The following is a 135,714-nucleotide window of genomic DNA, read 5'->3' as shown; positions in this document are numbered from 1 at the left end:
TTTATAAGGAATTAGGAAGGTTTGAAAATGGTGGAGAAAGGGCTTGAACATTTTTTGATGATTCATATTTATAAAAATAAAACCAGAGCAATTCAGATGCCACTTCCCTCATCGGGGCTCATTTCAAAGATCACGATTAGAGCAAATCCGATATACATCGGCCAAGCCCAGGCAGGAAAAAAGTGCTTCTAATGGAAGCTTGAAATCAGGTCTGCGCTTTATGCACATCCTTAGGACGTGCCACCACACATATGTCCACAGAGAGCAGACAGTTCAGAATAAAACAGGGTTCCCATTTGCTGCTAATGAATACTGACTCCAGCCTGCAAAACTCTTATCTGATCTCATCCACCCATCTCCACGAGGTCAGTGCCTTGCCTTTACTGAGCACAGTCGAGTGGTCCACATTTAAAAGGACAAGCTTAGCCTCCCTCATCTTTATGATGTGGGTTTGGGATGCAGCGGTAATCAAATGAACCTGAAATTATGACTCAGGCTTCTAATGAATCCTGAAATCACACAATCTTGAATGCAATGTCGCCGTCAGGCTCGCTACTAGGTGTCAGAAGAGACATAGGATCATAGAACTGTCCAGGTGGGAAGGGAGCTTTAAGATCATCTAGTCCAACCATCAACCTAACTATGATAAAAACCATCACTAAACCATGTCTCTAAGCACTATGTCAACCCGTCTTTTAAACACCTCCAGGGATGGTGCCTCAACCACCTCCCTGGGCAGCCCATTCCAACGTGCAATAACCCTTTCAGTGTAAAAATTTTTCCTAATATCCATCTTAAACCTCCCCTGATGCAGCTTGAGGCCATTTCCTCTTGTCCCATCACCTGTGACTTGGGAGAAGAGACTGACCCCCCACCTCTCTACACCCTCAGCAGCACCTTGCAAGTACCTGGCCCCTGTTTATTACTGTTGTTTATTTTCCTATTTGTAAAGCATCTACCGGCCCCAGGCTACTCCCACATCTCACGCTTTTAAGCGCTGAACAGTGATATGGTTAAAATGCCTTCTCTACGAGGCTGACACTTTAAATAAACGAGATGAATTACACCGCGGGGTAGGTGGGGGCCAGCGCAGGGATGGTGTGCGGGATACCCCGGCCACCCTTGCTCCCCCCACCCCGAGCACACGGGGGTGCCCCTTGGGCTGCTGGAGGGGGCTCCCCAGGCAGGCGGCCGCTCGCCTTTTCGCCCCCTCCCTCGTTACCGTCCCTCCCCGCCGAGGATAAAAGCGGTGTGCCCCGACTCCCCGCGGGGCCATGGCCGGGGCCAGCCCCGGGGCAAGCGATATAATTGCTCCTGAAACGCGCGTGCCGAGCGAGCAGGGCGACCCGCCGGACAAACGGGATTTTTTTGCTAAATTAGGACAATTGCCGAGCGCGCTCCATCCCCTCGCCGGGGCTCTATACATAGATGAAAGGCACACCCAGTTGTGAAATCTGTTGAAACGGCACACCTGGCGCTGTCTGCAAGCCCATTCACAACCGTTGGCAGGTGCGATTTGGCCTTTGTGGCCATAAAAGTCTGGCCGCCCGGCTCCCGCTGCGCTCCCTGCGCCGCCGCTGCCCCGCGCGCTTTGGCAAGGGAGGCTGTCACAGATTAATCTGGTTGTTTGAAGCTGTTTGGAGCCACCGCCTGAAGCATGTAGCGGCTTCAGGGGGATCAGAATAAGGGCCTGTGCACACAGGATGGATTTGTAGCTTTGGTCTGGGAGCCCGCACCGGGGTGGGAGGCGATGGGCAGAGCGGGGCTGCTGCCCGAGCCGGGACGCCGGTCTCTGCAGTCCCGGGGATGCTGCCGGGTGGCCCGGCCAGCAGGTACCAGTGATCTGCAATCTAGCCCCTGTTTGAGCTCAGCCTCCCCAAAAAAGGATTTTGCTCTCTCTGCTTTGCTGCATCTCAAGCAGTGGAGCACCAAGGTGGAGCTCCGAAAGCCCTAATCCGGATTCAAATTTACTTTAAGGAAGTATGCTGTGGGCTCTGGAGCAGGTTTCCAGCAGGAGCTTTCGTTCCTACTGGTTCCCACACAGGATTTTGCTTGATTAGAGCAAAAAAAAGGGATGCTCATACAAATCCTGCGCTGCTGCAAAAGTTACTAGTCGATTTCTCTAATCCTTCGGAGCCAGTCTCACTCATTAACTGGGAACGCATTTTTATAAAGGCTTTAATTGCTCTCCAGATGAATCACGAGGGAGGAGAAGAAGCCGTAACGCAGCTAAATGGCCCAGATTTGTGGCGCTCAGAGCTCCCTGGCCTGCCTCAGGACTGGCTTCCATGCATTTCTCATAATTGCAAATACAATCAAATCGGTACTGAGCCCTGCCAGCCAGGCACTGCACTGCTTTGCTGCTGGAGCGCTCCGTATCCTGCGCTGGCTTCAGTCTCTAATTAAACATTCAGAAGCAGTGGAGCTCTGAGAAACCCCTTTTGGACGCTTGGTTACGATGAAAACGGGCTGGGAAGGGGCAATGTGGGAACGGCTGGCAATCTCAGCAATTAAGGGCTACCCCCATGCTCCAACCTCGTTAACGGAAATATCCCTGCCCTCTTCTCGTGCCCACCTGTGGTTCAGCGTTTGGGGTATGGGTGCAACGGGTAGAGCATTCAACAGTGAGATAAACGTGATTTTTATCATTTTACAGGAGCAAAACGTTGCTGTGATCACTACAGACGTGCTTGTGGCAACCAGGAGCCAGCCCTGGCTCAGCCACATCCGACCAGCCGGGGACAGCCCAGGTGCCACGTGAGCCCCAAGCAGCCTCTCTGTGTGTTTGGGTGCCTCCTGGGGTGGAGGCCACCCCTGCGAGAGCACCCACCAATCCCTCTGAACGATGCAGTCCGAGTGCATGCCCATCGCAACGTACACACAGCCTGGCTTTAATCCCGTTCCTTCGGAGCTGTGGAGGGGGACTTGGCGAAAAAGAGCAGTTAATTAATGCCCCTGAAAATAAGCCTAGGAGGACAACATCTCACCTGGCCCCAGGTGGCCCCATGGCTTTCCCACCAACAGAAACATGGGCAACGAGCCTTGCCCCACTGCTTCAAGGTGTCTGGCACGGCACCGGTCCTGTCCTCAGCCCTTTCCAAAGTCTGGAAAGTCCTCAACGGGTGCTGGCAGGGAGAGCCAGGTGCTCACTGTGCCTTGTGGGTGGCACAGCCTGGCCACCACCTCCAAAGCCTCACAGGAGCTGCTGGCAAGGACCAGGGCCATGGGAAACGGTGTGCTCCATCCCGCTGGTCCCCTCCAGGGCTGCAGAGGGATGAGGACGGGTTTTGGGACCAGAGTCACTAATCTGATGAGCCTGGCCAGCGGAGGGGGTGGCGAGTAAGACATGCCTCCAGCTGCTGCCCACCATGCAGGTCCCTCGGGCAGCCCCGCTGTGTGTTCGTGGGCATGGGGTGTTCAGGTAACAGTTTTGCTGGTGCAGCGATTGCTAAAATAATTGGACAAGGCACAATCACGCACTTGAGAGCGCTGGAAACAATTTCAGAAATGTTCTTGGGACCAACGGTGGGATGCTGTGCAAACAGCTCCCCAGGGTTTGTGAAAGGGGCCCTGGCTTCCCAGCCTGCCCGGCCCTGCAGGAATGCACTCGTACCAATAACCTGCTCCGCTCCTTTCGTAACCACCTTCAGGCTCCCCCCGCTCCTGCCCTGGGGTTTCGGGGTGCTCCTTTTGCAATAAAATCAGGAAAACAAACCCAGAGGTATTGCGAGCCCATGCCATGCTACCTCCAGCTCCTCTTTCCTATTCAACATGAAGGTGAGGGACTTTTTAAGGACTTCAAAGCTCCCCACAGGTGTCCCCAGAGACGTAACTTGGATTTTGCCCCTCCGCGGCTTCCCAGCTTCAGCAGACTGTAAGTTGGAGCAGGCTGGCCTGGCCTGGCTCATACTGCAGCCCGAGCGCTGCTGGACCCGGAGCCGGTGATGCAGCAGGGATGCGAGGGTTTGAGTTACAGCAATCCGTCAGCTGCTAATCCACTCTGCCAGCCCCACCGCTCCGTGCTGCTATCAATCACGTGCGGAGCCCCGAGGCGGGTTTGCAGCCCGTTTGCTCCTGCTCCTGCTCCTGCAGGTTAGGAGGGTTGAGGCAGCGCAAGGGAACCCCAAGCGTATGGAGGCTACATGCAGCTCCCAGAGCTGGGACCTTCCGCAGGCAATGGGAGAGGGAAGGGGGACATCCACAACTGTGTCTTCCCTGGTCTTTGGGACCGGTGTCAGGGTCTGTCCCGTCTCTTCCCATCGTGGTAGGGGAAGTCGGGAGACCAGCATCAGTGCACCTCAGGAATGGGCCAAGCAGCCGAGGTCATATTCAAGGTTTGTGCTTAGTCATGGAAGTGCTTCAGCAAACCTCATTTGCCACGGTGAGCAACCTCTGCCTGCGACAATTTTGTCTGATACGTATGAAACGTCTTTAAAGAGACATTTCAAAATGTCTTGCAAAAAGGGAGCAGAGTTTGGCCAATGCCGGGTGTTTATCAAAAATTGCACGGCCGCATGTTGGCCCTCCAAAGCAGCCACAACCCTTTGCATCCCTGGCCAGCCGATGTTGTGAGGGTGGAGGCTGTCCCACCTGCAGCAGCCCTGGTTTGCAGCGGCAGCGTCACGCTGAGCAGCTTCTGGGCTGCACGCAGCCGGAGCGACGCGCAGGAGATGGCCAGCCCAGGTACCACCTTCCTACCCAACCTTCTCATCTGCTGCATCTTCCCGGTCACACTGCCAGCTTCATCTTTTCAAACGGCTTTCCTTTACATCTAATGCCTTTGTTCGCTTGTTGGGGTTTTTTTGTTGGGTTTTTTTTTTCTTGTTCTTCTATTTTTTTCTTTCTTTTGTTGCTTTTCCACCCGATCTGATGCCGGTGTCTCAGATGAGCCCAGTCAAAATAGCGCCAATACATCCAAATAGTAAGATCTCATTCCAGGGGTTCTCTACCGAGCCAAGGCACTGAGCGAGGGCCAACGGGTCTATTGATCACAGCAGAATGCCAGCTCTCTGTAGCACAGGATGTAGCTCCTAGATGGACACTAATGTGTAGATTTGTGGTTTTTTTTTTTTCACTGGCAAAAGCGATGTGTAAATATCATAGAATCATCGAATCATAGAATCGTCTAGGTTGGAAAAGACCCTTGGGATCATCGAGTCCAACCATCTACCCTACTCTACAAAGTTCTCCCCTACACCATATCCCCCAACACCACATCTCAACGGCTCTTAAACACATCCAGGGATGGTGACTCAACCACCTCCCTGGGCAGCCTGTTCCAATGCCCGACCACTCTTTCTGTGAAAAATTCTTTCCTAATGTTCAGTCTAAACCTACCCTGTTGGAGCTTGAAGCCATTATCCTGCAGTTAATGATACGGGTCTGCTCCTAGTTCAATTAGTGGGGGAAGTGTCAGCAAACATGAAAAGAAGAAATAAAGACGAGGTGAAGGTCTTGCCTTCAAAAGCTGCATGACTGATCCTAATGCCCTGTCCTTTTTCTATCAATCAAGGCTGATTGGCAAAGCTTTTTAATTCAAGTCTCTAAGCAGGATGATCAGCATTTACTCAGCTGGTGTTGATTTCCCCCTGACCAGGCTGCTCTGGAGTAAGGTATCGCCTTATAGCGCAAACCCTCTTACAAGGGATAAAGAAACTGAGACTGCCTTGATCCTCCTCGTTACCTCCTCACACCTAATGATTGTCCCCAGCAGCTCTTGGTGTGGGCTGGGGGGACGGGGGTCCCAGGGGAGCTGGGCTGGCATCCAGTGGGGGCTGCGGCTGGGAGTGAAGGGGTGCAGAGCGCGGGGCATCCAGCCCCAGCCCAGCATCCAGCCCACGGCTGCCAGCCCCACGTGTCCCCCCCCTCCATCCCTGGCCTTCACACCCCCCACCCCGGGCACCATGCGTGGCCTGGGCCCGCGTCCCAGCACTGCCCCAATATAAATCAAACCTGGCACTGGCAGCGCGCAGCCTGTGGCACATCTCCCCTGGCTATTTTTAGCTGCTTTTCCAGAGAAACTGGGTTTATGCAGCCTGCCTCCGAGTGCGGGGGCTCCAGCTACCGGCCGCCCCCTGGCACCTCCACCTTTCGGGTGGGTTAGTTGCTCCTGGAATGGGTTTAACACTGCTATTGGAGAGGGCAAACCCATGGGGCTGAGACACAAGCATCCCGTGGCCCCAGTCCCTCAGCTTTGCTGCTTGCAGGGCGACACGTTTCTCCCAGAGTTTCTTCTTTACGATGCTATAACTGGTTGCTTGGATGAGGGGAGGGCAGCAGATGTCATCTACCTTGACTTCAGCAAGGCTTTTGACACAGTCTCCCATAACATCCGCATTGGGAAACTAAGGAAGTGTGGGCTGGATGAGGGGACAGTGAGGTGGATTGAGAACTGGCTGTGTGACAGGACCCAAAGGGTAATGATTAATGGAGCAGGTTCAAGCTGGAGGCCTGTAACCAGTGGTGTCCCCCAGGGGTCAATACTTGGTCCAGTCCTGTTCAACATATTCACCAGCGACCTGGACGAGGGGACCGAGTGTATCCTCAGCAAGTTTGCTGATGATACCAAGTTGGGTGGGGTGGCTGACACCCCGGAGGGCCGTGCTGCCGTCCAGCGAGACCTGGACAGGCCGGAGAGCTGGGCGAGGAAGAAACTCATGAGGTTCAACAGGGAAAAGTGTAGGGTCCTGCACCTGGGGAAGAAGAATGTTAGGCACCAATACAGGTTAGGTGTGGACCTGCTGGAGTCAAGTTCTGAAGAGAAAGATCTGGGGGTCCTGGTAGACAGCAAGGACATGAGCAAGACATTGAGCAAGGACATTGCTCAAGACAATGAGCAAGCAGTGTGCTCTTATGGCCAGGAAGGCCAATGGAATCCTGGGCTGCATAGGGAAGAGTGTGGCCAGTAGGTCGAGGGAGGTCATTCTCACCCTCTACTCTGCACTGGTGAGGCCACAACTGGAATACTGCGTCCAGTTCTGGGCTCCCCAATTCAAGAGGGACAGGGAACTACTGGAAAGAGTCCAGCGAAGGGCAACGAGGATGATTCAAGGATTGGAGCATCTCCCTTATGAAGAAAGGCTGAGAGAGCTGGGGCTCTTTAGCCTGGAGAAGAGAAGGCTGAGGGGAGACCTTATCAATGCTTATAAGTATCTAAAGGGTGGGTTGAAGGAGGAGGGAGCCAGACTCTTTTCAGTGGTTCCCAGTGAGAGGACGAGGGGCAACGGGCACAAGTTGGAACATGGGAAGTTCCACTCAAATATGAGAAAAAACTTCTTCACAGTGAGGGTGACAGAGCCCTGGAACAGGCTGCCCAGGGAGGTTGTAGAGTCCCCTTCTTTGGAGATCTCCAAGACCCGCCTGGATGCAGTCCTGAGTGATGTGCTCTGGGCAACCCTGCTTTGGCAGGGGAGTTGGACTAGATGATATTTATTGTCCCTTCCAACTCTAAAAGTTCAGTGAAATTCAGTGAAATTCAGTGAAATTCTGCCGTCTGCACCTGGGGAACCCACCCAGGGCTGCCCCGTGGGGGCAGAGGGGCAAAAGGAGATGGAAACATGCAATGCAATGAGTTTAACGTTCGACCAAGCAACTCCTTTTTTTTTTTAACACGGCAAAGTTGTTTCCTTGCAAAGCGTGTTGTTCTCTGAGGTCCTGTTTTTGGGAAAGATCAAGAGGGTCTCGGGGGTGGGAGCTGAGCGTGGGGGTTCAGCTCTGCAGGGCTGGCATCTGGCGGGGCTGGTTTGCCTCACTGGCTTCATAAAGCATACCCAGAACATGCATATTGTGGTGCAGAATTAACACTGAGCACTTACTCTTGACATTAAAATGAGGAACTTTTTTTTTTTTTTTTTTTTTCCCCCTCAGGTAATATATTTAGATCTTTTATGTGGAATAAGAATTTGGGGGGGGGGTTGGAGGTTTTGTTTTGTTTTGTTTTTTTTTCAAGAAAATTAGAGAACCGGTGCTGAGCCCCTGGAAGGATGTAGGTCTGGGAGGGGAGTCTGGAGCCAGGTAGGACCACTCTACACACTTCGGGGGCCTCAGGACCCCCCTGTGGCTGAGATGCCCACGATGCAGGGAAGCCCTCGGTGCTCGGGAAAGGCCCACGAGGCAATAGAGGCAGTCGTATGGTGTCTCATGCAACACACCCCTACCGCTCCAGCCGTCCTCCAGCTGCAAATATCCATCTTATGCATTGATCCAAAAACAAAAAAACAAGCGACTTGCTCGCCTGCAGTAAAACAGTCAAAAGCAGCTTGGGTTGTTTCGCAGATCCTCTCGTTTTACCAGCAAAGCAGCATGGGTTGTGCCACATAACACCAGGCTAAGCTGTACGGATGAGACAGGGGAGTCAACAGGAGCCATCTGTGCAGGTTAGGAACTACTTCCCTCTCTTTTACCTGTTTCAGGCCAGCTGGGTCATCCTGGGGCACAGGTGTGTGTCCCTGCCCCTTGGTGCCACCTGGAGACATCAGACCTCATGCAGCAGCATCCGATACAGAGCGGATCAATGGTATTCCAGGTCATTAGACTGATGCAACGCTCAGCTCACCCCCCCCAGCCATTTGCGTGCAGACCACAGATGCTCCAGATTAAATTAGCTCTTCTCAAATTTCTGTAATTTTCAACATTTATGTACATAAACCCAACAAGTAAAAAAAAAAAGGTCAGCAGAGAACCAGGACTTCGGGAACTGTGTTGCAGTACAAAGGCAGGGATCCCATTTTTCCCTCTACCCATTTCTTTCGTCCAGCCATCTGCTCTCTGCTATGGGATCTGTCTTTGAGCGCTGACTTTTTGAACGTGCCCACCTCCTCTTTACCAAATTAAAGCATTTAGCTGTTGTTTAGTGTTGCAGTGTATTCACATAAACAAAGATCGTGCATCTCAGCTCATAATACTGTCCTAGCTTACAATAGTTTGGTGTTCGCATTTAAAGAAATGTAAATGCCAAACAATAAAAGCATCAGATGACTCCTCTAAGCCTGTGTGTACACTAATATTCCTATTAGACTACAAAACACGCTATTAAGCACGGAAGGACTATTGCACTAATGCTCCTTATAAAACCAGCCTGAGTTTTAGTACTCAGAAAGCTGCTTATCTGTTCCTTTGGACTAAGAAGACTCAAATGCCTTTCAATTATTAAAAAGGCTGAATTACGTCTCGGTCTAAACTTGGAAGTCGGAGGAGCCACAGACCTCTCAAGGAAGTAAAGTCCTTTAAACCCAAGCTCAACTTTTCAGAAAGAGCACGCGACTTCAGGAGGGCTCCCTTATTTATTCGTTTGCTTGTGTTCAACTGAACTTATTTCCAAGTGGTTTGCATTAATACACTTGATGGCCTTTGGCTTTCCAGTCCTTCACGGAAAGTCCCAACCTGAAGGAGTGTGCCATCCCAGGTGATAACAGATGGATGTGCAGGGAGGGACTCGGCGCCCAGTCCTCTGTGTGCAGGTCAGTCCGACTCCCTCCCAGCATCGTGCCACCAACTGACCTTTTATAAGGGATGTTGTTTTCACCTGAAAATTTGGAGACCGGGAAGCTCAAGCTGCTTATTTAGTAGAAGCTAACACAGCACTGTAATCTTGAGAGGTTTCAGCACCAAAGGCAATCATTTCACTTGCAAGCTGCTAAATGAAAGCTGAAAATGGAGTTTTTCTTTGTTGAACACCAGCTCTGGGTGACAGCTAAGGTCCTGAAGGTTGCAGGATGACAGGGGAATACGGCAGGCCTGCGAGGATACTGGATATGTGTTTTCTGTTTGCAGATTTATGTGCCTGTCCTGGCATGTGTTTTTTGTCATGCCTACAGCATAAGCACTGTATTTGACGCTCTAAATCAAGGAACAAAGGACTCAAACAGTAGAGGGGACTAGATTGAATTTAATTGATCTGTTTATCCTGCAAATCAACATCTGCTCAGACCTATTTCTTTCCACTCTGAAGTTGTCATACCGGAATATTTTGCCTTCTGCTCAGTCTAATTATAGATATACGAGCCAAAAACTCTTAATTTTGTTCACAGACATCAGCAGGAGCTTTGCTGCCGCACAGAGAGCGGGCAGGGTTAAATCAAACTGTGTTTAAAAGGCTCTTTTTCATGAAGAGTAAGTTTTTTCTTTCTTTGTCTAGAAAGTTTCAGGTTGGTACCTTTCTAAGGGGATGTTTTCACACTGAATTCCTTGTATAGCTGCTTTTCAGCACTGATGAAAATCATCACAAAAGAAGACAGCAGATCCCAAAGGATCAGGTCTGCTCAGGCTGTGCTGGAAGGAAAGTGTTTGGTCATCGTCCCCCTGCAGTGCCCCAGAGCAGATGGACTTGTGCCACAGCACAAATGAAGCACCCCACCACCACCACCACAGAGGGCCCCAGAAAGGCTCGTAGCTCCATAAATATCCATCAAGGAAGCCTTTCCTTTATCCTCATGTGGAAGTGTGGCTCCTGCAGGATGGAGGTGCCCAGGCTGGGGCAACCGTGGGGCCAGTGGCTCCACCAAGCCCAGCATAGAGATGCTGCGGGGTCAGCGGCATCAGCCTGGGGAGCCTGAGCCTGGTCACACACCTTCGACTGCGGCACAGGTATGACCTTATGTGGGTGACCATGATTATTAGGTTGCATTTCTCAAATTATATCCTGTTCCTGCCACCCCCGAGAGAAGTCCAGGTGCCCCCACACTGTAATGATAAAGGGCAGTGGCTTAATTCTTTCACGTTTCATACATTTTCTTGGAAATATGAGGCATCCCCACTCCAAGTGCTCTCCAAAAGCAGAGGGAAATTTTCAGCTGCTTGCTGTCCTGATGGAAATGATACGGCTTTAGTTGCAGCCTCAGGGCCAAAGTTGGATGCAAATAAATACAGCTCCATTCTTGTCAGAGAAGGGCCTATGTTTACTTGCGCTACACAGGAAGATAGCATCACTTTTCTTTGCCTTGATTGTTTTGGCACAGCTCCTGAAGTGATATGTCCAGCTTATAAGGCACTGTCAACGCCGAACTCCAGATCTGCTGTTGAAGAAAAGGAGCACTCGCAGGGTTTCCAGAACTTCTGACCACAGAGGCAACCAGAAAGAGGACACAGGGAGGGAAACGTGCAGGGAGAATTGCTTTTCCCTCCCTGCAGAGCCATACCTGTCTCTGAGCTCCCGTCAGGACCTTTTCCTGGTCAATAAAGTGTCTCCAGCATCTGTCAGGGGCTGCCCCTGGTGAGGCCCTGCCCTGTGGCTCCTTGAGATGTTGTCTGCCTGCCTTACCACCCTACTGCTGCTGCTGCTTATCAGCAGCCCTGGCTTGAGGCTACTCCAGTAATTGTTGGTCTCAATGCATGGCCATTATTTCCTCTGTGGAGTTGCAGAGTTGGGTAAAATAGCAAGCTTTTCCCAGCATTTGATATTCACAGCTGAGGGTTGCAAACTAATTAACTCCCCTATCTAAAGTAATCTTCAGCACACCAGATAGGTCTGTCAGGACCAGGCACAGCCCGCCCCAGCGACAGTGGCAAGGAGGTCAGCCCAGTCCCACCTCCGCTGCACGGAAAACTGACCCTCCACTCCGCACATCCCTGGCAGACGGTGCCCTGTGCAAACAGCACGCAAGCAGGGTTTGCGGCAAAGTTCCAACTTGAGAGTCCCACAAGGTCTTCTTCGAGTAAGGCTCATTTTAAAAAAGAGCATCTCGTTAGCAGTATTGGGCCTCAAACATTTAGGGCTCTCTTGGAGAGGCTTGGGTGATGAAGAGGTTTTGCCCTTAAGTCACAATCTTCAGATTTAAGTGCTTTTCTCTCCATTAGAAATATGTCCTGAAAAACATGGCTGCTGAAAACAATCCCTGTGCATAGGTCTGTATTGCTGTACACACAGGAGGGGTCAGGATGGTTGTTTAACTTCTCTCCATGCATAGGTTTGGTTGCCTACAGCACCTTCCTTACCCACTGTTTCTGGAACCTCTGTCAGAGTGGTTGCCTCAAATGTCCCATGGATCTCATGGTTATGACATATTAGACCAGAACTTCAGGGTTAATAATGCCACTGAGTTTAATATTGCCATTTAAATATAAAGACAGTATTAAAAGAAAAGCTCCTATGAATATCAGCCAACCCATTCACATGAGGCAGCTCAGTTGCAAGTTCATCTTGGAGAGGCAAAAGTCCTTCAGCGAGAGCAAATGTAGAAATGGTCCAGATGTTCCCTGTAAAATGTGGAATAGACAGCTGGAGGGAAGTTAGTGCTGTGGTTAGTTATTGTGATGCTGCCTAGCAAATGGGCACAAGAGACCTGGGACGAAGGGACATGGCAATCATCCTTGTTCCTCCAAACACTGGAAAGAGCATGCATTTCTCTGAGCGATACCTGTCTGGTCTGTTCAGTTGGATTTTAGGTTTTAATGAACAATGAAATAGGGTGTGAAGTAGAGCAGGAACGTGCTTGGTGAAACCCTGACCTGTACGAGTCAATCCACTAGTTTTGGTAGGGTCAGGATTTGACTCTCTGCCAGCTACCCTGTTACTGTAATCCTGTGCAAGGAGTGTGGCAGTGACCAGATTTAACTGCTACACCCCAAACATCTGCACAGCCTTCTCTGCCAGTGGAACAGGCTTTCTCCAAGTTGTTTCTCTAAGGCTTGGAAAATGAAGCTAGTACTTAAGCAATATCCTCTCCCAGAGCCTGAGCAGGAATTTGGAGCACTTGAATAGTCCATCCCCAAAGAATCTCTTCCAGGTCTGACCCTGATCCTGGTGCATGCTGAAACAAGACTATGTAAATTCGTAATCAGTGCTGTAGACATGATTTAAGACCCTATAATATGTATCTCACTATCACATCACGGCGCTTTGAACCAAGGAGCTCAAAGTATTGTATTTTCATGCATATAGCCTGCATCTCAGATAACTCGCACCACCATAAAAGAACTGTCCTTTGCAAACAAGTACCTAACTAATCTGCATCCTCAGATAACCCAGGGGTCATGTCAGAGTATCAGTTATGTATGTGAAATCATGGGCATAGGGTGGCAGTCCCCATCTCAACAGGGATGGTCAACAGGGCCAACGGCATCTCATGCTGCTCACATCTACCCTCTGGTTCAGTTTTGTTTCTACATGTGACTCCCGGTGCTGGCACCGAGCACGGACCCCTCCATGGGCTCCAGGGGATGATGAGTGTGGTGGCAACCTGCAGCAACCAGGAGCTGTCCTGAGGAGGGTGGAAAGATGGAGGGAAGTCACAGCTTTGGCCCCAAAACTGTGCTGAAAAGCAAAATAACTAATTCTGTCTGTATTGCACGTGCTGCCCTCTCAGAGGCAGCTCCATCCAGATGACCTTTCTGCACCTTGTTTTCTTATTCTCAAATCAAGTGCAGACTCCAAAGACTCCCTAATGCAAATTTCCACTCCAGCCTACAGAAGCTTGGCAGAGGAGCTGAGCATTTACAGGGATGCTTGCTGCAGCCAAGAGCCTAAAATTAGACTTTTAATGCCACAGCCAGCACCCAAGAGGTGACCTGATTCTCAGACATGGGGAGAAATTTCAAAGCCTGGTCCACATGTGGCTTGATACTCCATGGAAGTAGCTCAGTCTGCAGCAGCTCTGAATTAGCTGCTTAAACCATGCTTTGCACTGCTTGGGCAGCTCTGCAACATGGCAAGACACCACACACGTAAAACCCAACTGCCCTCTCATTGGGGGACTTACCTGCAGAGGTGTTTCGTCTGTGGCAAATTCATTTGCCCACCTTGCTGTCCTGGTTTGAGGTAAAATAGAACCAACTTTCTGTTCAGTAATTTACTTCTTAGCTAGGCCTCTTCTAACCCTCTGAAATTAACAGCATATTGTGCAGAAAACTGTTCATTCTCAGAGTGATAAGACCAATGTTTATACTTCATGCCAAGGAATGGTATGCAGAGAGGCTCTTGCTTATACTTATTGCTATAACAACCAAGGTCAGCCAATTTCATTATTTGCCCCATTGGAGGGTCAGAAATAAAGAAGCGTAGAGGGGTCCCACCTGCAGGGAGGAGGGGACAGGACAGGTGACCCAAAATGGACCAACAACGGTATTCCATCCCACCTGCCCCCAGTATAAAAGCTGAGGGATCAAAGGGTCAGCTGTCTTTCTTCAATGGCCAACGTCTGAAGAGGACCCTGTCTGTTCATCTGCCTTCGATCCTGATGCATGTGTTTCTGACTCCAGAGCTGGAATCCAGTTCCCATCCGTTGCTGAGTCCAGTCTGGGACTTCCCCAGTGCCTGCTGGTGATGTTATCCTGGGAGCTTAATATGGTGTTTATTATATATATACACACAAGTTATTTTCATTATTTTCTTTTTATTTTATTATTAATATTTCTTTAAAGTAGTTTAGTTCCTGCTAAACTTGTAAATCTCTTTCTCTCTCCTCTTCTCCGTGGAGTGAGGAGCGGGTGAAGAGCATCTGTCACCTGTAATTGGCCAATTCAGCCTAAACCACGATACTTGCCTCCTCCAAACTTTTCTCACTTGCAAAAATGTCCGATCATCCCTTTCAAGTTCTGCAGGTGAGCAGAACTTTGCACATGCATTTATTCAGCTGATAACGGCATAATGTATTTGCAAACATCGGCTCACGGGCACAGAAATTTGCCAGGCTACGGAGTTTATTTAAAAGCATAAATATATTTCGTGGTTTTAAAATGAGCCAAAGAAATAGCTCACTTCCCATCCAGCATCCTGCAGTGGTGCTGGGTGTACACAAGGCCGGCCCGCTTCAGCAAGACAGTGACACATAAAACCTTTTTTGCAACAAAACCTTTGAGACTATCAACCCCTTTGCACAGGCTGCACCTTAGGACCTATGTTTGTTTTTGACCAAAGTCACCAAATGAGTTATATCCTCATTGCAGGGTTTGTTAGAAAAGTCTTTTGAAAGCAGGTGGGATTGTGAAACACTCTTACTACACCTAATGCATTGCAAATAACAGTGAAAAAGCTGACAGCAGGCTGGAATGCTAAGGAAATTGCTTTGATAAACTAAAGTGTTTAAAAAAAACTTTAATGTTATTGATTTTAACCCATGTCGGGAAGCTGAAGCAAGAAGCAGTCTTTCTAGAGTAAACGAGTTCAGCTTCAAGTCTCTGTAGAATTGAAAAAACAAGAGGACAGGGAGAAAGAATTAATCTGTGAAAAATTAGAGATGCGTGAGCCATCTCAGAAGAAAATAAACATAGCCTGGGCATCCCTCAAAACTTGCTCTGGATTTATTATATTCTTTCACAGAGGAATATGAGCATCCCAGCTAGCACCACGTGCCCTAGCTTGAGAAGGTGGATGGAGGATGCAGACAGTCGAAGACCACCGTCCTTGGCAGCGGTGTCCTTTGGGCAAAGGATAGCTCATGTAAAGCCTGTGCCAGGCATCACCAAGGAGTCATCACCTGTGCTGGAGCTGAGCTGGGATCCTCACGGGCAATGAAGAAGACATCTCATTAGACTTCCATTACAAAGCCACCTCCATGCCTTTCCTAGCTCCTGTATTACCACACAGAGACCATGACCCATGGTTCAGACTCTGAAACAGAGCTGACACGTGCATGTTCACCACCAGGAAAAGGCAGTGGAGAAGGGCTGATGCTGTGATCACATCAAATTGTCTGATAAAGCTGTGGAACAAGAAATCAGAACTTGCTGAGCCAGGGGAGCATTTGCTGAAGAGCTGAGGTGGTGGGCTCTGGTTTCTTGGACTCTGTAGCTAAGGCTCCCCCTCCTGCCCATGCTCCTGCTTTGGGGCAATGGGAAGGAGTGTAGAAAGCAAGGTGGTCCTCTCTGACTCTCATGACTCAATGGGAAAAGGTGTCCCTGACACTTCTGCCTGACCCTGTCCTCCATGCAGTAAATACCCAAGTGCACCTTGCCATCAGATCCTGTTAAAACACACTCTCAAAGGCTCTGGCTGAGCCAAGGTGGGGCCGATGGTCATGCCCGGTTGCCGGGTGCCCGTGATGCGCTCCGGCACCCGGGACACCCCAGGGGACGTGTCACAATGGGGGCGGATATAAAGGGCGCCAGCAGGCAGCTGCCCCAGTACGGCCTGGGCCAGCGGCGAGTGGGCTTGCAGGCCATGGCTTCGATAACGGTCCGTGCCTTGCTCATGCTGAGCATCTTCCAGTTCCTGCCCAAGGTCGGCGATGAGCTGGATGAGGCCACGCGCGAGCGCATGCGGCTCCGTGCTGAGGAGACGACTCAGCTCCGGCTTCTGCAGCTGAGAAGGCAGGAGCAGAGCAGCTCTGCCTGGGGAGCCCTGCTCTTCGCTGCCTTGCAGCACTGGCAGTTCTGGGCGGTCGCTGTAGTCCTAGTTCTGACCTTTGGGCTCTGCTGGCGGCTCAGGAAAAGGAGCCATCAGCCAGAGAGCAGCTGTGAAGAGGAGAGCTCCGGCAGCAGCACAGAGGATGAGGAGGAAGAAGGCGAAGGAGAGGACTCTGATGACGAGGGGCGCCTGGTCAAGATTTTTGCAAAGCGCATCCGTGGGGCATTGCTGAGCACGGCCTCCAAGCGCCGGGTGGCGGAAGATCTGGTGAGCGACCTCCTTGGTGTCTTCCAAGCGCGCTTGGCCAACAGTTTCTTCCCGGTGCTGGGGCCAGCCATCGGGGTGGGCAGCGCCTTTGAAGGTTGGAATCCCCGTGGGCGTGATGCGGTCTACCGCCTGCTTGTGCCCCTGAAGCCCCCCGGTGGACACAGCTTCCAGCTGGAGCTGGGCACTGCGGAGGAGATGCCGGCAAAGAACTGCGTCCGTGTTCAGGTGGAGTGCACCTGCATGAAGGACCAACGTGTGGAGAACATGCTCTGCTTCGTCCACCAGCCCGAGGAGGCGCTGAGGAGAAATCAGGATTCCAACCTCCTAAGCAGCCTCTGCACCGACTTCTACCTTGACGCGCAGAAAATTGCCTGCTGGTTCCAGACCTTGGTGAGCTCAGCCTGGGGGGAGATGACTCAGTGGCATCACTACAGTATGAAGGTGCTGACTTCCTGCCGCTCCTGCAAGATGCAGCTGAGGAACGCCTCTGGGAGATTTCTCTTTGTTGAGGTGATGTTTGGGGTGCAGCAAGGCGACTCGGACATCTTCCTGAGCAGCCAGGCTACAGAGGCCATCTTCACCCCAGGCACAACATGGGCAGAGAGCTATGCTGTGGCGGAGGCAAAGTTCTTCAGGCATATGGCCAAGCAGGCCCCGCAGGACACCTTCCACCTCAAATGTCTGCAGCTCTGTGCCGGTATCCTGGTGGGCACAAGCTTTTCCACCTATACCTTGAAGACTGTTGTGATGCACCTCCTGAACACCATACCCCTGGCAAGCTGGAGAAGGAAGGAATTCCTGTTGCGGCTGCAGGATATCATGTGGTACCTGCGCAGCTCCTTGGAGGAGAAACGCCTCAACCACTTCTTCTTTGGCAATGAGAACATGCCAGAGGACATCATCTTGCCCCCATCCTTCCAGGCGGCTGAGCCACTCAACCTCTTCCAGTGCCTGGTGCAGGATCCAGCTGCCCACGCCACGGCACTGCGTGAGCTTGAGGAACTGCAAGATCGGCTCACAAGACTGCTCTTCTATGGAGTCTGAAAGAGGTCTTCATGGACAGAGCCGTGCCTGTGTCCCCTCGGCTGCCCCGCGTCTTCAAGAGAGTCCATTCCTTCTGGGAGCTTCACTCTGTGCAAAGTTGTCAATAAAGTGTGTGTGTTTGAACAAAAGCTGCATCTCTGAGTGTGTGTGCATCAGTTGTTTGGGGAACGCGGGCACAGGGTGCTGACTGCTCAGCTGCCCCAGAGTCGGGGGGCGTTTGCTGAAGAGCTGAGGTGGTGGGCTCTGCTTTCGCGGATTCTGTAGCTAAGGCCTGAGGGCAGCTGTGTGGCAGGAGAGGTGCACTCTTCCCTGTGTGTGGGACACCTCCAGGGGAACCCCAAGGACGGCACATGGGCAAAGATTTGCAAGCTCTTTGGTGATGGTCACACCAAATGGACTGCCTCTGTCTGGGTGCTAAAGAAGCCCAAGGGGTGCCCGGTGCCCATCAGCCCAAGGGATGTGGCTTTTCCGGGCTCTCGGAGGACCGAGCTGTTACCAAACCGACTCTTGCCTTTTTTTGCAGCAGGCCCAGTCGGGGCCAGCTCGTGCTGCTTGTCCCTCCTGGCACCACGCTCTGTCACCTCCCAGCACTGGCACGGTGCCGCCGCCGGCAGGGCTGGGCACAGGCCTTGCTGCCTCCACGCTGCCTCGGCCCCTCTCCTCCCTGCCCCCAGCTCCATGTGGCTCCCGGCCCTGCTCCCCCTGTCCCCAGCTCTCTCCCTCCCTCCTTCCCAGCCCCACTGAACCGCTTCCAACCATGGGAAGTGTTCGGAAACCTTCCCAACTGGCCTGGGCCAAGCCAGGAGCGAGGCTAGGGTGAAAAGTGTAGAATTTAAAGGGCAATTTTTTATTCATGCACGAGGTGTTCCATTCAAATCGGTGCACCCCAAACGTGGTTTTACACGAGGTTCTTCTATCTTTCTCTAGCTTCCAGGTACAAGGTGAATTGGCCAATCCCTAGTTAACACACACAGACTACAGTTCACAAAGCAGCTATAATTCTGTGGCGTCACCATCCACCTGCTGCTTTCTTGATGTGAACGACCCTGGGGTTGGTCTTGCTGCGGCTCCTTCTCTCGGATTGCAGACAATGGGAGGGTTTCACAGAGGTGTTAGAGGAGCTGGGGTGCAGACACAATAGTCCAGGATTGAAGAATATACACCAGCACCCAACCATCGATGTCATGAAGGCACCAAGAGCACACACACGACCACAAGCTCAAAGGCCACCACCAAGGCAGCCAGTTCCATCTCACGAGATCAGATCTCAAGGAGCAAGCAAAGCATCCATGGGTCACATCACCCCATCACTTTTTTGGGAACAGGGGTACAGGGTCCTGACTGCTCAGCATCCCCAAAGTTGGGAAGCATTTTGCTGAAGAGCTGACGTGGTAGGCTCTGGTTTCATGATTCACTGGGCTTTGGCTTCCTCAGTGTTGAGTTTAAACCCAGTAGGTAGTTTGGCATCACACAGCTGCTTCATCACTTGCCCCCAGTGTGATGGTGGAGAGAATCTGAAGGGTAAATTTTAGGAAAGTTGTGGGTTCATCTAAGACAGTTCAGTAGGAAAAACAAGAGCTACACGCCTAAGCAAAGTGAAATAAAGAATTCTTCCTTTACTCCCCTGGTCTGCTGACCAGACCTGCCTTTTCAGGAAGCATTCTACCTCCTTGGATCTCAGGTTTCCATGGAACTTCCTAGGCTTGTACAATTGTCAGATTATTATCATACAATCATAGCATACCTCAGGTTGGAAGGGACCCAGAAGTATCATCGAGTCCAACTCCCTGCTCTTCACAGGACTACCTAACACTAAATGATATGACTAAGAGTGTCATCCAGACACTCATTGAACTCTTACAGGCTTGGTGCTGTAACTACTTCCCGGCAGAGCCTCTTCCAGTGATCGACCACTGTCTTAGTGAAGAACCTTTTCCTAATGTCCAAACTGAACTTCCTCTCCTGGAGCTTTATTCCATTTGCTTGTGTCCTATTGCTTGCATTTCTTCTGTCCAGACAGGGGAGACAGGGGAGTGTTTTCAGCCCAAGGGACCAGGCAGTGCCCTCCTACGCCTCCTCCAGCAGAAATGTCTGCTCCAGGGAAGTGGCAGCACATAGGCAGCTGCTCCATGGATACGCGGCCAATGGATGTGCTGCACTAGCATGGACACGCCTGGAGGATCAGGCCCATCACACACCAGTCCTGCCAAGCAGGCTGAAGGGGCAGCCAGCCTCATCCCTGGGCACTGGGATATCCCCTGTGCCAGCTGCCCATGTCCTCTGGATCATCCTTCCTGCCCCAGATGTTGGCATTTATGGAAGCTGCCAGGGCTTCTCCGACCATTGCTTTTTCTTATCAAAGCGGCTGACTACCTGCTTTCAGAGATGAGAGCAGAACATATTACTCTTTCCCAAGATATTTTCTGCTTGTCTTCCTTCCCATGATCCCATCCCTCCTTTCTGGCTCTGCAGGTCCCATTTCTGCTCAGGGATTATGACCGTTTCCTCCATCTCCGTTCAATGGTAGTCCAAGCAGAAGACTAAATAGCCAAAGAAACTCTATCAACAGTCCAGGAGAGCTAGGAAATGTTACCTCCTCCCCAGGCCATACCACAGATCTGGGCTGGGACTGGGGTCTTTGAACTGACCCCGGATTTGAGGCTTTAATGCCCCGTCCTGCCCCATGTCCAAATCTCCTTGCACGAGCCTTGAACTGAGAAGAGGGTCAGATTTGTTAAGGCAGATTTGTAAAGGCTGCTTGCTTACTTCTTTTTCCTGGAAATCTCCCAGCCAGCTGCTGCCTTGTCTTGTTTGGCTAACGAGGTCTGATAGGATCACAGCCCGACATAGTACAACTGCAGGCCAAAACAACTGGTGTCATCTGCTCCTCACTCATAGGAACGAGTCCCCGAGGACCTGATGGTGACAGGTCTGTAGGGCCCCTCTTTGGGACGCTCCTGTCCACAGCACCCTCTCTGCAGAGAGGATGTTGCTGATACATATTCTAGGTCTCTGCTTTTAAAAAAGCACAGAATAACCCTGCACTTGTCTCCAGGCTTTGGTAGACATTATTATGTAAAGCAGCTGCTTAACCCCTGAGGCCTCTGTGCTCTCCTTTTGGCTCAGAGTCTCAGGATGTGCAAGCAAGATATAACCAAAACCTCCTGATGAAACAGCTCTGCTGGACTCAGGGAGAGGGGACCCATGACAGGCATGCAAGGTCCCCAGCTCTAGACTCACCTCGCCATGGTGGTGTCATCCCCTTTTGTGACTTGATCTCCCTCTGCCATAACCCACTTTTTTCTACAGCAGCTGAGGCTTTGGTGCTTTGCTATTCATACATACCAACACAACCCCTCTGGGTCTTAAATCCTACCTAAGGTCTAAGTCTTTAAAAATATATATCAATATGCACCATTTCTGAAAGTCTATTGGAACTGGAAAAGGCTCTGGTGTTGGATTACAGAGATATTAGAGGGTCAAAAAAAGAAATAATAATAAAAACTCAAATCAACTGGTTTAGGGTAATGACTGTGCCTTGGGTGGGCACTGCAGGCTGGGCCCCATGTGACAACGTCCTCCTGTCCTGCCCCGTCCCCGTGTGTGCTGGTAGCCACGGCACGACCCACATTTGGAACCAAGGAGCCAATTGTGGGCCAAAAATGGCAGAGCATGGCATAAAAAAGAGGGTGTGATTTGGCCCTGAAGATGTATTTTTAGACTCTCTATTTCAGACTACTCATCTCTAGCATAACATCTGCTGGATCATTTTATAGCTGTGATTGTTTACTGGTGACCGGCTGACACTGACACTGCAGGGATTTGATAATAGCAATTTTTCTGTTTATCTGTAGATACATGTTACTGGCAGGCTGTGGGGACGGGTAAAAGAGCTGTATTTAAAGGGAAATACATGGCAAAGGGAATACATTTTTAAATCAATCATTTTCTTGCTACTTGTAGGATTGTGTGCTCTGCAAAAGACAAAAGAAGCAAGCTGTAGGCTAATGTTTGCTATTCAGAGATTACCTTGAATTTGACCCTTCTGCTCAATTTACTCTGTATAAGGTGCTGAAATGGTCATGTCCAAATGCCACAGAGTCAATTAATCCGGGCTTTGCAGTTGCAGCTCTGTCCAGGGACTCCATGGTTTCTGCACTGTCAGTTTCTGCCAGAGCCTTATCTGCAGGGCACATCGGACAAAGGAGAGTGAGGTGTTTTTAAATGATAAAATTGTGGTTTATTCCAGCAAAAGAGGAGGGAGAGAGGCAGAGAGGACAGGCGGTTTCCATGAGAGGAGAATCAATCCGGGCAGAATTTCCAGCAAGGCACATTTAGACTCGGCGCGTAATGGAGATTACATTGATTTTCCTCCATTTACTGTAAGGTAACTGCGAGTGAAACTGTAACAGGAAACTTAGAAATGCTCTTCACATAAGCTATATTTAGGCAGACACACTGACATGATACCACTGAATAAAATAAACATGCAGGAGACAACCAGTCCTGAGGGACTCCCAGCTCCATCCGCATGACATGCAGCAAAGGGAGTGTGTTATTCCCAAGCCATCTATGCAACCTTTACTGTAGAAACCTATAGAAAGCCAGCAGGCTGCCGGGCAACAACCTGGATAAAGTGGGGGCATCTCACTTAAATGCAAGGGTTTTGCCCTTCCCTGCTAAAACAAAAACCCCTGCTAGTTGGCTGGAGCGGAGCTCCTCGGGCTGCTGTTCCCTTTTATATAACAGGATAATTTATGGCTTGTTGTCAACAGAAAGAGCAACAATTTTTTTTTTGCAGCGCAGGCTGGAAGACATGAGTTTTCTCAGAAGTCGGGGTCATTTCTGGAGTTAAGGGGCAGCTGCTTCTTTAAAGCCTCTGGCATCGTCTCCCACGTGAAATTAAGCCGTGCAGCAGGTCCGGCCACCCAGTCTCGGTGATGCCACCACAGTGTACACAAGGCCCTGAATTTCCAAAGGGAACCCAAAGCTTGATCCAGCTGCCTGTGCTGAATTTTCTATTGCTCCTTTCCCACTGGCAAGGGACGCTTTTCCCAAAAATGATAGCTTTCCAGATTCCCGGGGAAGAGAGAGGCCCTGTGCCCTGGGGCTCTTGCTGGCTTTGAGGTCCTGCTAGGGTCTTTCCAGAGCAGCCACGGACAAGTGACTTAACTCCCCTGTAAGTGGGAGCAATGATGCTTTTCCTCCTCACAGTCTGCACGTGACACATGCAATGTAAATATTTAGTATTTGAGCCAACTAATGCTTGCCGGAGTGGCACAAGTGAATATCAGATCTGCAAACACTATGTCCAGGAATGCAGCAGAGAACACTGTTTATTTTTGTGAGCTAAGTGCACACCTTCTCCCCTTGGCTGCAAAGGCTGCTCTCTGATGGGAGAGGAAAGTGCAAAAGCACTGTCCCAGATCTCAGCTTATTCATCCTTGCACAGCACCCATGTTGAACTTAGCCTTGCAGGCGTTAAGGACAAGATGTGAAATGACCTTCCCACTGGGCTGGAAGACCTCAGGGAGCCACCACCATTCCCCAAGAGCTGGGGAAGACAGGCAGGTAGCAGTGAAACTCTCTGCCCAGGCCCTGAAGAAATGGGTGCTGAGGCCAAATACCCTCAGAGATGAGAAAGCAAAGTCAGTGGTGCTGGCAGTGTCTGCAAAGGAGGCATGGGGAGATACGCCAGCTGGTCTTTGCCATGATCCGTGCTTGAGGATCCCTCCTGAGCAGCTGGGGAATAAAGATAATCCACACAGGCAGAGGGTATATTTCAGCCCAAGAAGGTGACCCATGTAATCTACTCTTCGTTATCAAGCAAGCCCATTGTTTTCCATCTTCTGTTTTATACCAAGTGCCAAAATGATGGATTCATTTGACGGAATCAGCCGTGTGAAATCAAGCCTTTGTTTTTGCATACCTGGGGTTAAGTCACTTCTCTGAGCATTAAAGCAGGTTTTATCTATCTGCCCAGCAGAAAATAAATTCACGACTCTTGACCCAGAGTGATTGCCAGGTTGGTGGGGGGTTGCACAAGCAATGCCTTGTTCTATTTTGTGAGCACACTTGACGTTTGGTTACATTAATCACACAAAACCAATCACTAGGCCATTTCTTCTGCCGGGCAGAGGCAAAACCTCCTTACTCTGTGGTTACAGACTGCAGAACACGCTCAGTGCTGAAGCCACGAGCTAAGATAAATATGTTGCATAGATATTTCAAACATTTGCAATGGCTCAAAATCCAGCCATTTCCAGGACAAGTTTCTGTACGATTTTCACTTGTTACAGACAAGTGTCTGTAAGGCATCTCCAAGGCTTTTATCCTGAGCATACTCCATCTTTCAGATGGCTGCTGCGGTAAATCAGCACAAGACATCTTCTGTAAAAATCTGCCACATGACAATTAGACGTGTTTGCTGGTGCCACTCATCCTCATTATATTTAGCAACACGAGCACCAGGTGGGTCAGCGAGGGCTGACCCGCTGCAAGGGAGAATGTGGATGATCTCACTCCCCTGCAGCCCGATGGTGCGGGAGGAGGAGGCATCGGCAGAGGCCAAGGTGAACAAAGGACGTAATTTTTCAGTTATTCGGATGTCTTTTTTATACTTTGGTACAGGTCACAGGGAGGCCGCTGGCCAAGGCGAAGAGACATCTCTGCCACCTCTCTGGGAAATGTTTCTCTGCAACATCAGTAGCTTGAGCCAAGTGGTACCCACTCGTGAGGAGCCCACGTCCACAGGCAGCAGCCGGATATCTTCAAACAGGAGAAAGAGCATGGTCCAGCGGTTGGGCTCCCAAGAGATGATGTGATGGGGCACAATGTTAGGGGAGGGAATTGAAGCCTGGACAAGGGTGAAACGTGCACGAGGAGTTGCGGACACAACACAAGCCATCGAGTGCCATCTGCTGCTATCTGGAGATCATGTTAGCTCTGCGAAGGGCACGACACTTAGGGGTCTGCCTAATATGGAAGGAAAAGCAGGAACGAGTTCAGTGGTGCTGCATCTGCTCTCTCAGGCTAAGGACGAGCAAAGAAGGGGTCTGGAAATTGTACAGATCCACCGTCTGGCTCAGCACAGCCCCGATGCAGAGCGCAGCCGTGCCCCTGCACTGGGGAGGAAAGTCTTTCCCAGTGATGTTTTCCTTGTCACCAAACGTTAATAAAGCCGTGTGAGGTCCTCGCAGACAGGCAACAACAGCCCTTTCTCCTCCTGCTGCAGAGCTCTCTGAGGTGATGTTTTTTGCTACTGCAGAGACGGATGGTTTTCGTGGTCCTTGCTGCCACCGTGTAGGGCCTCCAGCAATGGAGTGGGCAGAGCAAGGCTGGCAAACTGCTCGCAGGTGCAAAGGAGCAGCTGTAGCTCCTGAAATAGTTGGGTTGTGCCATTTCGGTCCCAGTGGGGCTAAAGCCAGCATCCATGCAGAGTAGTTGGGAAGCTGTTTGGGCAGCATCGGTTGCTTGCACAACCCTTCCTTGTCCTCTCTGGATGGATGGAGCTGCCACACCAGGATGTCACTTGTGGACCACCAAGGGAACTTCACAGCAGAGAGGGTGTGTGACACACGGTTGCCTGACCTCCTCTGCCATAGCCCACAGCATCCCAAATCGTGCCTTAATCATGGCAGGGCTTTGCCAGAAGACAGTAGATATGCCCTGCAATAGCACCACAGCCAAAATCCTCTTGCCGATGCCTGACTCGAGGAAATGCAGCTCCTTGACATCCTTGACTCAAGGAAATGCAGATCCTTGACTTCCTCCTTGACATCTCCCTAAATGCAAAGTGATCTCCAGCTCTGGTATCCATGCCTTGTCTCAGGCACGGGGGCCGAGGCTGCTGAATTACTTTACTCTCAGGCAACGCAAGACCTGCAGTTTTCGAACAAATGCTCCAGCGATTATTTCATTACAGCATCGCGTGAGTTTGGCTCCTCCTGTCATTCCCTTAAGAAAGACTGACTTGGTTAGGAGGGCAGGTTCATTTGTCAGTGGTGTAACAGCTGCAGTTAAATCCCGTTCTCATCCCTGCCACGCAGCTGACTAACTTGTTCACAGCCCGACCCCATCGCCCGGCTGCAATACCATAAACTGCTCCGTGCAGTACTCAGCACTGAAAATGGTGATTTCTTTAGAAGTACAGATTTATCACATAAATTTTGAGACAGTTTCAGGGTGGAAAATGCTTTGCTTTCTGATGCCAGGCTCCCCTTGTGCACTGCAAAACTCTTCCTTCCTCATCAAGGGGCAAAGCAAACAGTAAAATGTTTTTCACCTAGATGGGTCTTTGAATGTTGTGAACTACTTTATGTTGTCATTTATTTGACCCCACCGGCAGCAGGACCGGTGTGGGCGGAATCTGTCCCCGATGCTGGGGGACAGGGGATGCCGGGGGAGCAGCACTGGGGCTTGGTACGGAGGCAGGGGTGGAGAAACCGGTACGCGCCATCTTCTGCCAGCAGCACCTGCTCGTGTGTGAGTCAACTGCGGAGCAGGAGGCTCTTGAGAGAACATAAGAAGGAAAGCAGATATTTAAGAAATTAGTCACAAACATAATGGCTTAATCAAGAGCCTGTTGGAGGCAGCTGGGCTCCATTTCACCAGAGGCTACTCCGGCCACCTGGGCCAAGACGCGGGGGTGAGGGTCTCGTTCAAGAGCCTGGCTGGCTCTCTCCATGCTTCATCCCTCGCCACTGCCAGGGAAACCCTCCTGCCACATACCCACCCACACTTCCTTGAGCCAGCCCAGGAAACTGATCCAGCTAGAAAATAACACAGGGAAGGAGAAAAAAAAATACGATATTTTCCCCACAGCCAAATCTGATCTCTGGCACTGTCCTCACCAGTACCACCCTGGTACCCTCCCGCAAGCATAGCCAAGAGGAATGAGCAGGGCAGGAGCAAATGGCTCCTTGGGAGGGAGGGGTGTGAAGAGTTGGTTTGGCTGAAACTCAGCACGTCTGGAGCTAATGAGCCTGGAGATGGGTCGCTGGCTTGGGCTGGAGCATCCAGGTGGGGTGTCACACCACCCTGTATGGTGATGGTACCTGGACCATCATGCTGAGCTGTGCAAGCGTCACCTTCAAAGTCTCCAAAACAGATGATGCAGTGACGGCCTCCCCTGCCTCACACTGTCTGATGGTCCTTCAGCTGTTGCTGTTTATCATAACAACAGTTCATATATGTATTTATAATGACAACCTGTGTTTTACTACAGTACAAACCAAGGGAACAGAGGGGTGAGATGCTGAAAAGCGTTTGCATGTTTATGTTGTTCATGCTTGGCAACCAATTAGGTCTTCAGTGCAAAATTGACACTGAAGGTAAACCAGGTATATCTCCCAAATGGGAAAATAAGGATTATTGCATGAACAAAGAAAATTCAGACTGAATCATCTGAATCTAAGAATTCAGAGGCTGAAACTAGTTTGTATTAATAGCTGTCTATCTAATTTCAAGTACTGACTTGAATATATCCTACTAATAGATAGGAACAGAGGGCACACTGCTATTAGTGAACTTAGTTGAAAGATTACTGCTGAAACAGTTTTGAGAGCAGAAACTGTAATTTTCACAAATAAAAGCCTTTATTCCATAAAGGAATCCAGATTTTCCTTAGAAAAGCCAAAAATGCTTCAATGCAGCTAAAACTTCATTTTGTCAAAAAAATCTCAGTTGGAAAAGGGGAGGAAGAGATAAGAAGAGGATTTTCCTAGTCCACTCTCGCCATTAACTACTTGTTGCTTGGTATCTTGATTTCATCACCTCTAATAAAAAGTTAAGCTACAGGACCGGGAAGAGTCCCTGCATGATGAAGTTATTTTTTCTGTCTTTACAAAATGCCTCAATAAATGGTTGGCCTAATGCAGGGAGCTATGATAAGAGATATTGCCAATAAATTCCCAGCCGCATTAGGATGCAAACGTAAAAGAAAAAAAAAGTAGTAACAATTTACGTTAAGAGCATTCAGGATGGAAAAAGCAGTTGCTATAAACAAAGCAAGAGGTTTGAATTAGATCTTTCTTTTGGTTAGCCCACCTACTTCAAAGTGGCTCAGGAACTGAAGACAGAATCTGGCTTTTTCGGTGTATATCTACAATTTGCATATCAGGTCTATGAAAACATGCTATCAAACTTAAATTGTTGCTTCTCATCTGTTCCTTAAAGGCAAACCCTTTGCACAAAGAAGTAAGACTACGTGGCCACGTTTTCCTTACAGTAAAACAAATGAGAGCGAGGAGGGAATAAAAGCCACCAGCAAAACCCACTCCTTCTGTTTAAAATTATAGATGTAAGCAAAGAGCCCAGGGAGCAGCCCATATTAGGCAAAGTGCACTCTTTTCTTGTAAAAAGTTTGAAGAATTGAAGATCTGCTGTCCCCACTTACAATCGTTGGTGCACTTGTGTACTGCAAATGAAAACAAGAGAAGATGCGAGGATACCAGAGCAAAAGGAGGGGCTTTAACCCCCTTACTGTAGGGAATGAGGGGTGGAGAGGGTGATGAGGTGTGCACAGAGGGAAATCATGGGGTCACCTCAGCTTTGGTTTGGCCCCCACAGCCCAGACGGAGTTGGCATCACCCCTGCACCTGCTCTGCAACCAAGAGCGGACCTTTTGGCTGGGCTCCTGGGGAGAAGGGACAGCCCCAGGGAGAGCTGCGTCCCAAGGGCTTGTCCAGGTTGCCTGCCTCTATGCTGCAGGTAGCAGTGATGGGCCATGCTTCAGCCCCACGGCCGATGGCACTTTGCTTGGCAGCCCAGCGAAGAGCACCCCGTGCTCCCTAAGTGCCATCAGACAGACTGTGAGCATCCAAGCCACAAAGCTCTGCCTGCAATGAAAAAATCAAAGCTCGTTTTAGCTCCGAGAGCCTCACCGTCCATGACAGCGCTGGGTAACCTAGAGAGGACATGGCCAGTAATCAAACCTGTTTGGAGCACGCTGTAATGCTATACCTGGGTCAGGATCCCAGGTATGATTTCTGCCAGCTCTGCAGCTGAAAATGTGCTTTCTGGTATCTGGTCTCTCTCAAGCTTCAGGGTTCAGATTGGTTTATGAACCTGCTTATATTAAGAGCAAACAATTTATCATGGCAGATTTTCCGTGGAGTCGCCTCACTGTTGTTCCTCTGGTTTCACAGCTACCTGCCCCCGAGAGCTCGAACCGCGACCCATGGCTTTTGGGAGTGGTGCAGCCTGTGGTGACTCCCTGGGTACCTCTCCCTCCTTCTGCCTCCAAGCCACAACTCAAATCTGGCAATTTTAACCTTTCTTTCTACTTCTCCTGTAATTCTTCCTGCCAGGTGTCTTTGATCACAAGCATTGCGTAAAGGGTTGCTGGTGCATAACGTGAGCAAGAATGGTACACCCTCTATCCTTTACACACAGTTTTCTTCTTTAGGCGCCATGGTTTTTGGGTTGGTTATGCCACAATCAATAAGGTGTGGTTTTTTCCATATAGACTCCACATACCATACAGTATGTTTAAAATTGCTGCATCAACAAATCAAAGTAAACAACCTTCCTCTCCTCTGTGAGATGATGAAAAACATAAATTATGTAGTCTTTAAACAAATGGTAAAGAATTTCCTTATTAGGCTTCAGGGTCCTGTGTGTGTATATGCCCCTTGTAAAATCCTTGTCATTCCTGGGTCTGTAGGTCTGTATAATGTTCTTCACAGATTCAGTTGAGTGGTCAGCATACCGTGCCTGGGCTGGGGGATTTGACATACACACACACACACACACGCAGATAGATATAATTATAAACTGCAGTAAAAAGTTAAAATCTCTGCTCATTCTTTTTGCAGAAATTTTCTTGAGGTTGGAAGCTTGCCTTGCTTTCGGTAGATTGCCTCTTCCATTTCCCTTCTGTAGTATTTCATCCATTTCTTGGCTTGTGTAGAAATGTCTCCTATGTTCAACCTCTTGCTTTACCAGGTAAGAAAGACGCAGGCTGGGGACATGACCTTCCCAGCCAGGCATGCTCCAGTCCACCTCCATGTCCCCCAAAGGAAGGATCCAGTCACATCCTCACTCACTGCTCTTCCCTGCCCACCACCTTCTCCTGGGCCACAGCCACCAACATACCTGAACCAGGGAAGACCTTGGTTCAAAATTGAAAAAAGACACTGAAAACACTGAAGAAAAAAAATCTATCTGCAGCTTTGTTCAGTTTCTCCGTGGCAAGCTGGGCTGTAGCAGACACATACAGATGAGTATGACCAGCAGGTCGAGAGAGGTCATCCCCCCCCTCTACTCTGCCCTGGTGAGGCCTCATCTGGAGCACTGGGTCCAGTTCTGGGCTCCCCAGTTCAAGAAGGACAGGGAACTGCTGGAGAGGGTACAGCAGAGGGCTACAAAGATGATGAGGGGCCTGGAGCATCTCTCTGATGAGGAGAGGCTGAGGGACTTGGGTCATTTTAGTCTGGAGAAGAGAAGACTGAGGGGGAATCTGATCAATGCTTATAAATACTTAAAGGCCGGTCTTTTTTCAGTGGTGCCCAGGGACAGGATAAGAGGAAATGGGCACAAACTTGAATCTAAGAAGTTCCACCTAAACATGAGGAGGAACTTCTTTGCTTTGAGGGTGGCAGAGCTCTGGAACAGGCTGCCCAGGGAGGTGGTGGTGTCTCCTTCTCTGGAGACATTCAAACCCACCTGGACACGTTCCTGTGCAACCTGCTCTGGGTGGACCTGCTTTGGCAGGGGGGTTGGACTAGATGATCTCCAGAGGTCCCTTCCAACCCCATGTGATTCTGTAAGACATCTGGGTGAGCTTCCTGGGGTAAGCTGGGTGGGAAGAGCCATGAGATGCTGTGCTTGCTGCCCCACGTTGGCAGTGCTGCCCGCGGGCAGAGGACCAGGGCAGCTCACCGCAGCCTTGCGGGAAATGGCTCCTTTGAAACAGGACATCACCGTGACTATCACCTGCCCGAGAGCAGCTGTGAGTCACAGCGCCGGCCTTCCCTACATAAATAATTTTGCTTAAACAAACAGCATCTAGTTCATTGTAGTTCTTATGGGAAATATCTTGAATAAGGCAAATACTGAGGTTATCAGAGAGATATGTCTTATCTAAGGCAAGTGGCAATTTTTAGGGGGGTCATCGCTGTTGACTGATTAAACACGATCCTGATGGGATGTCTGGCATGTACTTATCCATAGAAATGCCTCGCTTTTTTTGGGTAGCCTTTGAGAGCAAAACCCTGTCCGGTCTATTGCCCAACTTCTATTTCCCATGCAATTACCTGTTATTTCAAAGCAAACATACAACAAAGGAGGAGAACCAACAAGATCTTTGTAAAATGGGGTGCTGCACCACAGCTAGGCCTCCAAGGACTACAGCAACACAAGTAAGAAGCGTGTGTAACCAAACATACTCGATATCTCACCATCCTGGCAATTCTCCTTTCTACACCAGCTTTTCACCCCCACCATGTCCCTGCGTCTAATTTGAGATGTAATTCACATTAAAGCTAGCAAGTTTTTGAAGTTACTTTAACTGAGTCAATGGACATCTGTCCTCGGATCAAGCCACGAAACTGCGGTCCCTGAGGATGATCTTTCTTTCCCCTCTTATTTCTCACAGACAGGGAAGGACCTGTTCATATATAAATAGTATTGGAAAACCAAGTACTGCACAGGTAAAACAGTAGGATTAAGGGTGTCTTTAACTACATCATGACCTCAATTTTCTTGCCCACTTGCCAACTGCTCTTTGCAGTAGCTGAGCAGTTTGCCAGCACTGGGGAGTCCACCAGCATGACTCCCTGAGAGACTTGGTGCAAATCTTTTTGAAAGCTGGGAAAAGGAAAAAAAATAGAAGATTAAGGTCAAAATTGCCATCTTTCCAATTTCTAGGAGTGCTCAGCTTGAGATTTTTCTGAATGCTCCATGCCTTATAGCATCAAGCAGACCACTTGATGTGGTTTGAACACAAAGACTTTGCACTGGCTGTGAGCACTCAGACACCTGGAAATCTGAAAATGAGTATTAATCCAGTGCTTGTGTCCTTACATCCCTACTGAATCAAAGCCAAGTCAATGGCATATCTCCTATTGTTCCCGTCTCCTTTCTCTCCCAGTGTACATGTACATGCTTGCTCAGCACACCCATGAAGGGACAGGAGAGACTAAAGAGCAAATAATAAAATAATCATTGATGTCCAGGGACTTCACCTTGGCTCTCCACCGCATGTGGAAGGCACTCAGGTGCTATAAAGTGTGGTGGCAATGTATCACAGTAAAATAAATGGGTATCTCATGCTGGGCACATAGAAAATGTGTAAAACACTAAAAAAATGCAGGCAAGTCATTTGCCCCATACTTTGTGCAACTTGCATGATGGGAGGTACAGGAGAAGAAACAGTTTCTCCAGCCTGGTGTTCAAACACCCTCCTCAGACCATCTCTTCTCCCTCATCTAACTCACCACCTGCTTTCTTCACCAGAAACTGAAAAAACCCCCAGAGCCCCGTGTGCTCCCAGTGAGCCCCCAGCCCCTCCTGGAGCACCAAGACTGAGAGGCTGGAGGGAGGTGGCACGCAGCATGGGAGACAAGAGTTTCCCACCTTGTCTTACAATCAACCAAGCCTTCAGCCGGATGGATTCACTTTGTGTCCAGGAGAAAAAGAGAAGGAAATCACCTCTGTCGCTGCCACCGGGCAGGTTTTGCCCCTTGTGCCCCACTTGGCTGTCCAGCCCCAGGGTTTGGGAGAAACCAGGTAGCACAAGGGACATGGACACCAGGTTGTCCACCATGGCATAGGGATACTGGCTGGGTGGGAGATATCCCAGCTGCGTGCCGAATAAGGCCTTGGCCAGATGCCATGGGGTCTTGACTGAAACCAGTCTCAATTTAGTTAAGGAGATTTTTTTCAATTAAATGGGCATTTTCTAAGGTGATGAGTAATTTGAAGATGATTTTTGGCTTTGATGTCTTAACACACACTGCAGTTGGCTTCTTTAAATCACTGCTTTCTAAAACTCCTGAGGTAAGACCATCCACAGTTTCTTCTCTACTTTCAGCACCAGCAGTCTTTCATGATGCCACATTATTTTTATCTGATTACTCCTAATTTTACTTGTCCCTCCTGGTGAGAATCCCCTGGAGTCACAGCCCTTGCATCCTCACCCAAGGCTTTCAAGCAGAAAGGTTCATGATCCGGAAAAGCGGGTAAAGACTTACTGACAGTGAGAAAAAAAAAAAGCAGCTCATGCAAGGAAAGCTAGAGATAAGCATTTAAAAATCTTAAATACCTGCCATTTTACCTGAGTTGAGACTTTTCTGCCACGGGCAATTCAAAGCAGTTTAACATAACATCAGGGACCTGATTCACCTCACCGAAAAAACCAGAATAAATCCATTCTATTCAGAGGAACTAAACCATTTTAGAAAGGATTGGAGGTCACCAGTAGGCGTATGAAATCTAGGCAAATTTACATGATGTAGGAGTCCCCAGCTTTTCAGCCACAGTGTAGCTATTAAGTGAACGATCAGCGGTTCATTATATTAGTGTTGGCACGCAGTACAAGGTAGCAGATGACTGGCTAACACATTTCAAATGGTCGCTGCGAATCAGATTTAGCTCACGCTTTCACTGAGGGCTGCTCACCATTATCTCCTGCGCAGAGCTTTTCGGGCATCAGCTTTTGGGGGAGCGCACACTGAAATCCTCTCTCCTCGTAGATCCATAGATGTAGAGAGAGATGGGAGCGGGAGGTTGGTGACCTGCACGCCTGCCCCCAGCAGGACCAGGCTGGGTGTTGGAGAAAGCAGCCCCTGGGTGGACCAGCAGTGGACCAGCAGAGCTTCAAAGCCCCACTGCAGCATCTCCTACCCAGGGTGGAAACCACTGCCCACCCCTGCACGAACAGGACAGCTCGTGCTGGGGTAGACCAATACTGTTTACATCTCCACTTCCTCACTCTAAATGTCAGGAAGGTTATGGGGTATAATTTGCTTTCGTGCGCCGGCGTTCATGAGGTAACATCTTACATTTCCTGCTCTCGGTCTTGCCCGTGCATGCACTGATTGTGTGGACACCGCCTTATCTTTATCCCAGCTAAGCTTTTTTATCTGGACTCCGCTGTTTATTGCTTAGCACATCCCCATATAGTCATTTGCCAACTGAACATATGCCTTGTGAAAGGAAGGAAAGAAGTGGAAGGGCACTTACAGTAGATTTAGAGATTTACTACAGTAACCAGCAGTTTGTGCCAAACACAGTACAGCCAAAGCACTGAATAGGATTTCAAAACATATCAAAATCCAGAGATTTTAGGCTGCTTTTTCAGCTCTTTCTCTATCTCAATTACTGGCTCAAAATAGTGGTTTTCAGTGCGCAGACCCAGACCAGCACTACTTTTCCACACGGCTAAAATAAAGACCCCGAGCACAAGCACACAGGTCTCCAGCAGAGAAAAGAATTAGCAGCTCTGTGCCTCCAAACAGCTCCCCAGCAGTGGTGGTGGCCGGACAAAACACTCTCCCGAATGAATGCTCAGGGAGGAGGAGCAGCGCCCATGACCCAGCAATTTGCCACGGAGAAGAACTGCTAATGGCATTTCCTATCTCTTGGCAAAAGCTGCTGGTGATCACAATTTCCATTTCTACCCATTCCCACCTCCCATTAGACCAATTTGTGTCTGGCAGCAAAGTAGAAGAATAAAATATTTGCAGCACTGGTACACATGGTCACCTCAGTGGCCAGCAAACCCAGATGTGCAACGCAACTCATTTAAAAGGTCATTGCCATGGTTTAGAGACATTCTGGTGTTTTTGTTTTTCCCTCACTCCTCCTTCTTCATGCCTCTGTTTGTTTTTTTTTTTGCCATCAGGACTGCTGACTTCATTTCTGGCTTCCAACACGGGCAGAGACACCCCCAGTGACCAGCTCTGCCTGGTGTGTGGCTCAGCCTGAGCTGATACCTGCACAGCTCCTGGAGCAACAACGTGTGTCCCATCTGGGACTGATGGTCAGGTCACAGTGCACCTTTCACGTCCATGGGAGGAATTTGGAAGTAGCATAAACGTCGCTGCATCCGGGTGCAGGAACAGGATTTACAGTCCCAAAGCAGGCACCCAACCTCTCCAAAGTGCTTTCTGACCCATCCCAGTTTGCAGACCCCGTGGTCCTGGAGGGAAACTGAGGCCTGCTGGCAAAATTGCCTACGCTACAGACCCACACCCGTGCTGTTCGGTGGGGAAGTCATTTGTGCCAGCTCAATGGACAGATTGGGATGCTGAGAATGTGGGAGCATCAGGGAAGTCTCCAGGGTCATGAGGACTCCTTATATTCCACTTCCCCGGGAGAGCCCCAGCTGTGGATCCAGCCGTTTACTCCCCAAAAGCTAGGTGCATAAGATGGCTCTCCTGGGGCAACAGCACCACTCCATGCTTTCCTTCTCCCAGACGGAGGGCAGGCAGCCAGGGATGGGGCCTTCTGAGGAGAGCCAGGCTGCAGAGCTGGGGCTTGGAGCCCTCAAAGGGCAGCCGTGTTTGGATGTAGGAGCTTCATTCAGCCCGTGGTGTTCGCAAGCCTGGATTTCAGCAGGGCTCAAAAATCCCAAAGTAAAGACATCCTGTGATTTAAATAGGGCATGTCTTAGATATTCATTCGGGAAAGACTTCAGCTCTTAATCCTTCCTTCTCAAGCCGGAAGGGAAGGATCTGTCCCCTCTGTTTTCCTCCTATTGTATAGCACCGTCTGAAAAATATTAGACCCTTAGTGATGTTTAGATATAATGGTGATGGGCACATCACGAACTCCTTGGAAAAATAAATTTGCTTTGACTATTGTAAGTTAATTGGGGATTTAATTTCTTTAAAGCCTGAAGTCCCACCTCTTCAGTGTCTGGGTTGGTTTGAATAGGACTCGGAGGCCAAATGTTCAACCTGGGTTTTGAATAGGATCCCACAAAGCATTTGCTTCCTTCAGCCCCCGAATGTGATGGCGAGTGCCCAATGAGTGAGTCAGTGAGGTTCTGTGAATCTGTTTATCAGACAGCAACAATCATTTGTGGAAATGTCTTTCATAGCAACAGAAGAGTCTATTTGATGGTAGCACTCGCTAATGTAAATGAGGATTAATTAATGTTTTCCTGCAGTGATGTTGGCACTGATAGTGCCTTATTCATGTAATTTAATTTCTATTGACAGGCTGCTAATGGAAATGGATAGCAATGGGTGTCTTTTCCATCAGGCACGCTCTGCCACAAAAATAATTCTCCGAACTGGCAGTTGGGCTCATTTGTTGCTGGAAACGTGAGGCAGTAAAAGAGAACGAGTCAGAAATGGGAAACAAAGGGAGTTATTGTCGAATTCATAGCAGTTGTCTCCCAGGTATTTGAACCGGGGTAAATTTGGGAGTTCAGGTCTGGTCTGGGCTCAGCTGCCCCTGAACCCCAGTTTCGATTCAGCCCCAAATCATGGATGTGCGGCTTCACAGTGGGAAGGAGCATATTTAAAGCGGGCAGGGGGATGTGCAGGCACCCCCAACGCTCAGGGTCTTGGGAAGGGACAGGCTAATCTCCTGACCTCCGCTTCCCTCGCAGCCCAGCACCACAGCTAGGGGAGGAAGGGTATAGCCAGGAGAGACCAGGGTTAATATGCACAAAGTCAGGTCTTTCCCTCCCCACAGGGAAATCCTGTGTACAGATGCAGAGCAGTCCCTGAACAGGTCCCCAGGAAAGCCACCAGTGTTATTCTAAAGCAGTAAATAGAAATGACTGCTGGTGTGCAGGGATGGTTTGAGTCCAGCAAAAGACCAGGTTTGGGACCCCCCTTATGAACTGAGAAAAATGGGCCAGTTTTCTTCTAGTTTCCAACTCCACACTGTCCACAACTGCTCTCCTTAATGTTTTGAAGCACAGTTGGGGAACTGCAGTTCATCAGAAATCATGGAAGCAGGAAAGCAGCAAGAAATAATCTGGTGAAAAAAACATATTATCTGTTACCTAGCTAATTCATGTACAAAATCCACATACAATTTTTTTTTTTTTCTGTTTAATGTAATTAAGTCTAAACATTGCTTACTTCTTAAGCAAGGATACACTTTCTAAGTGTCCTTTTCTACATGGGAACTCATGGTGAACCTCCCGGGGACCATGATTTTATCCTGTGCTGAGGAAGCCCCACACAAGGATGACTGAAAGGTCCTCTGGGTGACTGGATAACCACCCCATCAGAACCTGACACATGCAATTGCCCCTCTCCTTGCAGAACTGAGTGGCAGAAAACCATCTGTCAACATCTCTGTATCTTCAAGCACCACCAAATGTCTGACACACAAGAAATTTTAGCTGTTGAAGGTCCTTCACATGGTCACCCTGAAACAGTCAAGATGACATTTTGGGTCATACACCCACTCATATGACAGCCAGAAGAAAAATACTTTGAAATGTGAAATGTGCCTGGTTATAGTAAGCAGGAAGGCTGGAACAAGAGCAGTTTACCAACCTGACACAGCCAACCTGCCAATGAGGCACCAGCAGCACCTCTCCGAGAGGCAGGAGCAGTCAAAGCAAGAGCCCCGTGGCCAGGAGCTGCCCCATAACTCTGCTTGTCCCCACACGTAAGGGCCTGCAGCTCTCCCTCTAATCTGATCACCTGTTTACATGCTCACCATTAGTATTTGCTTAATCCTCATACCTTCACTGAGCTCCATCCTTGTCCTTTCAAAGGGAGAGCAATAACATCTCCCCTCCGGGTATGCTGCTGCTGGTATCCCCATTCTCTAACCAAACCGGAGGCTCTAATTTGATGCTTCTGCTGGTTACAGCAACGATGAAGAGAGTCCAGCACCTCAGAAAATTAAATCTTTCCCATTTAAAGTCAAGCACCCAGAACCAAAGGATACTGAAGTCATGAGGTGCTGTGATGTCCAGGTGAACTGCGATGCTACCCCACACATCAAGATGTGGGGCTGGGTGAGATCAGCTGTGCTCAGAGCTGTGGCCTGGGTGGCGGCAGCAAAGCTGTGGTGGCCCAGCCTGCACAAGCCCTCCCAAGATCCTGGTAGCTGAAACCATTGCAGTTGTAGCGTTTTATTCCCCACTGCCTTTTGGGGTGTCTCCTTGCTGCTGTGAGCAGGGAGGATCCCAGCTATGGGGATCAGACCCCCTGGTTCCCACCATGGGCACATTCAGACAAGAAGCTAAACCCACAGGAGGGCACCTGGCTGGGATACAGAGGCGTTCTCCATCCCTCCTCCCGCTGATGCTGAATCAAAAATAACTGAGGCTTTTGTTAGCTGGGAGATGAGGAGTGGAAACAGCTCCCCAGCCTCATGCTCAGGGCACCCCTAAGGAAAGAACTCTGCATTTAAAATTAAACAGATGCTGAAAGAGTTGGGAGAAGAAGGATAAGAGGACAGGGCTTTCCTCTCCCTGCCATTAAGCAAGACCGGGGTTGTATGGAGATATAATGACCCTCATCAGACAAGCTCACATGGTTAGAGAAAACAGGCAGGTTTCCAGGTCTAAACTTCTTTGGGTTTGAAAGAGAAGCAGCACATCCAGCTTAGGGATATCTGAGCACAATTTCTTGAGTTTAATTTTGTTAATTACTTAAGGTAAGCGAAAAGAAGGGTTAGCACCAGCACAGAAGAGAGAGCTATCAGCAAAGTGATAAGGTAAGAGGAAAAAAAAAAAAGCAAGAATTACTGCCTAAGGGAGAGAGGTGAATTCAAGGTAAGACCCGAGGTAAACTGTTAATAAAAGCCTGTGGAGTCCTTGGGTTTTTGCAGTCAGCAGAGCTATGGAGTCTGGTTTCCAGGCTCGCCCTTGTCACAGAGGTATTTCTCTCCTTTGCCCTGCTTTGCTACAAGCACCTGCCTGCACAAAGTCCTAAGCATCTCATCTGTGACCAGACAGCTATAGTGCTCCCCTAAAAGGTGAAGGGAATGGGGCTTGGACCTGCCCTCTCTTACAGAAATGCTCTAATTAGGTGATGGTATGCAAAGTGACTTCAGCCCAACCTCCTTCCCCTCCCTGCCTAGGGTAGGGAGCTGAGCAGCAGCCCCGGCCCCTTTTAATGGGGACGCCAGATGGGGGTGATGCAGTGTGGCTTCTCTTTCCTTTTTCCAGCACCTTACAGCCGTGTGCCAGAGAGAAACCGCAGCTGCGTGCCACAGGATGCTTGATGCTCAATGCTCCCGGTTTGTGCTCCGGCCATGCCTGCTTGTGCCCCTTCCCTGGGGGTTTGGCTGTGCCGGGGACTCATTAGCTGATTTTACAGGGCTGCCCTGAGGCTTTGCTGCCAGGGTCTGTGCATGGGCAGTTTGCACCCATGGGACACCACAGCTCAGAGAACTTGTGATGAGGCTGAGCATCCATCTGCTCCTGCCCCAGCAGTAGCGGGTGCCAAGCAGCACCCCTGTGTAGGTCTTGAAAACCATTGCCTTGACTGCTACGGAGAAAAGGTTCGACTTCGGGTGTTTCCTCTTATTTTTGTCATCTATATCCTTTGCTGAGCATAGCTTGCAGCAGCCTGGTACCAGGTAATGGCCTGCTGGAAGCACAGGGTCGCACAGAGGCTGGCCGATGCCACCGTGCTGGAACTGAGACGGTTCCACAGGTGATGGGAGCTGTTTTGTGATCCTGCTGCATCACTTACTTCTGCACTGGTACGGAATCCTGTGTTTTGGGCATTGACAAACATCTCAAAAACCTCTTCCATGTGTTTGATCCCTGAGAGACTGAGCACTGAGCTTCTGTCTGCAAGCTTGCTTATTTTCTGCTGGGGTACCAATAATTTCTTTTTTTTTTTTTTTCCTATTGCATTTGCTGCTCATTAAGCCCATGAACTGCCTTCTGTGAACACAGTCACTTAGGTCATCTGTCAAGGGCATGTTTAGTTTGGAGAAGAGGAGGCTGAGGGGGGACCTCATTGCCCTCTACAACTCCGTGAAAGGAGGTTGTAGAGAGGTGGGTGTTGGCCTCTTCTCCCAAGGGAATAATGACAGCACCGGAGGAAATGGTCTGAAGTTGGGGCAGGGGAGGATTAGATTAGATATTAGGAAGAATGACTTTACTGAGAGGGTGGTCAGGCACTGGAACAGCCTGCCCAGGGAGGTGGTGGAGTCGCCATCCCTGGAGGTATTTAAGAAACATATAGACATGGCGCTTCAGGGCATGCTCTAGTGCCTCAGATTGTTGGTTTGTGTCTGTTTGTTGGGGTTTTTTTGGTTGGTTTTTTTTTTTTTTTTTGTGGTTGGACTCGATGATCTCAGAGGTCCCTTCCAGCCATGAAGATTCTGTGATTCTGTATTCTGTGATTCTGAGGAGATGTGACCAGCAGGACTCACTTTCTGCTGGGTCCATCAAGACTGCCGGGCAGTGTCTGACAAGCACACTTGCTGATCTCCCCACGATAATACCGTGTCACCCTACCTTCAACGCTCCTACCCCACGCAGGCTTTCCGGATCTGTTTCGTTTGCAGAACACACTAATTACCCGTTTTACACGTGAAGATACTACCAGCAGCCCGGCACTGTTCGGTGTTTCGCCGCAGGTTGTGGTCTACTCTCGCAGCCTGAAGAGGCAAACAAACAGTCTATTTAATAAGTACCAAATCCTGTCGATGCTGGTAGTTGCTATGGTGAGAATTCCCAGGGGGGTGCTGCAGCCCTTGGTCACTCCATGCAGACAAACGTGGGCGTTTCGGATCACAACGCTCTGTTTACCGAGGTAGGGCTGCAACGCACCGGAGGGCAGGGGCAGAGGTTGCTGGAACGGGGGAGCCTGCTAAGGAAACCACCAGAAACAAAACCCTCGCGGATGGAAGGATTCGGGAATAATCAGAAAACCAGCTCGGGTCAGCAGCACCAGACTGGGAGCTGTTTGGCTTCTGTCGCACTGGTATTTTTCAGGGTGGCTGGGAGCGCTCAGGGATCCAGAGCACAAATTCCCTCAGCCGCGGCAGCCGGCAAAGGCACCAACCAGCAGCTGCAGAAGGGAGAAATATCTGCTCTTTCAGCCCGTGGGGAAGGCTGTGCGGGAGAGATGAGAAGGCTGATAACAGGTTGCCGGATCTGCCTGCCGCATCCTCACTGCGCGAGGAAGGTTGCAGGCTCCAGGGCTGTCAAACCGTCAACTTTCACTTGGTTTGACAACAAACTTGCTTCGCCTATATGGTTACATTTAGAGAAAATAAGACGAGGGGAAAAAGAAAGCTGTTGGAGCAAGTAACGTCCACAGATGCTTCCTAGAAGTAGAACGTTATTTTGTGATCTGGCACCAACATTTTAGCAGCCTATAAAAGGTAAAGTTGGTACTACAGCCAGCCATTTGTACTGTACAAATAAGAGCTGTGAATATATTCTGGAAGTAATGTCAGAGAGGACCAGATGGGAAATGAGCAGCGCTCATTCTAATTTAACAAAGACAGCTAGCACAGAATATGCATTAACATGTAGCGTTTTTCCTTTGCCTCCATTCAGAACAGATTCTCGGTATCATTTCCAAGCAAAGGAAATGGAAGGAATACTTACTCCTTGGTGAATTACTGTTCTCTGGTAATTGGAAAAGTTTGGCATCTGAAGCTAGGTGTAATATGTTTTGCCTGGAAATGTATGCAAGGACACAATACACCCACAAAACCCTGCGTTCGGGCGTGCAGCCAGCTCTGTGTGTTTTGGTCCATGCTGGATGGATCCAGGGTTTCGGAGGCCTGGGGCACGTTGCTGGTCTGCAGAGGGAGATTTCATACGGCACGGCAGCGAGGGGGAGGCCGTGCCAGCCGTACGGTGGGTCTGACACGGGAGCTGGGGGCGGGGGGGGGGGGGTCCCTCCAGACGGGGGTCAGTTCACACATTAAAGTAAGAGCAATTCCAGTTCCCTGCTTCCTCCCATACACACATCACAGCCTGGGTGCAGCGTAACGCTTTGGACACACACTTTGAGGGCACACACCAAATTTGGAGGCTACCAAATCCTGGATGTAAATTTTTAAAATCCAAACTCATTTTTTTCTTTAGCTCTTCCGGGACTGCATCGAGCAGGGTGAGCCTGTTTCAGGGGAGGGATCCAACGGTGCAATAAACTGTGGGATTTCTTCATGTGTTTAGTAGAACTTCTGATCCTGTTTTTAAAGAAAACATCATTTCCATTCCCTCTCTTTTTTTTTTTTTTTTCTTAAATATTTAGAGGGGATTAACTACAGAAAACAAGCCACATCGTGAACATTTTTTCTGCAGCTTGAACTATATCTTTTCATTCAAAATTGTTCATTACTGGAAACTCTCTCAACTTCCAAGCTCCTTTGTGTAACATTTCTTTTTTTTGGAGCCCAGAACTGCCGCAGTTCCCCCACACCCCCCAACCCGCTACTGTACAAAGCCAAAGTTTTAAAACATTCTGCTCAGTGGAGCTCTGCATTTAAAACATACCGTTAATTTATGATAGAAATGCAACTTCAAGAAATGGTTGATGAACAGGTATCTGCTCCACTCCAGAGCGCTCTTCCTTTGTCTGGGAGAAATGCAGACACAAACTATGCCGGGTCCCAGAGCTGTTTCTCTGCCGCTCAGCAGTGTTTTCTTATTTTTTTTTATGCAGCCCCTGGGCCAAATCCTGCCCACTGAACTGGCCCTTCCTAAACCAAAATCGTGGAGGCCGGCTGCACAGCCTCTCTTAATAACAGCAAATGGAGCGAAAGCCTGAGAACCAGTTGAGGTCAGACCGGATCACCACCAAATTTCCATCTGACCTTGAAAAATCTGATCAAAATGCACAGCTCTGACTGCGAGTTGACACTGTACACAAAATGCTTTTTGTAGCACTGAAGCATCTGGTTTAATGGATCCCGTCAGTCCCTCAGCTTTTTCTACTCAGAATCACGTTTGGAGCGGCTACGTGTGACTCCTGGCCAGTGATCTGCGTCTGCAGGGCAGGAATCCTCGTTCTCTCTCCCTCAATAACACTTACACTACATCCAGCTGCTACGGGAAGAAGCCACTTTCAGAAGCATAAATCTTCAACTTTCTAGGTGCAGGCTCTGCCCTTGATCCCGGGGACAGCTGTGCTAGCGTGGTGTCCATGGGGGACACTGGGGCAATTCGCAGCCAAGGTCTGCAGCCAGCGCCAGATCCATCCTGGATCATTCACCCAAATCCCTGCTCCCCCCACCCTGCCGCCCCAGCTCTGGGATAGGTCCCTGCACCGCTTCCTACGGGGGTCACTGCACTAACACGTATGTGCTGTGCAGTCCCCCATGAATAAGACACCGTGGAGCCCGCTGAAAGCAGTGGCAACCAGTTTCACTCCCTGCTGCATCGCCACTCCCTGCACTAAGCAGGTGCCAAACTAGATATTGTGTGTGTGTGTATGATATATGTCCGGTGTGACCCAGACAGACTGGAGAGCTGGGCAGAGAAGAACCTAATGAGGCTCAATAAAGGCAAGTGTTTAGGGTCCTGCACCTGGGGAGGAAGAATGCCAGGCACCAATATAGGTTAGGGATGGACCTGCTGGAAAGCACTACTGAGGAGAAGGATCTGGGGGTCCTGGTGCATAGCAAACTACCCATGAGCCAGCAATGTGCCCTTGTGGCCAAGAGGGCCAATGGGATCCTGGGCTGCATAGGGAAGAGTGTGGCCAGTAGGTCGAGGGAGGTCATTCTCCCCCTCTACTCTGCACTGGTGAGGCCACAACTGGAATACTGCATCCAGTTCTGGGCTCCCCAGTTCAAGAGAGACAGGGAACTACTGCAAAGAGTCCAGCGTAGGGCAACAGAGATGATTAAGGGATTGGAGCATCTCCCTTACGAGGAAAGGCTGAGAGAGCTGGGGCTCTTGAGCCTGGAGAAGAGAAGGCTGAGGGGAGACCTTATCTATGTTTACAGGTACCTAAAGGGTGGGTTGAGGGAGGGTGGAGCCGGACTCTTTTCAGTGGTTCCCAGTGACAGGACGAGGGACAACAGGCACAAGCTGGAACATGGGAAGTTCCATTCAAATATGAGGAAGAACTTCTTTCCAGTGAGGGTGACAGAGCCCTGGAACAGGCTGCCCAGGGAGGTTGTGGAGTCCCCTTCTCTGGAGATCTTCAAGACCCGCCTGAATGCAGTCCTGAGTGATGTGCTCTGGGCAACCCTGCTTTGGCAGGGGAGTTGGACTAGATGATCTCTAGAAGGTCCCTTCCAACTCCAACAATTCTGTGATTCCGTGAGTGAAGTGAGGCACACGCTTTGAGCCTTGCTCGTTCATGGCTTTGAGGGTATAAAGCAACGCTGAACAGTGGGAGACTGCTGCCGTGTGAGCATCCTAGGGATCACCATGGCCGGGAACAAAAGCACAGACTGGGAAAAAAAAGTCTTAACCTGCAATTATGTGCAGGTATAGAGCACCAAATCCTCTACGCCCCACAACCTTTTTTTTTTTCTTTTTTTTTTTTGCCATGCTTTCAGCCTCCACAAGGCTAAGGTGCAGGTTGTGTCCTATTCATTAGGGCTGGAATAATGACTTACAATGGCTCCTGAAATCACTACCCTTGGCTGGCTAGGGCAAAGAAAGCAGCATGAATCTTTATAGGCAAGAAAGACTAATAATCTCTCTCCCTTCTCCCTTCCTCTAAAATCCTCCCTCACCCCTCCTCTCGCAGAACAAGCACACTTTTAAAAAGGCTTTTAAATAATTTCATGTTCCTTAACAAAATTACAGCAGCAGTTTCCTCCTTTAATAGCACTCTTCTTCTTAGTAATCTTGTTTTAGCTACAGTTTTTGATGGGAGAGTGCGGGTAGATGAATCATCTGTTGCCCGTCTTGGTTATTTTGCCTGCCTCAGGAAGAAGCAATTCTTTTTTCGGAGCAAGGTCTCTTGTTCAGAAGAGGAAGCTCCCATTTATGTCTGCTTTTAACTAGGAGTGGTAAAAATTTTATTTGAATGGTTAATCAGGGCACAAACAGATGAATTGTGAACGTGACTCTGATCCAGCACAACGGACGGCAGGGTCCTGGCTCAGAGTTACTTACCTCAAATGAATTGAGCTGTCTTCTGCAAGCTACAGGCCTGCTCCTGTAACATCCCTTCTTACAGAAAGCGCTGGAAGGCACCGGCTGAAAGAAGGGTCAAAGACTGACCGAGACCCCAGTCTTAATGGGGACAGGGGCCACAAGTGTTTTAGTTCAAGAGCTCTGATGTGGATGATCACTTCTCTGACAACCTCAGTTATACGTAAGGCCAAAGAGAGAACTTTTTAACAAGAGGTCTGATTTTATTTATCAAAATATAAGGAGCTGGAGGTGCCAGTAAGGGAGAATAAAGATTGCATGAACATTGCAGATGAGATCAAATTATGCATCAAGCAGTGATTCAAATAAATGCATTAGTAACTGGAAAGAAATCTGAGGAGTGTCATAGCTATTGGTCCTTTTAAAAAAAAATACATATATATAAATCAGTGTCATTATGTAAACTCATTACTGGGCCTTTGCACTGGAGGAGCTTCTCAGGCACATCTCCACTGCTGAGGCTGCACTGGCATGATGCTCAAACTGGACATCACCAGTGCAGTGTTCAGCAGTGCCACGTACATATCTCCATTTCCTTGGGTCTGAGTGCTTGACCCTCAAGCACATGGCAGAAGACCCTAATAAAAAGCAATGCCTCCTCCTCCAGCATTGGGTAGGTTTTCCAGGTGACCAGAAATAGCGGACAGTATCAGCTGAGAGTGCTGCTGTGCGAGAGCCTAGTATCAGTGAGGAACGCATGAACCCTACTCTACTGACGATGAATAGGATGCTTTCAAACAAAGATGATGGAATAATAGCTTTAAACACCTCATATTTTTTCTTCTGTCATGTACCATTATTCTTCACATTGAAGTTTAAGAAGCTGTGAGCTGGTGAAGGCCAGCCACGTGGCTAAGGTGGTGAAAGGAATGTCTTTGCATGAAGAGAAATGTACTGTTACGTACATATGTCTGATACCTCAATCTGTTGCACCTTAACAATTCATCACAGAGATACATGCCTGCTTTCCTCCCTACTCGTTGAATATGTCCCCTCCACAGACATGGATATTTTATTGCGTTTTACTGAATTCTGCCACCTCCTCTTGGCATGACAACAGCACCTCCTGGTCAACAACAGCTCCTGCTCTGGCAAGTGTTCCAGACACAGGAGAGGGATGTCAGGCCTCCCTCCTCTGACAGTAGATTATCCAAGGTGTCAGTGGCTTAGTTTGAATTTAGATTGGATTTTAATTAGATAAACTCCTAACAGCATCGTGGACAATTTCTCCATGAATTTTCCATGGGAATTAGAGATCTGACATGTTGGCTGTTGGCTAGAATCAACATATCCAGAGCGCATTTTCTTAGCATTGGTCAGACCGGTTCATGTATGAAAGGAGGAAGGGAGAATTCCTTCCATGAATAAAGCACTAGCTATTTTGGTCACGAGTGGCATCAGCTACTTATAACTTTTTTCCTGGAAATGAATGCATGGCTGTGCAGGTGGTATCACCAGGAAGGTTTTGACTTGCTTGAAATTGATGAATGTTCCAAGAAAAAGAACTGGTGATCAGAACTAGCATTCAACTCACAAGGCAGGAAGAGCATCTCTATGCCCTGACCTGCTGAATTAATGCAACTAGGATCCTCAAGGACTGGTTTCAAAAGTGAACAGGTAAATACAAGCATCAAGTACTTGGGTAGAGGCATTATAAACTAGGGGAAATACCATTACTCATAAGAAAATAATTGGAGGTGTGCCGAAGAGGACAATGAATCACCTGATTAAATAATGCAAAGAGCATAAGGAATAAATAAGAAGAGATTAAAACCTTGATACATAATCAAAATGAGAACTGATTTTGACTCTAACCAAAGAGAAGGAACCGCTTATAACATGCAAGAGGAATGCAGCTTGGGTGAGAATGACCATGAAACAACAGAGTTCACAAGTCATAGGAAAGGAAGGAAGGAGAACAGCAAAATAAATACAATGGACTTCCAGAAACCATATTTCAAAAAACCTCATAGAACTGATAATCATGAGAAACAAGTCTCAGAGAAAAGAGAATTCAGGAAAGTTAGCAGCACCTTAAAGAAACAATGGTAAGGACATCAATTCAAACAGTCCCAGCTGAGAAGGGAAAGCAAGTGCTGTAAGATACAGGTGATTTGCTTAAATCATGACCACTTCATTGACCTCTAATGCAAGAAAGAGTGCATTCAGAAAATGGAGAAGAGATTTACCCGCATTCAAATTTAAATGCATAGGCTGAAGATGTAGGGACCAAACCAGAGAAGTCAAGATATAAAAAGAAATATAGAATCAACAAGACATTAAGTAAACATAAAATACATTATTGGGGACACGAAGGCCATGGAAGAGCTACCCAACAGGGAAGGAAAGCTAGCAACATGTGTTGTGAAGACAGCAGAAGTACTTGCCTTTTTTACTTCAGCTTTCAGTAAAAAGACCACTCACACACAATTAGTGTCACAGATGACAGAGAAAGAGCTCAGTCTAGAAGGAAGAAAGAATAAGTGAAGAACACCTAGCTGGATTGAGTACTGTGTGCTTAGGCTGCTTGTTGAAGCAACCTCACTGCTGTTAGCAGCTCTCTGAGACCCCACAGAGGACTAGCAAGATGTCAGAAGACTGAGAACAAATAAAGAAAATTTCTGTAAACTTCTGGAAAATAATAAAGAAGTGAGTAACAGCTAACACAAATGTGTTAAATAACCCAGGTATTTTTCCTATCACTGGGGCACCAGGGTATGCAAGAAGTAGTAGATACAACAAACCTATCCGTTATTAGGGATTTTGACACACCACATTCTCATAACTAGAAAACATGATCTAAAGTTCCAAAGGTAAAAAGCTGCTCAGTAGAGGGCAAACCAAACTTAAGTCAACAACATCATGCTGTTGCAAGAAAGAAAAGAAATGCTAAAGTAAGCATCATGCTTGCACGTATAGCAAGGAGCAGCCTCTGCCTGGTCTGCAACGTGTTCCTCCCACTTCATCCAGTGCTCCTAAGGTCTCGCCAGAACTCTCTGTCCAATTTGGGGCACTGGATTTTAAGAAAATTGAGAAACAATGGCAGAGAGATTGCCATAGGACCACAAGAATGAAAAAATGGTCTACAATCTATATAAGACCAGAAAAATACTGTTTTGTTTTGTTTTTTTTTTCATTTTAAAGAAGAGACATCAGAAGGAGGCACAACCATAGTCTTCAAATACATAAATGATAGCAACAGAGAGGAAGGGAATATGCTGTGCTCCACAACCGCTGCAAACAAGTCAAGAAGTGGGTTCAAAGCACAACAAGGCAGTAACATACGCTTTCTGATGGTTAACCACTAGAACAGGTTATCAGAGCTAAGAAAGTTCCATCTGGGGACGTTTTTAAGAAGAGATCGGATGCCCATCTGTCATGCAAGAAGGCACTGTTTGTCCTTCTTTGTGGAATGCAATAAACTAGATAATCTCTGGATATCCCTTCTGACCTTATTTTCTGTGATTCACGCACCAAGGAAAATTGTAGATAGAGGTTTCTTTGTAGATGACTGCAATGAACCTGAAGAGCAAAGGTTGGCTGTGGATAGTGGATGCAGCATGGTTCAGTCAGTTTTGAGAAGGCTTTCTCAGATGGGTTGTCTTCCGAAAATCCTCAAAGAAGATAAGCTGCTAGGACAGCAAGAAATTCACTTTTAAGGGTGTAAACTGCGTCTCGGAAGTCAGATCAGCTGAGCTGGTTTTCTAATTTCCCCCCCCTCCCCAAGTGACCAGTTAACACCTACACCCTCACTCCAAGCGTTAACATTTTAGCGGGGCTTTTGAAAATGGGAGGAACCCTCAAAGAGCATGTTCAGCAGATCTCCTTCATTTTACTAATATTGCTGGGCTTTAGTACCAAGCTGTACAAACTGAGACCAATTGACTTCTCGGGCCAGACTCAACATATGCTGCTGCTGGCAGAAGCCCAGGTCCCAAAAGCAGAAAGGAAAGCATGCCAGGCAGCAAAGTTGAAACGATAGGAAACCACCTCCTTTCTGCTCTGGAGCCTGCAGAGACCAGCGCCAGCTCCGAGTCGGGCAACCACTGAAATAGGAAAGGGTGGTGGCCAAGATCTCAGCTTCTTTCCTGGCACAACTTCCCTCAAGTGTAACTTTACTTTCCTAGTAGTAGTCAGGAAGGAAAACAGATATAAGCACTACCTTGTGCATTCTCTACTCGGTCTTCTCTCGGGCTGTAGTAGCAGCTCAATCCTAACTAAGAGAAACCACTTCCAGGTCTTACATTGAAAGTTATTTAAAAACAACATCCTTGCAGTTCAAGTCTGCTTTGCTTCCATGAAGAGCATGCACATGCATGTACACACTCGTTAAAGACATTACATAAGCCATACAAATCCAACAGGACTCTTCAGTCAAAGTCAAGGGAAAAGATGTGTCTTTACCCTGCCAAGTCCACAGCAAAGCTCAAAATACCTTGCTCCAGCCAAGTTCTACAAAGAAGAAAGAAAGAAAAATCCTTCTCCTCTGGTTACCCTCTAGCTCTCTTCCTGAGCAGTCTTCTCCATTCATATTCTTAGCCCTGGCCCACAAGGCTTCCCATGGAGGAGGAAGGAGAGAAATTAATTCTTCACAGCTGGTTCTGTCCTGCAATGCCTTGCTCTCAGGACAGGCAGCTGTAGCCTTTGTGGCCAGAAAGGGAGGGTTAACTCCTACCCTGCCAAGTTTCAGATGGACAACATCCAAAATGATCTTCTTGCCTTTAACTTTCCCAGGCGGACGCATTCTGGCCTGGGTAAATGAGATATATATGTCCGTATCCATATCCACACGCATACTGGCAAACGACATCCCTATCCCTCTGCTACCTCTAAGACAAATAGATAAAGCCTGCCCCTTCCTAGCTGCTATGATCCTCCAGGGGTATTTTATGCAAATGATTTAATGAGCATGCTTGCAAAGGATTTGCATACAGGCATAAACTTAGCAGAAGAGCGCAGCCAGAGCACAAAAAACAAAAATCCTGGCCCAGAGGGCTGGGAACGAGAAGGTGCGGGGTGTCAGCACTCCACCCTGCCTGAGACTGGCGGTGAGCGCATCCCTCCCCTGCCAGAGGGACCGATGTTCTCCAGTCGCGTCCCCTGTGCAGGATGAGTAACTGCTGACTGCAAGCTCAAACCCCGGTTAAAATCAAGCATGAGTTTCCTCAGCCCTATTTCCACCCCTCTCTCACGCACAGCCCCCCATTCCCACTTGCTACTCTCAACAGGGGTTGCTGGAGAAAGGAGAAGGAGCAGCAGCAGGAGGAAGCGAGGGAGCAGTGATGAGAGAGTATTTATGGTTTTTTTTTTAATCTGGATCTTGACAGCCCTTGTTTTGGTGGTGGGTGGGGAGTGAAAGAAGAGCACCTCAAAGCTTTTGCTCGGCACAGGAAAATTTATATCGACTTGCCCTTAGCAGCAGGCAGGTGCCTGCACGGGACGGCACAGACGGTCCCGCGACTCAATGTAAAAGCAATTTACATTGCTTTTACAGGGACCCTTCTCTAGGGACAGGGAGGGGAGGATGACCCCTGAAGCGAGGAAGGAAAGGTCCCGTCCTCACTCACTGGGAAAAGGATGGCTGCCGGCTCAGGGCACAGCCAGATGCAGAAGAGCTGTGGAAGCCAGCGGGTTGGGTGACAGCAGCCTGGGCTGCAGGTGTGGGCATAAGAGGAGACACGTTTACACTTGGCAGCCAGGGCCTTGAGTGGGTCTTGGAGGGTGCAGCTGATTGGGAATGAGTTATGGATCCGGCTGCCTCCAGCGTCCTTGCTCAGAGCCGGGGAAGCCCGGTCCCGCTAGCTGTCAATGTGGCAGGGGTCCGGAGCCTGGGAAATGCTGGAGCAGGAGAAGGGCAAAACCTGCCACCACACCCCTGGATGCCAAAGGGTTTGCTGTCCTGTTGGAAGTGTCCAAGCCACCCTAAGGGCTGCACAGGACCTTTTGCTTTTCATCTTATCTGATTCCGTTTCCCCCAAAATGCTAGCGGGAGGCAGCCCCCATGGGAAGGCAGGGACTATGCAGGAGGCTGGACTGTCCTATGTCAGGGCTGGTCCCGCAGGGATGGTCTGATGTGGGTTGTCCAAGCTGCAAGGGATGGCTCCTCCTAGCCTTACTCAGCATTCACCTCCAGATCTGGCCACCGGGCTTTTTTAAAAAACTCCGAGTTTGTATGTTAAGAACTATTTTTGCTGCATTTCCTGAAAACTGTCACTACCTGCACGTAACTCAAATGAAACAACTTTGCCTACCTGCAGAAGAAAAAAGTGAACATCCATGGTACTCGAGAAATAATAACCACAGTGAGAGAACTAGGTAGTTCAGGCTGAAAATGGGGCTGCAGCACCGAGAAGAATAAAACGAAAATTTCCCTGAGCAGGAAGAATGCCTGGGAATAGCTGCACCTCCCCACTCTGCTCCTGTGAAGTCAGGCTACAGCGAGAAAAGGCATTTTTAAATGGCACCAGAGTTTTTGAGTACTGTAGAATATTTACAAAGGTGAAACCAAAGCACAGAAAAGAGCATGCGGCGTGCTAAAGGTAACAAAGAAATTCTATGATACAGCAGGTAACCGAGCTTGGCTCTGTAGAGACTGAGCATCTGCTGTAACTACTGGATCATCTTTCTTCTGTGCTACATTTGCTTAGCTTGGTGATAAAAATATATGTCTTCCTCCACAGGCGTATTGACCGCATAACGCCGAACGTAGATTAGGAGGTTTTATGTTTGTTTATGATGATGCACGCAAACAAAATACCTGTCTTGCAAAATATTTTGGCTGCCATCCACCGCAAAATAATCGTTAGGCAGAAAGCTAGTCAAAGAAACTCCTTCCCTTCAGCCACCAGGATTAGGTAATTAAAAACTAAAGAGCACTCGCCTGTCTATTTGGAAGCACGCAGCTGGGCAAGGGTAGGGGCCCAGCAAAGTTTCTGATTAACAAAAAGTAGTGACTTTAAAATAACACCTCAAACCAAGGTCCTGGCCCTCCCTCAGCTCCCCCTCCTTTCCCCTTGCCACCTTCTAAAGGTGGTTATACCAGAAGTTATCTTAACCAAAAAAAAATAAAAATAAATGCTTGAATGCAGTTACGTTGGAAGGCACAGTTTCAAAGAGAGGACACATAAAATAATTAAAAGCAATATTCGCCGCTCCGCTTCAGAGAGCTCCTGTTTGAGCTCAAGGAGGGATGAGAGGGAAAGTAGGGGATGCTTCCCGGAGGGTGAGTAAGGTGAATCAGGACAGCAGAGGGGTAGGCTCAGGACAGCGGGGAGGCAGGAAACCAGAGCAGATTGTGGCGAGTGGGAGACGCGGATGGGGAAGGCGAAGCAGGTCCGTAGGTGGTAGGGAAGCAGGAGAGAGCATGGGGAGCGGGGCAGACAAGAGGATTTTGGGAGAGCGGCTAGCCAGCTGGCACACATATAGCAGCTGCTGCTGTGTCAGCCTAGGAGAGTAGCTGCAGCTGCAGGCTGGCCATGAATAGCAGAGGAGCAGCGTGCCGGCTGGCTGCTGGAGGGACGGGGGGCAGCCGGGGCGCTGAAAAGGCAAGGGGGAGGTTCTGTGAAAGGTTTTCGGCGCAGGGGAACTGCGACAGCCCTTTGATTTCCAAGCTGTTTGTTCTCCAATTGTCCACTCCGGTGGATGATCAGTGCTAAGGAGTTAAAATGGGGGGAGGGAGGGAAACAGAAGGAAAACTTAGGTCCTAAATGCGGATCGGGGCTTTGATAGAGTATCCATAGCATGCAGTTGTCTGCATGTATAGCTTTCATAGTTGTCAGCAGGGATCAAAATCACAGGGTCCTTAAACTAAAGGAGAAATCTCTGCCCAGTTACTCTCATAGTTGCTTGAGCCACCACTGGAGGAGGACACGATCGCACCACTTGGCCATCTGCTCCCTGTACCACACACGTCACCGAGAGCACTCTATAAGCGATCCCGTGTGAACTCCTATGGGGCTGTGGGTGCACACACCCTTTGTGCTTCTACATGAGTGTGGGTGCACACATCCCACGTGTCCCTCCACAGCAACAGGTAGATGCATCACGTGTGCTCCCCCACATCTCCGGGGACATGCACCCCACACGCTCCTCTAGGGCTGTGGGTGCACCCACCACATACGCTCCTCCACAGCTGTGGGTGCTTGCACCATGCATGCTCTCCCACAGCTGTGGATGATCCCACCTCACGTTCTCCTCCACAGCTACATTTGCGGGCACCACATGTGCTCCTACATGGCTGCGGGCACTCCCAACCAGCACAATCCTCCATGACTGTTGAGTGCACACATCATGCACACTCCCACACAGCTGTGGGTGACATCCCCCCACACACACCCGTGGGGCGGGTGCATGAATTATGAGTCCTCTTAGGTTGCTAGGGTGCTCTCACCCCAAGCCCTTCTCGACCATGAGTGCTTGCACCACACGTGCTCTTCCACACCTGCCTACGCACGCACCCTGCACGGTTCCCACACGAGTGTGGGTGCACATAACCCCACGCGCCCCCTCCACGGCTGGGGTGCACCCCACTCGACGGACCCCTCCACTGCTGCGGCCGCACACGTCCCACGGTTACTCCCCCCAAAGCTGCGCACCCCGCAGTGCTCCTCCACCTGGCTGCGCGCAACCCCACCGCCCACGGGCGCCCCCAGCAGACGCCCCCCGCCCCCCCCACGCCGCTGGCAGGGCAAGGCAAGTCAAAGCGGGGGCCACCACCGCCGCCCTTTAAGAGCCGCGGCGGGAGCGGCGCTGGCCCCACCCGCCGGCCGCGGGGCCGGGCCGTCCCCCTCATTAATATGAAGGCGGCGGCAGCGGCGGCGAATGGGTAATGAAGCTGTCACTCCGGCACCTACTTGTTGGGTGTCCGCGGAGCCGAGGCGCACAGAGGGCGAGCGGAGCCCGCGGGAGGGGAGCGGCGGCGGAGCGCTCCGGGCGGCCCCCGCTGGCAGCCCATGCCCTGCGCCCCCCGGCGCGCTGCGGGCGGCTCCCCCGCCGCCCATGCGGCGAGCGGCCGCCGGTCCGTGGCCGGTGGGCTCGGCGGGCTCCTGTGAGGCGGAGGCGGCGGCGGCGCGGAGCAGCAGGCATGCGGGGCGCCGGTCGGCGGAGCCGGGCCCCCCGCGCCGCCGCGCTGGGCCTGGCGCTGCTCCTCGCCTCCTGCGTGCAGGTAGGGGGGCGCGGGGGGGCTCCGCTCCCGGCCGGCGGCGCGGCTCCCTCCTCCCCGCTCCGCTTCCACCTTGCGTACCTCACATATATATATATATATTTAATATATATATATATGCCGCTACGGTGGGGTTAAGCCCGCAGCCGGTGAAAGTTGGGGCTGGGTGGGTGGGGGGGGGTGTTGGGGAGCGGCTGGCCGCAGCCCCCCCGCCGCCGGCCCGCGGTAGTAAAGGAGGCTGTTCTCTTCCCCCTTTGATTTTTTTATTTTTAGGTGTCCCGGTCCACGGGCTATTTCGAGCTGCGGCTTAACTCGGTGCGGAATGTAAACGGCGAGTTGTTCAATGGGGAATGCTGCGATGGCATGAAAAGCCCCCAGAACCTGGACTGTACCCGGGACGAGTGCGACACTTACGTGAAAGTCTGCCTCAAGGAATATCAGGCCAAGATCACTCCGGTCGGACCCTGCAACTACGGATTCGGATCTACCCCCGTTCTCGGTGGAAATATTTTCTATTTGAACAGCAACAAATACTCCCATCAAGGCAGAACCCCCGAGACGGGCAGGATTGTTATTCCCTTTCAGTTTGCGTGGCCGGTAGGTTGATGGTGGGGCTGCTGTTATCGCCCCTTTTGTGTTTTTGTTTTTTTTTTTTGTTGTTTCTACCACACACACCCCCTCCCGCCACCTCCGTCGGTTCTGCAGCGCCTGCCCGCTCCCCCCGTTAGGAAGCCGGGCGAGCTGCCGGTGCGCTGCCCGGGCGGGGCCGGCCGACTCCCGGGGCTGCGGGTCACGGAGCTGGGCGGGGGGGGGTGGTGGTGGTGCGTGTGGGGTGTGTGAGTGTGCGGGAAGGGGGTGTGTGCGCCGCCCTCGCCCCGCGGAGGGGCGCGGGGACCGCGGCAGCGATCGCTACCGGCGGCGGGGAGCGGCTGCGGCATGGCCGGCGGCTGCGGACGGATCGCGTGACGGGCTCCCGCACGGGCTGCAGGTGCGGCTTGTGCGCCAAAAATGGTTATTAAAAAAAAAAAAAAAAAAAAGATAGGAATAGCGAAAAGCCGCCCACGAAAGCCCGACGGCGGCAGCGCAGGGCGACCCGGTGCCGCCGGGCACCCCCGGCTCCGCGCAGGGCGGTGTTGCCGCCGGCAGGGGGCGCCGCCGGGCGGCGCAGGTGGGGGCGCGGCGCGGGGCGCGTGCCGCGGCTGTAGGGCGCGAGCTGCCGCCCCTCCCGGGGGCGGCCGTCGGCGGAGCGGGAGCCGCCGGGGATGGGTGTGAGGGCGGAGGCGGCGGGGGCCGGCCGCGTCCCGAGCGCTGCGCGCCCTCCTAGGATCTGCGCTCGCCGCCGCCCCGGTAGCGAAGGGAGGCCAGAGCTGGCCGCCTACGGGCGCGCGGATGGGGAGGAGGGAGCGTCGGGAGCGGAGCCCTGCTCTGATCCTGTCAGACACCGGATCCGCGCCTCGGCCGTGTGGCGGCGGAAGCTGCGGGCGAGACCTTGGTGTTGCCCCCCTCCCTCTCTGCCCTGCCCTCCCCTCCCCTCCCCTCCGGATCTTGGAGGTTTCTGTGACACCACCCGAGCTCCTTACCCAGTCGGTTGTCTCAGCCCTCTCCTCCCCGTGCGCCGCAGGGCCGAGGGGCAGCTCCGCAGGGGCTGCAGGTCAAGGCTCGTCCCCGCCCTCGGGGGACAGGGGTGCTTACTTCGGCTTTTTTTGGGGGGCGGGGGGGGCGCTGGGTGCAGAGTGGGGCCCGTGGCGGGAGAGAAGGCCGGGCTTCTTGCCCGGCTGCAGGCAGGTAGGATCCTGCAGGGAGTTTCACAGCTGTTGCTCCCAGCTCTTCCAAGTGGGCCACGGGGTGGAAGCTGGCAAGTTGCGAGGCGCTGAGGAATGAGGATGGTGCAACGAATGCCCTAGCTCCGGAGGGAGATGAGTATCGGAAACCCCGGTACCTGCGGATTGTGTTTGGCACCTGGTTGACCAGCCGATGAAACGGCCCTTACCGACCTCTTGAGATTACGTAGCTCACAGGATCTTTGTTGCTTGGCAAACTGCTGCTGGGAATGGTTAGAGACAAAACTGCTCGCTTGTCCTTTCGTGCTAAAGGAAACTGGTCCCCATAAATCACTTAACTTTATGAGGTCCCGGAGACCCTCCACCCTGATGCTCGTGCACCTCAAATAAAGAACTGATTGCAATTTCAAGGTTTTGCTCAAGTTAAGTGGTTAAAAAAAAAACATGGTACCACTGATAAATTTTTCTGCACGGAGGCGCCTGCATTCTGATTTCCAAGTTGAGGTGTTTTGATTGCATTTGTTGGTGCTGTGGCCTGTTGAACTTAGAAAGGTTCCTGTTAACAGGTATAGCCAATACCATAAAAACAGGGTATTTAGAACTCTGCTCTTCAGTTATAAGATCAAAGGGAAAATTAAGATTCTTTCTCCTCTTTATTGATCATTTAATACAGGCTTGATGAAATCATAAAACTCATCAGTAGATTTTGGTATCATGAGCGCTTCAGACTTTATATATTATCTGCATGAGGAAGTGAAGGTAACTTAACTCACGCTTTTATTTTGCCAGTTTCTAGTATTGCTACTTGAAACAAGGAGGGTTTGGTAATTCTTACAATGCAGGTCCCTAAGCCCAGCCTTCTTTGGTTCTTCTCTGTTGGAATAAGCACATTCCTACCTTGCAGCTGCCGGATATTGTTGTTCTGTGCTCATCAAGTCCTAAGAAAGGCCTGTTTGACCTACCTCTTGCAGGTAAATTGCCACAGTGTCTCTAGTATACAATACCGTGTCTGCCACTATTTTTTTATCACTGCCTCCAGCATTTTAAAGGACTTGAAATATTCTTGAAATATTTGGTCTTTCTTTCCACTGTTTGGGGGAGGGGGGTTGCAGCTGTTGCAAAGCATCCTATAATTTATTTAAACAGTCCCACTGCAGTTTAGTGGGTGGCTGGCTGATTTTTGGATGATTTACTGAATACTCTCCCTGCCCACCCTCTATTCTAAAAATAAGTTGTGGAGTGGTTGTGCTTTTAAAAACAGTCCCTGTATATTGCAGTCTGTGGATGCACTTGTGGAAAGAAATTCCTCCTGTATGTTGTAGCTGTATCTTGAACTTCGGATGTTCAGCCCGTTGATGGGGAACACAGCATCTTTGTCACAACTGTGCATAGTTGTATAGACTCTGCAAGGAGAGGCTTAATTGTAATGCTAGTTTAATGTAAGGGGTTTTTGAAATAGATTGAGTTCCTGGGTTAGGTTTCAACTCCCTGGGATAATTTGAAAATTATTCTTAAATACTATTCCCTCTTTACTCAAGCTTGCAAAAAAGAAATAACAGTACGGGTTGAGTCTTTTCATATGACTCTTTTTTTTTTTTTTTTTTTTCTTTTTTGCTATGCAACAGTAATGAAATTAATGTTCCTTTATTGAATATGCCGGGAAGGGACAAGACTGAAGAGTGTCCTCTTCTTACAAAACAAATTTGCCTTGGTACTGGCAGTGGGCGAATTTATTTTGGTAGTTCTAGATTGGATTTTTAAGACTGAGAAGTCCAACCCTAATGAGCGCCAGCAGTGGTATCTGTGGACTTCTTACTGAACCTCATCTGAATAACTCACTTAAGGAGACTAACGTATTAACGTATAAATCGCTCGAGGGAGGTTTTCTTGATGTCTGTTTGATATTGCAGTGTCCTGAGCTAGCAGTAGCTGTAAGGCAAGTAGTATCTTGAGAGGTGGCTTTTTGCCTTGGTTTTGTTATACTTTTTTGTGGTTTTTTTTAATTTTACATGGTAAAATTTTACTCTAAAATTTGGACAAGTGTCTCTTCTGTAAAGTTGCAGCACCAGAGTTCAGTGACTTTCACTGTTTGATGCTGTCAGTTATCCAGTTTGTTCCTATTTCCTGTCTTTTTTTAATAACATTAGTCTGATCTCTGATTTGCAAGAGGAGCTTGGGATATTGCCAAAAAGTTCTTAAAATTGTTACCTTGGGATACATCATCCACAGAAATCTGGCAGTGGGAGAGGCTGAGGAACAGCTAGAACAATACAGCTGTCTTCTTCACCCACTTACCTCCCATTTTTTTTCTTTGCCTCCTGCTGTAAAACTTGAACCTTAATGCTCGCTTGAGATTGTTAACAAACAAATGATGCAATTAAAATTTATGTGCGACTTTAAAACAAAAAAGACAGAAGAATTCAAATAGTTTTGAACAATTGATTCTGATCACTTACACAATTTAGGCTCGTTAATCTTGAGCAATTTTTTTCCAGCACAAAGCTGTTTAGACGCTGAAGCTTCAGAAATGCTTTGCACAGCAATATTTATCAATAACAATTAGGTTATTGGCAGAATTTTAGATTTGGGTTTAATTTAAGGCTGCTTCTGAAGATGATGGTTTAAAGTTATAGGTGTTCTGCTGGGTGGGTTATGTGGAACCATTTTTCGTACTCCTTTGCAAGATGGCATGAAATGGAGTTGTGTGTGTGTGTGGTTTTTCCCTCCACCCTGTTCCTTCCCTCAGGGAATTCACAGCTTTTCCTGCACAGTAAATATTGGTATAGCATCCATTACTTCAGTTAATTAGTCATAGAGAGGAATTGTTCTGACTAGTTGTGGATGTTGAAATCGCGCATTACAGTATGCATCACTATCTCCTCTCAGCCCCTCTGTTTTTGAGATTCTGGTGTGACTGACAGCACAGTATACGTGTGAATACAATATACGCTGAACTCCCCAGGTGAACTTCAGAGTTCACGGCCTTGGAGATAAGTAGCAGAAACAAGCAATTTCACTTCTCTCTTTCCATGAGAAGGACCTCAAGTCCTCTTAGCTAGGACTTTGTGTACCTACCTGAAGAAGAGGTAGTAGAGGCCCAGGCAGCCCTCACAACTTGCTTGGGTAAAGGGTGCCTTCCCCACTAGAATGCGGGCAACTAGTTTATTACTTTTATAAGCACTGTTCTTAAGTTTTTCCTAATTAGAGTGTGATTGTAGCACCTCTCTGTAAACTTCTGAAGTACTGCTAACTTTAAGGTACATAAAAATGGGTGAAAGTATATAAATTTAACATCCAGGCTCTATGCGAGTTTCATCCATATGTAGTCCACATGTGAGTCTCATCCAAATGCCTGGAAGGGTTCAGTCTTGATCTGAAATACACACAGGAGCATGAACCATCAGACGTGAAGCTGTTGAGAGGGTAACTTGGCTGCAGCAGTAAATGTTGAATTTCTTAGAAAGCAACCCCTCCCCTGCCAAAACCAGAGCAGGGATACTTGACCTTACAGCTTTTATTACTTAATGGGTACAGTGTTCTGTTTGGCACTTTCGGATGTTGTCTACCTCAATATAGGATTCTGCATCAAGCTCTCTCAAGCCTTCTAATTTGAAAAATGCAGGTTGTTGGGCCCTGGAAGGCATCTAGCCTTGAAGTGCTTTATCTGGGATCCATGGTGCCTGTAGGGAGCTCGGTAGCCTGACTATAGCAAATGTTCTTGTCTATTTTCGTTTGGCTGGTAGATCTGCAGTTGGTCTACCTTCTGTCTTAACACAACCATAAAAACTCTCTGATCAGGATCTTGAGGCTTTGTAATGAAAACATCCTGGATTAGATTACACCGTGCTCCCTGAAAGAGTAAACATGCATCCTGTCAGCTTGAATGACAACCCGTCGTGACAGATAGGCTTAAATTAAGCAGATTAAAGTTAGGCCATTTACCATTGGAAAAGGTGCTTGTACACAGCTGTACCTGAGAAACAGTATGTACACTTCTTTCGTAAAAAAAAAAAATCAGAATTTAACAAATGAAGCATCCTCAAGTGTTACATAGCAAGCTTTACCTCTAAATAATTGTTCTTTGCTCCATTGAAACTCCCTTTAAAAAAAATGCATGCGAGCACACAGTCCAAGCAAGACTTGAGGGTAGGGAATAACAAGTAAGAGCAAGACCTTATGCCAAAATGTAAAATTCACTTGGTGTAGTGATGGGTTATAACGTACACACACCTCATATAATCATAGCTCGTTAACAGAGGAAGTTAGCGTGAAAAAAATAATCTGGTTGATGGCCATATATTGATGAACTACATAAAGGTTTAATGTCTCATTTGTTAGCAGCCTAACTTTTTTTTTCCCCAGGTGGAAGGCTCTGCTGGTAGCACAAAGCTTCCTTTTTGATTGTTGACCACTTTCACCCTCCCTGAGCTTGCTGCTTGCTTACTGACTCTGCCTGATGGGCTTGTCAGCAGACTCTAGGAATGCTGTGGTAACTGGTGTGCCAGTCTACTTCTTATTTTGACAAAACACCTGCAGTCCTTGTGCTCATAAAGCCTTCCCCTGCCTGTTGCAATTCATGGAGAGATGTAGTGTGGGTCAGAAAACATGGATCTGTGTTTCCTCAGTCTTGGAAAGTAGATCAGGGAATGACATGCTTTCACCTGCTCACTACTGTATTTGCCTTCAGACATTTTGATCAGAAATGAAAAGTTGAGTTTGGGGGAATGGTTTATTATATAACTGATGCTCCTTTAGTTTCAAGCTACACAAACACAAAGAGTAGCTTGCAGGTTTTGTTATACTCTTTCCTAAAAGAAGATAATCAGGTGATGATGTTTTGGAGACTGATTTTAGCAATGCTGGGTAGTGACAACTCCAGTTGATTTCAATAGCAGCTGCAGGTGTCACCTCTAAAAAAGAATCAAGGCCTTAATGGTGAGCACTTCAGAACCACTCTTTGAAAAAGGGATTTATTGTTGGCATGCTGTGTGTGCCAGCAACTATTTGCAGCTTGCCCAGAATAGAAAGCCTAAAGACTTAAGTTTCATGTAACTATAGAAAATCTGTCTTCTAACTTTAAGCAGAAGTGTTCTTTGCACTCTTAATCTTTCATACGTTGATGTCACTAAATCTAGAATTTCTTATGGCTTTGAAATAAATATGCCTCAGAGGAAAGTATTTTACTAACTATTTAAGCTTTTATACCTTAAAGTTCTGGGGGGTTTTTGAATGTCACGGGGATGATGAGATAGTAAAGACAACTTCTATTTATACTCCATGAAAGCTTCCTTAAATAAACACTCGCTTATTTATTAGAAACACTGAGGCTGAACTCAAAACTTGCAGGCAAATAATCTTACCTCCCAGACGCTGAGAGTTGTATGCTTATACACCTCCTGTCAACTTTCTAATCTTTATTCCAGAAGGTACTCTAGCCAGCCTATCAGTGAAATGCTACACTCTTAGCCACACAGCTGGTGCGGGCATTAAATCTTTGACTGAAAATGGAATAAGTATTAAAGTAGTCAGGATTACTCTTATGCTACAGGATGTGAGCTGGAGAAGAGGGTGAGGGTAGAAACAGGGCATGTTCGATTCACCGCAGGGTGATGGAGGCCTTATAGCGCTGTCTCTGGGCTGTTTGAAGATGTTTCAAACACTGTTTTGACAAAAAAAAAAAAAAAAGCCTGCATATGAAAGGTCTGGTAAAGACATGAGTATTTGTAGCTTTAATCTTCAAAAATCAGGATTATCTTTAACATAGGGTAAAACCGTAATTGGTTGCATTTATATCAGATTTGTGATGTTTGGCCTAATTGGGCTGTGTTCCCACTGTATTGCAGACTTTCTGAGCAGTCCCATAAAGTTCAAGGAAATCTGTTGGTGTAGGTATTGAGAAGCTTTGTGTTGTAAAAGCTGCCTTCTGTGTTTGATGCTACTGCTTGTATTCCTTGCACAAGTTGAGCTCGCTTTGATTTACTATTAGAGTTCGCTATTTGTCAGCACAAAAGCTGCAAAAGATCAAGCTTGTGTCTAACAATAAATGATGTGAAACAGTTACTTTCTCTGGATGTAAAAAATGCCAAAAATAGTTTACTACATTTTTAATCTGTTTGTCATTAATCAGTTGCCACAAAGTTTTTCTTCATAGAATCATAGAATGGTTACAGTTGGAAGGGACCTTAAAGATCATCTAGCTCCAACCCCCCTGCCATGGGCAGGGACACCTTCCATTAGGCCAGGTTGCTTCTTGTATGAGCAGGATTGTATTTGAGACAGATGGGCAATATAAATGATGATTTTTTTTATTATTTTTTTTTTTAACTTTTAAAATTACTTTAATTTGTGCTATCCCTGTGGGCTGGTGGCTCTCTGGCCCCTCTTTTGAGCAACACCATCGAGTCGCTATGTGTAAGTGAGATGAGTGGAATTCATCCTTTCTGTGTAGTCTGACTCCTTCACTTGCTTTTTCTGTAGGTGTTGCTTTGTGCGAGTGTTGGCTCTGTAATACATGCTATGAACATACTTTAGAAACTACTTTATTAAGTTAATAAAGCAGCTATGATCACATTGTATATTTAGTCATCTGCAGAAGCTTTAAATTGCTGTGTGCCTGAAAGCTTCCCTCCCTCCTCTTCTGAAAACAAGGCCAATGTTTTGTCAACTTTGTGTGGGTCCTATTTGCATTTGCTTGCTCTAGTTCAGAGCTTCTCAGCCTACTGAGGAGACTAAAAAGGGAGGGTCACTTTCCTGCTCGCACAGCAATTTACTTTCCCTTGGTCCTCTCCAGTTCTAGCTGCTACTAGTAATCCTCTGATCTGGAAGAAGCTTGGGCAAAAAAGCAGAAGCAATTTGGAAGGAGAGAGGCTACTTCAAGGAGTGAGGAATAAAGGTGTATTGGCATTCCTTCTGGCTTCTTAATGCTTAGCCAGACACTTACCCAAAGGATAGTTGCTAATGTTCCTTGCCAGTAACTCCACCATTCTCTTCCTCTTCAGCACTCCGATCACAGAATCTTAATGGTTGGAAAGGACCTCTGAGATCACCGAATCCAAAAGCCTTTGGGCTTCTTGCTAGAAAGCTACTCTGGCTTTCGGTTAGTGGGTGTATAAAATTGATTGGGTTTTGGCCAGAGATGACCACTGGCAGTACTGTCTGCCCTACCCAGTTGGTGGCTTTTGAGCTGCATGTTCAGCTGTCATGTGGACAGGAGGTGAACACGTAGCCTGTCCGCTTTCCTCTGCCACTGCCCCCAGGATTGGGGAATGAACCAGTGTGGATAGCTAAGACCATCTGTTGGGCACCTGCTGAACTTCTGCCTCCCATGGGGTAGTGGGACCCTCCTAGAGCTGCTGCCTTCCCCTGCTGTACATCCAGGGAGACCTGTTGGGTGAAGGCTGAAGAGAGCTGTGTGATGACTTCTGTGTAGATCATCTTGAGTCGGGGAGGAATGCCCATTCCTGATTTAATCATAGACTTTTGGTGTCTTTGCCTTCTGTATAAGGAAAAATACTCTATATAAAACTTAATCTTTAAGACTGCTGTCTTAAGTGGAGACTATATGTGTCCATTGATATAATAGATGAGCAATGAAGCTAGACTAGAACTGAACAGATGAGTTTATTTTTCAATTACTCAGATTCCTTTGGCATTTTTTTTTTTGGGTCTGATGGTCAGTGTTTTGCGGAAAGATAGTTGGTTTTAGAAATCCAGTGTGTGTGACGCAGTAGATGCATTGCAGCATCACCAAAGATCTAAATACCATCCAGGTCTGTGAGATAAATGCTTGCTATTTCCCTGAAATGTCTCTACTGCTGCATTTGATATTAAGATGTTTTTCTTGTAATTATATTCAGAGAATATATATGTTATATTTATAACATTTTATATTTTATAAAATCATGTTGTTTAAGAGTTTGGCTATAGCTTATGCTCACTCATTAAAATTTATTCCCAAGGTCACTTTTTTAGAGTTGTAGTTAGCCTTTATTTTGTATAAAAAGGAGGAAATTAAAGGTTTATTTTATTAATTGCTGTTTCAGATACTAAATAAAGTGTAAAAAGCTTATTCGACATGAAGATCTTCTGATAGCAAGTGCTAAGAGGAACTCTCAGCTGAAACACATAGTAAGCATGGATTTTATCTGTGGTTGAAATGACTGCTCCTCAATAGCAGTTAGAATGCTGTATTAGATGGAAGGGACAAGGCATTTCAAGGCTAAATGGCAATCTTAGTCTTGATTAGAGCTTGCAGAGGTTGCTAAGAAACAGCCTAATAGTCCTTGAGTAACCAATTATATGCCCCTTGGACAGATGCACAGGTGCTCGTTCTCTGAAGTTGATTTCTTTCTTTTTTTTTTTTAAGTCTGAGATAAGGCTGGAGTATTAGTACATGAACTGCAATCTGTTTACATCCTGCTTCAGGCTTGAAAGTCCTGTTTATATTTATCTTGTTCCCACCAGGATGCGTTCTGGTGTTTTCTAAGTACATTACTATTTCATTATTATTACACTTAAATTGTTCTTGCAGTGCTGCTTCTACTTCCAGATAGTCAACTAGGTCTCCAGTCACTCCTTATGCTTTCTAGTACTCTGAACATACCAGATTAAGTAACTTTAAGCATCTAACGTTTGAATTGGATAAATGTTACATTTCCAGACTTTCAGTGAGTAGGCAGTATTAATATTGATGCACTAACCTACAATTGGTAGAAAATGCTAGTTTCAGCTTTCCTCACTCCTTCCGAAGCAGTTCCGTACATGCAAATTGTATTGAAATACCGTATGAGCTGGCAGTTAAACTAAAACATCAAGTAGGATTCTCTTCATCTTTTTTCCCCCTGAATATGTATGATTCTGTTTATAGCATTGTAGAGTTGAAATGTCTATATTAAAACACAGTTTGCCCTTTTAATGTTAAAGGTCCAAGATTCCAGCTGGAGAACTTAAGTTCTAATTAGGGAGCTTGTTCATACTTCGACAACTTGACTGACGTGCTTTAAGCAATAGGTTGAGAAACATGTAAATAGCTTAATTCTTGATCTACTCCAGTGAAGACTGAACTAGAAGGTTTTTAGGGTGTGCAACTTTTGGTACCATTTACTGCTCTTCCTATGGGTTGAGGCCAATTTTAATAGCACTGGTCTGGTAAGCTAGTGGCAATTCCTTTCTCTTAATCCATGTACAAAATTTTTTTTTCAGATGCTTTTGATAGGTCTAATTCTCGTTTATGCTACAATAACATGATTTTCCATATATCACAACATGGAGTTTTTACTGTAGCTGGCTGCATGTAATCGGCAAAGTCTAGAAGTCAGACCATGTTTACTTGGACTATTCAGAGCAAGTGTAGCCATCTGCTGCCCCTCACTAATGATGGGGTTTTGTACACAGCAATGAGCTGATAGCACCTCTTGTGTTGGTTACAAAGGTGTTTAAGCCATATGTTTATATATACACCCGAAATGTTTTAGTGTTGTATTTGGCTGTTAGACACCTTTGCGGAACTGAATATTGTTTCCAAGATTCATACATACAGACCAGTGCTTTCTTCTATCAGAAAGTGAGGAAGGGAAGGAAGTAGAGAAACTGAAACGTTTAGAACTGCATACACATTTAAGATGTTGGTTGTCAAGTATTTAGTGTTTCTGCAGTGCCTTCTGATGTTTGCTGTTAAACTGTGGTAACTTCAGGGTGGTATGGTTTATAGTTTTTTATCACTTCACATCTCCTCTTGGTCTGTAAGAGGTGAAGGGTAAAGTGGTTGCTCAAACCTAGCTGGTGGCAATTCTTGAAAGGTTAATTCTCAGAACTAAAATCCCTTTTTTCTAACACTGCATGTCCCGGACTTAAACTGTGGACTGTCAGAATGTAATTGTCACAGGGTTTAGAAGGACAAACTGTTGCATATCAACAGATCTTCTTAAGATGTTCACATCTACTTCAGATCACCATAAATGTAAGGTAAATAAAATAAGCTTTAGCTGGCAGGAAAAGATAGCCTTTATTTGTGGCAGCTTGCTATCAGTGATAATTTGTCTCTAAGGCCTTAGGATGTATCTTCAAGATTTGGTAGTCTGTCAAGCTTCAGCTTGGCAAGGAATCTGGAGAAGACAGAACATCAGAAGAGTCAGTGGCAAATGAAGTACTAAAGAAACTGAAAAATATTCACTAGTACTTTCCTAATAAAGTGCCTTACTCTACATGGCTTCATTCTCTTCTCCATTGGTACACTGAGGAAAGCTGTAATGCTGGTACCCAGCAGAGAGGTACCTAGGGGTCAACAATGAAATGGACTTGGAAAAGTTGCTGAGATACTCTCCCTTTCATAGCTTCCAGATCCATGTCAATGTGGGTAGAAGGAAAAAAAAAAAAGCACTCTTAATTCACTTGCTTAGAGTAAATTTACAGGGCAAGTGTCTGCTTTCAGAGGTTGTTCCGTGTACTTCGCTATGCTTGTTACAAAGCTCTCCTTCCAAAGGCATGCCAATTTGTGGGTTATGTCTGATTTGTAATAATATAAAGCTATATCAGATCTCTCCCAGTTTACATTAATCTGAAAGATGTGATTTGATATTAAAGTTCTGATGCTGCTTTGTTATGGTGGGATCGATCGAGCCTTGGTTGCCATATATTCAAATAGATATCTTGGAATTTAGCCTACGTATCCTGTTGTATACTGTGTTTATTTGCTACTGTAAGCAGTTCATTTTTATTAGTAATTAAATACAGCATAGTGGTTTGGTTGCACACAAGTGATAAAGATTTACTGTAGCCACAAAGTACTGTTCAGAAGATTCAGTTCTGCTACTGGAATATGGTACAAGCATTTGTTTCAGGAACATGTTTATAAACTTATTTTTTTCCACGACTAAACTCTGGTGCTCCCACTTACAATTAACTAAGTTTGCACGTCTGTATGCAGAATCCCTGTTTAATCCTTTTTTCAAGTTCCTTGCATGTGGTGATCTACATGAAAGAACTTGCACCATCTCTTACTGTGGTGACTCTTATTTTTCTGCTTAACTTATTTCTGTAAATTTATGGAGAGCAGCAAGATACAGATGAAGCTTTGATTGTGTCTGCAGGGTCCGGGTTCAGAGAGCTGAGGAAGTTTTAAGGGAAGGTGAGCAGCTATCTGTGGAGTTGACATAAGATGTTTTCTTTCTGCTTGTTTCTCTGCCTGCCTCTTTAGCACGTGTTCAGAAATTAAAAACTGAGCTGCTGTTCAGTTTGAGGATGATAGGGAATAACGCACTTAAGCTGTCCTTCATTTTTCTAGTTCAATGACATTTCTGTTCTTACAGAAATTTATAATCTATTTGATAAGTCTCTTGTGCAAGTGTGAAGTTCAAATTGGCTGAAACTGTCGTGCAACTCACGTAGCAATAAAACCTAGACATTTGTGTTCCTTTATGGTGAAAAGGCCTATGATACCTGTGCTCAGAGCCAATGCCATTGGAGAAAAATCATGAGTCTTGTTTGGAGCTATATGGATGTTTGATCGGTCAGGTCTTGCCATCACCGTAGGCCAGCAAAGCCTTTGCCTTGTGTGTCCTCTCTCCAATGTAACTGATGCTGCCCAACTAGCTCTAGAGTTAACACGGTTGGGTGGGACTGATGAGAGAGGTGAAGAGGACTTGGAAACCGTGCCCTCATCTCTGTGCTCCTTTAGGAACAGAGGTTGAGTATGGGCCTCGCCTCTTCCTAGGGCAAGACATCTAGGCTCATTGGCTTGAGATGGTTTTGTAGGCATTTGCTTTTTCAAAAACAAAGGGAAAGACTGCAGTGCTATCAACTGTTAACATTATTTAAAAGAGTTTAAGATTAAAACACTACTCTCTATTCCTGGGAACTTTTCATACATAGAACTTGGGGGCATATCTTTTTTTTCCTGTGTTTATCGACCTTCTTAGTATGCATATTTCCAATACAAAAGAGAGTGCATGCAGGTGTTCTGTGTTTAGAACAATAATTAAAGTATGTTATTACATAGTTAGTTTAATTCCCTCTTGACTTCAAGTTGAAATTATAATGATGCATGGCTTGAAGTGCCCAGAGGACACTAATATCCATGCCACATGGAGCCCGGAGGGGAGGGGGAAGAGCAGTATTAATTACTAGTTCATCTTTGAATTCTAAATATTAGCATAAAACAAGTCTTGCACTAACCATTAATGGGTCTTCATGGTCTTTACATACACTTCAAAAGAGACAATCTAGCTACACTTTTATTAATGCAACAAGAAAGTGTACATATAATGGGCTTAATTTATCTTGGACTTCTTCCAAAACTTTGGGAAAAGAGTAGGACATGGATACTTGGTTAATATCAAGTTTGTCTGAAATAGTTCAAAGGTGGTAGCAAGACTGAAAGCTTCCACTTAAATCTAATAAAATGACATTAAAATGGTACCCAACTGTCTGCATGGTATTGTACTTGTACATGTCTCTTCCTAAAAGGCTTTTTTTGATCTGTTGCCTAACTTCATCAAATACTTTATTCTGTTCTTTGCTATTGGTTTAACTCAGTGGATTTCTGGAAACTGCTAGTGCTAGCTCCAACTGTGCTGGAGAGAACTGTATCTTAATAGCTGTGAAGTCATGAAAGTATCTTAAGATGTAAACAGCTCATTTATTTCCTTTTATGTAATGATCAGACAATGTCTGTTGAAACTTAGTCCTGTGACCCTCCATCTAAAACACTGTTTTCTGGCAGATTTCTGACTGGTTTGGTTTTGTCCACTAAAATTGGATACTTGCAGGGACACATCTGCTGAAATTCCTACTCTTTTCTCTTGTATATAACTTCTGACTTAATCTCAATTAAAAATCAATACCTTGTGTTCTCCCTGAGTAGGATGGAAGAGAAAGCTGTTATTAGAGGTTTTAGCAGGTTTACGGGGTTGATTCAGGTAGAGTTAATTTCGTTTTCCTTCCTGCTGCTTCTGCGCTAGGACTGTCAGGAAGAGAAAGGAGACCTGGGGGAGGTTGCAGGAGGCTCCCCTGTTTGAGACAAGCACAGTATAAACTGTGGCACTTCTTTGGCTGCCCTCAGGTAAACTAGTAGGCTGGTGTCTCTTCCATTTGTATGGTTGTAGTATAGCATACCAAATTCTATTGCTTTGGTAGCTGTTATATTTAAAGTTGTTGGTTGGTTGTGGTTTTTTTTTTTTTTCTAATTGGCTGGCTTTTCTATGATCTGATTTCTTCTAAGTTATAGAAGGAAAGCTTGCTAATGCCATCCCAGACCCCAATTTACTTTCCAGAAAACCTCATTGGAACAGACGCATTAATACCTATATGAAAAGATATTTAAGGATCGGTTAGTTTTAATCAGATAGTGTAAAGGTTTAGTATATAGAGATGTGTTAGGTAAATTAACTAGCAGAAGGGGAGCTGTGGCAGCAGGAAGGATGACTAATGCTGTGTCCAAGCACTGGTATTTGCTGGCTGCATTAGCTCTTTCGTGTTCTGTGCATCATTACCTCTCATCAGCTATTGAAACAAAGCTAAGTGATGAGCAGGATGGTTTGTTAAGACTCTGTTTTCAGGTGCATTTTACTTTGTATGTGTATCATCCTTCTTTATAGTGTCAGTTGTTATTCCACAGGAGTCATATATGAGCAGGGCATTACAGTGCTTTTGGGTATCTGTGGAAGAGATGGCAATTGGGAAAAGCTCTCCTTTATGAGGTCTGTTTTCCACATGCCTAAAGCCTTTTGTGGGGTGCTAGACCTCTGTCCAGCAGATCTGAGAATCACCTCCGAGATGGGAGATTTTCGCAGGCAAAATCTGCCATTCTCTGTCACAGATTGGAATCTGTGTTGTGGGGTGGGCTTCCTTCATGTAGAAGAAAAGCAGTTTGACTGAGTTGCTGAAAGGTATTGAGTTTCTGGAAGTCATTTCCCATGACTTCATGGAGATCAGGAGGAGATGGTTTTCTGTGGGTACTGAGCAAAATGATTTTCAAAGCTTTTTTTTCCCTACTGGATAGCATGCAAATAGTCAAATCAAACGAGCTTATCTGGAAATAGGTTTACCTCTATAGGTATGGTTCCAGAAAACTGTGATGTCTTAATTCTTGTTTCCCCACACCTGTTCCTTTTGGTCTAAAATGTGTTTCCTGAGGCCACTGAGGACTGTGATTGTGGCTCAAATTCTGAATCTGTGTTACCTGAGCCCTGGACTGAGCCTGTAGTGGCTGTCAGGTACATACAGGGAAATCCAAAGGTCTAAGCAGACATATCTACCATTTCCCTTTATCAGGAGTACTTGGGGTAGACATGCGGAGTATCTAGGGGCATCTTTTGTAAATCTAGGCAATTAATCTGGCTTGCTCTGAAGAGACTGGGTCTTTTTCCTGTAGCTTGTGTCTGGGAACTGGAGTTAATGACAAGAATTCCTTACAATATTTGAAGATACATTTTGTGGGTAGCAGTGTTGCATTTAAAGTGGTTCAGTCAAGTTAGGGAAACTTCTGCAGTAAGCCTGCAACTTCTTTATTTTTTCCCTTCCAGCTTTGAAGTTCTCACACTTCTACTTTCTTGTTAGCTGGTGTTTCCAGACTATCACAGATGGTCTTGCCTTCACAGCTTCTGTGCCGGTCATGCTAACCTAATCTTCACCATTCTTATTCTATTCTTTCCCTAATTCCGCATGGAGAATATAGGTGATGTTTTGAAAGCTGTTTTATTCCTTCTTATAGAGACTGGTTCCCAAGTGACTGAGAGGTCCAGCTTTTAATGGGGGGTGGGAGGCGTACTTTTTGCTCAGCACCAGCCTTCATCTGTTATGTTACGTAGGTGCCAGTAGGTATTGGTTTTGACTACTGTAAATAGAATAGCTACAGTTTAGAGATGAATTGCCTAATTATTTCAGTTACTTTTCTGTGTAAACCTCAGTTTAGTCCTTCCCAAAACCAATACTGGTTTTCTTATAGTTAAGCCAGGATTTTTATCATAAATGTGCTGACAAATTTTTGTGTGAAAAATCGTTATAAAATCAGTAAGCTTAGTATTTCACTTGACACATGTCCATGTTCAACTCATTAATAAATGATAATTGCCTGCTATATTTGTGCATTTCTCTTATCTTGCCTTGGATGACAGTATGTTCTGCTTTGTGTCACTTGACTTAACCCAGACAGTCTTTTAAGAGTGATTACCTTTTCCTCAGGGGAAGTCAGACTTACAGACCTCTAAATCTTTATTCCAAATAGTAAGATCTCCCAGTTCTGTAGCTCAGCTTGTCTTTTTTCTGAATTGCATTTGTTGCATCTACTGCAAGAGGTGTGTGGCTTGCTATGCGTATATTAGAATCATAGAATTGTCTAGGTTGGAAGGGACCTTTCAGATCATCTAGTCCAACCACCAAAACACTGACAAAAACCATCACTAAACCGTATCTCTAAGCACTATATCTACCTGTCTTTTAAATACATCCAGGGATGGTGCCTCAACCACTTCCCTGGGCAGCCTATTCCAATGCTTAATAACCCTTTCAGTGTAAAAATTTTTCCTAATATCCAATCTGAACCTCCTCTGGTGCAACTTGAGGCCATTTCTTCTTGTCCTATTGCCTGTTTCTTGGGAGAAGAGACTGATCCCCACCTCTCTACAACCTCCTTTCAGGTAGTTGTAGAGAGCAATAAGGTCTCCCCTCAGCCTCCTTTTCTCCAGACTAAACAACCTCAGTTCCCTCAGCCGCTCCTCATAAGACTTGTGCTCCAGACCCCTCGCCAGCTTCGTTGCCCTTCTCTGGACATACTCCAGCATCTCAATGTCTTTTTTGTAGTGAAGGGCCCAAAACTGGACCCAGTACTCGAGGTGGGGCCTCACCAGTGCCCAGTACAGGGGATGATCACTGCCCTACTCCTGCTGGCCACGCTATTCCTGAGACAGGCCAGGATGCTGGTGGCCTTCCTGGCCACCTGGGCACACTGCTGGCTCGTGTTCAGCTGACAGTCGACCAACACCCCCAGGTCCTTTTCTGCCAGGCAGCTCCAGCCACTCTGCCCCAAGCCTGTAGCGCTGCCTGGGGTTGGTGTGACCCATTACATACGTGATTAGTGAGTTCTGCAATTCTTGTATTTCCTATGACATTTCAGTATTGCACAAAGGAAAATCTTGATTAGCTTTTTCAGTTATGACTTCTTCTGTCACAGCTTTCAAAGGGAGTTCTGAGGTATAGTAATAAATCTAATTTAGAACTGGTTTCTGTTTCTTCTGGTTTCCCTTTTTTCCTCAAACATTCCGTGGTCATGATTTTGATTACCCCAGGATAGATACTAATGGCTCAGACAGGCATGTAAGATTCTACAGTGTAAATGCTGTGGATGTTTGGGTTTTGTTTTTTTTTTTGTAGTCTCTTGCTTTATGTCAGCCATTTGAAAACATGGAGTACTTGCTTCAGAATAGCACCTGTACTGGTTGAAACCAGAATTGAGGGAGCATAAGCAAATGTTCGTAAAAGGTTAAAGGCAAGAATATAGAAAAACTCATTTTCATTCTTCCAAGCTTTGTTTTCAATAGGGGAACTTCTTGAACTAATTGTGGCTGGTCTCTCCTCAGTATTTGTGCCAGTGTGCCCTTGGACCCACAAAGCTCTTAAAACCACTTCGCTCTTTGGCAACCAATGTAACATTTTTCTGAGCTTTCCATGAAGCGTTATCTTCTCTTGTTCTTTTCTTCTCACCATGTCTCCTGTTAGCTTAGTTTGATTCCCTTTAGTTCTTGTCAAGAACAAGAAAATGGATGATATATTGCTAGCCATCCCCAGTGTCTCTTGTAGCTTTGCAGATTCCTATCACGTACTCCAGTTATGTCTTCCAGGCTGAGGAGTTTTGACCAACTCTTTCGTTTCTCTCATGGAAATCATTTGATTCTTTATTCCTCCTTGTTGCTTTTCTCTGGACCTTTGATTTGTAACATACTCCTCTAAAGGGATGCTATTCATCCCATCTCCTGGGATGGGGAGAACAGGGGAGCCATACTGCTTCCCCTCACCTTCAGTTATAGAATCACACAGTGGCATAACACTCTCTTACCCTGTTTTTCCTGCTGTTCTCTGGCCTCCCCTTCTCACCAGAGTGCTTTCCAACTGACTTCAGAATATTAAGCAGTCAAGACATAGATGAGAGTAGGAAGTAGATCTCTTACTGCAATCTGATCGAAGAACTTGTGTTGAGCTTGTGAAGGCAGCTCGCTTTGCTAGAATCAAGATGGCTTTGGTGGATTGAAGGAGTAGCTGTTTATGGAGCTGACAAATCATAAAACGGATTTTGTGAAACCTAGTTTATCAATAAAAATTTGCATAAGAACAAAGGCACAGGTGTCATTAACTTAGGGTTATATGACGATCTCCTGAAGTTCGTTTACATTCAGCAAGGTTGGAAGTTCAAATGACAAGGTTTGAAATACTGTATTCCCATTATGTCAATTAGTACAAAGAATTCTTAAAGATACTGTGAAAAGAGAAATAATTGGTAAGATTAAACTGTGGATATGTTAGTGTAAGAACCGGTTTAAAGACCACCTAGAATGCCATTATTCTAGTTACTAGAATAAAATCATAGTTACTGATTGTTCACCTGAGATTAAATTGATTATTTTCATAAGCATTATGTTTGCTCACCTGGTTGGCAAAAAAAAAAAAATTACACCTGTCACCCTTGATGTTATTGATTAGTTTTATAAACGAATACTTTTTTTGAGACTTGCGGTAGACAGGAGATGCCCAAAGGTGACGTAAGCAGAAGGCATTTGCAGTAAAATAGAAGTGTTTCAACAAAACTGGTAAATGTGGTAGCTGACAGCTTGGATTGGTATTAAACATTGATATTTTTCCTGTTTCTTGCTGGAAGATCTCAGCAAACACAGGTTACCACAGGAGCCCTTGTACCTGAGAAGCCAAGTTTTCACTGTGCTTTTTTTTGGTGTGATTCTGCAAGTATAAGGAAAATAAATTATTTGGAAGCCAATACCGTGGTGTTTGCTCAAATTTAAACAAGCACAGTTGACAGTTAGACTTCAGAGTTGGAACTAAATCTCCTTGAGTGCAGCAGAGATGTGTATATGCTGGAATCAGGTGTGGTGAGATGGAGCAGGGAGGGGATGAGTAGCAGATAGCTATAAAAAGCAGAAGCAGGAATTACTTCTACTCATTGTTTCTATGCATGTAATGGTGAAAGGCAGCCCTTCTAAAATAGGGAAGGAGTTTTCTGGAACCTTTATTCTGTGAGCTGAGAGTAGCTAGCAGATCAGCTTTTCTTCAGGTAAGTCCTGACATGACTATTGCCTGGTCACATCTCCCACAGCTTTTCTAAATAAAATGCTAATGACTTGCTTCTGGCACTGAAAGCTGTTAGAGAGGTGCATGGTTCCTATTTACTCAGAGGATGCTGCTCTGCCTGCAGCAGTTGTCTGATAGAGGGTGCTATCAAAGATCAGGACCAGCGCTGTGGTATTGGGGGAACAAATACTGTGTCTCTAAGACTTGTCATTTTGTCACAAAGTTGAATGGGCTGAGACTTGTTTTGAGTTTGTCGAGGGTGCTAAGTTACCAGAAGACCGTGGACTCTTTCTTCCCATGGTTTAGCTTCTCGTGTGTAGATGGATCTCCAGAGAGCTTTCTCTGCTTTGTACATGGTCTGAGGTGGCTGCATTAATGTCCTCCCTTGAGGAGCTCTAGTTGGAGACATGACATTTTAGCCTCTTCTGAGCTACCTGAAAATGGCATTAGGTAAAGCTACTATGTGACTTCAGATGATTCTTAGAACTCCACAGCTAAAATGTTTGCTGATCCATGATAGATCAAAAAGCCCTCGCATCAAGAAAGTCCTGTTGCGTTTTGCCATTGCAGCAGGATCAGAGTATCTTCAGGCCTTCAAGTGAAGCTCATCCTACAGATATATCATCTAGTAACGTATGTCATAATCTAGTAGTTTGATCACCTTGGAGAGAAGCACACTATGCTCCTGTTTCACAAAGCGCTGGGCACTGCCAAGTAGGTGTTGTAGTACCTCTTTGAGTTCCTCCTTGAAGTTGTTTTATCTTTTAGATGCACGCAGCTGGTTGTTGATAGCATTATTCCACCCAGTTGCTGGGTAATTTTTTTTAACTGGAGGTGAGTCTCTACCTGGGTGTTAAATTTGATGTATTAACTCCAAGACTGACTCTAACTTACTCACCTGTTGTTTTTATTTGTGCTCCTTTTGCAATAAATGAGTCTTAATAGTCTAGACATCTAGATTTCCCCTTGCCACCCCCATATGCGTACACACATACACACCCCTCCAGTTTTGACTTTGCTTAGTTTGGAGGAGTGGAATGAAGTGTTCAAGCTCACGTAGGCGGAGATAGCAGCCTGTTGGCTGCTAACTGTGGCAAAAAAATACCCCCTACCCACCCTGGTTTTGCAGACTTCCTAAAGAGTGTCAGCTGGGGCTAATGCATTAAGAGTTCCCCTCGTGGAGTTGTAGGGCTCCAAAGTTTGTAAACATCATCCTGCTTTTGTCACTGGGCCAAGAGGAGTATAACTGCAGTAGTTGCTGTCAAATGGAAGCCTTCAACTTGCTCAGCTGCTTTTTCTGCTATCTGTTGCTGATGTTTGCAGTACTTTAACCTGGCCTTCCACAGCACTCCTACCAAAATGGGATTGTTTGGCCCTCCTTTCCAAAGGAAAGGCTTTTGTTTAGGACTTGCTAGGTCCATGGTGCTTACTTTTCAAATGAGAAATGAGGGTTTAGGGGATGGGTTCCTTCATGATTTTGTGTGGTGGGCTGGCATTTGCTTTCAGAAGATGAGTTCTTGCATATGAGTGTGGCTGAAACATCCTTCGAGTTTCAAAAACCAGCTCCCTTCCCTCTCCACCCCCTTCCCCAAAATGGGGAATGTTTATTTCTTCACTAAAGGTCTCCATTATGTCTTTATAATGTCTGCTTCTAAAAGATCCACCTGAAGGCTTGTTCCATCTGTCTGCCCTTAAACCTGTATTGAAGACGAATCCTGGACCTTCTCAGAATTTTTCTTCGTTTCTTCCTTGCTCCCTTTACATTTCTGGCTTATTCATGAGGAAGTTGTAAGAACTTGCAGAGCTGCTGGGGAAGGAAATGGAATATGCTTGCCTTTAAGTCAGCTTTTTCCATGGCAAGCAGCTGCTTGGGGGAGGGAGAGAGGTGCTTAAAAGGAAAAAAATAAAGGGGAAGGGGGGAGAGCCCCCAGACTTGTGCTTGCCTGACTTCTCTAGAAGTTTCTTAGGAAAGAAAACCTGAGAGTTGACCATGCTGATAAAGACTTAATGGACTTGGTTGCAAGAAACACTGATAATGACTTACTGCTAGTCCAATTTTTGTTAACTTCTGGTGATGACTTACTACTAGTCTAACTTTTGTAACTTCTGGAATAAGAATAGTGACATGCTGCTGGCTTTTGACCTGTTTTTACAGTTGAAATGTTCACATATGCTTGATTGAGGTTTGAAAGGAAATGGTACTGACTGGTGATGAGACACTGTATTTACTGTGTGACTGGAAAAGGAAGATAATGTGGCCTCTGGATTTGTTTAGAAGCCACACTTTTCTCTAATTCATAGCCAATTCCTGATTTCCTCTGAGGTTTTTCCATGCAGAAACTCCAAAGTCCTTTTATTCACATGAAATAGATATTTTTTTGTCTGTTAGAATAAAAGTGGTTTAATACACAATAACTTGTTATTGATGCAGAAAATGCCAACTGTTGATCTCACATCAACCTTAACTTTTTGCATTTTTTCAGATTTTTGAGGCGGAGAATATAAGTTCTATACCTAATGGAAAGCGTTGTCAGCAGTTCCATCATCTTTCTAGGGATGAAAAGTCTGACATGCCTGTTTTGCAAAAAAAGGACCACTTCTGAATGTTGATTTGCTAATATCAAGGTCGTAGTAATAGTTCATTAAAAGATAATGCCAAACCAATATTGCAGGTCTTGTTTCCCCCCTCCTCAGAAAGTAGGTAGCTGGGATAGTAGGAGGAGTGTTTTGTTTAGTGTAAACAGTGGAATAATGCTTTGAAGTTGCTTTTGTCAACACCAGTCCTGAGAAAAACACAACTGAAGCAGCATCAGCAGGATAAACAGGCTTCATTTGTATCTTTCCAAACTGCTTGGCATATTTATTTAGTTAACTCCTACCAAATGGTTCTCTCATAAAGCTACGCTTCTCAGCAGAAGTGTGCTTCTGACTGGTAGCCTTTAACATCTTCTGAGGTTTGATTTGATTTTTGACAAATGCTGTCTTGTTTGTGTTTAATTCTTTCTGGAGGGTAAACCTAGACACCAAAGTAGGTAGAATCAAGTGTGTTTTCAGTGCTGCGTGTGTTCACCCATATCCCCTCACCCTCCAATCTGCGTCAGGGTCACTCTTAAAATATTTTCTAACTATTTTGCTAGTAGTAGTTGAAATAAACAGTGAATACTACTTCGCAAAGCTTTTATTTTTATGAACAGACTGGCATGTGCCTGTCCTGCTGTTGTGAGGTGCTAGTCGTATCACCCTACAACAAGAGTTCTGTGCAAGTTAAAAAAGAACCATGTGTGGTGGTGGAGGGTGTGTGTGTATTATGCATAAAATACTCATGAATTTGGGGCATTCTTAGGATACTTGCTAGAAAAAACAGTTTTCTGTTTAATTTATGCAGGAGCTTGGTCACCCTTGTGTAGATATCAATCAATAGTCTCTGTGTAGAACTTTTTACCTTAAATAGCTTTTAAGCTAGCCTGTTCTTATTAATGATATGTCGAAGAGCTGATCCACCACTGTGAGGGGTTTAAAGATTCACAGTATGGGTAGATCTTAGATTCTGGACAAGAGCTAAATTAATGCAAGTTCTGTAAGTCTTTTCTGGAAGCACAAATTTAAGACGGATCTTGTCTGGTGTATAAGTATCTGTGCTACAGAAGAGTTACTTGCAGTGGGTGCTAGCAGGAGATGGGCTAGGTGGTCTACCTTAGGCTTTCTGTCGAAAAGTACAGATGGGACTAATGCAAGCCAAGAGTAGAGCTTTTTAATAAAACGAGTATATCCATTATGTAAGCTAAAAGCATTCTTCAAAATTTGTATCCATTAGTGTTATTCAGCCTATAGCTCTTTGTTCATTAAGTTACAGTACGAGTGAGTGTATGGGTATTAAAGCTTCCACTAATAAATGTTTTTGATAGTTGAGCAGTAAGTGGAAAGCTCTCAGTGCAGCATACCATGAACATATTTGATATCATGGATGCTTCTTTGTTAAGTTTTCAGCTGTAGTTTGAAGGGCAAAATTCAAAAGAATTTAAATGGATCTGGTGCAAGACTTGATGCTTGTGGTGGAGGGTGGAAAGGGAGAGAGGGGATTTATTGAACCAGTAGATTAAAGATGCGATTCCTGCTTTGACGAGTGGTAGTTGTAACGTGAGGATCCACCGCGCTACCATGGAGAGGAATTCCTGTTTGAAGTTATTGACTAGTTGGAGGTGAGGAAGAGACAACAGGCCGTGTCGGTAACCTCAGCTGTCTTCTCCAGAGGTAGAATAGCCACAAAAATCAGTTTCTCTTCTGGTTACATTCTTACTTTGTTAGGGGTTTTTGTAGGGTGACTGTGTAGCTGTCAGTAGAAGGCAGGAAGTTGCACAACTGAGAACTCTCCCAGCCGAAACTGATTTCCCATTAAATATGTATTTATCAATACTGTTTTATTGCCATTCGAATGATGTCTCCAATCCCTACAAGTTTGACAACAAGCCTTCCTACAACGTTACACTCCATAGGCTTGCCCATGTGTAAATGTCCAAGTGTTTGCCTGTTAGCCCAGAAGTAGACATGGGCAAACTGAGGCTATGGGATGCCAGTAGATAAAATAATTTAATAGTCTGCATCTTGTCTTTGTTGTGAATGTTCTTTAAGCTTTTTATAGATGGATTTATAGTTCTTGGTGGTCTCCAGTGGGAGGAGGGTAAAGGCCTGTGCTACGTTCTTGCCCTGCTTGCCACCAGGAGGCAGCACGAGCCGCGTGGGCTGCAGAGGTCAGTTATTTGGCCAGAAATCCAGTTGTTCCACATTTTGGAAGAGCTGTGCGCCAAAGTCATAGTTGCTTGTATCGTACTAGGTAAGATTTGGCACTGGAGCTATGGCAGTCCTTATTTTAAGCATCTTAAAATTGGTAGAATGCCTCTTCATCCCCATTCACGCCTTCTAGCATGTGCCTGCTGGAACAGTGCGTTGCGTAGAGCTGTCTTTACCCACAAAAATTCTCTAGCATCCTAAGCAAAGATACAAATCTACTTTCAAGTGCAGTGATAGGAAGGCATAGTTGACCGATCTGTTTCCTAAGAGAGCAAGTCCAGCTTTAATTTTTTTTTTTTATTTTTTTTTTCTGCCTTAGCTGTGTGGGCAGTCAGATGCAACAGCTAGTTTGCAGTAGGAAAGATCAGCACTTACATAAGATGAGTAAGTGGACATCTGGAAGCACTTGAGCACTATTTTGTACTTCTGATACAAATCAATGGAAAACAGGAAAACTGAGGGATATGTTAGAAGATCAGTTGTTAAAAGCAGGAGAGGTGGATAACAGAGTTTTGGATCATGCACTGATTTGCAGAATTCTGCCTAGGTTTACGGGTACTTTTGACACAAAATAAGGAGACTTGCAATTGCTAGAAGATAACGTTAGGGCAATGCTATATAGTACTTATTTTTCGTTAGTATTCACTCTGTGTTTATTTTTCGGGGAGCAGTTTAGGAGAGGCGTGGCAGGTAGTGTTTTCAGATCCTATCCTGCTACCCTAAATGCTGAGACTGGGGGGACAGGGGAGAGCAGAGAGTTTGAGTGAAGCTACTGAAATGACCACTGACACGTGTTTTCAAAAAAAATTGTGTTGTGACACCTCAGAAGCAGAGGCCTTTACTTTCTCAGCTGATCTCTATCAGTTGTCCTTTTGCAAAGGCAGTTCAAGCCCGAGTATGTCCCTATCCAGTTGTAGTCACTGCTGAGCTTCCTTTTTCCCCTCTTCCCTTGAGTGTCATCTAACTATTTACTCTTATTTACTACTAAACCTTTATCTGTTTCAACGATGGAAAATCCATCTTCCCGAGTATTTGTCTGAAGCTGAAAGTACAGAAGAAAGATGTGTTTTCAAAGGCATAGTTTGTGGTTTATGTGTTAATGTAACTAAGCAATAGAGAAATATGCACTCAGTTACTCTGATCCCCTGCTGTTGTCATGAAGGACCTTGGGCAAGAGCCCTTCTGCTTAGGGGGCTGCACTGGTCAGTCATCTTGTTGCTGCTGCTGTTCTGAAATGGAGAGATTTCAGTGTTATGATCAACCCTCCTTCTTGGGGAGGTGAGGGACATACAAAGCACTTATGAGCTATCTCAAAGCAAAAATGTACACTTCTTGATGTAACAGTAAAATAGGCTGAAGCACCCTGTGAAAAATAGTTGAATTCTTACATAATCCTCTTCCTAAGACGGTGCTCTTAATTTCTTGGCTGAACGTCCCAAAGTCCATGGGAATTCATGGAACATTAGCCTGTGAATTCTGTGTATATTAAGGCTTGGCTCTGCTGTATTTAATGAGCTTCGAGTTTTGGTGTGGTTTGCTTCTAAGCACAAAGATGTATACATGAGGGTTTAGGATAGTGGTGCAATAACTCTTTCTGTTCTTGGAGGTTTTTTCCTTTTAAATGTGTGTGAGAGTCTCAATGTTAACTTGGACAGGTTGGAAACTATCAAAGCTGAAGGGTTTGACAGCTACTCTTGCTAAACTCAAAACAGGAAAACATTACATCTGTGCATAAGGTAACTTATTCCTAAATAATATTTGAATATCAACATCTGTCCTACATATTTGGTCATAAAACTAAGAAAAATGCCTGAAGGCTTGCTTCAGTGAAGTAAACCTTTCATGTTTTTTCCAAATCACTTCAAAACTATCTGAAATCATGCTTTTCCTCTGTCCTCGGGGGAAATACACTACTAAGTGTGCTTCCTTTAACAGTTATGTCTCTGCTGTGTTTTTTGCAGGTCCATTTTTCACATTTCTCCTTTCATGAGAAAGAAGTCTACGTTCTTGATAGATTAGATACAGGGTGGATTTTTCTGTGTTTCTTCTTCAGATATGTTTTTCTAGAAAATGGCAAACAGATCTGTTACATAGACTGCTATTTGGTGTGCTTCCTAAAGGATTGCTCTGATTTTATTCCTTTTTTCTTTTTTTGGGGTGTGGTTTTTTTTTTTTGGGGTCTTCATTTGCTTTAAGTCTTACATATTCTAACTGTTTCCCAATGTGCAGAACCCCTCACTTCCTTTGAACCTTTCAGGGCTACTTCTGAAAATGATTTCTGTGGCTAAGCAAAGCTGAGAATTAAATGTAGTGGGAGTAGAAGAATAATAATAATTCAGATAATTTAGTCCTTGGTGGGTGAGTGTGTGTGTGTGGGGGTGTTTGTTTTGCTGTTAGCATGCTTTGCCCCACAATTTCTAATGCTGTTACATTTGATGCTTTTGAGAAGATGCCTTCAAGGGCTTTCACATGACAGCGGAGAAGTAAAATTTTTAACTGCTTTCAGTTGGCTTTCTTGTAACAGCAATCTCTACTTATTCAAAATCACCGATTGTACCCAGAGTTTTAACAGTTTTCTATTACTGTCTAACTGATGTCTTGTTTCTTTGTGTCTTTTCAGAGATCATTCACACTAATACTAGAAGCATGGGATTGGGATAATGATACAAAAGCTGGTGAGTGTTTATGTAGAACTTAAAGTTTTCGCTTACTCTGTGCTGTATGTACACAAGTTGGGGAGAGGGGAAATGGTATGCTGCTGCAATTAGCCATCCCTTCAAATCAGTCTGAATGCAAGCCTGTTATCCAAGTAAAGGGCGTGTACAAATCCAAGCAGTGAATACTGGATTAGGAACTGTGGAAAAAGTACTACTGATAGGAAAAAGAACGGACAATGGTAAGTGAAGGCTGCAATACATGACTTCTAATAATTAGCTTAAAATGTTTAAAAATCATGGTAGGCCCTTTTTTTCTTTTTTAAAAAAGAAAAAAAGGGGGGGAATTGTCTGTGCTGTAGAACTACATTTTAAATTCTCCTTGGTTTACCCATAACCACACATTGCAAAACTTTTCATGATCAGGTAAACAATTAGCATTTTTGCTCCCCGTAAAGAAACCATGCTTGTTGTTTTTGAAGGTGTTCTAAATCATGGTAGCATTCCTTTTCCTGAAGTACTGAAAGTTACCTTCCATTTCTGGTCTGTAAATGCTAGTATTGGAGCAGGGCTATTGAATTGAAGGAAAAGCAAGATTATTGTACAAATACTTAAAAATCATATGAAGGTACTGGTTGCCGTGTTGTTGCTAAAATAGGACTCCATCTTGAACCTGGTCTGTGTTAACAGTTTACAAACCTATCTTAAAATAATCAATGCTTTTGGCTACAAGTGTCAAGTGAACTTCAAATTTCACTGTGGTTAATGATGGACTATTTAATCGTAGCTGGGGTCAATATAGAGGAAGATAAGTGTTTGAACACTAAGTTAGCAAAGGTTGATGTCCCAAATCATCATCATCAATTAAGCTTCTTTCCTCTTCCTGTTTAACAGCTTCTTCAACTTTCTTATAGGTATGTTTTCTTTATACCTCTGGTAATTCATATTGCTGCAACCCTTCAGTTGGTCCACAGCTTTCTTGAATGGCAGTTCCCAAAGCTAGGCATAGCCTTTGAAATAAGATCTATGTGCTGAGCAGAGCAAGCCTGAATCTTAAATGAGTTTAGATGTCTTGCATAGCAACAGATTGGAGGTGTCCTCTTGAATGCTTTGTTCAAGAAGTACTACGTGAACTTAATTACTTTAAATAGTTTTCAGCTTGGGAGTAATTTACCTAGAGACAGCTAGTACAGTGTATATTGGTGTATTCATGCCCTAGTTCTAGATAGCAGATCAGCTCATGAGATGGTATAGAAGGGGGTTAACACGAAGAACCTATCTTGCAAAACGGATTTGTATGCATTTAAGTGCTGAATTTTCTTTTTTAATAAGCTACTTAATAAATAGTGGTCTTCTAACTTGCAATGTTTATGTTTTAGAATCTGCGGATCCTCTTGCAAATCTGTAGCTTTAAAATCCATTTTAAAAAAAAAAAAAATGCGCTTGATAGGGGGACAATCACTCCAGGCTTGTGTTAAGCCTTTCTTATGCCTTTTAGCTTTCTAACATGCTCTAACAAATCTGTTTACTTGCATTGATGTCTTTTTTTTTTTTTCCCCGATTTTCGGGACAACAGGATATGTAGTATCTTTTGGAGGTACAGTGGGCCATCTACTTACTTTAACAGTTTCCATGAACTGCAGGAGTCTATGTAAGTGTCAGATCACAGTTTAGCTCTTGTGAGAAAGTGATAGTGGAAGGTCAACTTCCCGTTAATATAGGATGCAGGAGAGGCACTGTTAAGCTGTATTGCATCTGAGACTTGGAAGGCTTGTCACGTGAATTTAGGAAGGCTTTTTTAGCCTATAATTTGGCAGAAGACTAGCTAAACACTTGTTTTGGTTAAATGTTTTTGTAGTCAGTTTACTAATTCCATGATAGAAACCTGTTGCTTTGCCATGCTGCAATTTAGACTTGTGTATTACATTTCTAGGAAGAATTCATTAACGCTGAAGACTTTGCCTTGTGAATCTGTCAAGATGCAAAGACACTTCCCGTGTATTTCTGCAAGGACTGCAGAACTGCCAAACAGGGACAGATCAGTAAAAAAATCCTATGTAAGAGAAAAGGAAAGGGAATATGGCAGCTCCTCCAGAGGAAAGACAAACAATATCTGCATGCCGGAGGGGTGAAGGAAAGCTGAACTCCCTACCATACCCTGAACACTGAGCTGATCTCTGGATCAGGTTACGTGTGTCTTCTGTTGCTACTGTAAGAAAGATTAATCAAAGTAATTGCCAGTCTGTTTATAAGCTGATTAATTAGTTCCAAAGTGAGGTTTTGCTTTCCTTTATTAGGAATGAGTAAGGCTGAAAGTTAAACGCAGGTCCTATGTTCTCATTTAAAGTCGGCATTTTAAAAAAAACCCAAGAAACAAAAAAAACCCACAAAAAACCAACAACCACCAAACCCAAACAAAACAACCAACAAACATAAACCCAAAACTTGGAAAGAAGGGGTTTCTTCTTTGTTGAACAGTTGTCATTCTTCCCTGCCTCTATGTCCTAGCATCCTGTATTCTTCTTTGCACCCATTGAAAGCAAGGCAAGGGTTCTCAGAGCAGATCTGTGAAGTGCTATCTCAAGAACAAGTCTGCTAGGGCAAATGTTCCCCCGGTATTTACCTCAAACTAAAAACTCTTAAGAGGGGCTTTCAAACTGATTCCTGAACTACTCCTGTGCTCTCTTCCTCCTCGGAGCAGCAGGGCTGTCTCAGGGGGAAGCCTGTGGCAGTATAAGGTTACCGCTTGCTTGCTTTGTGAGGGTGGAGGAGGGGGAGAGGAAACTGCCTTAGATACAGAGTCACTGTACAGGTCCTGTTTTCTGTCATGTGTCACAGCAGTTCATGCTGCTTTCCAGGTAAGTTATTTGACTTGGCAAACTTCTACTTGTATAGCAGAGGCCATTATGAAGCAAGCTGGTGTCTTCACCTGTGAAGTAACGCTCTATTGCAATACGTGTCTGCTGCGGGGATGCAATGGGTGTTTTCCACTTTCGTGTTAGTCCGTAGGAGACTAATCCCACAGCCTAAAAAGGCTGAAGACAATGTACTTCCAGAGAAGGGCACCTCCTGTTCCTTTGGGCATGGAGTTCTTATGCTACTGTGTGTGTGTTTCCTTGCAAGCAGCTACCAGCATCACCTTTTGTATTGCCCTGCACGTGGCTTGTTGGGAATGTCTGACCCCTGCTAAAAGTTAGTGTGTTGAGGAGCAGTATTCTTAAGTGCAGTCATGGCTCCTGATTGCACAGTTACAGTTAAATATTCTTCAGATAAGAATTCATCCTCCCAAAACCAGATGTTTAATCAAAGAACCACCTTTCAGCCATCATCTCCTTTTATACAAACATTTGTGGTAGTATCTGGTTTTCCAGAGAGACTTGTAGGAAACTTCTTAGTAATCGAGAAGCCCTATTGCTGGGGGAGTGGAGGGGAGGGAGATGAGGGTGGGGGTGTTACAGTAGTGTATGCTGCTTTTTTGACCAGTGACCAGACAAATTCAGTTACACAGCTCATAGCCTATACTGAGGACTAAAAGTAACACGTGTGAGTTCCTAATGTGAATTTTAACGGTAACCAGATGCAGGGAATGAACTTGTCCCATCAAAACAGTTAAATGTGAGAGGCTGAGTGTCTTCAGAAACACTTTGGCATTGTGGGGGACAAAAGGGAACCTTGACAAACACATGCCCTCCTGTGATAACAGATCTCTCTGGAAGATGCATCTTCTGTTTGGCATCAGTTTTAAATTTGAAGTAAATCAGAATTCTCATACTTGGGTACTTAAACAGAATTTAGTAATAGAAGCCAAATGACTCGGAGCTGATTTCCTGATGCCTTTTGTGGTTCAGGGTAAATTACTGGCTGTTAAACCTTCCTTTTATTGATATAAGCTAGAGAAAAAGCTCTGAAGACTCAGATTATGCTCTTTTTCAGAGGAGTTCTTAAAGATTGAGTGTTCAAAAGAACCCAAAAAACCAAACCCGCTATTGGGTTATTTCCCTTGTTCTTGATCACAGGTATCAAGAGGAGTGTTCTGCATAGGTATACTTGCAATAGCTGTAATGCTTGTTCCAGTTGTTTAACTTTGAATCTGCATTAGCCTGAAGATGCTTGATAAGATATTTTTTTACTATATAAGCCTCTTCTTTCAATCTCGGGACCTGTTTTTCAGTCCATCTGATGCGCTTTGAGGACGCACTTTTATAGCAGTGGCTGTTGCAACTGTTTTTATTGTGCCTGTGTTCTTTATAGCTGGAAAACAGCTCTATAGTGCTTATTTGCTGTTTGTTCAAATTCCTTGACCATCCAGTGATTCAGCACTTTTCCTTTATAGTTTTTCAGCAGGGTTTTCAGATCAATAGTCATTAGAGAAGAGTAAGATTATGAAAGGATATTGAATCTAGTAATGAAGCTTTTAATGGCAACTGGTAATACAATAGGTATCCTGTTCAGGCAAAAATAAAATGCAGGCAGTCTTTTCTAGCTTGCAAGTTTCTTGCCCACTCTGCTACTGACCACATGCTGCTGGATGACAAAGGAGTTCACATATGGGAATTTGAGAGTTGAAGAACAAGGATAGATTTCAGTATGTCCTGTCTAGCGATAAAATGTTTTATGCACACTAGTCCAGGCAAGCATGAATTGTAGCTTATACATGACAATATCACTTTTAATATTAAAGCAGAGATATACTTTGGGTCCTTAGTAATTGGAGAACCTTTCAATGCTTAATTAAAACAGCATTTTAAGTTCAATATTCCTTAATTTTAAGAGGAAAGATTTGTATGGTACAAGCAAGCTTGAAAAAAGGTGTTAAGATAAAATGCATTCCAGACCCCGTTACTGTAGCTTTCCCTTTTCTTTAATGTTGGAGTGAGTAAAAATTGTTGCTTGAATGCTTTTACATGCTGAGGGGGAAGTGCAGCTTTGGTAACAGATGCACAGGATACCTCTATGCTGTTAGTAACTTCCTAGGTGAGAAACAGTCACTCCTTTTGGTTTTACTTTCTAAACTGATTAGGTTAATGAGTTCTATAAAGTAAGCAGGTGAAACGTATTTGCTAAAGATGATAGTTTAATATTGATTGCTACCGGTTTGGCTTGCTTCACGTTATTAATAATCTGAAGTTTAGACTTTATCTCACTACCATTAAAGCCAAGATTTTGGTTCTTCCTTTCTGTTAAAGATTCTTTAAAATGCATGTTATTATTTCAAGAAAGTGGACACTGAAGCTTTGAGCTGACAATATAATAGCTGTTTCATAAATGGGTATGAAATTCATGTATACAAGTGGAGCTTCTGTACCTTTTTCTTGTCCCTAAATAGCGCTTGAAGTTCCAGCTGCAACTTGCAGTCACCTAGAAAGTAGGATGCTACCAGATTTGAGTAGTGAAAACATCTGAAGGCTCTTATCCCTGGGGTTACTCACTGCCTAGCCTTACTGTGCTTCGCTTATTCTTAATGTTTACTGAAGTAATTGTATCATTTCATTGTACTGACTAATTTCTTCTAATTTCTTGGTATAGAAGCTTCAGTACTAGGAGTAAAATGGATAAATACAAAATGGATAATCATAAAATAGAAATACTCTGTGTTGGCAGTTCCGTAATCTTACATCCTAGAATCTTCTTGTCCCATGTGACGGCTAATACTTTGTGCACATTTGGTCTCAGTTAATGGACCCTGACAGGAGCAGCGCTGCTGCTTTCTGTGAGGGCAAGGCAGGATGCTTATAGAGTGTCCTCCAACAGTGATCGTAATGATCAGTAGTTCCACTGGGGATAAGGATAAGCAGGATACAGAGTGGAGAATAGCCCCTTGATGATCCTGGCTTCACTTGTATATTTCTTCTCAAAATGTCAAATTCTAGCTGCACAAAGTGTTCTATGAAATGCTTGTTAAAAGACATTTTACCTTTACTGTAGAGAGAATGATAAAATGGAAGAAGCTAGTTTATGTACGTAATACAAGCCTACTAGAGCATTTACTATTGTTCAGTAATTTTGCAACAAATTGAGTATGTCTTTTGCTTTATTTTTAAAATTAAACCTACACCAGAGAACTTTATTATCTCAGCTACTAAGTTATGCAGATTTTGCAATTTTATAAGAACAAAAAGAGCCTCAGATCAAGATAAAGCTGCTGGTTGTCAGCGTGTGGGTGTGGTATGTTTGGCTGCCTTGAAAAATAAGCCATTTCCTATGGATTATGTTCCAGGGTTTTTTAATATTTCCTTTGGGACACTTTTTTAAATTGGCCTTCCTGTAATGAACTTTGCAAGGCAAAGGAAAATTCAGTTATACAGTAGATCTTTATCATCTTAACATTTTCTTTACTAGGTTTTCTCTTAACCAGTTGAATACTTCTGATCTGAATTTATATGTTCTTGTGTGCTATCAAACTTACCACCTGAATACTGCTACATGCTGCTTGTTGTTTTTTGGTTTTTTTTTTAAAAAAGGTGAAGACTTATTAATAGAACGAGTGGCACATGCTGGCATGATCAACCCAGAAGATCGATGGAAGACACTGCAATTTAATGGTCCCGTTGCCCATTTTGAAGTACAAATAAGAGTGAAGTGTGATGAAAATTACTACAGTGCTCTGTGCAATAAATTTTGTGGCCCTCGAGATGATTTTGTTGGTCACTACACGTGTGATCAAAATGGAAACAAAGCCTGCATGGAAGGTTGGATGGGAGAAGAATGTAAACAAGGTAGTATTGTTTGCTTCATTTTAGATCAGCTCTAATGTGTATATTTAATAGGTATAAACTGCAGTAGGTGTTTCTGTAGTGTCGGTGCTATAGTGCATTAATTTTAACACGTGCAGACTTTGTCCTTTGAATGAAAATCTTTGAAGAAACATCCACTGTGAAGAGTGGAGCCCAGGGCTAAACAGCAAATTTAGGATTCAGAATGAAACATCTTTTTACTAATTGACTTTATTCGATGGTGGTGTTACTTCAAAGCAAAATGATATATTGCATCTGTTAATGTAAGATTTTATTGAACAGTCATGATATCAATAATACTGTAGACTTTAATCCTGCAAAAATGCCCTAGTAACACTGTTTTTGCAAATGAAAAAGTTTTAAGTGTAATATATGCAAAGCTGAAAGCTTTTTGATAGCTATTAATGTGAACAGAAATTCAAGTGTAGTCATCCTTTTTAATACACCGCTCAATCAGATCTCTTTGCGTTTTGCCTTCAGTCTCAATGAGTAATTAGTGCCAAAATTACTTGACATACTCTTCTTTCTCTTGAGGGCTTCTTGGTTTTGTTTTCTCTTCCTTTAGAGTAAAAATCCTGTTAATGGGAGGGGAGACGATTTTTAGGGTTTACTCAAGGTCATGTGTATCTTTTGAAGCTTGGGATTTCCAGCATAATACTGGTTTAATACCAGGTTTAAAAAAATAACTGTATTTGAGAAATGTTTCAGTGCTGACAGTCTTGCTGCAAACCTATTTGGTAGCAACTTTTTCAAGGAGTTACCTTAAGTTATTTTTCAAACAGTTGTAACGGGATTGTGTTTTTTGAAATAGCTAGCTGGAGGCAACAGCTCTTGGAACATGGCAAAAGATGGTCTGCTTTGCACAAGCAACAAATAGGCTAAATGACAGATGCCCTAGCTGAACAGTTCCAGATTGCTGCCCAGGCTGATGCCTAAACCTTTTTCTATTTACAGCTGTATGTAAACAAGGATGTAATTTGCTCCATGGAGGTTGCAGTACACCTGGGGAATGCAAGTAAGTCTGCATGTTTGAATATCTTTTTTTTTTTTTATGCATGCTGATCTTTCTGGGTTTTTTTCTGTGTATGTTGCTACTTTTAAAAAGTCTACTTTAAAATGGAAAAAAAAAAATCTATACTATTGTATGGATGGAAATAGATCTGAGGTAGATTTCACATGTGTAAGAATTGCATATACTTTGTATTGTTTTGCAATCCTTTCTATTTTTTGCGCATACAGGACTGAAGAGATTTGCTTCATGTAATCCAAAACTATGCCTTTATCAAATGAGAATAATCTTTTTTCTTTTTCTTTTTTTTCTTTCCAAAATCCTTAGGAGCTTTGATCTCTGTGTACTATCTGCTCCCCTCAAAGTGAAGCTAGGGCTTCTGTCAAGTGAATGTTTTTTTTGGTCCCTAAACCTGAGAGAACAGTCTGAAATGTTCCCTTAACTTTATGATGAAATCTAAATATCCTCTGTGGTAGCAAGAGAGGTTGATTATTTCCTTGTAAAAGTTCAGGCATCCAATACAGTAGGTCAAGGGGAGATGAGTGTTATTTTTACACTGACCGTTGAAGAAATTGGACAGGTCTACTTGCGAGTTTGGGATCCTGTGTAACTTTTTGAGTTTATTCATGGTCAGAGTTGTATGCATCATTTTAAGAGTGGATTTGTGCAGTGGTTCCTTTGTAAGCTGTATTGAATCTGGTTGCTTGGAATGATGTGAAAATGAACTGGCTGCCAGAACCCATGAGAGCTGACGAATACCATTTGTGGCAAGCAGTGATGGTTTAAGGCACTTCTGCTTCATCTTCCTACTTAGTAACTACTACAACCGTCATGGAAGTGGCAATAATAGGATGCAGGTTGCTTAATTTTGCTGAGCTTAGACCTAAGGTGGGGTTGAAGTGACAGTTTGTGAGCTGTGGCAGCTGACATGCAAACAATTCCCATCCTGTTGAAGAGCCTGGAGTTTCTGACAGTGGGGTATGGCAGATAAACACAGTAAATCCTAAATCATTGCACCACAGAGTAGTGTCTTACCACCCTGAAACTTCCATCGGGTGCTGCTGACTTATAGAAGATTTGGTTTGTTGCAGCTCTCAAATCTGACCGAAAACTGTAAAATCCAGTATATGAAGTGCATTGTTTCGGCACATGTGCGGTTTCACTCCTGAAGAGCTCTAACATCTCCCTTTAAAAGATTTTTTTTTTTGTTTGTTTGCTTTCCAAGGCAGATGTTTAAACCATGGCTTCCTTTTTGTAAGAAAGAATACTTCTATTTAATCTTATTTGGGATCTCTTCTTATCATTAAATACTCTGCTTGTGATTTCAAGTATTGTAGGCCCCTGCTGCTGCTGCGCTGGTGACTTTTTTTTTTTTTTTGGGTTACAAGTAGAGATTGTGGTTGAGAGCTGGGCAGGTATCACTTCTGCCTGAGTAAGAAGTAATCCTTCCCGTGAGCCTTCCAAGAACACATTTTTCCCCTTGAGAACCTACTCTAATGGCTTTTGATTCATGTAAGGGTTTCTGGAGGTCTGTAGATATCAAAGGAGTGTCCTAGGAACCTGTGAATGTTTGCTTTTTGAATGCAAAGAGCATTTGTATAAAGGTGAAAAAGCAACAGGCTTAAGCAAATGCAAAACAGTACCCTTTTTGGGGGCTGGTGAGAGGTGGTTTGGGCTGGGCTGGCCACTTAAGCTGAAAAGACAAATTACTGAACAAAAAATTGGTTGTTTTACCTCAAACCAGGACACCTGTTTAGCTTTCGTTTCTCTGATACCAGATGTATCTGGGAAGCTAGGAGGAGGAAGAAGTTTTAAAGAAGGGAATACAAAACCATAGAAGGGGGGGGCTGGGTGGTTATGGTATCTTTGTTGGTTTTTTTTTAAGGTGTCTGTCAATAGGTAGTCTCACGTGAGCAAAGTTTGCCCTTAGAGCATGTCACTGACGTGAAGAAGCATCTAATGTTGTAAGTCTAGGTGCCCCCTTCTATACCTGCCCAGCTAAATAAAGCTCACAAAAATAGCATTGACTCTATTGAACGACTCTGATCGGCAATATCACTGTTTTGTAGGATGGATTCTCTCATCTGAAAGAAAGTGCTGGGGGGAGGAATAAGGGACATGATATTTCATATGGATGGTATTCCATTTGCCTGGTTTCTTAATGCTTGTCTGCTGCAGCGATAGATTCTGTGATCAGCAGGTTGAAGGAAAATAATGGCCTTTCTCTGTACGGCCACTCTGTTTCCAGTATTGCAGAAGGTTCTTGGCTACCTCTTTAAATATGGTTTGGTAGCTGGAGCTTGTTCACACAGATATCTTTAGCTTGTATTCTGTAGTAGTTATAAGGCTATATAAGAAATGTTGCTTTTAACCCAAATCAGTAATACTTTCTGTAGAAAAATGATGCTGAACTAAAAATAAGGCAGGCTTACAGACATGACCTTTATCTTCAGCAGTACAAAGGAAGCTGTTATTTAAAAGAAACTGCTATGTTTGGTGCTATTGAATTATAATCTAGATTCCTTCGTCCTGGTTTTTGGATAGTTGCCACTGTCATTTAGCAGGTGAAAACAATGTCCTTTTTTTAATTCAGAAAGAAAAAGAAAATGTGAGAAAAACATGGGTGTGAGATGTATGGAAATCTACTGGTGCCACTAGCTACTTGGTTGCCAAAATCTGCAATGGCATTTATAAATAGAAAAGTTGGAAAAAGTTTTCCAACTTCAACTTGTATGAACATGTAGGTAACTTAAGCAATAGCTCTGAGGCTTCAGCCTAACTCTCATAGCAAAGATCTACCCTCCATGCCTTGATGTTCCAAAGTAATTTAGAGCTGTTCTTGGATTAAATATTATACTAAAAACAGATCTTAAAAGTAGCTAAGTGACTGCAGACTGTTAATAAAGGATATGTCATTACCAGTAACTGTACATCATCTGTTGGGCAAGTTCATGTACCCTGTGTTTTGAGGAAGTTAGTGTTGTGATTTTTTTGCCATTTCTTTTGTTGAGCCTTCACCAAACAAATGGAAAATAAGTAGGGGATGACTTGATGTCTCAAAATGACCTGATGTCAGAAACAATTTTGTGGTACTGCTGGGCCTAAGTGGTAGGGTTTCGTCAATGTAGAGGCAGTTTGGAAAAACTAATAATAATGAGCAAAATTACATCCTACATCCTTGAGGAAAGCAAAAGCAACTTAGCTGGATCTTGCAAAGATAGGAAATTGCAATCTTCTTAACAAAAAAACAAAAACAAAAACAAAAAAAAAAAAACAACAAAAAAAATCAACAACTTTTATCCATATCTAGACTCAAGGTGTTTGGCCGCTGTAATATATATATTTAATTTTTTTAGCCTGCAGTGGTGGACCAAGTGGTCTTATTGATTGATTTCACCAGCTGAGAGTAGGAAGAAGGATTGTCACAGGAGCAACACTGCCAAGCCATGATGATTGGTCCTTTTTGTATGTTTTTGCATCATTTGAAGTACTTCATTAAATTCCATTAAAACGTCTGGAGAAGAATGAAATTTGATCTAGAGGCTTATAACTGGCTTAGGCTCAATCACCTTATGAAGTTATCAAAGTGAATATAGAGAAACTACAAGTGACAGTCTCCTTCCTTGATTAAAACTGCTGACTTGAGTATGTTCGGTACCACTCATAAACTATCAGTAGGCTTAACAGCTTAATCTTTCACTTCCTTGTGATCCGCAGTGGTATGGGTTTGGCGGAAGTCCAGATGTGCTTCGTATCTGGGCTACATTGTCATATTCCTGCCAGGAGGATGGTATTTTCAGAAGTCTTTCTACTTTTCTTGCTGCTTTTGAATATTTTCAGTTTGTCTTCCAAAGCAAAAGAAAAGAGGCCAAATCCTTCATACTGCTTAGCTTGTGTTCAGCTTTTGAAACTATGGTAAGGACCTAGGTTATGTCCTGGGAAACGCAAGTCTTATTCTACACAACTGTGATACAAAAATTTCTTTAGAATGTATAGACAAGCTGAAAGGAATCAGGAATGGAATCGTTCATAGTATTTTAATGTGAATTTATGCAACGTGAACAAAGCAAGCATATGGTTTTTAGAACTTTTTAAGTAAATTAGCTGTTTAAGCTGTGTACTTTGCACTGTCTTACTCTAGAATTAAACTACATGTGACAAAATTTTGGTTTTACGATGTTGGTGACTTATTGCTTTTATTTAATCACAGGTCTTATGCTTGTTCTGTTGAAACAGGTTTCTCAAACTTCTTGTCCGGTGCTGTGCCTTTTGTAGTCCTTGTATTCCGTTTCAGCTTGTGAGGCTGATTTCTTGTGTTCAGCAGTGCCTCCAGTTGCTGTATGTCTCTCCCAAGGGGTTTTGCTCCCTTAATCTGTCACTCTCAGGGCCCAAACATGCTCAACTATTATTCAGTACTTTCTTTATAGAGACGCAGGAACAAAAGCTTGAAGTTGCAAAATCAGCTACAACTACCTGGAGTGCTAGGGGTGTAATAGTGTTCTAGATATCCTTTGTTAAATGTTAAAGGCTTGCATAGTCTTCCTGTTCTTTTCAGTAGGAGGCCTAGCAATAGCACTACTCTCTTGCTTGTGTTTTTTATGACAGCTGGGTGGATAACATGGTGAATATCAACATTTGGGAACTTTGCCTAACCTTTAAAAGAAAAAAAGGGCATCTGGATTCTTGTAAGCTCATTCTTGGGTACAAGAAGATCTGGTGAGGCATCTCAAAGCAGGTTGTTATTGAAAGACTGTGGAGGACTAACAAAAGGTCTGAGAGGACTGAGGAAAAAAAAAGAAGGAAATACAACACCAGCTTCTAAAAATGGGGAGAAAGTAAGAGATGGGCAACTTCCACACTAGCTAGATCAGGCAGAAATCTCAAAAGAAGTCTGAAACAGGTATACCATTTCTAAACATCTAGAAAATCATAGAATCATCTAGGTTGGAAGGGACCTTCAAGATCATCTAATCCAACCATCAACCTAATTCTGACAAAAAAAAAAAAAAACATCACTAAACCATGTCCCCCATCACCATGTCAACCCATCTTTTGAACATCTCCAGGGATGGTGCCTCAACCACTTCCCTGGGCAGCCCATTCCAGTGCTTGATAACCCTTTCAGTGGAAAAATTCTTCCTAATATCCAACCTGAACCTCCCCTGGTGCAACTTGAGGCCGTTTCTTCTTGTCCCATCGCCTGTGACTTGGGAGAAGAGACCGACCCCCCCGGCTACACCCTCCTTTCAGGGAGTTGTAGAGAGCAATAAGGTCCCCCCTCAGCCTCCTTTTCTCCAGGCTGAACAACCTCAGTTCCCTCAGCCTCTCCTCATGAGACTTGTTCTCCAGACCCCTCACCAGCTTCATTGCCCTTCTCTGGACCCGCTCCAGCACCTCAATGTCTTTTTTTGTGGTAAGGGGCCCAAAGCTGGACCCAGTACTCGAGGTGGGGCCTCACCAGTGCCGAGTACATGGGGATGCTCACAGATGAGTTACTGGCTAACCAGGACTTGTCAGGAGCAGGTCTAAATGACTTGGCTTCCCTCCACAACTGTTCCAGAATGGAATTGTAAGAAATCTCTTAAACTCTCAAATTTGGAGAAATCTCATAAGCTGCTCTGAAGAGTAAACTAGAAAGTTCTGTTTGAGCAGTGTCCTAGCTGCTGTGGCATCTGACCATTTCAATTCCTGCAACTTGGACTAACTATGGTCCCTAAAGAGCATAGGGCTATTGTTTGGCCCTGCAGGAATGCACGTGGTACCCCTACTTGGACATCTTCCGTCCGCTCTGTGGGGCAAGGTATTGTATCACAACTTTAAGTTTCAAAGAATTTTCAAAAACTATTACAATTGCTGTGTCTCATCATATAAATTCTCTTGCCTGTTATCATAACCAGTATGCTTTTATTACCTTTTTTTTGTTGTTGTTGTCTGAGTGGCAAGCCTCCTGGGATTGTTGGCAAGTATTTCACAAGTAGACATATTAAGTTAGACAACAAAGAATCCCATGGGTTTTTTTTCCTTTATTGGTCAGGGAACTGAGGCACACTCCGCACTCACTTCCTTGGATGGTTTGTGGCTAGAAAGGCACAGAATATATCCTAAAGTTGGATGCTGCTTCCAGGAGAATGTGAGTAGAGATACAGGAAGTCAAACCGTGTATTACTTTAACCTGTGTCTGCAATAGTAGGTAGTGCAGACAAATTGGAACAGTAGATCAAAGCAGTGATGAGAACCCAATATCCATACTCAAAACACTTCTCTCTCTTTTTTTTTTTTTTTTTTTTTTTTTAATTTTCAGGCTACTGGTGTGAACTAATGTAAATATAAACACACACTTGAAGCCATTTACTGCAAGTTAACTGAGTAACCTTTCCCCACATGTTCTGGGCAAACCACTTTTAATCACCCCTTCTATCAGCTCCCTCACAAAACTCTAAATAAAATACTGGAGTGACAACGGTGGCTTTCAGTGACTTTATCAGAGGAGAAAAAAGGTTGTAGGGAAAGGTTTGTATCTTTTGGTGTAAGAATGGTGAGGGCGAGAAGAAGAGAGGAAAGCTTTCAGGTAATTAAATTATTTGAGTTTGTTAATGAGCATTTTTTCCTTCCCTGTTCACAAAGCCATTATGCCTATTTCAAAGGTAGGAAAGTAGAGAAAGCGCTTCTGTGACAAATCCTTACTGAGTACCATACTAGCTATAACATTGAATCCGGATGCTGGGAGTCGTAGGATCTCCTAACAGCTAGACCATATTGCTGCCTGCTATGCAACAATTAATCTCTTAAAAGATTAAACAGACTTTCTTATAGTTATTTTAAGTAAATAACTAATATAAAGCTATTGTTCTGGCCTATGCAACACCATCCTGTTCACGTCATTAGAAAATTTAGTGGTTTTCCATTTAAGAGGGTTATTTCTCCCCCACCCCCGAATGATGATGCATTTTGCTTCTGCTCTTAATGTCACTGTTTTGCTTCATTTTCCTGTGTTGAGTGTTTTGGCCACAGCTTCCAATTGAAATATGAGTGGGAGAAGCTCTCTCCAAAAAGCCTGCTTAAAAAATGACATGTAAATATGGCACAATGGTCTTAGCTTCAGCTTTTGTAGGATGCGCAAGATACTAGTAAGGTGTAACCTGTGGTAAATAAAGGCTTATACCACATTGCCTATGTTATCCCTGGGATTTTTTCAACTTACTTTTAGGCCCCATGTTTTGATCTAGACTTGAGAAGTAGTTAGGTTTTGATTTCCTTCACATTGATGGTTTAGGTGTACTTGTGCATTAGGTGCTGACAAAGCTCTGTAGCTAGGTGTAAAACAGAATTTATTTAGATATCGTCTCATTCTTGTGTATTGTGAGCCTTTTCATAAGGTTAGCCAGAGTAGATTAGCGATGGAATGAGACCTGCGGTATGAAGTTTCTCTGTGCAGAAAGTTCAGGACTCTCAAATAACCAGAAGGGATTGAACCAGGACAATAAACCATGTGTGAAGGTAGTACAAAACAGCTGAGTTAATACTGACTGTTGAGAGTATCCTAACTTTTTGGTATGTAAGAGGTGTCTTCCTTTTGAATAAGCAGGACTTAATCATGCAAGGTGTTGAGGGACCATGGTTGCAGACCATCGGGATTCGGGTACATCTCTTTGCCTTTCCACATTACTTCCATAACTCCCACTGTAGGATTTATCATAAAATGATGGAGTTTGGAAAGTCCTACCTCCTGCCCAAGGGAGGTCTAGTATAGACCAGATTGCTCAGGGCCTTTGTCTTCACAAATAATGTGTCTGTTTACATAGAGCAACGTGGGATCTTCTGAACACCAGAAATGCTCAATTTAAATCTAGCTTTCACTAAATAATTATAACACAAACATCCTCAGAGGAAAGCAAAGACCAGTATCAGCTTTTTCCTTAATTATAACTGTTTCAGAAGAACATAGGGAAAGCATAGTTCTGTAGAAAAATCTATATCTTACTGCATTTGACCAGTTCAGCTTTTTTAATAGCACCAGGGAAAGCAAACCCTCCAAATCTTCTATTTCTTTCTCCTTTCCCCACTTTTCCTTCTAGCTCCTGCCTCTGAGCACATAGGTATCTTTGAACACATGCTTCTGTAGGATTCCTTGATAATAAATTTGCTACTTTAAACGCATTGAGATTTACTGTAGAAGGTCTTTCTTGTCCTGGAATTTAGCTCTTTGAAAGCCCCACTTGCTCATTGTAACCAAGTATACGCTATGAGTTGAATTATTGTGGCTTTATCTACTTGTCAATGACAACAGTATTTTTCCTGCACAGTTGCAGTTTCTCTAATCTCAAGACTGAAACGTTATCTAGAAGCTCTGCTAATGTTAACTCCTGCCACCTCCCCTTCCTCCAGCCTTGTATTTAAATTCTCATTTTCTATAGCTGCGCTAGACTCCCGTCTAAGGAAAATGGCAGCTGTGAAGCAAGTCTGTAGAATTATCAGGATCTTTTCTGCAAGTTCTTCATTTCAAGATAACTAGCAATTGTTCTTCTATTCCTACTGCGCTGTCTCAGTGTTAATCCTGGCCTGAAGGGCCGCTTTGGTCTGGGAGCAGATGCCTGTACTTCAGCCTTCCATCAGGAAGTTACTAAACTGTAACAATCTATTTATGGTAGCTTCTTTTGTACCGCTAATAACCCAGCTAGGGCTGAGATTAAGCCATCTCTGATTGTTTTGCGTGCGTTGGGTTGTAAAGACCAGTTAAAGCTGATGAAGTCAGCAGAGGGGAAGGACAAAGGAAGTAGAATCTTGATTCCAATAAGAATTTTCTTTGTTTGTTAAACAATGGGAATCCTTATGAATTCTCTAAATTTGTTTTTTAATTTATTCAGATGTGAAAAATTTAGGATTACAGAAACTTCCAACAAATTATCCTCAACTAGAGGGGCAGGAAAGAAGCAATTTTAGCCCACCATTAACTGCACTAGCAGTTACCTTTTGGCTTTTACACAGGTGGTTGTTACTTGAAAATCAATTCTGGGCTTTTTTGGTTTCTGGGGTTTTTTTTTCTTTTTTTTTTTATAGGTGTTGCTTTTGTATCTGTACTTTTTGGGCTTCTCGTAGTGGATCATTAACCTTTTTTCATCCTGGTGGTGTGACTTGGCGTTTTTCTCATAAATGACGACGTGCCCATTTCTGAATTGATTTCACTTTATTGATCACATCTTGCTCTAGGGGTGAGCTGAGATCTGTGTAAACATTATCTTTAGAAGGAAGTGGAATTAAAGCTGCTCTACCACCTGCTAATGTAGGATGCGACCAGACTTCCTGTTCAAGAGGAAATCCTAATTTACTCTTCCTTGTAAACTGAAGGCTGATCAGCTTACCACATAGTAACCTTTTGACTTGTAAACACTGTGTTCCTTTGGACTGCTTTTAGCCTCTAGAAATTATTTTCCCTCAGGCTTGATGGTAACTTTAATGGTAAACTTTGACTGTGTTGAGCATCATGAAAAAGCAGCAACCCTTTTCTGCTGAACTAATTTTAATGCAGTCAAGCAGACCTAGAAACTCAAGTAGGTGCTTAAGATGCCTTCAAGTTCTAAGAAGGTGGCTGTATTTTTCTTTGCACTCTTAATCACCAGTGCAGTGTTACACAAAGAAACTTGTTATCCATTGGGTATGGAAAACAAATTGAGTTACTGTGATTATTTGCATTGTGATGCAGACTTTCACCCCTTGAAAATGCTTGTTATGTGTGGGTGGGGAGTTGGCTCTGGCTAGGATAGTCATGGTGAATCACTGGCAGTAGTGCCAGGTTTGGCATGGATGAAGATTTGGGTTGGTGCCAGCAAAGTGAGTTACAGTGCTTTTTTTATTGTTTATTACCAGCCCCTGAAAAGATTTTTCTGTCCTTGAGGAGGAAGGAAGAGATCGAATTTAGCAGGAGCAGTATTTGCTTCCTCTTATTGCTAATACAGCAAAAGAAGGCTGCTTCTGAAATACGTATGTTCTCCTTCCTTCTGACAACCTTGCTTAAATAAGCCATTGGAGGCCTTGGGACTAGGTACCCAGCTGAGGCTCTCTTTAGGGATCCTGCAGCTGTGAGGTTTTAAATGAAGAACAGGTACTGGGACTAAGAACTCAAAGCAGTTATAGAAATTTGTATTTAAAAAAAGCCTTGTAAAGACCTGCATCTAGATTCGTTCTGCCTATGTAAATAGTAGAAACTTAAATGACAAATGACAAGCATTAACCTGCTGTGTTCCTCTGGGGACTGGTACAGCTTACTGAAATGGTGGAAGTGGGTTGATTCACAAGGAACCAAGACTCCTCGTTTATACTTCTCTTTCTTGTCTTCTCTTCATCACATCTTTCGTTTGAAGTTCAGACTTTAACGCTTTTCCTGTAGCACAAATAGTTGCTTTTGTTAGCACAATTCTGTTACAGATAACATAAAGATAGTGGTCTCCGGAGAAATCTTGTGACAATTTCAACTGTTTAAAACAAATTAATTATTAATGATTTTTTATTCTATTCTCTCCCCTCCTTTCTCCAAAGAGCAGCCTTTTTATAATGTTGCTAGAGAATACTGAGGATATAATAGAATAAATGTCTAAAAAGGATTCTCTTGAGACACTAAATCTTGAGAAAAACTGACAAGACAGCTGTATCTCTGGCTGCCCCGGTCTTTCAAGACTGTAGCATCCGGAACAAACTAGCTAATATCTTGAAAGCTGTCTTCGTAGAGAGAAAATTACTATGGTGCTTGGTGCAGTCAGCCAGCAGTCTCATTTTGAAAAGTAATTTCAACTCTACTATACCAATCACAGGTTTTTATCCTAGTGTGAGATGATTACATGAAGATGGGACTTCTTGTGAAAGAACAACTAATCTATGTACGGTTCTCATAATGCATAGTGCTTGGTGGTGTTTGTTGCCATGGTGTTTAATATGGTCGAGCAAGATGAGTTCCAATAAGGATGTTCAACAGGACTAGTATGTCCCTTCTAAATAGGAAAAATAAAGTTTTGCTCTCTCTTGCACATTGAGCAGTTGACCTTGTTCTTGAGAATGGTAAGTGTAGCGTTCTAAATATCTGCAATGCTGAGAATTAAGCGTCATGTTGCTAACTCTTAACATGTGAACTTACATCTTAGGTGTCATTATGGTTGGCAAGGACAGTTCTGTGATGAGTGTGTCCGCTATCCAGGCTGTGCTCATGGGAGCTGTAATGAACCATGGCAGTGTAATTGTGAAACCAACTGGGGTGGCCTGCTCTGTAACAAAGGTACTTAACATTAATGTACAGGAAAAATAAGTAAAGTTGCATGATTAACTGGTAACTCATTAACCGTTTTTTTTCCTGTTCGTGTGCAGCTACCCGAGTATTTCTGTGCCTGATTCTTTTATGGCAGATGGTGCCTAAATATCATAAGTATAGGAAGTTTAAGACAAAAGGCTTGGAATGGTCCCAACTTCTCTAACTCGTGCAGATGTCTGTTGTTCATCCTTCCCTGTTCTGTGGATAGTAATGAGATGATGGGCTAGCTAATGGAATATGGGGGTGATGTGGGTGAATGTCATTCAAGCTAGATAGGCATCTCTATGTCTGACTAGGGATTAAAATAGTGAGATTGGTGTTCCCTGTCAATTGATGGTTTTTCTCCGTTCAGATCTGAATTACTGTGGAAATCACCATCCCTGCCTGAATGGTGGAACCTGTATGAATACTGAACCAGATGAGTATCGCTGTGCTTGCCCAGATGGCTACTCTGGAAAGAACTGTGAAATTGGTACGTCTGGATATTGCATGTATCTTCAGAAATCTGAAACTCTTTTAGACATGGCTACGTTCTAGTTAGCCAGGTGGCATTTTCACATGGTCACTGTTGCTTTTTTTTTTTTGGTAGAGTGGGGTGGCTGTTTTCTCCTTTCCAAAAGCTAGCTTGGTTTCTGAGAAGGGGAAGTGTAAAAAGTGATGGTGTGCAACTTGTTCTTTCAGCTTGATTGTGTGATAGTGGGGATATGCCAGCTCAATCTCTCTTGCTAGTCCCTTAGACTGACTATTCAAAAAAACCACTGAAGACAACAGAAACGGTGCAACAGTTTCCCTTGGATTTAGATAAGATTGAGAGTATTTCTTCCCTTTGGCTTCTTCAGTTCCTTAATCCAAGCATGCAATTGGGCTTCAGTCTCATGTAACTGCAGCCTTTCCTTGTTACCTTTCTTCCTGCTACCTATTTTCTTGTGTCCTGGCTTGCTTATGAACATGCATCTTAAACAACCTGGTGACTAAGAAAGGTAGTCGTGATGGATACTTCAGTTTTAACTGTGGGGGGGGGGGGTTGGCCCAATTTTTAGCTGCCTGAATGTGTTGATTACCCTTTTTGATCAACTGAAACTTGATTTGTAAAATGATCTTTTAATATGGGACTCTTAATACATTTGGACTAATGACACATGTTAACTATGAAAATGTGTTCAAGCCCTCCTACAGAGTCACCTTGAGCAGTCTAATTGAAAAGTTAAGTGTATTCCCTGCTCACATTGGCAAAATGGAGGAGAGCTTTGAAACCATATTTCTGATGAAGTATGCCTTCCTGAATAGAGTTTAACAGATTTGTATCTATCCAACATGAAAAAGTGCTTTTTATCTGCACTACAAAGAGGGCGTATAGCTCTTTTCATGTATATCTGTGTATGTGCTTCACAAAGACCAAAATTTGCATGTACTGGAGACTATTTTGGTATTTGGAGACTTCTTGGATTCTTCCTGACTATTCTGTCTCTGGAGAAAAAGAGGCAAGTGTGCAATTTCTATTTCTTTCCTATTTTGCTTTCAACGTGTGATGTTTGGAGAAAAATGAAAATTTTTGGTTTAACTTTTTCACCTGTAATATTCAATTGGGTGTTCTGCTGCGACTTTCTTTGCCATGATGGATTGTTAAATCCTTTTTGTTTTCTCAAAACATTTCTCAAATGTGTGAGTCTTCTCACTTTGAATTTTGCTATTCCTTTATATAGTTAAAAGTGTAGATTGGAAGAACCATTTTTTTTTTCTTTAACTGAACTGTTTGGCCTTAAGTTCACTAAATTATTATCAGCAGAAGGTTTTTACATTTATCAAGATGTAGATCCTCTTTGAACTTCTATAAAGTGCTGTGTGGTATTTAATGATACTATCAAAACTTGAATTTTGCTTTAGCTGGTAGAATGTCATGCAAAGTTTTGGCTAAAATGGATGAAATCTTGTCTTAGCTTGCCCTGAAAGTTGTGGGGAAGCACCTTGGCTCTCCAGATGAGGAAATAGCGATAAAGGGAGCCATACATTTGTTGAGTTCTATACTACTAGCAGTAGATTGGTATATGAGCTGCTTTAGGTACTAGTATCTAACATCCTAGACAATGTAAACTCAGTTTGCAAACTGAATAACATCCCTGAAGGAAGGATTCCAAAATATAAATGCTAGCAACAATTAGAAAGTCTTGCCTAGCAAGGGGATTGTTTTCTTCTTTCCAAAAGCTTCCTTGGCTTCTGAGAGGGAAAATATTCAAAAGTGATGGCATCCAACTTGTCCCTCCTCAACTTTATTGTTGCTTGATGCAGCTTCTGCAAGTGTTACAGCCCTACATGGAATGACAATAAGCAGTACTGCCTATAATTGCAAGCAGCTCTATATACTTCACTGTTTCCAAGGAACAGTATTAGAATGAAACTAAGCAGACCTTTGATACTTAAACTACTACTACTACTACTTCTGCATACAGCAAATCTGTTTTGTCTCACTGGAGGGAAAAAAAAAGTGCTGGAGCTCTCAGGAGGTGGTAGTGCGTGGCTGGAAGCAGTAGGTTAATGGGGAACTTCTCTAGCTCTTGGGATATTAAGATATGAGTGACTTGTCTGCCTTCAGGCTTTCTAGTCAGTAGATACGAAGGATGCCCCTTCAGTAAAATCCTGCTTTAGTTTGCTACTGGGAATCTTCCTCTCCACAGCTGGGAGAGGGAAGCTCCAAGCTTCTGTACAGGCACCTCTCTACTGCTCATGCTCTTGGTCACTTTAATCAGAATGCAATTTCTAACCGTGTACGTTCTCCTTAATTTATATTGGAAGAGTATTTAGCAAGAATTTCTTTCACTCTTTCTTCCCAGCGGAGCATGCTTGTGTATCTAATCCCTGTGCTAATGGTGGAATTTGTCACGAAATTTCATCAGGCTTCAAATGTCACTGCCCATCGGGGTGGAGTGGACCAACATGTGCTATTGGTGGGTATGCATTTACTGATGACTGACCTGTTGGGTTGAAGGTTTGATAGAGCTTATTTGATAATCATGCTCTGTGGGTGCGTGGAATTTGGTGGTAGTCTTCTACCTTACCTGACTTTTAAGAGCTATGCACTGGGAGCTTCGGAAAAGATTAATGGTACTGTGCAGCCAGCAGTTATCTGTTTGATGCAGTTGAGATCTACAGGTTATCGAAAGCATAGCTGGACCATATACAAAGAAAGGCTGTTGCCAAAGCTGTTAGGACGATTTCTGACTCTTTAGCCTGTCTAAAGCAAAATACAGAGTGGATTCATTTTAAGAGATACAAACATGAATATGAAAGGTTCTGCCCTTTTTAAAGTCATAGAGGAGTAGATTACTTGCTTAAGTGCCTGGTTTGGAAGGCAGGGAAGTGGTTGAAATGTATTATGGACATTTGTAATTGGTTTGCATGTTGCCCGTGATTTGGAACATAGGATTTTTATCCATTTTTCAACAGCAGCTATCCTAAAAAAAACCCAAACAACTGGCTAAACTTGTGTCATGATCCAGGAACATGGCCTTCAGTGAATGTGTTAATAGTTGGCAGAGTAAGTGAATGACCTTGTTGTTTGCAGATAGGGGAGAGAGGAACTCTGAATTTTTTTTCTCAAAGGTGTGAGAAAAGCCTAAGTAAAAACTAGGTTAGAAATGTTAGTCTGTTCCTAAGCTTATTTGTTTGTACATTATCCCCCTTCATCTCAAAATAACTTAAACCCCATAGTTCAAGCCAGATTTTAAACCGTGTAATGGAAGGCATACTTTGACTTTCCAGATATTGACGAATGTGCATCTAACCCTTGTGCTCAAGGAGGGACCTGCATTGATGGTGTTAATGCATTTGAGTGTATATGTCCACAACAGTGGATTGGAGCAACATGTCAGCTTGGTAAGTAATTACCTTCTAAAGTTTTGAAGACCACTGGAGATTATTCCTAAATAACGAGCATCTGTGTAAGCATGTTTCTGGTACGATTTTTATTGAAGAAAACAATGAAGATGTGTGTTGCTATTGGTGTCTTAGCTCTTCTTTAATAGATGCTAAAGCCAGAAGTTTCAATTGAACCTGTACCTGTTTAAGACCCAAATTAATCTTACTTATAATAGCTCTTCTAGATTGCCCGATAACTTTTCTGTTTCAAAATACAGCATTGGTGATGGTAGCTCCCTCTTCTTGGTGGCAGAACAGAGACGAGACGCTTACAGAGGCGAGGAAGGGATTTACCCTGACTAACATGTTAACTTTTTGAGTTTTGGCAAAGGGAAAAGATAACATGCATGTGCTACTGTAGACAAGCGTGCATTAAAAACCTCATAAAAATGTCATATGTAAATGGTTTTAGTGCCATACCGATGTATAGTATGAGCTTCTGGATGCTTGGATTGCAGGGGAACTTTGCTTGGTGCTGTGGTAATCTGTTTCTGGGTTTGTCCTTTATTCTCTTCTTTCTTTTATCTTCTTTCACAGATGCTAATGAGTGTGAGGGGAAACCCTGTGTTAATGCTTACTCTTGCAAAAATCTCATTGGTGGATATTACTGTGACTGCATTCCAGGATGGACAGGAGTAAATTGTCATATCAGTTAGTATTTCTTTAATATATGTTGATCACAGGATGGTTTATTCTTTAAAAAAAGGTGTTATGATGAATGATACTATACAAACTTATAAAAAAAAAAAAGGTTGTCAGGATTTTCCTAACTTACAGCAATATAAATTGAAAATGCTTTTTGAAAATTTATTTAGAGGTGTAATTGGTATTAAAATGAGCTTACATAACTCGTAAATCTCTCCCTACTCACTCATCCCCGATTCTGAATGATATCATGTACTAATTCAAAGTACTTTTTAACTAAAATGTTAGATATGAAATTATCTGATAGCATTGATTTAATTTCTATTGCACTGTAATAGAAATATGTAATATGCAATTTTCTATCACATTCTTTAAAATATGAATCTCTTAAGACATCAAGCATCCTTGCTTTTCCTTGAAACATCCATTCTGAAAACCACTTGTTCTAATTTTTATGCTAGACCTGTACTTTACATCTTAGTCTTCCAGTATAAATTCTAATGCCTTGCATATTTTATCCATAGATATTAATGACTGTCATGGACAATGTCAACATGGAGGAACTTGTAAGGTAACTGTTTATTGTGTGCCATGTTGAAAATAAACTTTGTTCTGGCTAGTTACGAATTCTATAGTTTGCAATTACATGTTGGTTAAATGAAGTTAAATATTAAATGTGTAGTGTTGCACTTGTAGGGTCTTGCACCATTTCACAAAATAATTTTATGTGGTGCTACTGCTCTTCACAAATCCAGAATATAGAAATAACTTGAATTCTTGTGTGCCAGTTCTATCAATAACCATTCTTTTCCATTTTTCCTTTGTTTTCCCCTCTGCGAAGGATGAGGTGAATGGTTACCATTGCTTATGCCCTCGTGGTTTCACAGGAAAAAACTGTGAGACAGAAACGAATGAGTGTGAAAGCAACCCATGCCAAAATGGAGGCCGTTGCAAAGACCTGGTGAATGGATTCAGTTGCCTGTGTTCACAGGGCTTCTCGGGAGTCTTCTGTGAGGTGAGGGCAGCAGTGACATTACTGCAATATTTTTCATGGATTGAATTCTTGAAAGAAACATATCTCCGGGTTTAAACGGGAGTAACCCAAGGCTAAACTATTACTGCCTAACGTGGCTGTTACTTGACACTCTGAATAAGTAAATTTGTTGTGCGGTGCTGTCATAGTAGCTGTAACGCTTGAATTTACAGCCTGATACACTGTGGGTTGTTGCACATAGGTGTTGGCTCTCCTAAATGTTTTAAGGGTGCAAATATTCCTTAAGCTTAAAACATTTTCCTTTGTAATTTTCAGGACCTGTGTCCTTTTGTTATGCTAGAATGTTTTAGGTGTTCATCCTAATAACTCTGAAGTAGATAATTCAATTACCTTTTGAGTAATCCCACTGCTGTTGGTAGGAGTATCTGCGTAATTAAAGGCAGGCAGATACACGAGTATTGGCTCTTGGAACTTTCTGTTTGAGATCATTTCAGGAACATGTAGTTCTAGTGCTTAAATAAGGATTCAGATCTGAAATTCTGAAGTGCCAGTTGATAATTAGTAAAGTACTTAACAATAATGAAGATCTGTCTCTTTCTAGGGAGGACATTGGTCTTTTCAATGTAAAATTATATTGCCCTAAGTGTTTACTTTCTGACTTTTGCTGATACCTAAATACATGTAAGTGTTGGTTAGCAGGGCAGTGTCAACTGGAGGCACTGGATTAGAATTTGCTGGGTTTGCTCCACAATTTTTCATGGAGGACATTAGACTGATCTCTCTTAAATGGTGAAGTAATTTTATTCTGTATTTGCATTGTTAACAAACAATTCCCCCCTTTTATACAAAATTTAAAAGGGTTGCAGATACTGACCAGTTTAATAAAACTGGTGCAGCACTTAATAGTTCATGTACCATTACTACATGAGGATCATAGCTTGAGCGCTCTACTCTTGGCTGATTCATACCATACTGTGCAATTAAAGTTTTAGAAAATCTGTTTGAATAATAGGGGGGAGTTGGCTGCTTGCCTTGTGTGTTGCAGGAAATATCTACTATTGACTCCAGATGCTAAAGTACCAGCTACTGAACTTGCATTGGGAAGGGGAAATTTACTCTAATGGAAGGAAACAAATGGAGACATCTGATAGAGGAGATCTGAGAATCTTTCTCAGACCTTAGCTATTTTTTGTAGTTTGCTTTGAATGTTTCATATGAGAGCATGAAATAGCTTGCTGAAAATCTCTCTATTGCAGCTGGAATTGTATGTGTTTCTCTGAATTAAATACTTAACACCATTTTGTGTTCCTTCTGTTTTGGTTAGCTTTGACTTTTTCTCCTATTTAGCTACCGAACTACTAAAAATAGTGACCAAACCCACTATCATACTTAAGATTAAGTCTGTAAGGCTGAGAAAGGGGGAAAGATTCACTTGAGGGGGGAGGAAGGGAATCCTTAAGAATAACCATTTGGAGGAAAGGTACTGTGATATAGCAACATCCTTTTTGGGGCCCCGATGTAGATTTTGAGGGCAATCTAGGGCATTACCAATTAGTGATGTTGTGTGATAATCTAAGATGTAGAAGAAGCAGAATTGCTTTGCTATAGCAATTTGTCTGTGTCGAGGGTTATAGTATGAAAGCTAGGTTTAAATTTTGCTTTTTTGAATCAGATGGTAAGAAGTGTTCAAAATGTACCTAGTATTTCTGTGTGTAAATTGGCATGGTGTGATAGTATTTGTAAGAATAAGACCCTGAGCAGCTTGGTTCTAACTAGACCTACTTTGACTAGGAAGTGGGAGTAGAGGTCCCTTCCAAACTATGTGGTTCTATAATAGATTTCATGTTAGTTGAGATGGGAAGAGAAGTTGCTCTAGACAATAGGAGCTTTTTCAGGCTCTGTGCATTTTAAGTGTCTTGCAGACACAAAGTTGACACGTGCACTGTTATTTAACTTGCATCATAGCACTTAGTATGTGGGTGTGAAGGACAGAGAAGTGACTTAAAATGATCCAGAATAGTCACAGTTAGATGATTCTTGATGGCTTGTTCTTTACTAGTTATTGCAAATGTGCTTATTCAGCCTCCTGCAAAGGAATATGTTTTTAGGAATATCAGAAATGCTTTGTGTTAGGATTGACTAAAGTAACCTGAAGTTTCTCTCTGTGTTGCAAGATGGAATGCAATATATACGATTCATAAACCCTCTTAAAACTTGAGGTTCCTTGTAAATTAGCTTCATCTGTGTCTTTGGCAACACAGATAATGCTGCTCACTCCTGGGAAATGAAGCAGCTGCTGCTAACTGTGGTCTCTCTTACAGATGGATATTGATTTCTGTGAACCTAACCCTTGCCAGAATGGGGCTAAATGCTATGATCTGGGAGGAGATTATTACTGTGCCTGCCCTGATGACTATGATGGAAAGAATTGTTCTCATCTCAAGGACCACTGCAAGAACAATTCTTGTAAAGGTACCTTCTTTTGTCGAGAAGCTTGTCTTAATGTATTGGTTGTACATTAAAAAAGAAAAATAGTATTTCTGGAAGTAGCATAATGCAGAAACATTTTGTGAAATAGTGAGGCAGTGAGAAGTGCTTGTAACAGTTCTTATTTATAAAGAGGTATAGAGTAACTAACAGTTAACTTCTAAATTGTGATTAGTCTTAATTTTTGGATAACTTTAAAAACTGATTGGTGATACAGATTACTAGTCTGATGAAATACTTCTCGTTCTTAGTAATAGACAGCTGTACAATAGAAGTCTTCACTAACGCTACCCAAGAAGGAATCCGCTTCATTTCGTCTAATGTTTGTGGGCCTCATGGACGATGTATAAGTCAGCCAGGAGGGAATTTTACTTGTGCCTGTGAAAAAGGTTTTACTGGAATATACTGTCATGAAAGTAAGTAGGAGTTTCTTCTAAATTCTTTCTTCTTTTAATAAAGCCGCATAGAGCACTGTTTCACATGTGCTGCTTGAAATCCAGTTTCTTCTGGTAACAGTTGTCTTTGTAGTGGTTCACACTTCCTCTGTGAAAGAAAACTGGTTTTAGTCCAACTTCAGTGTGAATGTGACTGTACCCACTACCTTTTATGTACAGTCTTACAAGAAGCCATGGATTTCTTCAACATAGGGATTATAAAGAAGGGATGGACACACTGACAGCACACCTTAGGACCTTGTGTATTGCTGTTCCAGGTACTTTTTTGAACACCTGGATATTTTTGCTAGGTTAATGCTTAATGCTGTGATTTGACTTGCTACATGAAAGAGAATACATCTAGAAATCTTACCAGGCTTAAAAATTAGGTGTTTGAGCTGTTCTTAAGTATATACTAATGGGGTATAACTTTGTGCTGCTTTTCCTAGAGACACACGTGTAGATCACTTCTCTAGATAGGTGAAGACAGCCTTGAGCAATAATTGTTGACTTTTTGTCATAGATATCAATGATTGTCTTGGAAAACCTTGCAAGAATGGTGGGACATGCATCGATGAAGTTGATTCATTTAGATGTTTCTGCTCAAGTGGCTGGGAAGGAGAATTGTGTGACACAAGTGAGTACTGCTGAGTGTTGCAGGGGCAAATATTACAGCTTTGCTGTAACAGTGGTGATTGGTACGTGGTTAATAATAGGGTAGTTTCTCTGTTCTATAATTACAGTCTGCCTAGTATTGTTTGCAAAAGTATTTTCAAGAAGACTTGTACTTAGTGAACATGGAAGCTTGTCCCTTACCCAGTCTATTCATACACAGTAGTTTCCAAACTTGAAAAGCTTTTTAACTTTAAGCCAGTGGAAGCTATAGTGTGCTTCCACCTTACTGAAGGAATTTATAAATGTAGTATCTTAATATTCCTTTAGTTAAAATAGAACTGCTGAAACCTGAATGGATATCATGAGTGGGTGTTTTGTATTCTGGGTTCAGCAGGAGCAGGCCTTTACTCTTTCTGCCCTGGCTTGAGACATATTGGGCCTTAATTGAGAGAAAGAAGTGTACTAGGCCAGTTCATGGTTAAGCTAACTGAGAGGAAACGGCAGTTAGTTCTTTTTCTACTCTGAATGAAGTCCCTTCTAAAACGTGATGGCAAGGTCTTGCTGAGACTTACTACAGGACATGCACCAATTGAGATGTGAAATAAAGACTGAGAAGCTTTTGGCAGCTATCACTGTCAAAAGAGCGTCTAGATGAAGTTCGGTCTGGTGTAATTATGTTCTACCTATTAAAACATTTTGCCGAAGTGAAAAGAATTTTCTACGAAATTCATGTGTGTGTGCGTTTAATGTGTGTATACACACACGTATGTATGTGTGTGTATACACACACGTATGTATGTGTGTGTATATATATGTGGTTAAGCCATCTAATGACTTTAACTCTGTATTTTGAGGCATAAAGCAAGAGATGGAGTCTTAACTGTCTCATGTGGATGTCCTGGATTGGGGCTTCTTTTCAGGACATTGTGGTCCCTACTAGAAAGTTTTCTCTGAAGTTCAGAATACAGCTGTTTGCTGGAAAAATGAAACTGCTTTGGTGCTCTACTTAAAAGCCATACTGAATGATACTTTTCCTCTTAAGCTCTCAGAATATCTTTCATAATTGATGTTGTTCTGTATTAAATCGAGGTTTTTGCCCTTGCTTACATAAAGATAACCCCATAACAATTAGCAATGCTGTCTTCCTAAATAGTACGCGATTTATTTCCTTTATAAAGAAGTATTTTATACTTTCTCATGGCCTTGGCTAAGCTAGATCATCTAATTTGAATAACTCTTTCTAGATTTCAATGACTGTTCTCCTAACCCATGTCACAACGGTGGCCGATGCATTGATTTGGTAAATGACTTCTATTGTGAGTGTAAGAATGACTGGAAAGGCAAAACTTGCCATTCACGTAAGTGTTCTTTACTTTGATCTTTAGTTTACCCAAAGATTTGTTTTCTTTCTTCTCGTGAGACCAGAGTTCCTGAAATTTAAAATAAAACAATTGCAGTGAAATAATAGGCATATTTTCATTACCTCTTCCAGTTTCCCAGCAGCGAAATGGAACGTTTGAAAAACGTATTCCTTCATGTAGTGAAATAATGTGTTAAGAGATGCTCTCAGGTCCCACTCTTTTGGTTGTTTACTGTAATTCAGGAAGTGGAACTATGCAGTTCTCATACTGTTGCATTTAAATATGAAGTCTCTTTAAAAGTAATTTTGTGATTAAAAAGTACTTTGTCTTGAAATTCAGCAAGACCAGTGGAAATTAAAACTGTTTTATTATGATGTATAGGTGAATACCAATGTGACGCAAATACTTGTAGCAATGGTGGAACATGCTATGATGATGGAGATACATTCCGCTGTTCATGTCCTCCAGAATGGATAGGAAGTACTTGCAACACTGGTAAGCTTTTTAAATCGTCTACAGATAAAGCCAGAAGAAGCAGAGAAGTGTTTAATGCTTAACTCCTTAGTAAATAGGCACGCTGTTCTTCTAGATGGCTAGTTCAAAGCTGTCCCAGTTGGCTGGTAACTGAAGCTAAGAGTAATTTCTTTCACTCAGCTGACATGATGCTGATTTTTAGGAAGCTGTTCTCTTACGTGGTCTTTTACGTAGCTTCTCTTGAGCAGCTTTGGAACTTCTCTATTAATCTTTAGAGACCCTGTGTAAAGGTTTTCTTGGGAACTTAGTCCCTTACTTTGCTTAAAGGTTCGTAACATGAGTAAGTTTGTTGATTGAGTGATGTGTGAGCAGATAACCTCAGGAAAAACGAAACGAAGCAGTTCTTCCTAGGGGATTTACAGGGTTACTGCCTGCTGTAGGGTACTACTCCAGATCTTTTGGGGGATTGAATGTAGTCTCCATAGTACATTTTTCTGAATATGAATACAACCAAGAAGCTGGATGAAGGTAGTTAGTATAGTTTTTCTACCTTTTAGATACAATTGTAGCATTTAATCAAAATTTGAACTTCAAATACTAGTATTTTATCATGAAGTACACCTCGTGACCTGGGTAACTCACCACCAAAGTAGGAATTTAGCAGTATTTGGATGATACTTACACAGTTGAGGAAAAAATAGGTAATCTTTTTTACAAAACTTCATGGTTCAATCAAACAATTCAATTGGGGTGATGGTGAAGGTAGGTGAGACATTATCATGTGATGTGACTATTTTTGGAGTCTTTTGACCTTCTTGTAAGTGTTGCACTGCTGACTTAAATGCTATTCAGGATTGTAATATTGACATATCCAGATGATAGGTACTTTTTGCTTTCTGTGCTAATAGAGGCCTTTTTTGTTTTTAAAGCTAAAAACAGCAGCTGTATTCCAAACCCTTGCATGAATGGTGGAACATGTGTTGGCAGTGGAGATTCCTTTTCTTGCATCTGCAAAGAAGGATGGGAAGGACGTACATGCACACAGAGTAAGGCTTTTCTCCTCTCTTTCCCTGTATTCTCCTGGGATATTAGGAGTGTCTGGCACAGAGCTGTTAACTGAAACAAAGCAAGTTTATAGAGATCATGTGCCAAAATATGTGAATCATTCAGGGTGGGAGGTAGGTAAAGAAGATGATGCTCGAGTAATGAATGAAGAACTTGTCATGCTGCTTTATGCCCCCAGTCTCTGCCAAAATAAGACTTTTAGCCTTCTATAGAAACATAATTTTTGTAAACATGTGCAGAGCGAGGGGAAAAAAAAAAATAATCCTTGCAGAAATACGGATTTTAATAATGGAAAAGGCAGGCAGTAGTATATATTCCATCATTTTCTCTGAGGATAGCAGTTAGCTACTTCAGCATACCAATACAACCAATACAATGAATTGGTTAGGTGGAGTAAAGCCTGCAACTTTGATTATTATTTTTTTTTTTCCCCCCCCAAGGCATAACATGGGGGGGGTATTTAAACTTGATCTCTGTTTTTACAGTAAATCTACTGTGAAATTACTGTTGTATTGATGTAGGCCCTAATTAACTGTTTTAAAGCTGACAGTGCTAGTATAAATGCTAACAAATAATTTGGAGCTGTTTATAATGGGAAAGATTTGCTTAAGAAATCTGGCTAGCTGCACATGTACATATGAAGTGTAGTAGCAGTAGTAAAATTTTAGTAAGTAAAGTAGTAGTAAGTAGTAAAAGTAGTAGCAATCTTTTAGGAAGTTTTTAGAGTCTGGTTGAATTATCCACTACCAATCTAACCAATACCCATTTAATTTCTGTTATGTTGCCATCATGCTGTATATCAGTCTGTGCTGTTGATACCTTAAATGCAAAATTTTACAGCTTTGGTGTATTTTGATGTATCTCATTTGTCTGTTAGGTCTAATTGAACTTTCTTTGCAAGTGTGGAAGAAAACATTCAATTCTGTATTATTTTTCTTTACTTTCCTTATCAAATATAGTGTCTCTTGAACTATAATATTATACATTAGAAAATAAATATGCTACTAATTACACTACTCTATATTCTTCTTTTTTATAGATACCAATGACTGCAATCCTCATCCATGGTAAGTATGCGGAGTCCAGTTCTGTACCAATTGTGAAAATAAAAGTGAGCACAGTAATATGGATTTCCGTTCTAGATAAGAACTAAAATTAACCCTAAAATACTTGAAGCCAGCCTCTGTAAAAATCTTAAAACATTTTTTTGCCATGCCTTATCTATTCCTTGAGCAACAAAGACCACGAAACAATCCCGAGTTGATTCATATACGAACAGGTAAAAGCACTTTAGTGTAACCTTTGTGCCAGAAATGACTAGTATATTACTGTGGTGTGAAATTAATCAGACTTGATAACATTTCAATCATTTACAATTAAGTTTTGAAATAAAAAAATGGGAAATCAAAACCTGTTAGTTAACAATAAATAGTTTTAGATAATATAAAAAATACTGTTGGATCAAATATGATATATGTTTTAAAAACAATTAATTTTTTGGAAGATACAATGGGAGTATTTTAAATACAGAGGTTGATATTTATGGTTGAAGATGAAAAAATACTGATATGTGGGTGAAGCAAACCATCTGCCTTACCTTTCTCTGTTATCCATTCTGATACAGTAACCTGTACTTTGTGTATTAAAAAAAAAAAACAAACCCACAAACAGCCACCTTGCAAATGTTCAGGCTTTCTCCGTGTTCACTTTACAGTGCTGTTTTATGTCCTTAAGTTCTGTTGATATACTTCTCCATGCATGGACTTTTGTAGGATGTCACTGTTTCAACAGGTGACTTACTAAGCAATATAGTTTGTCTAACATTATGCTTTCTCTGTTGATGGAATAGACTGTCCCCCCTAAACAGCAGCAGAAAGCTTAATCAACAAAGCTTTAATTAGAGACCAGTGAAACAATGTAGATGGCTTATTAAGTAGACTCATATTATGAATTAGCAGGAACTTTTTAATTCTGCATTGTTGAATAGTGAGAAAGCATTGTCAATAGGAACAGTAGAAGTTTACATTTGAAAAAGCCGCATGAGACCTATGGGTTTTGCTTATCTTTAGACTTAGGGACTCTACCCTGAGAACGCTTGGTGTAACGATAGGTTTATTACTTTTACAGTTACAACGGAGGCATCTGCGTTGATGGTGTGAATTGGTTTCGATGTGAATGCGCACCTGGGTTTGCTGGTCCTGACTGCAGAATTAGTAAGTGCCTGTGTGGGTAAAGACCTGAAAGGTTGTACCATTCTGTCACATTCTGTGAAAGAACACCCTGTGACCCTTTTTGCATTAGGTTAGCTGAATTCCAAATAATGAAGCAGAAACTACCTGTCAGTTAGCCAGGTACTCATACCTTGTAAATAATGGCAACTTAAGTTCCTTTCTTCATTTCGTTAAAGGGGACTGAAATGAGTTGACTTAAATTATACTCGATACTTGGTTGTTGGATTTTGTCAGACATTTCTTCTGATGGTTTGGTGGTGCCGGTTTCATAGAAGCTTACTAAGTTCGAAGTATTTTTCTTGGTAAGCAACTTGTCGTTAAAGGTGAGATGTATCACTAGGTGTTACATTTAACATTAGAAACTGAAATCCACTGAGACATTGCAAATAAAAAGAAAAACATCAGGAGTGTAGTGCTAGCACGTGAATAACAGAAGTATGATAAAGGTCTTTCAAAGCAATAAAACCAACCTGTTACACTGCAATTACCCTGAAGGATAGAAACTGAAAAGGAGGAACAAAAGACCCTAAAACTGCATTGAAGTGTTGTGGAAGAGACCTTTTCTTTTTTCTTTTTTTTTTTTTTTTTAAATGGAATATTACCATTTTGACCTGCATGTGATAGGTACCATAGTTTTCACTTTATTTCTGCCTCTTTGGAAGATCATGCTTTGAGTCTTCTGTAGCCTCAAGGTTGTTGGGCTTGGGTCCTCCCACTCCATCAGTATAGTGGTGTGCTTTCAAGTTGAGATTTCATCCTTATTCTGGCAGATAGTAAATGAGCCAGGACCTCTTGTCAGAGGGTGACCCGCAGCACTTGTGGTAGCATCAACTTAGTGATGATCTGAAGTTGTGGCTTAGATTAGATATTAGGAAGAATTACTTTACTGAAAGAGTGGTCAGGCACTGGAACAGCCTGCCCGAGGAGGTGGTGGAGTCACCATCTCTGGAGGTACTTAAGAAACGTGTAGATGTGGCACTTCAGGGCATGCTCTAGTGCCTGAGATTGTGGGGGTCTTTTGTATGTGTATGGTTGGACTCAGTCATCTCAGAGGTCCATTCCAACCATGAAGATTCTGTGATCTCTGGATATAGAATCAGGGATGGCAGATAACTATGTATCTAGATCCAGGCACACAGTGAAGAATACTGAATTCTCCTTTACCAGACAAGAAATGCGGAGAGGACTATTTGTAGTCAAAGATAAATAATATGCATTTGTAATGGGACTGCAGGCCTTTTTTCTTTCTTGTTTAGACTAGTATAGACAAAAGGAGTAGCTCTGACAAAAATGCCTTTTATGGCTGATAACGGAAACAGAGTTAACAGTCACATTTTTCAGCATGCTGAGGCTGGAGAATCTTAAACCAACAGAGCTTGAAGAGGGGAGGAAAGAGCAGTTAAGCCCTGGAGTAGTTTAGATACTTCTGTATTTGCATAAAACTTCATCTTAGAGCACTTTGGAAGGAAGCTAGAATAGAACCAAAATTGCCCTTCCACATCCATTTGGTATTTTCCGTTGCCTACATGGGTAACAGTCTCACTACCACCGCTTACCACAATCAGTTTCTAAGTCCAGTCCTTTGAACATAGAAGATGGGCTGATACTGTGCATCATTCAAGAATTGGTGTTTTTAAACAGTTTTTCTGAGGGGTTGGAGAGGGAATTGATGTTCAATGAAAGGAAAGCTTCCAAAAGATGCTTTGGAAGACAGTGGTTCTGGTTGAAACCAGAACTATTTAAAAAATAAACCAGAACTATCACTGCACTAACCAGCAGTTAGTGCCTATGGCTCACAGCTTGACAAGTTGGTTTCTGTTGCCTTTGGTAGACTGTTGTATAAGTTAGCATTGGTCACTTCCCCAGGATAACAAATAACACATTGCTGTGTGTCTGAATGGACTACGCCTCCCTGCCTTTTTCATTAGATTTCTATGGCTGGGCCTGAATCTTTGAAGGTTGTTGTTTGTTTGGTTTTTTTTTAAGAGACTTTTGTGCGAAGTACGTATGTACTAAATTAATTTACTTGCTATTTCAAGGTTATTAGGAAAAGTAACATCAAATGTCTGTTACAAACCAAACTATTACTCTTCTTCCTTATGGTGAATTGTATTGCAGAAAATCACTTTTGTTCAGCTCTTGCACTGTGATGACTTCCTGAAAGCATATGCTTTTCTAGGAAGCCAAAATGTCTGAGGTTAGTGCCAGAACAGCATGTGGGACTTCAGTTCTCTAGCTGAATGTGGAGAAGACGTTAGCACCTTCAGCTGTCCAACACCTCTGCTGTGTGAGATAAGTCAGCATATGACTGCTGCTTTGATCACCAGAACCTCCATTAGGGTGCAATTATGAGAAATCTGTTAAAGGTTACTGCTGAAATGGTAGAACTATCCAATTAGGATATTAATTCCGAAGCCAAACTGTCCTTTGCTTGTTAAGAAAGCAGGTGTTGTCAGATTACATCTCAGTACATGTTTAATTACAATGTTCTACGTCTGTGCCATTGAGTTTTGCCTATTTTCTATGTAGATATTGATGAATGCCAGTCCTCCCCTTGTGGATATGGTGCCACTTGTATAGATGAAATAAATGGATACCGATGCACTTGTCCCCCTGGAAGAATTGGTCCTAGGTGCCAAGAAGGTATTGCTATGTTTGCTATCAACCTTTACCCAAAAAACATTGTACCCTAATGTAACCAGTATAGAGTCTATATACAGTAGTCAGATGTGTAAAGAACAGTAGCTAGTATTTTTTTTTATTTAAATTTGCATAGATTCAGTAACTCAAAGAGGTGAAGTGTTGTCTGAGTGTACTTTTTTTTTCTTAGTGATTGGAATTGGAAAGCCTTGCTGGCTTAAAGGAATGACCTTTCCCCATGGCAGCAGGTGGGATCAAGAATGCAACAACTGCCACTGTTTGGATGGCCATATTGACTGCACCAAGGTAAGAATTTTGACCTATTTTCTTAAAACCTTGTGACTGAAACAAACTTACTGTTCTTCATGCACAAGTCCATCTTTGATTTTTTTCCATCTAGGCTCTTGCATAGGTCTCTCCCAAACTGATTTTGTTTAAAAAAAGTCTCTAATGACTCCTGTAAAAATATTTATGGGGCTGTCTTTATGATCATAAGCTACTGTCCTGCTCTCTACCTGCTAGAACCAGCTCTCTAGAAGCAGACAGGTACTTTTTGCAGGAAAGAAAATACAAACTGGAATGGAATAATGATCACTCTGCCAAAGCTTTGGAAACACAATTTTAGAGCTCCTAATTTTTTGAAACATTAGTTGCGAGGTAAAGGACGTGTAGGAAGAAAAGTTTCTTCAGTGGATATTAATTGCCTTTTTGTATTGTCCTTCAGTAGGTTTATGAATTGAGAAACTGCAACTGCTGTATATTTATGATGGACTATATCCTGCTGGTTGTGACTTAAAAAAAAAAAAGAGAGAGAGTAGCCTAAATACAGATTGAACATGCCCTCCTGAGGCAGCACTTCTCAGTGGATTTGTGGTACCTGTGCAGCTTTACATCACAGCTGGAGACAGCTGAGATCACTGCTGCTTACAAGTTACAGGGCTAGGTGGGTGGCTCCAGATGAGCACTAATAGTGCTTAGACTGCCATGTGAGGCCATGTTGTCCCACATTTCACTGGAAGCACCAGTTTAAAAACCTCTGGGTTTTATTAATCTATTGAGCCTTAATCTTACTTTGTTTAGCAAGGTATGCACTTCAGGCAAAGGAATAACTAAATCTTGCTCTTAGTTATTACGAAATGCTCTTTTTGACCCTTTATGGTCTTGTGATTTCAAGTTTGAGATGTGTTCAGAAGATAATGGTATCTTGGCCTGTATCAGGAACAGCGTGGCGAGTAGGACTCGGGAGGTGATTGTCCCCCTGTACTTGGCACTGGTGAGGCCCCACCTCGAGTGCTGGGTCCAGTTTTGGGCCCCTTACCACAAAAAAGACAACTGAGGTGCTGGAGCGGGTCCAGAGAAGGGCAGTGAAGCTGGTGAGGGGTCTGGAGCACAAGTTTTATGAGGAGAGGCTGAGGGAGCCGGGGTTGTTCAGCCTGGAGAGAAGGAGGCCGAGGGGGGGGACCTTATCGCTCTCTACAACTCCCTGAAAGAAGGGTGTAGGGAGGCAGGGGTTGGTCTCTTCTCCCAAGTCACAGGCGATGGGGCAAGAGGAAATGGCCTCAAGTTGTGCCAGGGGAGGTTCAGGTTGGATATTAGGAAGAATTTTTTCCACTGAAAGGGTTATCAAGCATTGGAATGTGTGCTGCCCAGGGAGGTGGTTGAGGCACCATCCCTGGAGGTGTTCAAAAGATGGGTTGACATGGTGATGGGGGACATGGTTTAGTGATGGGTTTTTTTATCAGAGTTAGGTTGATGGTTGGACTAGATGATCTTGAAGGTCCCTTCCAACCTAGATGATTCTATGAAGGTAACTAGAATCTCAGAAATGGTGGTGTGGTAAATACAACTTAGACACATACGGTGTTTGGTTCTTTCATGCATAATGGAAGAAATATGCTTACTTGCTGACGATTGTGCTTTGAGAAATCCCTAAGTTCCTAAACTAGTAGCTGTGTAGTATTATATAGAACCTTAAAGGTTACATCGTGAAATGGACTGTAATTGGAAGCTTGCTGCACCCTTAGCTCAGGGATACCAGCATCAGTACTGTTTTCTTTTGGGAGAGTGGTTGAAGTGACAGTGCTTATCACCAGTGTGCATCAGCTCTTCACGTCTTCAGCATTCTGTCAAGGATCTCAGTATAAATATTGAAGAGAAATGAATCCTCGTAGGGGTGTTTCTCTTTCTAGATTATAGAAGTCTAGATGACTAATTTAAAAATAAATGCTTGAACTGCTGTGTAACTCGGTTATGTGGGACAAATCCATAAGCCTCTGAGGAGATACGCCCAGTCACTGGTGTCTTCGGTAGTCTTTGCACAGTTTTTATTCTTTGTCCGTAGAAAATGTCCTCGTTTTGTGGAAGAGCAGCTACATCTGCTACTAGGACCACAGCAGCATTGAAATACAGATTTTATTTTATTTTTCAGTGGTAGATCATTACTATCTTGTGTGAATTGCTTATTTTGATTTGATGCATAAGAGCAATTAAGTGTAACAGCACTTTGTTCTTTTTTAATTTCTAGGTGTGGTGTGGGAAAAAACCTTGTTTGTTACACAAACACTGGGATAATTCGAATAACCAGTGTCCCATGGGTCAAGAATGCCAGGAGAAGTATATGAAATGTTTTCAACCACCGTGCACGGAGTGGGGAGAATGCAGTGCCTCTGAACCTCTGCCTGCCAATATCAAGTGTCTGCCTAATTCTGGATACTTGGACAATGACTGTGCTAGAATTACTTTAATTTTTAACGGAGACAAAGTCCCCCAGGTGAGAACAGAATTATTAATGAAGTATGGCAATATATGTAGGGATATATCCATGTCAAAGCATGGAAGATTAGTGTTTCTAATATGACTCCTTGCTGTCATAAACTTGCAAAATTTATTATTAGACTCCTCTGTTGCTATTAATTGTGCTTTGTCTAAAGGGCAAGGCAAAATTAGGGTTTGTAATGCGTATTTTCTTTTTCAAACCTCAAAACTACTTTCTTACATTTCAAGATGGGCTCAGACTGTACTAGGGTAGTAATGCAAGCTCAGTTTCTCACCCTTCATTCCAAAACCCTGTTCTTCACTTTTCTGCCCTTTCTTGCTGCCTTCATCAGGTCTCAGTAACTGCAAAAACTCTGAAGATGTTTATTTTTGTGTACTATATTTTTTTACTTGAACTAAAGTCATACAATCTCCCTTGCTTCTAACAGGGCACTACAACTGAAAATATCTGTTCTGAAATCCGGTATTTACCAGCTACTAGGACTGTTTCTAGGGACAGAACTCTGATAATATTATGTGATCTGTCTTTCTCCACAGAGAATGCAGTGGAAGTTGCTATTGTAAGTATGAGGCTTGTATTAATACATACAGGGAAATGTTTTCTTATTCGTTTGAGCTGGGGAAGAGGTGGTTTAAGCTTGTTTAGCTTCAATGCAGGTAGTGTAATCTGTGGCTTAGTCTGAATGTAAAGCAATTTTGTGATCTCGCAATTTCCTGTAATGCTTGATAGCTGAAACTGCAGGTTTTATCAATGACAGAAGGCTACCACAGCCTCCTGATAAATTACTCTAAAGACTGATTCAGCCCAAATTAGTGAGCAGGTACCTACCTGTTCTGTCAGAAAACCTGGGCTATTGACCTTCTCGGTAAGGAGATGTGGTTTCAGGTGAGTGGCTTGGATCTTGTGAAGAAGTCTCTGCTGTGCATTTGAGTATGGCTGCTTCAGGATGTTTGTTAAATATGTAAGTGCTAAGTGGGAAGTGGAAGAAGGTGCAAGCTGAGTAGGTTAAAGTATCTGTTGCCCTACTGAGCTAATGACTTGCTTTAGAGGCATTTATAGCCAAATCACTCAATGCTTGTGTATTGCTTAGTTTCCAAGAAATGGTTTATTTTCATAGTGAAGTGTTTATCCAGGCACAAACTGGACTGTCTGTCTCTACCAGTACCATAAAGAACATGCTGAGCCATGATGCAGGAAACAAAGTGTATGGTATAAATAGAGCTGACTGTTATTAGTTCAAGCTTCTATGTAGATAATCCACATGTCTTGCAGTGCTCCAAACTATGACTAAGTTTAGCTCAGCAGTGTAAGTAACATGGAAGTCAGCTGCCTTTTATTTAAGGTATGCTAGATTAGCAAGTAGGCGTGTTACCCACCAAGCCTGACACTGCAGCTGCAGTTTGGATAGAGCCAGCCGTACTATTGCTGCAGTAAACTTTTAGGGTACTGTTTGTAACTACTGTCAGGTAAATTCAACCTAGTGAACTCAATTAAGATGTGGCTGGATTTTAAAAGTAGATTTCCATGGTTAGATGATTGCAATACCTTTATGTTTTTTCCCCTTCACTCCCTGTAGTCTTTTGTCCCGCATCGAGATGAACAAGATAATAGTCTCATACAGAATGCTGCTAATACAATAGTAAATGCAATCACTAAGCGGCAAAACAGCACTGTCATGTTGGCAGTAACTGAAGTCAAAGTAGAGACCATCGTTGTTGGGAATTCATCATCAGGTAAGGTTCCCCATGCATACATTCTGTGTGTGTGGAAGCATTTTCTGTTCCCTGGCTGTCAGTCTTTTCTTATCTTTACATCTTGGGGAAAATGACAGATCGGATTGTTTCTTTAATTGCTATTACAAACTGAGGAGAGAGTGGCTTTAAAAATCAAGATTTTGGTGCTTGTGTGCTAGTTTAAACTTAACCTCATCCCTAGCGTAATATCCCCACCTACCCCTGCCTCTGGTTTGGCTCTGACTTCCGACCCTGTTCTACAGTCTAACCATACCTTTCACAAGATCAGGAGTTCTCATGTGCTGTTCAAATCCTTTCTGATTCTCCTATGTTAACCCAACTTCAGCCCTTGATGCTGCTGTACTGTAGAAACTGAGGTTGTGAGGTAATGAAAACTTGGGGAGGGGCAAGACACGTAGCGTTATACCAAGTTTCTGCTGAAGTGCTTACATATTATTTGCTTTAACAAGAGTTAAAGATGTCTAATATCTTCCAGTACTTAGCCAGTAAAACTTTGCTTTCTTTTTCAACATGTGTTTCTCACTAGTGCACAGCTGGTTTAAAATGTTCATTCCTCTTAATGAGGATATGGTGTGATTGGAGAGACCTTTATCTCTGAACACTGGCTCTCCAAGAGCTGTGCCAAAATAAACAGTTGAAGATTTTCCTTGCCTCTGTTCCTGCCCGGAGCAGGCAGGAGACAGTCTTGTGGAAGACCCCTGGTAGGCTCCTGTTCAACTAAGCCCCAGAGTAGAAATCTTACAATGGTAGGAGACTCTCCCAACTTTTCCCTAGATGTTCCCAATATAATTTTCTGGCAAATCTTCCACCTGTAGTCCAAGCAATGAGTAAATTGCCTGGTTCCACTTCCCTTGCATTCCCTTCTAGGGAATGCCTTTCATCTGTTAAAGCTTTTGGCAAATGTACTATTTCCTCAGCTCCCCTGAAGGAGTGTACGAGCTTTGTTCTTGTCTTGAACAGAAATTGCGTGATGATAAATAATCGAGCTGAGATTCTGACATACCTCATCCTCTCTTCCTTCTGAGTGTCTATTAAATGCAAGGGCAAAAGGGATGGGGATTACTTTATCTCTCACCTCAGTAAGATTCAAAGATTCTCCTGAGAGCATGGATAGACTTTGACTTCTCCTGCAGTTAGTGCTAGAGAATGGTTTCCAAACATAGATAAATTTTCAGGAATGGTTTCCTGGAGAAATAACCTGGGCATGTGTGACTGGGAGAACACTAGTGGGGTTTGTGATTGGGAACATGGAGAAAAGCCGTTGCTTCAACTCGTTTTGTTTACTCGTGGAGCAGTGAAGACTCTTACCTCTAGTGACAATATTCTGGTGTTTTTTTACTCTGGATTAAAACTGGAGCACCCTAAAGAGTGCATGAGTGAATTGGTTACGTAGCTCTAACCTGAATTTTGAGGTTATTTGAAATAGTTGATACATAACTGTCTGTGGACTTGATGGTAAAGGACTCTTCTTTCTGATAGTAAACGCAGGATATGTTTCTGGTGCAAGTGCCAGTACTGCTAGAGCAAATTGGAAGCATAGTTGGCTTTATAGCCTGCCTCCTACAAGGATAGACTTTTTTTCTTAAGAGTCATTGCTGAGGTTTTTCTGGGCCAACTTAGCTTAGGTGCTTGAGAAAGAGATGCTGTTAAAAAACAAGCTTGTCTGTTGGGACGGTGAAAAAACATCTTAGCGTTTGCCTGCTCATCATTAAGCAAGGAAAACTCCAACTTGGTTTAAACTAGTAAAGAGCATTTCTAAATGGACTAGTGCATTCAGACCGTTACCATCGTGCTGTAATGACATCTTGTTTCCTTTCTCCAAAAAATCTTTCTAGGGCTAACCTGTAGTTATGTATGGACACTTCTTTTGCAGATGTTCAATGCTATGTATCTAGTTCTGTTGACTCAAGACTTTATTTTTTCCGTTTGCCCTCTAGATTATTTGGTTCCAATTCTTTGTGCGGTGTTTAGCATTGTATGGCTGACTTGTATAATCATCTGCGTGTGGTGGACTCGGAAGAGAAGAAAAGAGAGAGAGAGAAGTCGTCCTCCCAGAGAAGAGGGTGCCAATAACCAGTGGGCACCTTTAAATCCCATAAGAAATCCTATAGACAGATCTTACAGTAACAAAGACATTCGTTATGAATGCAAAAACTTCATAGCTCCTCAAAAAAGAACTTGTGATGCAGTAGAGGAGTATGTAGAGTATGAGGAAGAGGAGGATGAAGAGGAGGAAAGAGATGAGGAAATGGACAAGTTCCTCTCTCACAAACTCACAAAGCCTTTGCCTACAAAGGCAGCTGACACATCTGAGAGCAGTCCAGTAAAGAAATCCCATCAAATAGGCAAAATGGACAACAGATCTGTAAAAAATGTGAATGCATCAAACTTTGAAGGCAGTAGAGACTAACCTGTATTTGGAGTGTAGGCAGACTGCGCCTATGCTTACTGGGGAGGGGAAAATTTGACATCTCCACTTTGCATCAAGGACTAAAAATATCTGGAGTCAAATGTTCATAGTTTCTTTATTTTGCGTAAAAAAAAAAATAAATAAAAATAATAAATAAAATTTATTTTGTTTCTTTAGCCTTGTATAAATTATTCAATGTCAGATGAAAAAAAAAAAATGAGTAATCTTTGATAGTTGCTATTTTTGTAAAGTTTACTTATAATACACTCGCTGTGTGGCAGAGGAGAGGTATTTTCAATATGTGTAAAGTTTATTACAAAAGACTGTACACTGTTTACAGAATGTATTTCTTTTTATTACTTGCTCTAATTTAATGGTGGCTTTAAAACCTCCTGGTTGAGGAAATTGTGTGAACTTTAAACTGCTTTCTTGACTTTGAATCTCTATTAATGGCAGCTCACTGCACTTGTTACGTTAGTAGCTTCTGTAAGATTTTTTCCAAATTTGCCTTATACACTTTGTAATAGGAACAAAAAAATTATAGAGATCTTTCAACTGTGGTTTAAAAGTGGCCTTTTTATTTCTTTTGAATTACTTTAGAATTGCAGTATTGAAGCATGTGACAAGTGCCTTGAGATTAAACTTTTTCTATAGCAACTGTCAAAGACTGCCATATCAATATAGTAAAATTGTGAGAACTCTAGGTTCCCCAGCTGACACAGTTTATTTTCTAATAGTGAAAGTGCTTTTTTTTGTAAATATGTACATATTAAATGAATCACTCTGTATATTTGATTTAATAACTTAAATATTTTGGTCTTTTTTTTTTTACATGTCATTCCTTTTAATTTATGTTGCAGAAAAGGAGGTTTTATGGCAGTTTATAAGACTTTTTTGGGTATTATGTCCAGATTAGAAAATGATGTTAATACAATCAATGTTAGGAATCTGTTGGTCATTTGTATTTACTTAGGAACATAACCACTTACGTGTAAATAAATCCAGAAATGTTTGTTTATCCCTATGTTCAGCCCATCTCAAGAACACTAACGGGTGCATCTACTGTACAGTACCAACATAGCGAGGCATTGTTTTGTTTTTTTTTCTTTTGTGAATATGTTAATTACATGTGGTATTACTTTTTTGCGTTTAAATACAGGCCTAATGAAGGGAACAATATTTTCCTCAATCCTGTTTCTATTGTGCTTTATTCATCTTTTGCTCTAAAGAAAAAAGGCTGGCAAGCTCAGAAGATGGGAGTACCTCATTAGAAATGGTTATTTGTAATGGAAGGCTTATGCATTGTTGGGTTGTTTGTTGGTGTTTTTTTTTTTTAAAAAAGGCTTTATTATTGCTATTAACTGGGCAAACTTACACGTTTATTTTAATTACTGAAGAAGCGTAACACTACATACACACCTAGCTACCCTACCAGTGAGAGGAGCGGACGTTTGAGAGTATAAAACTCTGGCCCATGAACAATGTAAACACGAATTGAATGTTTTGAAACCAGTTATTTTATACAGGAACGCAGGATTTGCTTTGCAGGATCTTCTGTTTTAGTACATTTTTGTTTGACATGTTCTTAAAAAAAAAAAAACCTTTCAGAAAAGAAACTATTTATTAAAGCATTTTATAATGATGTTTGTTGTAACTTTTTTACTTGTGCTAAATATTCAAAACTTATTTTGATAACCTGATTAGGAGTTAGTTTAGAAAAGGGTACTATCCTTCTCATGTTCCCCAGTATAATCCTGAGTATTTAAACCAAAAACACTTTTTTTCTGCTACTCTTGTAACTTTTTGTACTGTAATGCTGCTGTCTTCCATAATTAATAAAATGATTCCCTCATTGTGTGTAAGATACTTCAGATCGCGTTTGCTTTCCAAGTGCTTGGAGTTCAGATGCGATGAGGCTAAACGAAGGAGGAGCGGAAGTCCTGATTTAGTACACGGTGCTTCCTGTAACCCGAGTTTACAGCCTGCTTCCCAATGCTGATGCTTCGCGAGCCAACTTGGCAGCGCGGTGCTCTGCCCGTGACTGCGCCGCTAACAGCTTTGCGCAGAAGTGGTGTCCCACGTGTGGTCTTGAGACACGGACACCTTGGGTACGTAAACTGGGACTCCCCCTTCCGCTGCCTCCTTGCAGAGTGCAAAGGCTGATTTTAGCTGGCTGTTACTGACCGTGCGTACGATGACTTCTTGACACGGCTCTCCTCCCAGCTGCTGAGCAGAGGCTTGTCGAAGCCCTCTGGTTTTGCTTCCTTGGGTGATAAGAGGGCCCGTCGAGCGTGCAGGGGCTTGAGGTGTTCTTGCCAAATCAAGTTGGATTTTAAGTAATACCTTTCTCCTCTATTCTGCAGCCGTTCAGAACTTTTACTTGTCGTGCTCTAATTTCAGTCCAGTTAGGTCTATGCCTGCTCCTTAGGGTTTCTTGAATGGCTTTTGTACAGAATAATTTCTATAGTAAAAGGTGGACTCATGTAAAATAATACAGAATATAAAAGTTGAATTTTCTTAGTAGCTGTCAACCTCCAAAGCAGAATTCTAGATCCTAGCAGAGTTTTTATTCCAGTCATCATACAATTACTTTGTTATTATTATTATGCTGATAAGTGAGAGCTGTTTCCAAGTCAGTTCTCAGAATCAAATTCTATTGTTATCTTTGATTTCCACTTTTCAAATATGTCTCCTTCCTTTAAAGGAAGGCTGATGGGGAGGGGAAATCCAAAGGCGAGATGGGGAACCAGCACTCTTTCAGTGATAACTTTCTCAAATCAACTCCATGATGCCTTGGGAAAACTTAAATGGCTGCCATTAGCTCCTTGGAAATCGTGGGAGCAACGCTACAGCCATTCAGGACGTTGCTGGGTTAGACAAATGTCTTTTTGCACGGCTCTCCAAGACTGCAGTATTTGTGACTGCCTGCTGCAGAGAGCAGTTTCTGATACTCCCAAACGTACTTCAAATAGCCGAGAGGATGCTCCTTGTTGGAGCAAATAAATGTAGTGGGTAGCTGCTGTAGGCAAAAGGAGAAATAGATTTTTATATACATATAGAATAAGGCTGTTGCTGTTCTCTTGTTCTGCAGTGAGCTGGCTCCCTGCTCCTGAAGACACTAGTTCTGCTTCCTTGCATTACTGAAATAATATATAAAGTAAAGGGGTCACAACAGTGGTCACCACCCACTGCTCTAAACAAAGGCTCAGAGTGTTCCCCAGTAGCCGGTACCGTGTCCAGGACTTGTTCCCCTGTGGATTCACAAAACCGACCCGGTGTTGCTGTTTGCCTGCTAAAACCAAGAATTATTTTACACCACCTTCATGTGATGACCAAGGGCGAGTTACATTGGCAGAGAGACGTGAAACAAGTTGATGAAAAGCAGGGGATGAATGAAAAGTAAACTTTTTGACTTGCACAATTTAACCTTGAGCAGTTTTATACAGGTTTTATTTCTATGTTGCTCTTAAATTAATTGCACGTCTTCTCCACTTGCTCCACGTCCCCTTACTCAGTAGTTTGTTTCCTTTTGACTTATTTTTACATGAAATGTTGAACTTGTACGTCTCAACTTCTTTACAGGTGCACAAGTGCTAAGCATTATGTTACTTCCAGAATTGTATCTGTTGCAATTACTATGTAATGATAAATATTAGTAAATAGGCTCTTCCTTGAGATTTTTCTAGGCAGCGAGTAGTTCCAGGTTAATTTTTTTTCTCTGCTCTTTTCAAGATCTGATGCGAACCTGAAACGTTTGGCCATTTGTTGTTGTCTGGCTTGTTCTTCATTAGATGATGTAATTAGTCCTCTTGACATCCAACTCTGCTTGGGTGGAAAGTTAAGACCATATAGCAAGAAAACTTTGCTGCTGCCCCATGAACTTCTGCAGGAAAAAGTTCTGCCTAAACATGAGGAGGAACTTCTTTGCTTTGAGGGTGGCAGAGCCCTGGAACAGGCTGCCCAGGGAGGTGGTGGAGTCTCCTTCTCTGGAGACATTCCAAATCCGCATGGACATGTTCCTGTGCAACCTGCTCTGGGTGGACCTGCTTTGACAGGGGGGTTGGACTAGATGATCTCCGGAGGTCCCTTCCAACCCCATATCATTCTGTGATTCTGTGAAAAACCTAAAAGTTGAAAGGCATTGGAAGCTGCGGAGAAGGGTAGCTGCGATGCTAGTTGTGAGGTAGCTTAGGTGACAAGGGATTTGGGGTGGTGGCACAGACTCAGCTTGCAGAGGAATTTGGGGTGGTTTGGTTTCATCACAGGTGTGGTCTCATTGTTCTTGAGTGCTGATGGACTGTTCATAGTCCTTTGGATGCAGCAAGAGAGGACGAGCCTGAAGAAGAGTTCAGGCAGCCTGCGGACCTTCCTAGGCAGGTAGTGTCCCTTCTGTTAGGCAGTTTAGCTCCAACTTTTGGGGGCTTATTGTGAGGGAGGAGGGTAGAGGTTGACTTTGCTTTTTCTCCTTTCTCAACAGTAAAAGTAGGTGCTTGAGTCACTCTTAGTGAGAATCTTGCTCTTGCTTTGGAAAAACTTTGTGAATCTCAGGCTTGCTCTGTTCACCATCCCTAACTCGCCTCTCATCCTTGTTTCATCACAGATGGTGGAATAAAGAATGGGCTTATGAAACAGCAGAGGAACAAAAAGTCCCCTTGGGAATGAGATATGAGTAAATCCTCCCCACGTTCATCCCTTTTACAGCACCCATTCCCATGCACACAATGTTTTTATACGGATATGTGGAACTTCTTGCTTTTGCTTGGTATAAAAGTGATTTCTTCCGGCATGACAGGGACTTAGACCAAGTGTAAAAAACCTCTCTTCTTCAAACACTTGATTGTAAACATCTGCTTGCTATAAAATGTTTCTAACTGAATGTCATAGGTAATATTCTTAAATAGGCTGTACTTTTTGTTTCCTGCAACCATCACTAAGTTTCATGGCTTGTTGGGTCACCTTTTCCATTGCAGAAGCCAGTAAAATCTGGGTGGTTTATATGAATCTCCGTTTTACACTGTATATACTACTTCTGGAGCAAGAAGAAACAGACGTTGTGCAGGGCGGTGTCTGTATTCATAGCACCAAGTCGGTCTTACAAATGAGCTAGAAAGGGACTCTCCTTCCTGGAAGTTAACAATCCAGATTATTTGCAGAGAATCAGCATGATTTGCACAGGGCACGTAATTTTGCTGTGTAACAATGCTATCCTGATGATTCTTGCAGCCAGTAACAAGTACCACAGGTCATACCCATCACCTGTTCCTACAACCACGCAAATGGAGCGCCTGTTTCTCAAAGGGTACTTTGCAATACCTTCATGAAAGGAGGATGTAAATCAACTAGCTTGAGCGAAAAATGACCGGGTCTTTAGAAACTCAGAGGAGGAACTTTAGTTAATTTCTCTCCCTGGCAACAAAGCTGCTTAAAATTTTTCTGGATGGGCAAAAAAAAATAATCATGGAAACCTTAAGCAGGCAGCATTTAGGAGGCGTTGTGCTTTTGTTCATATTAGTGATGCTCCATCCATATTACTCTTTATAACTACAGAGACAAAAACAACATCTGCTTTTCTGAAAACCAAACTAAGATTTCTTGTTCTTGAGTGGTGGGTAAGGTGGAAGGATCACTTCGCAGGTCTGAAAGTGACGATCCTGTAAGGACACAAGATCGTGACTTGGGAGTCACACTGTTTTCTGGCCTATTGCTTTCAAATGTTCTGTCAAAAATAGCCCACAAAACCAACCAAATGCAAACCCTTCATCCCTGTTTGGTAGGGAAAGACCTGTTAACTTGTAGATCTTTCTCAGCTGCTGTCTTGTCTTTTCTCCCACCCATCTGAAGGAGGCTTGGGCTGGAGGGGACTTCTCCCTGCGGCAGATCTGCCTTGCCGATAGGCTCCATATGAAAGAAGGTTGAGCCAGGGAGCTGTGGAGCAGGTTTGGAAACTGCTGTGGCAGCGGTGTACATCAGGCCCTTTGAAGGCTTGGCCTGGAGGCATAACTCTGGGCATAACCCCACCTACTAATTAACAGAGCCCTACCAGTGGGTGGGAATTGATTCAGCCCACAGCTGTACTAGTGCAGATCCAAAGTCCACCTATTCTAGTGTCCTCTGTCCTACAGTGGCCAGTGGAAAATGCTTAGAGAAAGTTCAAGAAAGCAGCAAATTGCAGCATGAGTCCTACTCATACCCATCCAACTCTGTAGTTCAATGGTTTAAGAGTTTCCTGAGCCAGACACGTTTGATAGGCACCTCTTCTCCATGGCATCATATCATCCCTTTTATGCTTTAGGCATCCATAACATCCTGTGGCAATGAGTTCCACAACTGCACCATGAATTGGGTGGAAAAGTGCTTCCTTCTGTTTGTTGTGAACCTGGTCCTTGATGAGGTGACATGAATACAGCAAGCAGTTGTTCCCTCTCCACCATCTCCACAACGCTTGGGATTTACAGTGCAGATGCCCCTCTCTCCCTGAGTCTTGGGGTTCAGAGTCCCAGTCTCTTCTGTCGCCACTTGCAGAGATGCTGTTCCACATCTCCAGCTGTTTTTCCTGTATGAGCTTCCTGCCCTTCCAAATTATTCTCTGCCACGTTTGAGTCAGGATGACCAAACTGAACAGCGTCTGATGTGTGGGCACCCCATACAGACCGGCACTGTTCTCCACTTCGTTCAGATCCTTTCTTGACAGTCTCTGGTGGGCTGGTTATTTTTTGGCCCCTGCTGGCTCCAAGACCGATGAGGAAATGGAGCAGGTTGTTTCACACATTGGCTGTGCGTATGTCTGATTCTTGTTAGACTGAGGGTGCAAAGCTGTCCAAATTCCACTTCTTTGAGTGCCAGGGTCCCTGGAGAAGCTCACTCTACCCATGACCATCTGCAAGGAGCAGAACTGGAAAGTGGTTGAGGGCATCCACACTAGGCCTGAGTGTTGTCATCCCATTTGTTTGGGGCACGGGGGAATATGCCAATGCCCAGGACTCATGCACATAAGGCTAGTAGAAGAACTAACCCTGCAGCCTCCCTAGTGGGGGACATGAAGAGGACATGTGCATCAGTGAGCACGGAAGAGGACTGTGTTTTGGGGAATGCTACATCAGTAAGATCCAGACACAAGAGTCGGGTAGGCACCGCATTGCATTGGTTCATCCCTCTTCAGTTTCTCTGCTGCCAACAAGTCATGGCCGGCACAGTCTTTCTCCAAAGCAGGGTATCCAGAGCGCTCTCCAAAGCTGAGCCCAAAACGGCCATGTTCATGCTGTACCACCAGCACTCACGGAGGAGAGGCAAAAAGGAGAAAGGTGAGGAGAAGGAAGAAGGGTTGGGTGGCTGGTGGCTGTTGTCCTGTGCCCAGCCCTGGGCAAACCCATGGTTGCTCAAGCCAGGAGGAGAGCAGCCTGGGCAGCTTCTCCACACCGTTATCTGGCATAGAGCGGCAGCTCCTGTTCGTGACTAGGCTGCCTGTTGTTAAAAGCTTGGCCACATCTAAGAACTGCTGCAGACAACCAGTTGGTTTAGGAGCAGAGGAAATACTATGGCAGGGCTTTTCTAGGTCCCGGTACCTGCCAGTGCTGGAAAAAGCAGCAACACACACAACTCCATTCAGAAATGTCTCAAAATTACAGTTCTATATATTTAGGAGCTATGGTTTTACGTTAAATTTTGTGTTACATAATTTATAGTATATGATAGCTATTGGGAAGAGGGGGGTTGTCCCTCCTTTTGCACCCTTCTTAACTGCAGTCCCAGGACCTGACCTCTTTATGGATTACAAAAGTCAGGGATAGTTTCTATCTCTTTCTCCTTTTGCCACATGGCTTATCTAATTCTTCTCTCTTTGGTGGTCCCTTCGCTGATGTATGTCTGCTACGCTCCAGAATCCTCCCTGCATTACTTAGAAGGAGATGTAAAGGGGCATGAGAAAGGGCCATTTGGTGCTGAAACCCTGTGTCAGCCCATGCAGGAGATGTGCAAGCCAGCCCTTGCTCCAGCCAAGGTGACGACCCTGACCTGGCCTGCCTTCCGTGGGGCTGAAACTCCCCTGAGCTCCCCTAGGCACGGTTATCCCCTCCACAGGCCACCAAAGGTTCAACTGCTGCAGCATTTTCTAATTTTTCTGCTTCCCAAAAGCAAACGGAAATGGTGAGTGCAGCAGCTTCTCCACAGGAGGCAAAATAAGCCGTCACTGGAGCTGAACATTTGGGCAAGTTAAAAGATAGCGTCACAGAATCACATGGGGTTAGAAGGGACCTATGGAGATCATCCAGTCCACCCCCCTGCCAAAGCAGGTCCACCCAGAGCAGGTTGCACAGGAACGTGTCCAGGTGGGGTTTGAATGTCTCCAGAGAAGGAGACTCCACCACCTCCCTGGGCAGCCTATAAGACGAGTATGGAGCAGCAGGATCTCCTCTCTATTTCTTCCCCCCCTCCCTTTTCTTTATTTTTTTTTTTTTTTTAGTGAAGTGACAGCCAAAAAAAGAAGATGAAAACCATTGGTAGCAAAGAGCTCTGCTCTCTCGCGACGGCCTTGAGTGTGCGCTGGGAAGCACTGAGGGTGCTGTCTTGCACCCCGGACCCCGGTGGGCTGCTGAGGGGTGCAAACCTGGCGAGGGTCTCTGTCGTGGTGGCACGGGGACAACCCTCGCCCACAGCCCCACGGCGCCAGAGATGCGGCGGGTGGGCAGGGAGGTGTTCTGACAGCCCGCTGACATCGCTTTCAGTAGAGATAAACCAGAGAGGTTATCTCAAGTGCAGCGATACCCTCTAAAAAAGTGAGGAGGAGAACCTACTTTGCACTTTTGTCACCCTGGATAAAAACCTGTTAGTGAGGAGCGGTGGTGGGAGCGGAGACCCAGCATCTTCCACAGGCATCGTGCAGCGGCAGCCTGGGTGCGCGGGGCTCGCAGGGGAACGTAGCGGAGGGACTACATGGCCAACATTTTCCAGCCTGGGTGTTTAAATTTTGCTCTATATTTAGTCCCCTAAATGAGTGCTTTGATTTGCAGTGTTTCCAAGCACCTGCTGCTTCCATTGACTCTGGTGGTCTATATGGGTCCCAGCAGTCCTTGGGGTTAAGCTGCTCTATCTCCATGCCTAAATTTGGGTACTTGGGTTGGGAGCTGCGGGTGCTATATTCTGCTTGGGTTTGTGTTTCTCCTCCTGGGGGGTATGGTGCTAAACTGGGGTTTTGTGGGCAAAATGTTTTCAAAACAAGGGTGGCTTTGATTTGCCAGTTTCTGGTTCGGCTTGTCTGGGTGATTAATCGTTTCTTGGAGCAGAGAGCAATTAAAACTTCTGGAAATAAAACCTGAATTAGGGCAGGCTACTTTTTGCTCGCAGCAGATGCCTTGATGCGCACACGCGGGTCAGCCGCTGCGGTCCAGCTCTCTTGCCAGAGGAGCGTTTTTCACGGCCTGTCCCCTGCAGACACGCTGGGAAGGCTGAGCTCTAATGCTGAACACCACCATCCCCCTGTCAAAACCCCCAGCTGGCTGCAACAGCTCAGCGGGACACCGCTGCCAGCCGAGCCAGCGCTTGCCTTTTAAGGTGTCCTGGTCTGGACCCGGGCATAAACACTCTTCCCTTCCATGCTCCTTTCCAGGGCAGGTAATTAATGTATCTAGGTAAGCACTGGCAACCGTGTCCACGTTTCTGTCCCTTTGCAATATCCTGTTGTTGCTTTCCAGAGAAAAATACCAGCAGACATTCAAGGTTACTTCCTTGGCATGCTCTGCGTGTTTTCAGCCCGATTGTATCTGCACTGCTTAGACATTTCCTGGCATGCTCTACCTCCCCTCCTCTTGCATCACAGGCTGAGCGTTGGCTTTGCATGCTTTGCTGCAACAGACCTCTCTTTCCTGACCACGACCCCGACTATCTTTCAGAGGCTTGCTTCCAGACACGTTCCCTCCTTTCTGCTACTTGCACTTTCCCGGATTGCTCCTCAGATACTTCTTCGCAGGGCTGGACAGATGTTGGGTGTTGAGGCAAGTCTTTACTCAGAGCAGGAGATGATGATGAAGAGTGAACGTGGCAGGGATCATACGCCCACACAAACACGGGTGGTGGAAAGGGCCCTCACCTCTCTTGCTTCAAGGCAAATGACAGGTCTCAAAGGTGATTTTATAAAGTGACTCTTGTTGTGGGCTGATTGCTCCAAGGCTGCCCCCAGACCTCATAGCTCTGGTTCTCTGCAGCACCTGGACGAGATGTAGCAGCTCCAGGATCCTCACCCGCGCCTGGTTCACTGACCTGACGCTCCTCCCTTTGCTCATCCAGACCCTGAGAAATGTGAGCCCAGGTTTGCTGTTCCTCATTCTCCAGTGCTCCAGTGCTCCATCCTCCAGTGCTGCACCTGGGGAGGAATAACCCCGTGCACCAGTACAGGCTGGGGACTGACCTGCTGGAGAGCACCTCTGAGGAGAAAGACCTAGGAGTCCTGGTGGACAACAGGATGACCATGAGCCAACAATGTGCCCTTGTGGCCAAGAAGGCCAATGGCATCCTGGAGTGCATCAGGAAGAGTGTGACCAGCAGGTCGAGAGAGGTTATCCCCCCGCTCTACTCTGCCCTGGTGAGGCCCCATCTGGAGCACTGTGACCAGTTCTGGGCTCCCCAGTTCAAGAAGGACAGGGAACTGCTGGAGAGGGTACAGCAGAGGGCTACAAAGATGATGAGGGGCCTGGAGCATCTCTCTGATGAGGAGAGGCTGAGGGACTTGGGTCTTTTTAGTCTGGAGAAGAGAAGACTGAGGGGGGATCTGATCAATGCTTACAAATACTTAAAGGATGGGTGTCAAGAGGACGGGGCTGGTCTTTTTTCAGTGGTGCCCAGGGACAGGACAAGAGGAAATGGGCACAAACTTGAATGTAAGAAGTTCCACCTAAACATGAGGAGGAACTTCTTTCCTGTGAGGGTGGCAGAGCCCTGGAATAGGCTGCCCAGGGAGGTGGTGGAGTCTCCTTCTCTGGAGACATTCCAGACCCACCTGGACACGTTCCTTTGCAACCTGCTCTGGGTGGACCTGCTTTGGCAGGGGGATTGGACTAGATGATCTCCAGAGGTCCCTTCTAACCCCATGTGATTCTGTGATTGTTCCAGGATGCTTCTGCCTTGAGACTAGAGCCCGTACCCATCTCCACTCCCAGGACTGAGCTTCAGCAGCGTGGTCCAGCCCCCAGCAGAAAGCCTCTATCGCGGGTGATGCTGCAGATGAAAGCTGTTGTTTGTTTACAAGCTTTCCTCAATTAGAACTCGTTTGCTGCTCACACACTATATTTAAAAGCTCATGTTTAAATCAGCGCTGATGATTTAGGAGTACCTGTTTTGTTTTCTTTCCTAGATAGGTACGATAATTCCTCAACCTGTTAAAAATCTGTTGCTCATATTTGCTGTCAGTTTTCTTTTTCTTTTCTTTTTTTTTTCCTTTTTTTTTTTTTTTTCTGCCAGGATAGCCAGAGGCCTACAAGTGTTTATTTAACTGTAGCTGTCTATTTCTCATATATTTCCCTGTCTGCAAATCCATTTGGGATCAGGCAGGAAAAGGCTCTGTGATCAAGCTGGTTTTGAGCAAAATAGAGAGAAGGTTTCGGTTGGTG

The 135,714-nt window shown here is 44.3% G+C and overlaps 2 protein-coding genes across 2 annotated transcripts; both read left to right on the top strand.

The window, feature by feature from the left end:
- The first annotated feature begins 16,093 nt into the window (after positions 1–16,093).
- On the top strand, positions 16,094–17,590 carry LOC141465395 (inositol 1,4,5-trisphosphate receptor-interacting protein-like 1). The gene has a single exon (XM_074148771.1). It carries the CDS (start codon positions 16,094–16,096, stop codon positions 17,588–17,590), a length of 1,497 nt encoding a protein of 498 aa, XP_074004872.1.
- A 35,836-nt stretch (positions 17,591–53,426) lies between these two features.
- On the top strand, positions 53,427–124,243 carry JAG2 (jagged canonical Notch ligand 2). The gene is given in 27 exon segments (XM_074148812.1): positions 53,427–53,549; positions 53,551–53,769; positions 54,040–54,363; positions 81,247–81,301; positions 87,742–87,996; positions 88,969–89,029; positions 100,156–100,286; positions 100,672–100,791; positions 103,148–103,261; positions 104,076–104,189; positions 104,769–104,882; positions 105,401–105,447; positions 105,718–105,891; positions 108,192–108,342; positions 108,609–108,773; positions 109,315–109,428; positions 110,651–110,764; positions 111,149–111,262; positions 112,171–112,287; positions 113,346–113,373; positions 114,434–114,519; positions 117,067–117,180; positions 117,368–117,483; positions 119,702–119,947; positions 120,381–120,512; positions 121,530–121,686; positions 123,645–124,243. Coding segments are annotated over 27 exon segments (3,978 nt in total). The 3' UTR covers positions 124,118–124,243.
- The last annotated feature ends 11,471 nt before the right edge of the window (positions 124,244–135,714 follow it).

This window comes from Numenius arquata, chromosome 6, assembly GCF_964106895.1.
Source record: "Numenius arquata chromosome 6, bNumArq3.hap1.1, whole genome shotgun sequence".
Taxonomy (NCBI): domain Eukaryota; kingdom Metazoa; phylum Chordata; class Aves; order Charadriiformes; family Scolopacidae; genus Numenius; species Numenius arquata.
The sequence above is the reverse complement of the archived record's forward strand: the minus strand, read 5'-3'. Positions and strand labels throughout refer to the sequence as shown.

Coding starts and splice junctions, on each gene's coding strand:
- LOC141465395 (XM_074148771.1), top strand. CDS start 16,094: ATGGCTTCGATAACGGTCCGTGCCTTGCTCATGCTGAGCATCTTCCAG.